This window comes from Drosophila hydei, unplaced genomic scaffold (genome assembly GCF_003285905.1).
Source record: "Drosophila hydei strain 15085-1641.00,03,60 unplaced genomic scaffold, DhydRS2 tig00000149-arrow-pilon, whole genome shotgun sequence".
NCBI classification, from domain to species: Eukaryota; Metazoa; Arthropoda; class Insecta; order Diptera; family Drosophilidae; genus Drosophila; species Drosophila hydei.
The window spans coordinates 3,012,992-3,122,358 of NW_022045678.1; the positions used below are offsets into that span (position 1 = coordinate 3,012,992).

The 109,367-nt window shown below is 38.4% G+C and overlaps 15 protein-coding genes across 19 annotated transcripts; 7 read left to right on the top strand and 8 right to left on the bottom strand.

The window, feature by feature from the left end:
- Nucleotides 1-478: 478 nt before the first annotated feature.
- LOC111603989 (fatty acid synthase) lies at nucleotides 479-11,356 on the bottom strand. Its single transcript, XM_030223178.1, has 7 exons — nucleotides 10,921-11,356; nucleotides 9,103-9,327; nucleotides 7,567-9,032; nucleotides 1,317-6,548; nucleotides 1,164-1,259; nucleotides 717-863; nucleotides 479-655 (listed from the first exon to the last, which is right to left on the bottom strand). Exons 2-7 carry the CDS (start codon nucleotides 9,287-9,289, stop codon nucleotides 542-544), a joined length of 7,242 nt encoding a protein of 2,413 aa, XP_030079038.1. The 5' UTR covers nucleotides 9,290-9,327; nucleotides 10,921-11,356; the 3' UTR covers nucleotides 479-541.
- Nucleotides 11,357-11,427: 71 nt separating this feature from the next.
- Nucleotides 11,428-12,257, bottom strand: LOC111604009. Its single transcript, XM_023321866.2, has 3 exons — nucleotides 12,092-12,257; nucleotides 11,762-12,024; nucleotides 11,428-11,698 (listed from the first exon to the last, which is right to left on the bottom strand). Exons 1-3 carry the CDS (start codon nucleotides 12,156-12,158, stop codon nucleotides 11,534-11,536), a joined length of 495 nt encoding a protein of 164 aa, XP_023177634.1. The 5' UTR covers nucleotides 12,159-12,257; the 3' UTR covers nucleotides 11,428-11,533.
- A 7,279-nt stretch (nucleotides 12,258-19,536) lies between these two features.
- On the bottom strand, nucleotides 19,537-38,007 carry LOC111603920. 2 transcript variants are annotated; one of them, XM_023321745.2, is made up of 6 exons: nucleotides 37,772-38,007; nucleotides 25,646-25,782; nucleotides 25,460-25,521; nucleotides 24,711-24,873; nucleotides 24,250-24,482; nucleotides 19,537-20,785 (listed from the first exon to the last, which is right to left on the bottom strand). In XM_023321745.2, the coding sequence occupies exons 2-6, from the start codon at nucleotides 25,663-25,665 to the stop codon at nucleotides 20,025-20,027; spliced, it is 1,239 nt and encodes a 412-aa protein (XP_023177513.2). In that variant the 5' UTR covers nucleotides 25,666-25,782; nucleotides 37,772-38,007; the 3' UTR covers nucleotides 19,537-20,024. The 2 variants fall into 2 exon arrangements, with proteins under 2 accessions (XP_023177513.2, XP_030079100.1); XM_030223240.1 differs by lacking the exon at nucleotides 37,772-38,007 and having other exon boundaries at nucleotides 25,646-25,909.
- Nucleotides 27,840-52,434, top strand: LOC111603916 (U3 small nucleolar ribonucleoprotein protein MPP10). 2 transcript variants are annotated; one of them, XM_023321741.2, is made up of 4 exons: nucleotides 27,840-28,001; nucleotides 50,215-50,332; nucleotides 50,395-52,162; nucleotides 52,224-52,434. In XM_023321741.2, the coding sequence occupies exons 2-4, from the start codon at nucleotides 50,229-50,231 to the stop codon at nucleotides 52,374-52,376; spliced, it is 2,025 nt and encodes a 674-aa protein (XP_023177509.2). In that variant the 5' UTR covers nucleotides 27,840-28,001; nucleotides 50,215-50,228; the 3' UTR covers nucleotides 52,377-52,434. The 2 variants fall into 2 exon arrangements, with proteins under 2 accessions (XP_023177509.2, XP_023177508.2); XM_023321740.2 differs by lacking the exon at nucleotides 27,840-28,001 and having other exon boundaries at nucleotides 50,136-50,332.
- LOC111603924 (anaphase-promoting complex subunit 11) lies at nucleotides 38,820-39,252 on the top strand. Its single transcript, XM_023321749.2, has 2 exons — nucleotides 38,820-38,861; nucleotides 38,945-39,252. Exon 2 carries the CDS (start codon nucleotides 38,985-38,987, stop codon nucleotides 39,240-39,242), a length of 258 nt encoding a protein of 85 aa, XP_023177517.1. The 5' UTR covers nucleotides 38,820-38,861; nucleotides 38,945-38,984; the 3' UTR covers nucleotides 39,243-39,252.
- On the top strand, nucleotides 39,353-40,723 carry LOC111603922 (AF4/FMR2 family member 4). The gene has a single exon (XM_023321747.2). It carries the CDS (start codon nucleotides 39,370-39,372, stop codon nucleotides 40,552-40,554), a length of 1,185 nt encoding a protein of 394 aa, XP_023177515.2. The 5' UTR covers nucleotides 39,353-39,369; the 3' UTR covers nucleotides 40,555-40,723.
- On the bottom strand, nucleotides 42,649-45,372 carry LOC111603917 (angiotensin-converting enzyme-related protein). Its single transcript, XM_023321742.2, has 4 exons — nucleotides 45,110-45,372; nucleotides 44,493-45,054; nucleotides 43,187-44,428; nucleotides 42,649-43,127 (listed from the first exon to the last, which is right to left on the bottom strand). Exons 1-4 carry the CDS (start codon nucleotides 45,158-45,160, stop codon nucleotides 43,090-43,092), a joined length of 1,893 nt encoding a protein of 630 aa, XP_023177510.2. The 5' UTR covers nucleotides 45,161-45,372; the 3' UTR covers nucleotides 42,649-43,089.
- LOC111603918 (adenylyltransferase and sulfurtransferase MOCS3) lies at nucleotides 45,846-47,374 on the bottom strand. The gene has a single exon (XM_023321743.2). It carries the CDS (start codon nucleotides 47,286-47,288, stop codon nucleotides 45,930-45,932), a length of 1,359 nt encoding a protein of 452 aa, XP_023177511.1. The 5' UTR covers nucleotides 47,289-47,374; the 3' UTR covers nucleotides 45,846-45,929.
- On the top strand, nucleotides 47,445-48,054 carry LOC111603923 (39S ribosomal protein L51, mitochondrial). Its single transcript, XM_023321748.2, has one exon. It carries the CDS (start codon nucleotides 47,520-47,522, stop codon nucleotides 48,036-48,038), a length of 519 nt encoding a protein of 172 aa, XP_023177516.2. The 5' UTR covers nucleotides 47,445-47,519; the 3' UTR covers nucleotides 48,039-48,054.
- LOC111603919 (phosphatidylinositol glycan anchor biosynthesis class U protein) lies at nucleotides 48,052-49,710 on the bottom strand. The gene is made up of 4 exons (XM_023321744.2): nucleotides 49,454-49,710; nucleotides 48,748-49,372; nucleotides 48,418-48,689; nucleotides 48,052-48,357 (listed from the first exon to the last, which is right to left on the bottom strand). Exons 1-4 carry the CDS (start codon nucleotides 49,581-49,583, stop codon nucleotides 48,104-48,106), a joined length of 1,281 nt encoding a protein of 426 aa, XP_023177512.2. The 5' UTR covers nucleotides 49,584-49,710; the 3' UTR covers nucleotides 48,052-48,103.
- A 512-nt stretch (nucleotides 52,435-52,946) lies between the features above and the next one.
- On the top strand, nucleotides 52,947-55,257 carry LOC111603895 (ribosomal L1 domain-containing protein CG13096). Its single transcript, XM_023321713.2, has 2 exons — nucleotides 52,947-54,281; nucleotides 54,347-55,257. The coding sequence occupies exons 1-2, from the start codon at nucleotides 53,037-53,039 to the stop codon at nucleotides 55,127-55,129; spliced, it is 2,028 nt and encodes a 675-aa protein (XP_023177481.2). The 5' UTR covers nucleotides 52,947-53,036; the 3' UTR covers nucleotides 55,130-55,257.
- A 5,401-nt stretch (nucleotides 55,258-60,658) lies between these two features.
- Nucleotides 60,659-79,619, top strand: LOC111603948 (diuretic hormone class 2). 3 transcript variants are annotated; one of them, XM_023321779.2, is made up of 5 exons: nucleotides 60,659-60,722; nucleotides 60,802-60,899; nucleotides 77,758-77,867; nucleotides 78,794-78,916; nucleotides 78,982-79,619. In XM_023321779.2, exons 3-5 carry the CDS (start codon nucleotides 77,776-77,778, stop codon nucleotides 79,115-79,117), a joined length of 351 nt encoding a protein of 116 aa, XP_023177547.2. In that variant the 5' UTR covers nucleotides 60,659-60,722; nucleotides 60,802-60,899; nucleotides 77,758-77,775; the 3' UTR covers nucleotides 79,118-79,619. The 3 variants fall into 3 exon arrangements, with proteins under 3 accessions (XP_023177547.2, XP_023177546.2, XP_030079095.1); XM_023321778.2 differs by having other exon boundaries at nucleotides 60,667-60,722; nucleotides 77,758-77,870; XM_030223235.1 differs by lacking the exon at nucleotides 60,659-60,722 and having other exon boundaries at nucleotides 60,778-60,899; nucleotides 77,758-77,870.
- Nucleotides 79,620-82,931: 3,312 nt separating this feature from the next.
- On the top strand, nucleotides 82,932-83,541 carry LOC111603990 (accessory gland protein Acp29AB-like). The gene is made up of 2 exons (XM_023321835.2): nucleotides 82,932-83,018; nucleotides 83,075-83,541. The coding sequence occupies exons 1-2, from the start codon at nucleotides 83,012-83,014 to the stop codon at nucleotides 83,539-83,541; spliced, it is 474 nt and encodes a 157-aa protein (XP_023177603.1). The 5' UTR covers nucleotides 82,932-83,011.
- A 95-nt stretch (nucleotides 83,542-83,636) lies between these two features.
- On the bottom strand, nucleotides 83,637-94,199 carry LOC111603966 (unconventional myosin-Ia). The gene is made up of 7 exons (XM_023321806.2): nucleotides 94,062-94,199; nucleotides 89,767-90,065; nucleotides 89,222-89,710; nucleotides 87,708-88,412; nucleotides 85,457-87,137; nucleotides 85,220-85,389; nucleotides 83,637-84,600 (listed from the first exon to the last, which is right to left on the bottom strand). Exons 1-7 carry the CDS (start codon nucleotides 94,150-94,152, stop codon nucleotides 84,235-84,237), a joined length of 3,801 nt encoding a protein of 1,266 aa, XP_023177574.2. The 5' UTR covers nucleotides 94,153-94,199; the 3' UTR covers nucleotides 83,637-84,234.
- A 12,186-nt stretch (nucleotides 94,200-106,385) lies between these two features.
- LOC111603896 (oocyte zinc finger protein XlCOF28) lies at nucleotides 106,386-108,629 on the bottom strand. The gene has a single exon (XM_023321714.2). The coding sequence runs from the start codon at nucleotides 108,540-108,542 to the stop codon at nucleotides 106,692-106,694; it is 1,851 nt and encodes a 616-aa protein (XP_023177482.2). The 5' UTR covers nucleotides 108,543-108,629; the 3' UTR covers nucleotides 106,386-106,691.
- Nucleotides 108,630-109,367: the final 738 nt, after the last annotated feature.

The following is a 109,367-nucleotide window of genomic DNA, read 5'->3' on the forward strand; positions in this document are numbered from 1 at the left end:
AGTACTATATATATCTACGCATCTTGTATATATGTAGATCTAAAATTTGAAAATATAACGGTTAAATTGCTGTTATCAGCCCTCCGGATTGAACAAAAACAACAAAATCTACCAACGGAGTGGAAATATGATATATCGTTGGAAACAAAGAATATTTGATCAGACTCTATAGAAGCTAGAGACTTGGAATTTGGAATTTATATAGATTTGGAATATATATATATATATAAGAAATGTGATCGTGAGCGAGTATCATGCAGTCGGTTGCGCCCGACTTCAACGTTCTGACGAGTTCGTTCATAATACATTATTTATATACACGCATGTCTATATGTATATATGTATTATATAGTGTGATCACATTTCTTATCAGTTCGAATTTTTTGTTTTAAATTTCATTAGGTCACACAAAGTCAGACGGAAGATTGATTCATCAAAGTAAATAAACAAAACTGGAATTTAATACAAAAAATTTGCCTATTTATTATGTATTTGCATATATTATACAGTAAACTTATTATTAACATATAAAATCGTGGAACTACTGCGATTCTTTGCTCAAAACCTTTTCGATAATTTGTAACGTTTGTGCCTCCTTGAGGAAGGTTCGATGGGTTCCTGCCACTACATGCATATCGATTTGAGCGCTGCAAATCTACAAATTACGCGAGGATTAGATATTTATAAATTGAATGTATTTACGTATAGTTGATTACCTCCTTGAGACCGTAGTCATCCTGAGACATGATTGCATTATGCTCCGCCGATTTTATCAGCACCACATCGCTGTTTAGCTGCTTTGCGCCCTTGTAGCTCTCGGACAGAAGAAGCTTTTGCTTAAACATGCAGGCAGCTTTCTTGATCTGAATGAAAAAAAAAAAACAATGCAAAATAAATAAAGACATCTGATCCTACTTAATTGTTGACTATTCTTTTTCTGTAATCATTTTCTAACGTCTAAATTTACAATTTCAAATCAATTTTAGGTAAAAGACTTGAGCCTGGATGTGATTGGATCTCAAGCATTGCTTAAGTATCTACGTAAGTAAAGTTTAAAGCTGAATAGTTAAACAGGAAACCACCCACAGTTATAACAATTAATATTGTTTTCTAAGTTTTAAATTTGCTCAAATTATTGGCACTTTCGTCTTTAGTCGACTTACCACGTCCTTGGTTTGTTGAGTATGCGGTGATAGGGTATCTGCAAGTTTGTCCAGTTTAAGTGTCCATGTCTCGACGCCTTCCAGAACTTGGAGCAACTGCAGACAAATTTGAGTATTAGCAGAATATTTTCAGTCTCTCCAGATCATAGCTACCTGGTTGTAATCCACGTCTGCAAGCAAAGCACCAAAGTAAGCCAGCGTCATAGACTGCTGGCGGTTCAGATCATCGGTTTGCTTCTTGGCCTCCTGCACGTAGCCACTGGCCATGGTGGGAGCTCCGTCCAGCATGATGACCTTAACACCAAACCGACGTTGTTCGAGCGCAACGCCAATGGCATGTGCGAGAAGGCAGCCGAATGAGTAGCCCACAATGTTGTAGGGTCCGCGTGGTTGGAGTTTTTGTATCTGCTGTAAGTAGTAGGCGGCGCACGCTTCAATTGAGTCTAATGGCACTTGCTCCGTGCACTGCAGACCGTAGGCTGGGCAGGTGAGTGAGGCGGCCAGTGCTTCGATGGCAATGGTAAATCCCTCAATGGGCGCAAGGAAGAACACAGCTGGCTCGTTGCCGGACTTCTTCGCTTTGGATTGCAGACGCACAAGCACATCCTGTGGTAATACTTCCTTGGCGAATACCTTGCGAGTTTCATCGGTTTGAGCAATGGTCGTCTGCGCCGTCTTCTTGGCACCAGAATTTGTCCGCGCTGCTGCAACTGTGTCGGGCTTCGAGGCCGTCGGCTGTGGCTCCCGACCATCAATTTGCTTCAGTGCAGCGAAGGTTAGCTGACGAATTTCTTGGGCTGACAAGACTAGATCGAAGTTCCTTTCCAGTGTCTGTTTGATTTCGGTGCTCATGAGCGAGTCCATGCCCAGATCGAAAAGTGTTGTCTTGTCCTGTATGGAATTCACGTCCCGCAGACCCATTATGTTTGCGATGGTTGCTATGAGGCTCTGGCGATTCGATTGCTCCGTTTTGCGCTTTTCAGCCAATACCATGGATGCTAGTACAGCGTGCGGTTGCTGCATGAATGTATCTAAGGTCTGCAGACAGCTGCTCATGCGCTGAGGCAGGGTCCCGCCAACCACAGTATCATTGTTGCCCATATGCTCTATGATGAGGCCTGTGTCTCCTATGGCGCCCCATTGTATGGCAATGCCGGGATAACCCTCGGCCTGGCGTAGCTCGCAGATGCGTTCCATGGATGAGTTTGCGAGGCCATAATTTGTCTGCCCAGGATTGCCACGGCCCGCGGCCAGACTTGAAAAGCAAATAAAGTGCTCCAGTGCTGGGCACATGCTGCGCGAGCATTGGTCTAGATGCATCGTGGCTAGTATTTTTGGCGCTGTCGCTACCTCAAAGTTTTTCACAGTTTGCTCTTCAAAAATTCCATCTCTTAGTACTGCGGCTAGATTAAAGATGCCTCCGACCAGGGCCAGCTTATTGCTACTCTCTAGCATCTTCGCACAGCCCACCGCCGTGGTGACATCGTTAATATCAACGACTACGCGAACACCACGCTCATGCCAACGGCGGATCATCAGCGATTGGTAGCCAGTTCTTAGCCCCGAGTGCGAATTCAAGACAATATAGCGTGCGCCTCGAGTCACCAGCCAGTTCGTTAGCTCTAAACCAAAGCCGCCTAAGCCGCCTACGACAATGTAACTCTTCTCCGGATGCATGTACGTACGGGGTATGGCTTTGGTAAGTCGCTGCTTGGGCAGCATCGACTGCTGCTCCTCGTTACGTATTTTAATGACGACCTTGCCAATGTGCTTGCCCGATGCCATGAAGCGAAAGGCCTTTTCGATCTCCTGATCAGTGTAGACAGTCGTAGGTAGTGGCAGGACAGCACCGTTTCGAATGCCCTCAGACACAAGCGATACGACTTGCTTCTGCATTTCCTCCTCGCCTTCCATCACACTGTCAAGCAGAATTCCATGGAAGGAAGTGTTCTTCAAGAAGACAGACATACCCAATGGGCTGTTGTTGCTCAGATCGAATTTGCCAATCTCCAAGAAGCGTCCATTGAGAGCCAAGCAGCGGATTGAAGCTTGTAGCTTCTCCTCAGACAGAGAATTGAGGATCAATTCAACACCTTCTCCTTTCGTTTCATTCATTATCATTTGCTCAAATGATGTGTCACGTGAGTTTCCGATATTTCGCGCCTGTAGCTTAGGGAAGCGCTTCAGCAGAAACTCGCGTTTTTCCTTGCTGCCCACTGTCGTAAAAACAGTCAGGCCATGGTGTAAGGCCACAGAAATGGCAGCCTGGCCAACTCCGCCAGACCCCGCATGGATAAGGATGCGCTCACCCTGCTTCATGTGTCCTCGCACGACCAGGGCATAGTAAACAGTAGAGTAAACGCAGGGCACTGTAGAGGCTTCTTCCATGGTCCAGTTGTCGGGTACATCCCAAAGAAGATTCTTATTGGCCAAACAGTTTGTGGCCAGGGACTTGGCAGTCACCATCGCCATGATGCGACGGCCGCGTGAATCGCGCCCAGCGAACTCGAGACCCAACACGCAGTCCTGATGAGCCAGATCGGCTGGTAAGGCATCTACACCAAGCTTTCCGGATGCCAGCATGACGTCACGGAAGTTCAGGGGAGCGAAGTACACTGTGCAGGGTTCCCATTTGTCAAGGTTCACATTTGCGCTGCGAGGGCTTTCGATCCATTTTAATGAAGACAGATCTCCCTTGACCAGTGTATTGACATAAGCTTGTTCCACAGTTAGGAGTGGTTGATGTGAATTCAGAGGCAAATGCCTGTAGGTGCCCCAACCACGGTTTCGGTACACGTTGATGGACAAGTCTTTGGCAATTTGATCGGCAAAGAACGGATCCAACAGAGAGAATATTGGTGATTCAGGGTCTTGCAGTAAATATAGGCGAATGCGGTAGCCAATCTGTTCTCGTTTTAGGCAGTTTATAAAGCCCAAAGCGCCAGTACGCGGTTCTCCTTGTGCTACTACATAGACGTTAGACTGTTCCGATTGTGATTTACTTAGCGCGGCTTTCAGATCAGCGATCCACTTGAAGTTGTCGTTTGAGACGCGCACAACTGGCGACGTTTCGAAACTCGTTTCGACTACTTTTCTAGCCAGGATCAACATGCGATCGCTTTCGTAGATCTGCTCCAAGACAGGCAATAGCTGTAAACGCTTTAGCAGAGCCTGTCCACTTGCCTTGTAAGCGCTAACACTCTCCTCCAATAGAAGAAATCCAGTCTCTTTAATAGTCTCAATGGAGTGTTGAAGCTGAAGCTCTCCTGTGCTAAGTAAGTCTACAGCATGCAGGAAGTCGCACTGGCGTTCCACAGCAGCCTTGGCAAGATCTGCGACAATTACGCGCACCCCAGAGCTTTGTAGTAGATCGCTCAAGGCTGACTCGTTGTTGCTGCTTGTGGCTACGGCTATGTCAGCGACTAGGATTGGCTCACGTTCAATGAGCTCCAGCAGCTTGGCAGCATTTAGACTGTCTGTGCGACTGCCAGCCACCTCTACGCCCTTGATTTTTATTGCGCCTCCACTGTTCTCTATGATCAGCTGCATTGCTACGGTGAGAGCATGGATACTCGGGTTTTGCTGATCTCCGCGTGGATCGATGAGCTGCACATTTGGAATGAAGCTGTAGCGCTCTAGCACAGGTGCACTCTGGCTGCCTGAGCGACGTTGTGTCTGTGCTGTCTTAATTTTGTGTACCTCAACACCGCCACACTTAACAACTGAGAAGTTGCGATGCCAGTAAGCCGGAAGCCGTTGTTGATGCTGTTTGACTAGCTCCAAGTGCTTGATCGGATCGATGACAACACGTTCGATGCCAGTTGGCACGTACAACTCTCGCGTGTTGTTGCTGAGTATGCGAAACTGCAACATGGTGTCCATGAAACTTATCCAATTATCCACCCACTGCAGGCGGCCGACAACTCCCGAATTGTCGAGGTCAAGAATACCCTGGAAGACGCCACTGTAGTCATAGCCACGCAGTCGCAATTCCTTGTAGACATCCTTAGTGCAGAGCTTAGCTATCCCTGCGCTGCCTGGCAGCGCTGGCAGGTTTAGCAGCAACTCTTGAGCATTGGCAACGAGTCGAATCTTGCCCGATGCCACCAAGCTGCTACCCTCACATATCTCGAATGTGCTGCTGCCTTGGAAGTAGTTTACTGCCAATCTGATCGCTGCGCTCTCCTCCAGGCCAAGGATGGTAGCACGATGAAAAACTATATCCTCAAAGACGACGGGCGTGCGTTGGAAGTCACAGCCCTGCTGTTGGGCTAACATCATCCAAGCCAGTGTTAAGTACCCTGTAGCAGGATAGAGTATGCGACCATCAATTGTATGCCCAGCCAGGAAGGCGTGCTCCTCCTTACTAAGATCAAGTTCAATGCTGAGCTGGTTAGACTGACGGCCTCCCTGAAACTTGGGATAGCTCCATTTCTGCGTGTGATCCCAACCTATTAGGGAGCTGAGCATGGGAGTGCCTCGAGACACGGGATAGCTGATTGCTCGTGATGGAGACATTCTCAGCAGTTGTGGCTGACCACCAGCTGCATAGAGCTGACCAAGCTGGGTCATTAGGAACTCGGCATTGTTCGCGTGACCTCGTTGCATAAGGCTCACATAACTTATTTTCGGTCCCAGCGCCCGCAGTATCGAACGGAAGAGTCCGTGCGGCGCGATTTCCACAATCAATGCGTTCTCGGGTATATGGCAAATAGCTTCATAGAACAGCACAGGTGAAATTAGATTATTAATGAAGTATGCTGCCGAGGCCAGGCGGCTGGCAGGTGTTTCCCAGTCCCGCTCCAGAACACTGGTGCTCAGCCAACGCTTGGAGCGCTGCTTAGGCTCAGTGATCAAGCGTTCCAAGTTCTTGCGCAGCATTGGGGCAGCATCCGCAATGTACTTGCTATGAAAAGCATAGCCGCCGGACTCCACAGCTCTCACAAAGATGCCCGCATTGTGCAACTTCTGAATAGCTGCATCCATGGAGTCAACGGGTCCAGACACCGTGCAATTGTCCTCGCTGTTGTGGCACACGGCGCAACAGTCCGATGGCAGATGCTTATTGATTTCTTCCCAACTCAGTCCTACGGCTGCCATCTTGCCTTTCGGCAGTCCCGGGGTGTCCAAGACGCTTTTGCCACGCCAATAAGCTGCTAATACAGTCTGTTCGGCTGTCAGGCAGCCATCCATATAGGCGGCGCCCAGCTCACCTGCCGAGTGTCCAATGATGCCATCCGGCTTTATATTCAGCGTCCTGAGTAAGTCCGTCAAGGCCACTTGAACGGCAGCGATCGATACGAAGGAGTAGAGCATGTTGTCAAATGTCCTTTCAGTCGAGCGTGTGAGAACTTCAATCAGGTCAAAGTCCATATGTTTCAGCACCTACAGGGTCGATTTGTGACAATAGATAATATATTAATTATTCATTCCATACTTAAAAGAATATAAGAAAACAGCAGTGCTCTAGTCGAGACGGCGCGACTGGAAGATACCCTGAACCTGATATTCTAAAGCTGATATTCCAATCATTATACACTTCTTTTATACATACATCTTTTTATTCATTACAGAAACTGACACAGTAAATCGGAGGTCTCCAATAACTATGGTATTCATGTTACGCTTAAGAAATGAAGCCAATAAATCGATATTTATCGGTAATTAGAAAGTCGGTTATCGGAAAAATGTTAATCTTTTGTGCGTATGGAATACACAAGCAGAGATTCCAAGTTTCAAATCTTTTGTGGTTTACGTATTCGGACGGATGGATGAATGGATGGATGGATGGATGGACGGATGGACCGAAGGATGGATGGACCGATGGATGGATGGACGGATAGATGGATGGACAGACGGACGAACGGATGAATGGATGGACGGATGGATGGACGGATGGATAGATGGATGGATGGACGGATGGATAGATGGACGGATGGATGGACGGATGGATAGATGGATGGACGGCTGGACGGATAGATGGATGGACAGACGGACGAACGGATGAATGGATGGACGGATGGATGGACGGATGGATAGATGGATGGATGGACGGATGGATAGATGGACGGATGGATGGACGGATGGATAGATGGATGGACGGCTGGACGGCCCGATGGACGGAGCTGGCTCAGCTTGTCATACTGGCTAAGAATATGTATGCTTTTTTGGTCTGCCACGGCTCCTTCTGCCTGTGACATACACTTTTACAAAAACATTCCCATTTTCAATGGGTTCAGAGTGTATAATAATATAATATAATAATATAATATAATAATATAGTATATAATAAGCGCACAAATTGTGTAAAGTCAAGTGTTTCTCAGTGCTTATCTCTTGTATTAATTGAAACTACATTCTACATAATAATGAAATATTTGCAAGTTGTTTTTACTTCACTCACCTCGGCGCAATGTTGTATGGATTTGTTGAAGACCTCTATTTGCATTAGATCCTTGGCCATGCTGGCCCACTGGCTGCCCATGCCAGCGTAGACAAACCAAATGGGTCGCTGTTCCTCCTCATAGAGCAGAACGTCCTGTTTGAGGACGCCGGCTGGGCCGAGCACAGAGAAACCGCGATAAGGATGCAGTGGAATGGGCTGCGAATGAATGTCATTGATCAGCGCCAGGAATTCATCGTCGTTGCGATGCTTCGCGGCTGCCTCTAAAAGCTGCTGCACTGCCTGTTCGGTGCGTCCAGAGCAGGTCACGAGCTTTAACAAAGGATCCTTAGGCCTGGTGCTGAGCTTTTTTTTCTTCTCATGTGACTTGAGAATTACGTGAGCGTTGGCGCCACCAAAGCCAAACGAATTGAGACCCACAATGCCACCCTTCCAGGGTAGATTCCGGTCCGTAACTTTGAGTCGCCCCTCGACTAGAGCTGGTACGGCGGGATTTGGCGTATGATAGTGCAAATTCTTAGGTATAACACCCTCTTCCATGGCAATGATCATCTTGGCCAGAGCACTTACCCCTGAGGCGGGCTCAGCGTGGCCCATATTGGATTTGACGGAGCCAATGAGCAGGGGACTGGGACGCGCAGGATGACAAAAGAAGTTGCTTAGCATATTTGCCTCCTGATCATCCCCCACGGGAGTACCACTGCCATGAGCTTCGACATAGACCACCTCGTCGGGATTGAGACCGATTTCGCTGTAAGTCTCTTTGAGCAACTGATGTTGCATGCGACCGTCCGGAAAGGTGACGCCCTGCTCCTTGAAGCCATCCGTATTGGTGCGCACATTTAGAATGGATGCGTAGACGCGCTTGGCCTGCTCACTGCGTTGCAAGAACACCACGGCGCAAGTGTCGGCTCGAGCGTATCCATTTGCGGCCGCATCGAAAGTCTTGCAGGCGCCATCCTGGCTAACGATGCCTAGACGCAGAAACTGCAACGCGAAAATGGGCTTCAGTATAAGATTGACGCCAGCGACCAAAGCGTAATCGCAGCGGCCAGCGCGCATGTCCGTATAGGCGTGCGACAGGGCCACAAGGGAACTGGAGCAGGCAGTGTCGACAATGAAGCTGGGACCCTTGAAGTCGAAGGTATAGGATATGCGGTTGGCAAACATGGCACGGGCGCAGCCTGTCAGGCAGTATCCGTTGATGCTGCTCGGCTCCATGTTGGGTATCTCGTGCTCCGTCTCGACAAAGGATAGACCTATGTAGACGCCGGTGCGAGTGCCGCGTAGCTCCGATGGATTGATGCCCGCATCAATGATGGCCTCGTGTGTCAGCTCCAACAGCATTCGCATGCACGGATCCATTAGTTCAGCCTGCTTCTGGTGGACGCTAAAAAATTTGTCATCGAATTTTTCCAAATCCTCGTCTCTCATTTTGGCCATTCGCTCTGGCAACCCAAATATGCCTGCCCCGGGTTATATGCACTTATAAGAATCGAAGCGAAATCCAGGCCGAGATAGTTATGTATTGCTTACCTGCCTCCCAGCGGCGCGGATCGTCTGTAACCATATCAATGCCGTTAAGTAAGTTCTGTTTGAACTCCTCAACATTGCTGCTCTCCGGAAATTTGCCCGACAGTCCCGATATGACAACATCACCCACTGTGTCGGCAGCTCCATTGCTTTGTGCTGTCGATTGTTCCACTCTTTTCTTGCTACCCATTTTATTTTTTTGGTTCAGTGTCTTGGTATCGGCTTAATCTGTATATTGCATAATGTAATATATTATTCATCTTGAATTTATCTTGAATATATTAGTCTACAGTTGAAGATCGTTAAAAGCACAAATTATGCAAAATCTCTGAATTCAGCAATTCAGAATCTCAGAAGGTTTAATATGCATGTATTTACAATTGTAGAGTATATTTAGAAATCATCGATGCAGTCGGGTAAACTCTTCCACTCAAATAATTCCATTCGTAAAACAAATTTCTTGCTAATTAGGAATTATTTTACAATACTGATTAGTTTAACGGTTTTTTAGCTCAATATAAAATGTGCTCCTTTAATATATAAATACACAACGATATAACGAATAACTTTGCTTTTAGAATAAAGGCAATCACTTGATCAGTTGAACTCTCTTAGTAAAGAAAATATTTGTATATAATTGTTGTTATAATAGCGCTCATTTCCTGTTGTTGTTTATTTTATTTATTGTTGCTTATTTATTTTTATTTATTTATTTATTTATTAAACAAACAGAAGCTGTCATCGACTATTATAATTAAAAATAATAACTATATATTTCTGCTTAGTTTGTTGAGCTGAGTTCAACGAGATCTGTCTGTAAAATCAAGATATTTTAGAGTTGAATTCAAAGTATGATATTTAGTACAGGTCAGTGCTCTAAAAGAAACAAAGTTCATCAAATATTTCGTATTGCTGTTACAAAATTGATTAGGCATGCATTAAACCTGTGAACGTTTTGCTGACTTAAATAAAAATCTCCCACATAAATTGAAATACAAAAAAAAACCTAAATTCTTAGAAAATTAAATAAAATTCAAACTTAAAAAAAAATAACTTTTGTATTATGAAAAAGCTCAGAAAAACCCATAAAAGAAAATTTAATTTTTGTAAATGTGGATTGTAAAATAAGTAAAGAGATATCCATGTATAGCTTGATATTGAGACATTATATATAAGTTAAAACCGAACAGGTAAGAATTCAACTTTTGAGACTTCAGGGAGTTTAAGGATATGGGATATTATTCATATGTCAAGATCATTATGCTGTTGCTTTCATGTTTCAAAATAGAATAATTAAATTTTTGTAAATTTATCTATGATATATTATTAGATTATGCTGTGCTTAGGATCACGCTGTGTCAAGTTGCAAATTTGTTGTACAGTTTTATAGGTTAGTCAGACATTCCTAGGTCTGCAAGAGCTTAAACTTCATTACTTTAGTTTAAAAGGATATGAACAAATGAGTTTCGTTATACAAATTTCAGAAATTTGTCTGACATTTATAAATAATAATCAGTTTTTAGTTGTAAGATCCACTTAGTTCACATGTTGTCTCTTCTCTTTTTTAATTAAACACATTGACACATCATATTATTCGATGGAATTCAAGATTAGTTTTTGAAAGGCCATTGCCCCCGGCGTAAAAATCAATTGAAATTCTTCACTTTGACACATTTGATATGTAAATGTAGATTTAGGCATTTGAATGGAATGTCCACATCACGAACAAATATCAACGGCAGTAACAAATGGAAGCCTTGTTCTTAACACACACACAAAGATATTGGGAAGGTTTGACTAGATATTTTCACTGTCACTCACTTTATCTAGTAGCTTATATATGGCACCGTGTATCCTTTAAGGATTTGTTTTCTTTAGAGTTTGGGCTACTGGATAAATTTTAGTGTTGATGTTGTATATCCTTTTAGTCTCGGCTTGATATCGTTCCGACTAGATCCGAATGCACACTGAACGCGTCGCGCACTGCAGACACTCTTTTTAAGCATTCGGTTTTGGGGGGGAGGAACGGAGGAGTTCTAAAGTCGCATACATAATCGCCCATATCCATAGCTAATACTAAGCCAATACTAATTTCGTCTATCCGTTCAAAGCTCTAGAATTGACACAAAGAGTGCGATTCAATTGCGACCAAGCCGCGATCGCCGACCACTGAATAATTCATTTTTATGCTAAAATGTTCGGAAATTCAAACAGAAATTGCGACGCACAGACAACAGGAGAAGCAGGACAGGTGCGCTTACATCAGTACACTAGCAGTGTATACTAGCACACCAGTGTCAATACCCGTGCTCGTGTTTATGCCCATGCCCCGTTAATTAGTCCAAGTGTGTGTGCCAGTAGCTTTGCCAACGCATGTTGACCCACTTTAATACAGCAATGCCAAAAAAACAAATCGACAGATAAATGTAAAACTTTAATACGGGCCGGAAGACCTGCAGGCTTGGCGATAGAGCTGCTTCTTGGTTCGTTTGCGCTTTCTGCTGGCTTTTGAACGAGTAGCTAAATGATTGCTAATAATTTTTGGTCGCCTTGTGACATTGTTCTTGGGTTTGAGAACACCATTTCTAGGATCCTTCAACTGGGAGAAGAGCTGAAACTGTAGAATCCGTCGCAGCTCAATTAACTCGCCGTCTATACTCACTGTCTTGGCTAGGCTTTTGATCACCTGTCTTTCGTGCTCCGCCACGTGCGTAGCTCCGCTTGCAACTTGGTTCGATATTGCGTCTTTTTTCGCACGCAAGTTGAAGGGCATGCGTATTCGCTTATCGCTCACTAAGAGTAAACCAAGGTTCGTACCAAGCTCCACTGAAAACTCCACAGCCCGCTTGAGTGAGCCAAACGGACTAATCACATCGTCCATTACCACGTCCTGTATCATCTCACACAGCGCATCCACGGATGTGCCTGTGTAAACAGCATCTGCTCCAGTTAGTGTCGTTGCCCAGCCAAAGCTAGGTTTGGCGATACTCACACAGATTCGGCTGACGGCTCAGCAGATCCAGCACGTACGGCAGCAAAGACGTGGTATTAATTTCCATTCGAAACTATGTTTGTATCAAAATGTATATCTTGAAATTCCTAAAATTTACTTTCCCTATGTGTCCCTACCATGTGCTGAGCAATTGTTTGCGTAAGCTGTACTTGAATATATTTTGTCAATGTCTACTGAGAGTGATTGCAACATGATTTGTGGCATATTTTTGAATTATCTCAACTTTATATTTATATTTAAATGACAGTCCTTTGTAGTTGAGAACTCATATGCAAAAGTTGTTAGATGTTTCCTTTTGACTAGTCTCAATGTTATATTAATATATAAATAACTATTAATAAGATAACTTTTATTATTGTATGATCCAGGCTTAGGCAGTCTGCAGAGGCATATGTGACAAAATCAAAGAATTTTATGTCTAATTGTAAGACTTTATTGTTGGTTTTATTTAACATTTAATGATGAAACAATATATCTTAAGATACATGGCCAAAAAAAACACATTGAACCTAAGAATTTCGTTGTTCAATCTGGACCACAAAGTGCTAACAGTCCACATTATTCTGTATCCGTGACTTTTAGCTATGATGAAGTGTGAGCAATCCAGCAATATTGATATCATATAACACACACAGTTAAGTATCCCTAGCACTATCATGATCTATTTCAAATTTCAAACGAAATCAAACTTTAACGCTTCAACTACATCCCAAGCTCAGAAATAGTATCAACATGAATATATTTAATAAACTTAATATTTTTTAAAGCCTATTATTAGACTCTCCGCTGAAGAAGTGGAATAAATAAATACAAATAAATTTTTATAAAAGTAAAGATTACCATTTATTTGAAAACTACGTCAAGCATACAAAAACATTGAAAGTATTTTACGTAAATCGGATTTCAAAGTTTGCCTGCGTAAGATGAAAAAAATAAAAGAAAAACAATAATAATAGAATATTTTATGGCAAAGATTCGTTCACCTTGAGTTCACAATTCACAGTTCTTGTGGAGGGACTTTGGTCTACAATTATTATCATCATCTTCATCAGCATCATTATTAAGCTTGACAAATGTCGCAACTCTGTTAAGCCACAATCCATTCCATATATCCCGCAGCACGTTTTCTGCTGTGCTTGCATTCAGATGGCATGATAACGATCTTGAAAATAGACAGTTTGTTGTTGATGCTGGGCCTAGCAACCAGCTAAGCTCTTACCATTCGCACAGCTGCACCAACCTTCAGGTATATACGGTTCTGTTCAGGCATTATCACATAGTCTAGGCCAACGTTGGAGCAGTGCGAAGGAGACTGGATTGCTGCATGCCTAAGTGAAACTTAAAACAGAAATTCTCTTCCAATTTAACATACGCATACGAATCCAAAATATATTTCGAGTAAGTTGTTAGGCGCCAATGTGAAGCCCAAGATAAGAGTGTATTCGCTATATAACAGGTGAACAAGTTCCGTATCAACTGTGAGTACGTCTGCATGGCCACAGTAACAACGACAAATTATGAGCTATAAATAATAGGCGAGAATAGTTGCGAGAGTGTCTCACCAGTAGATACCCTGTAGATAGCTAAGAGCCAACAGCTCAACCTAATTCAGTCTTAAGCTAACCTGCAGGCTACAGCTGCCTGAAGCCCATTAAATATGTCTATAAGATCTGAGTGATTCTGTTAAGTTTGACTGTCTCCAGTTCGCAAACCTTTTGAGAGTAGGAAATTGGGGTAGCCGGAAATAATATGATGTGCATTCTACCCGCCTTTTCATTGGCTTTACAGGGTATCGAAAGCAAAACATCATCAGACCAAAACAAAGACGCGTGCTGCTTCTATTGATTGCGCTGGCAACAGCAGACGAGGATTGCTTCTAGTGAGCCTTGACCTTGTTTGGGCGATAACCGTGCACCGTCGGACATCTAGCACGACACACGACTATTTGCCGTTGCGGACACATGAGAGCACTGTGATTAGCTCTAGTGAGCCGCGTGCCAGTGGCTATTGGTGATAACTGATAACGCGGCGATTGGTTAGTCAGGCTGGCGCTGACACCGAACTGGACCTACGGAAATTTACTCCAAGCAAAAGTGTGTGTCACGCGCAGAGCTATACATACATATATATATGTCTGTATGCTTCATATATATTTTGTTTTTTGTGTATATATATAGTTTATTCGCATTATCGGCTGACGGCGTGCTGCTAAACATTTTATATTTATATTTTGTATTTCGGCTACTGCTACAGCTGATATCACATCACATTTGCCTGCATAATTGATTGAAATCACGCATACGAGCTGTTGCCCTTGGGGATGCAGCCTGTTTGGCCTGAAAACATATGTTCATAAGGCTCGGCGACAGCCAAAGCTGTCGTAGCTAGAATATATATTTAATTGAAATCACGTATACGACCTGTCGCAACTGCTGAAAATAGACAAATACAAAACATATAAAGACACATGTATTTAGTTAATGTTTATTATAGAATTCTGCTTATGCTAGACACATTTGTATATCTGTAAGTGATTGGAATATCACGCATACGCCCAGTTTCTCTTGCAAATATGATCTGCATATTATATATATATATACTTATGTATATGACAATTCTTTTATTCTCATTATCAGCTGACGGCGTGTGGCTACACAGCTGATGTTTATCAGGAATATTTCACATTTCAACTATCACATTTGCATGCATATTAAATTGAAATTACCCATACGACCAGTTGACCTTGGCAATGCAGCCAGCAGGAGCATAGGCAAATATATAGATAGACTTTATGCTTATGTTAACATTCTTGGATAGGCGCCACTGTAACAGCTGCTATAAAATATGGCAGCATATAGATTTGGTTGAAATTACGTATACGACCAGTTGCCCTTGGGGATGCAGCCCGTAGCTGATAAGAGCTCATAGAAGCACGATCAGCTGCGAATCTGGCTTTTCACGGTTACTTAAAGGTGAGTTTGAATAGAAGCTTGTCGTCTACGTCAGAGGTTTAATAGTTGAACCTCAGGCTAGTGGTGCTGTGATGCAAATTCACGCGAAACACAAACACTTGCGTCACAAGCCGTTGATCAAAGTTCTATACCAAAAGGCAAATAATTTAAATTTTACTATAAATACAAATTTATTGTGATAATATTTTATGCTGGTCACTTCGCGCAGGACACATGTGTGCACAAAATTGCAATAGTTAAGAAATAAGTTAATATTCAGAAAATATTCCTTTTAAATTTATAGCATAATCGATTATGTTAAACTCGATACAATTTTGATTACACTTTTGTAATTGCAAATTACATTTCGTTCATTTAATTCTAAATTCTTAATTTTATGTGCATGCATACATATATGTATGTCCATATGTATGTATGTACCTTTCGACATGAGGTTCACGCGAATATATTTATTTTAATAGATTCCGTTTGACGACAAAAGGCACCGCACAAAACCAAACAAAAAAAAACAGACCGGGCCAGACCTGAGCATTTGGGTCAGTTTATAAATTAGAATCACGATTTGCAGATAATTGCGCTTTCATTTGTTGCAGGTACCCAGGCATGAGTTCAGGTGCCTAATAATTAACAGCAAATAAAGAAAGTTCCACAATTTCATTATAATCTAGTGTAGCATGAACTAAACACACAATTGGGCATAAATTAAGAAGGCTGCCTTGCAAAATGGCAACTTTGCTACAGATAAAAATGTTGAATAAACTTAGTTTACATGTCGAATCTATTAAGCGCTTTTGAAGTGTAGTGCGCAGCTACGAAATACCCTTACTGGTCCAATATCTTTTTATGTCTATATATATCTGTGAGTGGGCTATCGTATTGAAGATTCTAGAATCTCTAGTACTGCATTAGAAAGTCATCTTTCTTGTTTTTAACTCTTGGGTATATATACATAGAAATTATTATTTTCTTAATGATTTAAAAAGGAATCTTAAAGTAAATATATTCTTCCTCACTTTTCAATTGAAAAAAAAAAATATAAATATAATTTTAACAACATTTACTACATGTTTATATATTGAATTAAAAATTTTAGTGAGTGAAGTCTTAAAAAAATTCTTTAAACTTGAGAGTTATTATTTTTTACATTTATTTTTCAACAAATTTATATAGGCGTATACAATATTAAATTTTATAAAAAATACATTGAGTTTAAATTATGTAAGCCGTCTAAAGGTGTTAAATTTTTGACTGAAGCGACATTCATACTGGGCGATGAATGTCTAGCCCTTAAATTACTCAAGGGCTAGACAAGCTGATTGTAAGATGTGAAAGCTGATAGCAACAATGGTAGCTAACAAATGCAAAAAAAAGCAGAATGTATGTAAATTCTAATATGTAATAGTTGCAAAATGAGAAGTCAGTCATACATAACAAATAAGTACAGTCCGTTGGTTCGAAAGATGGATTTTCACTTGAAAATAATATAAAATTATACTCTAAATATATAAGGAAAGGAGCCAAAGAAAATATTGAATTAAGTAAACTTAACATTTCAATATTCACGTTATGTTATTAACATATTTCTGAATAACAATGTAATGCATTCTTCTGTTAATTGGCTCGTGGTTAGGTAGTGGAAAAAACCCGTGTTTGATTGTTGAGCTGATATTTTGCAACATATTCAGAGCATTTTATAAAAACATATGAAATATATTATAATCATTTCAGCAAACTAAGCAAATTTACTAAAATTACGTTCCAATAAGAGATAGAGGCACATATGTAAACGTATTTAATGTGCGCACGTGCTGTAAACGACTGCGAGTTGCAGGTGTTTCAACTTAAGGCGCATAAATCAAGGCGGCTTATGTTGATATTCCTATATAATGAGGCTCAAAAGCTGATTTAATACACGTTTCGAAAAAGTATTTAAATTCTTTATTAAATGTGAATGTTTGTACTTGTTCACAAAGTCAAAGAAGTATATTGCCGAATATTAATATAATATTATTAAGAAAATATATAATTGAGTATATTACCTTTATCTCACTGGCCAATCGGCTATGCTTAAGCTAATTTCCCATTGCTAGAGCAGGAATGCTTAGTAAGAATCCAGAGAGCCTAATAATATATGTTAAATAAATAAATAGAAAAATAAATGAAATCAATATAAAATTATTCTATCTGATTTATAGAACAGCTGCCAGAGGAATGCTATACATATCTAGCTAGAGTATTGTGTTTAGGCATAAAAATGTTGCATATATTGGGGCTGTCTCTGAATATATATTTTCATTATAGCATATAGCATAGTGCACTCAAGAATTTTCTCTTTGTTTTCACTAAGAGTACAATTCAGACGTAAGAGTTGGGAATTCCCATGATGCAGCAAATTCTTCTATTTAGATAAAGTTCTGCTTAATAGAAAAAATAGCTGAGAATATTTAAAATCTATTATATTTTATTATTTTAACATAAGCTTTTAACATTTTTGTAATTTTTAATAAGAACCACATACATTACTCAAAAAGCAACGATTGAGATGGTATGAGGCGTATGCAACTGACATATATAGTCCTTTAGGCCGTTGCAGGAAACTGATTTCATGCACGGGCCGGAGGCATTATTTTGCTCAATATTGACACAATTTTTTGTTCTGCTTCTCATTGGAGGCTCTTCGTTCTCGCACCAATGCTCGAAAGTTGGTTTCAGGCCGGTAGATATGGAAACATAGTCACCTTCCGTCGCCAGATCGTTCAGATCCACCCAATACTTATTCCTGTAAGTGGTATTCTGTCTATGGCTTTGAATCTCGTACAGAGTCTCTATTCTCGCCACGCTTATTAGTTGAGCGCCAATTCGGTGGCAATTGTGTAGCGCCGAGTACCAGGAGACCGCCTGTGGCCCGTTTATATAGTAATATTCAGATCCGATTTTCTCAAACACCGGATCTGGCTCAAAACTGCTCGGTATACCGAAGGTGTGCGTTATATTTACTGTTGGTTCTGCAAAATAGCAATTTTTGTTAATGATTCACAATAAAGAAGAATTGTAAAATTCTGTCTGCAGGGAAGGAATTCCACCTTCTGAGACCCTAACTATATATCATCTTATTTTAGAAATTCTTTAGAAATCAATTGTTAAATTAGTTCTGCTAGCCATTGCTGTTTAATAATTTAGTAAAACATCGTAGCTGATACATCTAGTAGTAAAAATTTTAGTAGTCAAGCTGCTATAACAAGGCTTGGGTTTCTAGTAATTAGAGAAAGTTATGTGATGCTCCAGCTCTAACACCTTCATCTTAATACAATAAACTCTTCTACAACTTATTAAAGAAAATATAACACATTTATCATACTCACCTTCAATGCGAGCCGAACTTATGGATAAACTGAGAAGTATGCAAGTCTTAAGCAGAATCAACGCAGTAGCTCGACACATTATGCGACTTCTGCTCTCTACCAGAGTTATATATTTTATGATTTCATATTTATAATAAGCTCAAATTAAGTGTAGCAGATTAGCATTGAAACCACAAGTGAAGGAATGACCTGGCCTCGCTTCATCACCCACTTCTGAAAATTGATTCATTGCTATCCGTGTGCGCTGAAGGCCTCATCCAAGTAAATGAATTTATAAGAAAACCAATTTTCATTGCGAAACAACTTAATTTATTTAAACAGAACTAAATGTATTTAAGTTAAAGTAAAAAAAAAAACAAGAAAAACAATATTACTTCAGCGTGCCGAATATTTAATACCCTTGCAGTCAACTGTTTTATACATAAATTGATGTCTCCAGAAAATATAGAATTTAACTTAGAATTTATATTTTAAGTATTTTTATATATTTCGGAAATTATTAGATACAAAGCTGCAAAACAACTTAAAGCAACTTTTATAATATATATTCTAAAATAGCTAAAAAGATTTCTAAAATGTATTATCAGAATTTTGTGGTTGGTATTTCAAAACTAAATATAATAGCACAATATTCATACGATTTTGTTCATGTTCAAGAGTATATAAGAGTTTGTAAGTGTTAATTTCTCAATAGCTTTGATCATTCAACATAAGATATATATAATAACATATACACTTTTCATTACAAGTTAGCATAAAAACAGACAGACGAGCGAATATTTTTAAGTCTATTATATTAAAATTAGATATAGTGTATATATGATTATCTGATATTAAATCCTTCTTTCTGCAAGGGAATACAAATATTTGTTCATCAATATCGATTTATATATTACAACATAATTTGTGTAGAACAGAATTAAATAAATACATAAGAAATACTTCTGTCGCAAATAAACACAATTATATATAGTAAATATATATATATATATAAATATATATATATATATATATATATATATATATATATATATATATATATATATATATATATATATATATATATATATGCATACATGCAGAGGAGTATACTAAGGCACATTCCCTTTAAGTAACAAGTAAGTGCTCTAGTCGGCAATGCCCGACTAGCAAATACCTTGAAGGACGTGTCGTGCTCTTCGAAAATGAGACTTTTTTCAGAATTTGGTAATATTTCAAAAGGTTTTCAATAAGATTAGTATTTAACATTTAACTCTTGTTCTTGAAACTTTCAAAATATTTATAAATTACTAAAGTTTCATATGGATTTTAATTGATTTAAACGAAATGGAGGAACCTATCGATGATATAGAAAAATCTAACTGAGTTACACATTTTAAGGACCCACAGGCAGACAGATCTAGCTTAGCTTGACTGTTAATCCTGATCAGTAATATATATAGCAAATGGAATCGAGCACGCCTCCTACGGCCTTTAGCATACATTCTAACCACAATATTGCACTCAGCTTAACCACATTTTCAATGAGTATAAGAAATATCGAAGCCAAGATAAGGTCACATTTTTAGATGTAGAGAGCTAATCAACTTGCTTGCCTTCCTCTCGATTGCGCTTGAAGGACACGGAATGGATGAGCAGCGGAGGCAGATTGCCACGCAGCATTTGGAGGCGCTTGCTCTTGGGCTGCTCGGGGCGGCGCAGCTCGTTCCTGGAGGAGGAAGTCGATGCCGCTGACGTTGATATGGAGGCCAGCGATGTGGAGCTGGGCAGAATTTCGGTGCTTTGAGTTAAGAGCATATTGGATCGCCGGAAGTAACGCGGCATGGAATAGTCATCCTGTGAGGCACGAGCCGCATTTGCATTCTGTATGGAGTAGAGACTCTGCGATACGCGATACTTTTCTATGGTCGGCGTATCCTCGTAGTTCTTCGGCAGATTGCTGAAGGATATGGAGGGCACCTCCGGCGTCATGCTGATCTGGCTGCCAGTGCCCGTGATGGCGAATATGTCCGTATCGCTGCCCGCCACATGCATGTGCGGCACGCTTTTGGCAGCGCGAAGCGTCCGCTTGGGCGTGGTCGGAATTCCGCTCGCATTGGGCAACAGATGTGGATGGCGGTCGATGAGACGCGGTCTCAATATCACCTCGTCCATATCCTTGTCATCCTCCTTCTCTTCTTCGGCAATGGGCTCGAACTTTTTCGGCGTCAGCGTCTGGCTGCCTTCCGGCGAGGACTCCGTGGGGGCCAATGTGAACGTAATCCGTTTCTCGGCTGTCGCAGCTTCGGCTACGCTTGCCTCGGTCTTTGTTGAGTCTGTGGCATCAATCTGCAGACCAGCTGTAAGCGAAGATCACAAAATATTAGTTAAAAAATTCCATTTAAATTGCAGGGTATACGATTTGATATTCAAAAGAACTAAGCTCGAGCTTAGCATTATATAGGAATAACTTATAGAAATTAAAAGAGCTCAACATAAAGGTTATAAAAGCTTGTACAAATCTATGTAAGATAATAAAGTATTCTTTAATAATAAAAAAATAAAAATAATCTAAAAACATTAAGCTTGAACTAATGTTAATAATTTTTAATTAAAACTTGGCTCAGGCTAAAACTTGATCAAAACTGATTATATCACAAGTAAAGCTAAATTTCTTATTTAAAGTTTATTCCTTTATTTCATGAATGCATGTGAGGTATCCTCCAGTCAGGCAAGGTCTACTCAAACCCTTTTATTACATATAATTAAGCTATTCATTATGAGAAATAAGTTACAATTACCAATTTAAATAATGCAGAATGTGACAATAGGGTCAAGGTCTAAGACTAATTAAATCGTTTTAGGCAAATCTCAATGGTTACTCAGAATTTTCAGCTCTAGCTCCAAAAATTTGGAAGAACTTGATTTTTGGTAAGCGACAATGACTTTCTCCTTTAAATTTGTTTCTAGCTGTCAAACTACATATACAGTTATTCATAGATATATCTGCTATATATTTTTCCGATCTTGGATTTCTTGCATTTTGAATAATTGTATTTCTGTTATACCAGATATAGCATTTAGCGGTTTGCGTTTATACGAACAAGTGGACAGACGGATGTACAGTAAGACGGACATTGCGTAAAGCCAATATACTCTTTCAGTTCGTGAACGACTATACAAATTGACTTAAATATAATCTCAAATAAGCTATAAGTTATCTATTGCATTAGGACTCATTCTTTGAAAATTGAAAATTAAATTGTTATTAAAAGTCAACGCAATTCGAAATGCAATAATTGAAATAACTGACTTTAATTTTCTTATCGATTGATTGTTATACAGCACGTTAATTATTAATCAACCTCAATGAGTAAGCAGTTAAATCTTATGTAAGTCAAATTTCTAGTTATGTGAATGAGAATGAACGAAAATTGCTATTTTTACAGCCTGCTAAAATTGATAACGTTTATTGCTTTCTGTTTTATTGCTTAAAAATTACTATCATTTAACTTGAGATAGTTGATTATCAGTTGTAAAACAAATTAAATTATAAAATCAATGAAGCTTAACACTGTTTTGAGATTGAACTCGCAGCCTGAATTTAATTTTAACAGTTCCAAAAATATATAAAAAAATAAATATTTAAGCGCCTATCAAATCAAAGAAAATATGGAAATTTTTTCAAAATATTTGAAACATAATTCGCTGACTGAAAGGAGATTTGAGCTGATAGTGAGAAATTGAAGACGAATTTTTGTAAATTTTGAATTATCTTATATAAAATAAATATATAAGAATTAAATAGTAATTTAAAATTTATTATATAAATCTTTATATTCAGCACTTGTCAAAAGAAAGGACAAAAAACATTAGTTAATATACTTTTGTTTTTATATATAGAAACAAATATTATATTTATAGGTATAAACATATAATATAAGTATACAAACAGAAACAAGAGAAGAAAAGAATTCCTATCACCTTATCAGGGCACAAATTTTATTACTGGTTATCAGTAGAGCAAACAAGGCAAGTGAGAGTGCAATAGCCGTGAGTGCCCAGTTAACAGATGCCCTGTAGACTCTGCTAAGTTTTCCTAAACAAATATATAATATAAATATAAATGAATTGAAAGCTTCATTTGCTCTAATATTGATCCGTAGACTAAAACTTTTTGTTTTAATTACTCAAATATTCGCAATCTGTATATATTATAAAAGAAATTTGAGGGCTCTACCTCGAAAACAATTGTGATTATATGGCATTGGAAGAAAATCGATAAAATATTATTGACAGCGTCTAGTTGGATAGGTTTCCGAAGGCCTGCTAAATATATAGATTAAATCAAAACTGATTTACTATTGACTTGCTGGAATCAAGAATATATATATAATATAACGAATCGAATATAGCTGCTTTGTCAAATATTGAGCAAGCTCTCATTATACCCTTTACTACGCACTTTCAATGAGTACAGGGTAAGAAAAAAACAGAACTGATTTACGCTCAACACTTGTATAGAGTTGATAGGAACATTCCCGATTACGGAAAAGTTAGCCTTATCTGTTCTGGTGCATTTTCGTAAGTTAACAGAAATAATTCTGTTCTCAATCTTTATGCTCCTTCTTCGACATTAGCATTCTGTGAATATATTTGTATATATATATTCCAGATCAGTACCCTAAGGAGAGTTTATCTTTAACCATAAGCTAATCAAGCTTATTTGAAGTCACATGTTAATTCCTGAATCAGGTTTATAAATATCAATGCATATAATTCAGATAACAAGTATTCGTCACTTGGTGCCCCATGCCGAGAGAGAAGCTTTGCAGCTGTTTTTCAGTAATGCTGAATGCAGAGATTCCAATTAGAATGTACTGTAAATGGAAAACTTTAAGCATACACGATCTTGGCCTGATTCATCGCATATTCTGAGTTGATAGATGTTCAGATAAGATCATAGCTGTAATCAATTTCAAAATTGGGAGCTGCAAATCTCAATTCCTGAATCAACTATTTGCTATAATTAACTTTTAGTTTAGCATTTAGGTGATTCACAATTCGCAAGGTTTTTCAATTTTCATCACATGAGAAAATTCCAACTCAACTCTACAATAAAGTAAAGCTAATTTGCATATATAGTTAAACTATTTAACGAGCTGAAATATGGGTCTGAGGTTCATAAAAGGCAAAAGTTAAGTTTGTTTAAATTTATGATTTTTGAATTTTCATTTTCATTTTCATTTTAAATTTCATTTTTCATCAACTTTGATCAACTGCAAACATCAGCTAATCAGGTTCAATATATGATGTGTGTACGTATATATATGTATGTGTGTGCGTGTATATATGTTAACATTACAAGGTCTAACAAAGTCCATGAAGGAACACACAAAACTTAAAAGTAACAATACGAGTAAAAATAATACTACTAAATGCTAAACTGTTGGTAAATTATTTCATTGTCGACTTGTCGCTTCTCACTCTTTACTGGCTGGTTATCAATACTTATGGCTAATTAGTAATAATATTAGGTCACATTTTGTGGTGTAGGTACTAAGCGAAAGTTGTTTCCATATATGTACGTGTATATAAGTATGTATGTACGTATGTCTGTAAGTATCTTTGGCACAAATACTGTTACTGCCACAGTTTGGAATTGGAATTCGTTTTTGGGTCTGTGCTCGCTCTACTCAGCTCAAGTAGAACTTCACCTTGGGCACGCCGCCGGAGATGATGCTACTGCTGCGCGTGCTCTTACCACTAGTCTTGCCACTGGCACCACCACTAATAATGTGAGCGTGACTGTGGCCATCATTACCTTCCAGGCGGCGCAATAGGCGCTCCTGTTCGCTGAGCCGTGGCGTGGTGGGCGCCTCCTTGTTGGGCGAATGGATGCCAGCCAAGAAGGTCTTTGTGCTGATGCGATTCAGCTTGGTGGGCTGATGATCTTGGAAGATCTGCGAGTTGGCAAACACCGCCAATATCTCTGGTCCCAGCATGGGTACATTCGTCTGGGTCACGCGCCGATAATCCTCCTCGTGAATTTTGGCGCTGTGCAAAAATACATCAACATTGAGTACAGATAATTGAAAGTTCTAAATCAAACATAAAGCTGTCAATGCAAATGGCAAATAACATATTGTATTCCCGCGAGCTCTGTGCCACCATTCACCCAGCTAGATTCGCAGGCAAATCAATCAAAGCGTGCGACTGATCAGCAACTCGCTGACAAATTATTGCGCGTCGAGTTGGCGCTTTGTTTGCTGCGTTAATTAGTACCTCATTAGGCCCGAGTTTCCGCGGCCCAGTGGCTGGTCGCAAATGGGTTGTGGCACTGTCAGTAGATGATTGTTGTCTTGCACCGTGGGCTGAGCACGTCCAATTATGGTGCCACGCTTCTGAGACGCCAGATATTCCTCATCATCATCGGCATTGTAATTGGCTGTGGAGCAATGCATATAAATAATATGAGAACTTTCCTATCAGCAGTGTTATCATGTGATTATCTTTTCTCTAGCTCAAGCTCATTTTATAATCTCAACAAATAGCTGATTTATATCTAGTTATGGTCGTTTAGTCACCAATCCATTCAATTATATTAATTATTAATTTGATTTCAATCAAATGTTTCAAGTTTTTTTTTGCAAACGTTTAAATGCCAATCACGCCTTGCCTTGCCCCTAACCCCTATATCTCTCGTTCTCTCTCCTTCCCTCTCTCTCTCTCTCTTTACCACTTAGTTGTTCTCTCTTCTTCTGCCTCTCCCTCTGACACTCAAGACTACATTGTCTACGTCTGTCGCATAACTTTACGGCTCAAATGCGAAATACACGCACACAAGCAAAACTGTTTGCACATATGTATATATGTGTGTATGTGTGTGTGAGTGTGCGTGTGTGCGTGCATGTACATGGCAACACGTAGGTAAACATGCACCGACTAGCCCTCAACTGTCCAACAAAAAAGATGAAGCTCCCCAATAAGAGTGAACTGCAAATAAAACTACATAAATGTAAATTGAAACTTACCGATTGATTCATCATAGCAAAATCGCTCCTCAAAGCAGTTCCAGTAACAATCTTCCACGCAGCTGAAAGGTGTTTGCGTGCGCGGGGGTAAGGGAGGGGCAATGGAATTCAAATGTTAGCAGTAAATGTATAAAGCGAAAATGGAATAAAATAAAATACAAAAAAATAAAGTTAAGGTCCGCTTACTTCTGAAAACAGCGGCACATTTTGGAAAACTCTGGAACAACTTGAGGCGTAGAAATAACTGTGTTTTATCCCGTTGCGGAATGTTTTCGCTTAGTTTTTAGTTATTTCGGCTGTTGTTGCTGTAGCTGCTGCTGCTGCTGAAATAGCGAAGAAAATTACATTTATGTTTCGTCGTGGAATGTGTGTGATTCGTCCGAAAGCTCTATTGGCGCAGCGTGGAGCGTGGAAGCAGCTTGGCGTTTTATCGGCAACTAAAGTGGTTGTGGCCAAATGTATCTCGCCGATAGCATAATGGCGCTCTCAACAGCCACCAGCGAGCGCCATGGAGCGAGAGGGAGAGCGTAAGAGAGCGGAGTTTTTAGCTGTCGCACCTGTGTACGTAAATCTGACTCAGACTCTGTCTGCGACTTCTCTCATCAAAGATCGCGATATGCGAGAGCTTTGATTACGTTCTTTCGCCGCGCGCTCATTCACGACTTGCACAACTCGGAAGCGCAACTCCGAGTCATGAGTTCGAGTTTTCGGAACGCATCGTGCTGATCGAACGTGACGAAAAGAGAGAGCACCAAAAAGAGAGAGAGAGTGAAAGTGTGTCTGTGTGCGTAGACTTCACACTGCAGTGTTTCGTTTCGTAGCTTACACGCGCAAGCACTCAATAAGGTACTCATCTTGACGCAGTAAAAGCAATAACGTAAATGCGCTCTCTGTCACCGTCATTGCGACCAATACGTTGATACGCAGTAGCCGACTATAAAATACTCTGTACTTAAGTTAAACGGGCAAAGCTTACATTGTTTTTATTATTTTATATCTCAGTATATATATAAGCTTTCGATGTGTCATATAATATGTATAAAATTTAATTTTAATACACAATTAATATATTATTATTATTAAGATTTGAAAAAATAAAACTGTTAAACTTTATTTTGTCAATTTAGCTTGTCGAAAGGGTATACGATGTGTAAGAACATAAGCTGAAGCTTATTGCCTGATAATTCTGATTGCTTTAAATTATAATTACATTTAATTTTTTTTAAATGCACAATATATAAAGATATAATGAAATAAATTCATTTCCTCTGGTTAGATGATAAACTCAACAATAAAGGGTTTAAAGCCTGTTTCATTCGGAATATATATATAAATATATATATATATATATATATATATATACATCTGTATATACATCTCTGCCTACTTACATACTCATATCTCAGTACACTGTAGTATATGTAAAACTGCGATATATTTGTTTGTTTACTTAGCAGTTTAAACGATAAGCAGCCAGGGCAAAGATTCTGTGATTTGGGCCACATTCGCAGCACAGTTCGTTATATTGTGAATGGCTGTACAAATGATGGGGGGGCTTTGAAAAATGCACAGAACATACTTTTAGGCAGCCTATGGTTTATTAACATTTAACTAATCCATAAATATCATTCATTATATGCACAAAAACTTAATGATATAATGAATGATAATCAAATTAACAAAAGACACGAAAACAATCAATTTTTGTTGTATTATCATTTTTATTTTCCTTTTGTTTATTTTGATAAGATTGCTTGCCAAAAATATTATGTATTAGCAGTGAAGCTATCCAAGAATAATTTTTCAAATGTAAATAAAGGACAGCTCTGAATGATCTTCACTTCTTACAAAGGATCGTATTAAAAGCTGACGTTTGACTATACTTGTAATGGAATATATGGATCTATGCAACAAATAAAAACATTTAACTCTTTGTTGTATAATATTCAGAGCCAAAATCGTAGCATTCAAGCGAAAATACGTTTGCAGTAGATCAAATAGGCTGATCAAATATTGACACATATTGCAATCATACGATAATTGAACACTCAAACAAAATGTAATTGGAAATTTCAAATAAAATCAGTGGAAATTTTTCATTAACAGTCCCTTAGCTAGGCGAATCTATAGATTTCCAATTATGGGGGGCACGTTCAAACAAAAATGAATAAGTTTAAGTAATGTTATAGAGATAAGTCATCAAACTTAAAACAAATTAACTTTCATTAGCTATTTTTAGGTTCGAAAGATAGTTAACAGTTGTTTTATAAGACGAAAGCATCAAATAAACTTTGAAGTCAATGTCATGATTCAAATAAACTATTTGTGACTGTGGATAATTTGTGAAAAATGTGTTGGGCAAACGGCTTTAACCAGGTGTGCGTAACTCGTCGATACCCTAAAACTGATTTCATTTATGTGAAGGCAAACAATTTGAGTAATTAAACTGGAGAGGATATATGCATATATATTTATACCTGTTTTGCATGATTGACAAACTGACACATTGATGATCAATGCAAAATCCAATTTGTTAAAGCGGGTAAGCAAATTTGTATTACTAATAAATGTTTATATCAGCCAGTAGGAGTCGCGACGCACATTCTTTTCATTTATTTTTTCTCATTTCATACTAAATGTATTGCGAATAGCATATCTTTTGAAACTCAATAAAAATATCATATATTTCTGCAACATTTTCTTGTTATTCAAAATGAAAATCGAATTATTTTAAATCTTTTTTAGACAAGTTCGAAAGCGTCTATCAACCTCAACTTGCATGTTATTTCAACAAGTTTTTCGATTTCGTATCTACGTCAAATTCCAATTTTGCAATAAAAGTTTTCTTTAATTCGTAAGGACTGAGAATTCATGAATTGATACAAGTAATGTTGACAATGAAAAGAGAGATAATCCTAGAAAAAAAATGTATTCCTAAGTATTGATAGATCAATTCGGTTATTGGACTCACAGTTATCAAAGACGTTTTTCTCAAGTCATTTCATTCTACAAATTAGAATCCTTCAAAAACTTGATACAAAACTTATTTTTAAATATTACTTATCTATAGAGTATAGTGAAAGGACAGCGAAGCTCTCTCAGTATTAAGTTACTTGCCTTTAGAGCTAACACACAAAAAGCTTTGACTTTCTTTTGAAAGCTTTAAGCGCTTTAAGTGAGAGTGACAAAGCGATGACAACCCTGGACGACGACGAAGTCTGCTGGATCTTGAAGCTCTACAGACAACCTGCTCACTCTTCGAATTTAGTTTGGGTTTATACCTTGTTCTGTTGTTGATGAGTAGTATATAATTATCAACAATTCATGACGTCAAGCCTGACAGCATACAAATAAATATTTTCCAGGAAGCGCTCATTTGAGTTTGATTCTTAATTGATGAATAAACTAAAGAGGCGGTTTCATCTGAAAAAGGGATATAATCTCTGTTGGCAGATGAAGTAACAACTCCAGTACATTTTTGCAGAGTTGCAGGTGTTAAGTATCAACCGAGAGGAGCGAGGCATAATAAATTGTTGATATCTGATGATGAGCAAAACGGGTTTCATTTTCGGTTTCAGTTACCGCACTTTTCTTGTCTTCCCAATTGTAAACGGGTTACAGTTCAAAGCTCAGCATTCACGTGAATCCGCGCCGTCGCAGCTGAAGTTCATTAACAGTCATTGACGAGCCGACAGAGAGCATTACAAATGGCATCCATTTCACAAGTTAACCAATTGAGAGATGTTGACAAAGCTCACTCGTATACCCACCCGAATTCCCCAAGCCAAGCCACTCTGAAGTGAGCGGCAAATTGAAAAGCGTATAAAACTTATTAAAGCTGATTCGACGCACAGATCGAAACGGAAACTTATATTCGAAATCGTTGATTTAACGTACGTATGTGCAATAATTGAATGTCAATCAAATTGTCTCTTATGCCTCGAACATTTTTAGGCAGGGTATGCTGTTTTCTAAGCGCCGGGGAGTTGGTTTGATTGTTGTTTAAAGTGAAGTTTCCTAAGCTTATCAACTTTTGATATCTCCAAAAATCGATATTGAAACTTCATATTCTGAGTCCTTATGAGTTTTTGTTGTTGTCAGATCAAATTAGAATTCTTAAAATTCCTTTGTATTTGACGTTTATATATATATACATTAGATGTCTAAGCAGCAGATCAAGCAACTGCTGACTGCAGGGTATCTTTTGGTCAAGCAGTTACGTTTGCATCAATCTTAGTTGTTTTTGGAATGAAAAGTAGTCACATTTGTAGTCGCTGCAGATTTGTGTTCGTAACGTTTACACAGTTGTACGTATATCGCATTCCAAGCAGCTTTTATTATATAATGCTGAGGCAATTCGAAGGGGTAGTCGACTAAGAGATACGCTGTGTCTAATTACTTAACCAAATATCCACTTAAAATGTATAACAAAAAATTAGAGCAACAGAGTATATTAGCTTTCAATTACTTTTATCACTAGAAATAGCAAAAGTCGATAGTTCCCAAAGACAATATACTATGAGCTGCATTTCAGCTGTGAACAGAGTATTGGGCAGTCAGTTCTACTCTGTCATAGCACTGTTAATAGATTAAGCGTGCATCTAACTGCATTGTTCCTTATTTCATTGAAGCTTGTCAGATTTCAAAGCGCTACAAACATTCTTTTGGCTTTTTGCCTCTGAACTTTTTTCATATTTCGTATTCGGATGCGATCAGAAAATTAAACAGCGAACGAAAAACAGTTCAACCGAATCGAAAGCGAGTTTTGAAAATAACTTCCGCGCATTCACAACAGAGAGGAGAAAAAAGTTTAAAAAATAACTCACAAACAAGTTAGAACATGGAAATCAAGTATAATTGACTGAGCAATACACTGCATTTTTGATTATGGAAATGGAGTGGTTGAAACTGAGACCTTACGACGAACCAAAATCCTTAACTGGGTAGTCCCATTTTCGAGCAGTTGTGATCTAATAACATTAAAGTTCTAGTTGCCAAATGCCTTGAATTCGAGCAGACAGTTGGATAAACCGATATACTCCATTAACTGTGATTACAATATATGACACAGACAACAACAATAATCGACAGCAGCAACAAAACGCAAAATATGCACACATAACAAAAAGTCACTCAACCAAAGCACGCGATGCTGTGAATTTTATAAAACACAAAACAACAAAATGATTCAGATACTACAGAGCGAAGTGTACATCGGAATATAATTATTATTTTAAAATTTTTTTGAAAAGGAAAAAAATCTAACTTTTTCCATGTAATAAATAATGATATATTAATACATTTACTATTTAATTAAATGGAATATTCTAGCTTAGCTAGCTCTAGATATTTGTAGCCTGTACTTACTGAATACGTTATTTAATTGATCTGTTACATATTTATCTACGTTACATGTTTATCTATTAAATATTTATCTGTTACAAATTTAGCTATTAAATATTTATCTGTTACAAATTTAGCTATTTATCGTTCCAATTTAAAGTCTATAGACCTTATCTATAAATATTTATTTTTCTGTTTATATAAAAAAATGAGTTGTTTCAATAAAAACCATTATTTATTAGTTACAATTAGAAATTATTTTATTTAGTTGTACGAAAAGTAAAACTTCTTTTGTAAACAAACTGATTTAAATAATTAAAAAAATATTCTTCATCACAATTATTTGAATAAAAAAAAACGTTGAATATATTTAATTTTCTTACAGTTAATTCCTTTATAGGGTATCTCCTAGTTGTCACACACGACTCACTCTCTCTTGTTTTGTATTTATTCAGCTTTTTATCAAACAAGTATTATAAAACGCGAAATGTACTTATAAAAAATATAATCTAAGTGTTCCCACTGGAAAAATCCCCACATCTTCGTAATAAACTAAAATCGAGAAACATATGTGTGTACAGAAACATTTATATATCTGTGTAGATATACATATATAAAAATATGTCTTGTATTATTCTATACAACGTGAGAGAGCTGTTAGCTAAAGGCATATCATAGACTCAGTCGATAAAGCAACTAAAATTGAAGTTAGATTTTCGGATTGTAGATTAGATATAAATGTATAAATCAACTCAACTATTATAAAAGATGTCAAAATTATAGCTGTGGTAAATATATAATATTTTGTCAATTAAGAAATTGTTTATATAATATACAAAGCAATATTTCGATACTTTTTTAGAGCCGTTAAAAGATAGGTCAGATTGAATTGTATGAGTTTCATTAGAACTTGAGTTACTAAATTGGGTCGGTTGCTTTTAGATAAGATATGTATTCTATTCTGCAGAGCTTAACACTCAAAACCTATAAGTCTAAGGCATATGATTGTACTTTAAAGCATAAGGAATGGAATATATACGACTTAAACTTTCCAAGTCGTAAGAAATATATAATTGGAATAAGCCAAATGATTACAGGCTGTTGCATAGTCTTCTTTAAAGAACGTATTGATCTGCACTCTTTGTACCCAAGTATATTGTTGTCAATAATGAGGAAAATGTGATTCGAAGAAATGCCAAATTCTATGACATTTCCGAAATAGAACAATGAAGGCGACATACTTCTGTGAGCAAACCACTAAGAAATGAGAAATCCAAATAACCAACCACGACTGGAAAATATTTGAGGTCCCCATTACAGTCCGCTTACTAATTGGTAATATCAACACGAATCCCAGCGCGTGTGTTGATTGATATTAACGAAAAATAAACGATCAACGATTTTCAACTAATTACTCTGCTGGAATAAGTATATTGGGATTTGTTTGCCAATCGAATTCAGTGCAGCAATATTGATTGATCGAGAGGTTTTGTCGGCAGATTGAGGTTACTTACATATCGAAATCCTTGTGCACCTATATCAAAGCACTTAATATTATTTGCGACTTGTAGAAACTGCTACAAAAAGGTTTTCGCATACGAGCTACTGATACAAGCGAAACTAGATTGCACTCAAACTCGATCGCATGATCACTCGATCGTTTTCGCACAAACACAACATCGCTCTAGTTGAATTGCTCGACTACGAGGTGCCCTGAGTTCCGTAACAAGCTGTTGTTGAAAAACAATTAGGCGGAACTATGGGAAACTAGGTCTTGTGATTTCGGTTCTGGATAAGATCATACTTGAAGACATTTTCATTTCTTCAATGACGCAAGACAAAAGTATTTAAAATTTATGAGATCTTTTTTATTATGAGTGGCTACACACCAAATTAGTTCAATAAAGATATATAATGAGATGTAGAAGAAACATACATATTTAAGTACATATACTTAAAATTTCAAGTCCCGAGTAGTACCCGAGGTTCTGCGCTTCTAACAAAAGACAGACGAGCAAGGCTCTATCAACTCGGCTATTCAACCCTGCTCAAAAATATAAATACCAAATAGGATCAGTCATGGCATAATCTGCCTGTTACATACATTGGCACAAGCTGATCACACCCTGTTTAACCATTTGCAATGGGTTCAGGGTATACGAGAAAAAACCACTTGATTTTGAACTGTCAAAGCCAAAATCGGGGCCAGTGCACGCTCAGGTCTGGTCTGGTTTTAGTTGTATGTAGTTGTGGATCAACCATGAATGCCGAACGTGCAAACGGTTATTGACACCAACGAAACTGGCCTGAATAGCATTCTGGATGGGCTTCAAGCGCGCCAAGTTACATGCAATTAGCATTTAAGTGGGTTGGCCAAAAGCCAGCTTCGACTTAGTCAAATATTGAAGTTGTGGATCGATGTGAAAACGATTTCACTTGTAATTCATTTAACTCACTTGTAAACACCTGTATAATTGGCACGACAACAATTAAGTAAAATATATAGAGAGTACAGAATGGGGAAAATTAAATATCATTGACAACGACGGCTTTGATATGCTCTTATAAAGAAGCGTTAGTTGCGTTCGATTATAGGGAATATAAGTTCGTATCATATTGTAACTGATCTGTTAAAATAATAACTTCCATAAGGTCTAACAATTGCAAGTATATATACTTGTGTATAGATAATGGGTGCATTTGAGGGAACTGTCAGATAATCTATTAAATTTTAAACAATATTTAAAGCCATCTTAATCAATAATACGCAAATTCTGTGAAATTTAGAATTGCAATGCCTTAATCATTTTTTTAATAATAAAGCTACAATATACAAGAGTGTAAGTCCTCTCTTTTTATAAAATATTTATTTTTCCTCTGTTGATTTTAAATCTTTTTCCCACTCTGGTTTGAGCTTCACTTTCGGATACCTGGTGTCATGGTCTGAGTCTGCTTACTAAATCCTGTTGACAAGTGTAGTCAATATTGATTTACTGATATATATTGAACCCATGAGTCAGATTCATATTTGCTTTGTTTGCTACTAAGAGGCGTTCAGTCTTGTTAGTTTATATTTAATTTTTCAATATAATAAAAATCTCATAAAAATAAAAAAAACAAGAAGAAAATAGTTAATTCCTTTCCTGTGTTGAAATTAATATTGTGAATCACTGTGCTACGCCTTACTACGCAGCAGCCAGCTGAACAGTAATGTGGAGCCAGATCCGAGCAAACTTCTGGGCAATTTTATACAAAGTATTAAAGTGAAACTTCATTAAGAACGTTCCAGCTGCCTTTTACACCTCAAGGTCAAAACATTTTCATAGTTAAGGTTCAACAACTTCGATACTTTGGACGAAACTGCGAAATATAAACAGCAAATTTAATGGATCCGCTTATCAGATTTGTATGCTCCTTCCCAAAAGAAAGTTACCCGACTGCATGACACTCGTTCACTGATCACAGAAATCTATATTTCCAGTAGATGGGTGTACTAATCCATATAGGGTGATCTTAACTTGAAGACATAGTTTTATATCATTTTTCCAGGCTATTTAATATCTTAATCTAATATTTCCAGTTCTAGTTAAAATACTGAAATTATAGGCACATATAAAGACAGACGTTACAATCGTGTATGCAGCCTTAGCCTAAAATTATATTGTCGATACAGCAAATTGAGTAAAATTGCATCTTCCTCAGTTTTAAAGCTCTTATTGATTGATTTAACGTCTACTCCAAATCCAAAGAAATTAGTTTCAAAAATAATTTAACTATTTTTTAAACGCGGACCAAAGTAACAGTAAATGTTTTACTTTAAGAGTCAGTATAATAATAAAAGGTTTTACAATTCTTATTATATATATTCTGTAAATAGAAACTGCATACAATTTTCTATATGCATTATATGCTATATATACTTTCTTATTTCAATCTCAAGCTTCGTTTAGTGATATTTATAATATAATGTTTGTATTTATATATTTACTTGAAAAAAGGGGTAATCGTTCAAATGTAAATTGTTCACTAATTGCTTAAAGCGAAGTGAAGCGTGCGCACTTCAAAACTCGACCTTGAAACGTCACAATGTTAAAGGGAGCGAAGTTCTTTGCTCAGTCGTGACTTCAGTCTCGGAAATCTCAATGAATACTTTATATATCTATACATATCTTTATATACATACATAGTATAAGCTTTCAAGCAACTCCAATCATAAATGTCAATTCGATCTTAGAGACGCCAAAAGCTGCAGATTTTAATTAAAAACTGATTTTAATTTTAAAAAAAAGAAACATTAGAGTCAGCTCAACCAACTGCATAATTCTCGTTCACACACTCCACAAGTAGCTTAATTCATTATTTATAGACCATATAATTTAGGGGCCTACCTTAACAGGGATCAAACTTTGATATATCGTTTTTTTTAAGCTTTTTTATCTACAGATGGTATTCCTGTAAATATTTCATATTTCAAGCAACAGAACAGAAAACGAACAGTACATGACACCGATATACTCCTCCTGCTTGGTGAACGGGTATAAAAAGGTTCTTTTGCTTCGAAAGATCAATAACTCTTTTCATTGCCTCATAAATCAAATTCAGTTTCTCGGGGTTTTTTAAGCGTTTCACGTAATTGGATTTGGTTTTAGTTAACATTGAAACAAGTTTTTTGGAATTAATGCCACTTATTTAGATTTAGTATTAGTTTGAAGAGCAGCAGAAGTCATTTAAAAGTGAATGTTTCATTGGGCGGAGGCAGCATCTAGTGGCAAATCGGGTATGCTCGACTGAAAAGCCTGCCTAACTTAGACAATTATCTATACTGCTTTTACTTTCCCTAGAACTTAACAATTTTACTTTGACAATTTGTTAATCAGAAAATTCTAAAATTTTCTGCCCGGTATAGACAGGATTTACTGTACTTAAAGTTTGTTATAAACTGAGCTATATTCAAAATGTTATTCAATTTACTGAAATTGTGGGAAAAGTAAAGAATGATTATTTATTATACACAATTTCATAAGACTTTTAAAATATTATATATGTATATCGATGCAACGGGTATGCTCGACTATTTGTAATTTTGTGTATGTTCCAGTTCAGTTTGGTATGTTTATATAAAGCATTCACCATTCATTCCAAATCCAAAAGTAAATATACTGTCTTATATTACCAAATCGGGTATGCTCGACCATACACCATACATTTTGAATATACAATTTATAATAGACTTGACTTTGCTTGAAAAATTAATGAAATTTAGCTTTGTTTCTTCCTCGTTTAGCTGTGGGATAATTCAAATAAAATTAATTATTCTAAACTTTAAAATTCAATTCATTTTCTTCAAGCTACAAATCGTAAATCTGTGTAGAGCGCAACAGTTCGCCTTGACTTTATGAGAGAACAAATGGCTGTAGCTTGAGTCAGTCAGAGACTGAGTATAGAGTATACTAGTCTACGCACGAGTAATATACGTGAGAGAATTGTTGTTCAGGTATTTGACAACAAAGGCAATTAAACATGAAAGCCACATTGCGTATTTGTCAGCTATAAAGGTAGACAGGTTTCGAAAGATATGGGGTGGGGGCAGGCTAGCCTCAAGAGAGAACTATCTGTTTTTAAATGGAGCACGAATATATGAAAATATGCATTTTTATCTATTATAACTAACCATTGAGAAATATTTGCAGTAATTCCAATTACTATATAAAAATGTCTGAATATTCCCAGTGATTTTAAAAATATGTTTTGAATTTTTAATTGAGTTCCGTCTTTTTTGTTCTCAAATCGATTAAGGCGACTCACTGAAGACTTGTTATATATATATAAATACATATAGAATCATATATAAAGTAGACACAATGAGTCATTTGTGAAAAGTACTTTCCGTGATTCAATTGACATTAACATGGGAATTACTTCCTTGAATAAATGAAGTCTCGTTGGGTGTTTTGCTTTTTAATTTCAGTCAAAACAATTTCATTGTGCCTTAGCTCTCTTTTTATCAGCATTAAGATAGGCCGGCCGATTGCCTCGTAGTTCTATATGAGATACGAGGTCCGTTTCTGAAGGCCAAGTCAGCAGACATTGAGCGATTGGCTTTAGGCCTTATCTAAACCGAAAGTTGGCCAATATACCTTCAATTACATTTGTACATCGTCCGCCTATTGATTTGATTACAATGCCAGCGGCTTCTCTATGCACACAAAACTCTAGTAATTGGCCATGCTTTATAATTCCCTCTGGCTCTTCAAGCTCACGCCTCTAAAAATAAGTGCATCTGTTTATTTATTTGTCTATTAGCGACTTTTATGGCCAAGGCACATGACAAGCAACATATAAACTCGCAAATATCAAATTGAATTCACATTTGATTTCAAATTATGACAAATTGATATAGTCTTATACACAAATACATACATGCATACATATATACTTGCAAGCGCGCATTTGTAATTAAAGTGTCCACATTGCTTACATGCACATGCACATATGCATACACACTTACACACAGACACATATGTATGTATGTGTGTTAACGATTTGGGGAATTCGAGAAACTCGCAGAAACAAACAAAACCGGAACCAGAGGCTTGAGAAGATTCGCCTGGTTATAAGAGTCAGTTAACGGTCTCAACGCATGCGCACAACGAATGCATAGCTATTCCAGTGCATGTGGCGATCCGTTGCGAATTTCCATTTTCCAGCTGATGGGAAATCGTGCCGCTCAGGGTCAGCTCAGCGTGCAGTTGTGTTTAAGTTATTTGCAAGTACAGGTTCTTTAGCCCCTCTCACCCTCTTCTCTCTCTCACTTTCACGCACTCACTCATAACACAAGGAATCGAGCTCACTTTGCAAAGGCTCCTTCACTTCACTTTATTTTTTTGCCGAGTTGCTTTCGTTTTAGTGAAGCTTTCAGCAGCTCCTCGAGGCACACAACAAGCACTTGGTAAGCTTTTTGGTAGTCACCTTACGTATATATATTTGCTCTTCTTTTTATGCCACTCTTGCAAACACTTTGTGGACAATTTTTGTATTTATTCACGCTGTAAACTAAAACCGCATAACACTACGAGCTTCACACGAACAACAAGGCGTAAACGGGAAAAGCTTCGCGCACGTTAGTCAGCTTCAACATTCGTCGGTTTACTGAACGCGATACAACGACGACGCGAACGACTTTATCATCAATGATTCGACTCGAGTTTGATCAAGCCAGTAAGACAATGGTGTATGTATAAATACACATGTATAATCGGAGATTGTGCTCTTGATAAAAGAATGAATTTACTTTTAAATAACTTTTTAAATAATAAATACAAGTGTCTATATGCACGTGTGATTAGATAACTTTACAATTAATAATTATATTCCTTAATTTGCAATGCATGTCGGCTTTTTAAATGCAGATTCCTTAAAGCATGATACATATACAAAAGCCCGCGCTCTAAGATTTTGATTGTTAGCTTTTTAAAGCATGGCAAAAAGGAAGCTTTTCTTAAGTGTTTAACTTAGCATATTATTTAATGACAGTAAGTATTAGTTGTAAAAATGTAAAATCATAAATAAAATTTAATTATAGGCACTCCTACTTTAGGAAACAACTAACGTAAAACTGTTGAAATTTAGATATTTTCGAGACACTTTCTCAATGTCCAACATAGAGCATACGACAGCCAAAAACGACAACATAATGATTACTATCGATATCTTATCGCAAGCGATTAAGATGAGACCTCATCGTCAGTCATGTTTTTAAAATGCATACCAGTGTTTTTGTAACTATATTATATACTCAGTTGGATAGAACATTAATCAATGATATTTCAAAAGAAATAACACATCGTTGATAAAGACTCAGAATTACTTATCGATAATATTAAAATAATATTAAGAACCATGGCGAATTCATAACAGAACAATGTAAGCTTAACAGTGTCATATTGAGCATAGGAGCTGTTAAGTCGAACGTCTCACATTAATCGAGAGAAACAACATATTGACGAGAGGGAGAGAGAGTAAAACGAAAAACACATCACTACAGTCGACCTATTTTCAGGTAGTAGGAGAAAAAAAGCAATATTTGCGGAAAACTCACGATTCTTATTATATCAAATACGCATTATACACTTTGTTAAATAGCATCAGATTATCATTCAACTGATAAACAAATGTGCGCAAAATGAAAGTAACAATCAAGTCATGGACGGGAGTTGCATCTTGGCGTTGGATAGCGAATGATGAGAATTGTGGCATTTGTCGCATGTCCTTTGAGAGCACTTGCCCCGAGTGTGCGCTACCCGGTGACGATTGCCCACTGGTGTGGGGTGTTTGCTCCCATTGCTTTCACATGCATTGCATTGTTAAGTGGCTGAACTTGCAACCGTTGAACAAACAGTGTCCAATGTGCCGCCAAAGTTGGAAATTCAATATACACTAAAAGCTAAACTAAACCCAAAACAAGAAGAGTAAAAGAAAAAAAAAACGAGAACGTGAACGATTACGAATACAAGAGAGCGAAATTTACAAGAAGCAAGCAAGAACAACGAAAACATATTTTTTGCAAAATGATGGAAAACTCTGATCAACAACAACGTCAGCTGCAACAACAGCAACACTCATTAATCGGTCTGCCACCACTGCCAAAAAGTCTGAGCGCAGCTGCCACCACCATGGCAACTGATCTGGCAAGTGGCCACACACAAAGCCAGATCCAGGTACACGGGCAGTCACAGTTGCGTTCGCACACATCCTCACCGCTGCAACTGCAATCGGCCTCGTCTGTGGCCGCACTAACTGCTGCAACGGGCGATCTGTACCTGGGGCCCTCCACCTCCTCGGCGGCACGCAATCGCAATTACAATGGTCATGGGCGACACGGCAGCTTATCATCCACACAAGAGTCGCTCAGTGATCGAGAAAGCGTACACAGTCGAGCGTCGTCCACGCATAGCGCCAGTGGAAGCGTCGCCCAGCAGCATCACACGCCCACCAATAGCAGCAGCAATGCCTCAAGCACTATTGACAACCAACTGGCGATATTGCGTCGGGAAATGTATGGCTTGCGGCAGTTGGATTTGTCGTTGCTCTCGCAGCTGTGGGCTTTGAATGAATCCATTCAGGGATTTCGTGTGTTTCTGCAAGAGCAGGATGCGCTGTCGCCACCGTCTCGCTCGCGCACGCCATCCGATGCCAATTCGCTGTCGTCCGATGAGGATGACGGCTCATATGCACCACTTGCTGTGCCGAAGCTTAATGTACCGCCGGCAGGTATTGTTGCGCTATCCTCACCAGCAGCCAGTGGGAACTTGCCCACCAAACTGGCGACAGGTTCAACGACATCGCATGCATCGACAAGCTCAACATCTGGGGCGTCTGGCTCATCATCAGCAGCGTCATCCATGGGCAAGCATCACCATCACCAGCAGCAACAGCAACAACAACAGCAGCAACAACAGCACCAGCAGCAGCAGCAGCAGATGCCTCATTATCATCATCAGCATCGATCAGCACCCCCACCTGCGCCGCCAGCACAGCACAAGGCGCATCCGCAGCTGCCACGCATACTGCAGCAACGTATGCGGCATGCACCGCCTCCTCCACCACCCACGCGGCCAAAAGGTGGCGGCGCAAGCAGCAGTAGCAGCAATCACAGTATCAGCAGTGTCTCACAGCAGCAGCAGCAGCAACAACAACAGCATCAGCATCAGCAGCTGATGCATCAAAATTCGCAGCATCAGAGGCCCGTATGACAAAACCCGTTCTTGGACTAAGGTATGCCTGGTCCAAGAACGACAATTGATCGTATATACCATAACAGCAACATACAATAAACAACCAACAAAGAAGCAACAAAACATTTCTGAAAAGTCAATTGCACATTTAACCAGAAGTCAATTAACATTTAGCAACATTTGAAAGGGCAGCTGAATGCGACGTGTGATTTGCGTGGCAGCAGCTGCATCGAAACAGCCACCCGAAACAAATATCCCCTAAATTGTCTCACGAACAGTCATACACACACACACATCCAAGCTTGCCATTCGTTCCATTTCGTTCTTGGATTTAGAAAATTTGTGTTCGTAAGCGTCAACAGCAACAACCAATCTCGAATGGTTAAATTTTTTCAAAAAAATGAAACGAAATTGTATTCAATAATAATAATCTTTAAATAGTTAAGGATGAAATCCTTCGATAAGTACTACGTATATCGCATATTTATAAAAATATATATATATATATTTAATCTATTTGTATATTAGCCGTAAAACTAAATCATAAATTGCTGCTTTCAAATAGAAACATTGAGCATCGAAACAAAAACAATACGAGGGCATTTCTTGAATTAAACAAAAACAAAACAAAACAAAAATGTTAGCAAGCATAAAACTTTGTTAAATTACCTATTGAACTATTTGAACCTATTCTAAAACTAAAAAGCTATAAAAAAGCATACTCACTCATTAGAATTAACCAAAAACTGAACTCTTGGTCAACAAAGAAAAAACCATTATAACTATCTATCTATACGCATATTATTTTGTTATTCTCCTCTACTGAGAAACACCTATGCAGATCGTTAAGTAAAACAAAGCTGTTAATCTCCTTCACATAGAGGCACTCAAGTACATTATAAATTAGCACGATTCAAAAAGTCTTAAAATTGGCCAGTACTCTCCCACAAAAATTCATCAAAATTTGAGAACATATTCTGAAAGTAGGCATTAAGTACTTGATATAGTGCCTGAATCCAAGTTCATGTTCCATTTCTCATTCCCTATATCCTTGCGTCAGAGTGTCCTTGTGCCAGCTTTGAACAAACAAATCAAAATATATCTCAAAACCCTAACGCTGTTCTAAAATCCTCAATAGTTTTCGAATAGCTGAGATTTAAAATATTGAGTAGGTGCTTTTGAGGACAAAGATATTAAATATATATAACTATATATCTTACTGGACAACAAAACTATTTAAGCGAATCTTATGTAATAAATAGAGAAACAATAGAAAAAATCATCAAAAACAAAAGAACTATTTAACTAGAAGCAATGCTATATATATTGTGGTGCTCATTGGCAGTCAAAATTTAGAGAATTTTAGTTTTTCTACATTGTTCAACTCTGACTGAGCCGCTTAAATTATCACACATAAACGAGAATGATCGACAATATCTATCCGAAAAAAAGTTATATGCTTCTAGAGCAAAGAAATGAAATATAGGAACACAATCTAAATTTTCATTTTTCACTTATTGAACTGTTTATAGCGCTTATCTATTGACATAATGAGCAGTAACGAAAGAATTTTTGAAATTTGTAATATTTGTGTAATTCAAATACCTTTGCCGAAATGTCTCTTATGTTATCTTCAAAGAGTTCAATCAAAATCTCAAATATTCAAAAGCTAATGCATCAGCCATTGCACTCAGATCATTGCCCAATGAATTTTCTAATGCATTAGTATATATATGTATATCAACTTTAAAACACGCTCCAACGCGCATACCAAGCATTTATTGAAAGTTTATAATATTCTATATACGAATATATGGAAACAGCAAATCGGAAAGGAATAGAATATTCGAAGAGCATGAGAGCTATTTGTTTGGGTAGCAATTTGTTGATAATAATAAACAATTGATGATTTTTGTATGAAACCTGGGGAAAACAACAAATATCGTTAAAATGTAATGGAAAATAATTAATAAACATCAAACAAATTTGAGAATCTTAACAATAAATATCACTTTAAATACTACGAGGATTTCTATGATCTCTATGAATAGTATATAAATATTTCTATTATATTTTTGGATTATTCATTAAAATTTTGTTTTTAACGTGGGGTTTCGGATAAGTGTGGGCTTTCTATTAAAAATATTACAAATCTTAAATATCTGTATAAAATGTTGGCTCTTCTCTCAATTTTAGAACTATCAAGTGCTTAGACGCATGAAAGTAAAGTTCTTTAAGTTGAGGTTTATTTTTAATTTTTGGTTTACAGTGAACTTTTGTTGTATTATTCTAATTTATTATTCTAATTTGCTTCTTTATGCTTAAGCTTCGATTTTGGCGAGCTTATTCTTTGTTCGATCCACATCGTCAAGAATATAAAAAGTGAATAATGTTCTTAAGTAATGGCCTGAGAAACTCGACTTAGTTTATTTTGATGTTCAATTAGGTATTAAATAAACTGTCGAATTGTTGCATTAAGTTTAGTTAGTAAGAATTTTTATATGGTTAAAAGTCAACTTAATTTTGTATGCAACGAAAAGGAGATTTGTTGAGTTAAGTACTAAAGGCGCCACAGCAGCTGGATGGGATTTCTGAAAAGGTTTAGAGGTTTAGAATATGTATATATCTTATTCAAATCAAAGTAACTTACTGTTGGTATCTTCCCAACCCAAAGGAACACCTAAGCGTTTGTTCTCCTGCTTGAGCCATTGATAGAGTGGATCGAAGTATTCGAGAAGCGCAGCTGGATCCATTTCAGTCTCTCCCGTGAACTCTTCCAAGACTTCTTTCCAGTGCCTCGAGTTGCCAGCCGACAAGAATTTCTTGAATGCATCACCCGCCCTTCTGCTGCCAAAGATATCGCAATTGTCCAAAGTGCGGCTACTGTCGCCACGCACATATTGTCCAGCTAGACGGCATAAAGCCTTGTGGAACTGGAACTGGAATATATGTGCAGCAAAGTAGCGCAAGTACTCAACATCTGCATCGATGTGATACTTGGCAGGGGGGTCAAAGTCTTTGTCATTGCGAGCCATTGGTGGTTCGACGCCACCAAATTCGGAACGCATCTGCCAAAAGCCGCAGTTCCACTGCGACTCATCTAGATCACCGCGGAACACGGCATATCGATACTTATCCATAGTATACCCAAAGGGAAGAAAAACAATCTTCGAGAGCGCTTGCTTGAATAGCTCATTGATACGGCTCTGTTCGTCTAGAGTTCCATTGCTGGTGAGGTTAATGCTCTGCAGGTGCTTGGCGGACATAACCGACAGCGCTATGACATCACCCACAGCTTCATGGAAGCCTGGATTTGGCGCTCCTCTATAAACAGCGGGCTGATGCTCATACTGCAAGTAGTATTGAATATGGCCCAACTCATGGTGCACCACGTATAGGTAATGCGTGTTCAGCTCAGTGCACATTTTGATGCGAACATCGCTGTCTTGATAAAAGTCCCAGGCAGAGGCATGACAAACTACTTCACGATCTGTGGGTCGTGTAAGCACACTTCGATTCCAGAAAGTTGTCGGCAGAGCTCGCATACCAAGCGATTGGAAAAACTGATCTCCCAGCTCGAATAGCTTTTGAACGCTATATTCCTGTCGCTCCATTTCCGATCTGACGTCCACGAACGGTTTCTCCGGATACGGTGTGAATAGATCGATGACTTCGTTCCACGACTGCCCCCACATATTGCCCAGCAAGTGCATAGGAATGTTGCCTTCAGCAGGGACCACCTCAGGTCCGTAATGCTGGCGAAGACGATACCTAACGTAACCATGAACTTGTCTATAGAATGGTAGCAGGGCCTTGTAGGTGGAGTCTAGCTGGCTCTCAAAGTTGGCATCTTCATAGAAGTGTACCCAGTAATCGGCATATGAACGATAACCTAGAAAACGAACATTCATTGTGTGGGATCAAGGGGTTATCTTAAAGCACCGAACATCACTTACCATTCAGATTTGCTGCCTTGCGCGTCAATCGCACATATTTGGCAAAGTTTTCGCGCATAGGTGTGCCCGCCTTGTCATACCACTCACGCCAATACCAGGCAAGCTCGGCAGGATCACGACTGTTCGACAGGCGCTCTTGGATGTGCGGCTCCAACGTCAAGGAGCAGTCACTACGATTCGTGTAGGAGCAAACAGTGGTAGTGGCATAATTGGATTGCATGGAGCTTATCGCATTCTGTAGCTCTAGGTAGTCTCTAGGATCGAGTACATCTGCGCCCAGCTCCTGTAACATTCGAGCCTGTCTTCGTATATTTGCATCTTCCGACTTGGCATAGTTTCCTGCTCTAATCGTCTGCGCCAACAGCTTGTTCTGGGTAGCACTGTCCGCATAGACCGCTATCATGGCACGACGATTTTCCTCCGTCACATTAGTGTTGTACGCATAGGCAGCGGAATATTCGGCATGGTAACGTTCACGCAACTTGGAATTCTCCTGTTCGAAAAAGCAATGGGCTTGCATCGCCGAAGCGGAGCAACTTTCGTCGGCAGTTCCATAGGGCAGCTAAACATATAGATTAGTATATTGATTTATATTGATAACTCTTGCATACACTCACCCACAACACAAGCGCAAAGGCAACCAACAAATACACCAACAGGCTCCTCATTGCGTCTAATTTAATCTGTGCTAATTTATTAGTAATAGACTAACTTTGAATTTTGCGAGCACTCAGCAGAGCTAGATTTTTCGTTTACAGCACTGTTAACTAGCACTAGTTTACAGGACTGTCAACCTTCGCCTTTGGTATTTAGTAGTCTGCTAGAGGTGAGCTGCTGACAGCTAGCTGGGCTAATGCCATTCGACTTCTGGACGGCCGCCAACTAACAGAGCTGCTTTTATGCCTGTGCTCACGTTCGGTCACTATCGCTTGCACACTAATACATAGCCGCACAGACTCTCATGCTGCATATTGATACCTTCGTAATTTCAAGTGTTTGAACGATTTTTCATTTGTTTGCGCGTACTCAATTAGCTGCTTCTAATCTTTTGTCAGTTGTCGGGCCGCCCGTAAGTCTTAAGCACATCGAACATATACTCTTACAACATTTTTGTTTATCAGTTGCAGTTCGGGGTAAACGTTTCATATTCTGTTATATATTGAATTGGGTGTTCATTTACATTAAGGCTGATCAGTAATTTACATAATGCAATTCCACATACATGAGTATGCATGTGTGTGAACATGATTTTGCATAGCGTGTAGCAGTAGGAGAAGAGGAGTATGAAAGCAATCGATGAAGTTCCCATACCCAGACAGATAAATAATAAAACTAGTTGACAGTTTGGGTCTAGACTTTCGTCTAGAAAAAAATTAAGGATATATATTATTTTATTAGATATTTAAGAGTATATATGTAACGATACAACAATTAGATCTAGTAAATTGGAAAATTCTGGTCTACCAGCTTTGTCCAGCCATGCAAGCCATCTTCCAAGTCCCGTATGGAATGATCGGGGAAGCGAGCTTTCATATGCTGCACTGCAATCTGTGAGTCATTTCCACGACGACAAACGACAAATATTGGATATTGTTTGTTCTTTAATTGTTCAGCAAAGCGCTGTATATAGCTGTCGTCCAGAATCTGAGCCAAAGGGACATTGGTTGCATCCGGCAGCTGACAAATTTCAAATTCTGCCGGTGCACGAACGTCCAACAACAAATGGGGCACAGTCTGGGCAACCAGATTATGGTAGTCCAGCACTTTGATACGCTGCTCTGGCCCCAACAGCTGCAGCGCGTTGTCCTTGTCATTAGCATTCATGCCACAAAAGAGTTCATAGTCGATCAGGCCAGTGATAAGTGGCTGGGCTGAGCAGAGATGGCAATTGGGTCGCTTGCCACGAATTTTGATGTTGCGGAACTGGCAGCTGTTGCCGTCAAAGATAAGCATGCGTCCGGCCAGAACATCCCCGAATCCGACAATAACTTTAATAGCTTCCAATGCCTGCATAGCGCCTATTGTGCCAGTGACAGCGCCCAATACGCCACCATCGCCGCAATTGGTGACAGCCTCTGGGGGAGGTGGCACCGGATAAATGCAGCGATAACAAGGTCCGTGTTCTCCATAGCAATAAACAGTTAGCTGCCCATCCAGTTTGAGTGCGCTGCCAGAAACCAAAGGCCTCTGGAGCATGGAGCAGGCATCGTTCAGAAGATACCGTGTGGCCACATTGTCACTGCAGTCGAGGACGACGTCATATGCGCGGATTATATGCATTGCATTAAAGCTGTTCAAAAGATGCGAGTGACATATAATCCGACAATGGGGATTGAGCTCCAACAGTGCTATTCGTGCCGATTCTGCTTTTGACATACCACAACGCGACACCGTGTGCAAGGTCTGGCGATGAAGATTGCTTCGCTCTACTTGGTCATAGTCAACCAGTCCCAAGTTTCCACATCCCGCGCTGGCCAGATACTGTGCTGCTGGGCAGCCAAGGCCACCCATACCAACGATAAGCACAGCACTGTTCTTGAGCTTTAGTTGGCCACTTACACCAAAATCAGTTAATATAAGCTGTCGACTGTAGCGTGCGATGTCATCGTTGCTTAGAGCTTCATGTTTATCCCTTGGAGCGAATTGCACTTCGTCTTCTGCACCATAGTTATCTGCTCTGGTCTGAAGCTCGCGCAATTTCTGATCTTTCGCATTCAATGCAGCCTGTAGCTCGGCAATCTTGCGACACAGCTTGGCCTTTTCTACTTCGAATGAATCTGCTGCGGCGGCAATCATTGGCACGTGAAAATATGCATTCAAGGTTTAAGGAAAAAAAAGTAAACGAATACTTATTGACGCACTGGATCGAAGTATGCAACAGTTGCAGTGTTGCCACATCGAAAAAAACACTTACGATAGTTTCGACGATAACATATTCAAGAGTCGAAACATCTGTCGCAGCTGCTGCCTATCAGTTTTACAGTTCACTATTTACAATTACCTAATCGTGAATTAAAACAAAGACTAATGTCTTGGCTGGTCAGCACGTTTCAAAAGCTGTGCAGCGTAGGCCAACTCGCTGTCAAGTCAAAGCCGCTACCGCTGACCTGTTCCACAACGGTGCGTCAGCTTTCGCATGCAGAACGACGGGCACGCGGTCGCACAGTTCGACGCTATGGCTACAAGGAAAAGATCTTTCAGAGTGGATTGCTGCCGCATTTAGATAATGGGCAAAAGCTGCCCATGCCCGTGTATAGGCCCAAGAATCCCTGGGCTGAGAAACGGGCTCTCTTTGGGCAAAACGACTTCATAGACATACTGGGCAACGACCGGCTTCATCCCACCCGTGTTCTATACACTGTACCTTCCTGGTTGCGAGGCGTCTCGGGCAATGAGTATCAAGTGTTGCTGCGTAAGCGTCGAATGCTGGAGAAGACCAAGTATCCAATTGCTCGGCCGACCAAGTGGAAGGATATGCAAAAACGTATTTTGTATTTGTACAGATTCCTCAATCGGAAAACTAAAACCGGATACTCCACACAATAATTCATGATTAATCATATTAGTTGAATAAATCCATTCTTTTAATTTGTGAATACTTTATAAATGGCTTATTCTAGCAATATACGCGCTTCTTCTCCATCAATCAGAATCCTTTGACCATTGTAAAGACAGAACACGCGTTTAACGTGCGCAAATAGTAAATCCGTAATTAGGAATATTTGACCCGTGCTGAAGGCGAGGGTTGCACCAAAGTAAAAGTTAGCATTTGCAGAGCCCGCATAGATCCACAAATGCCACAGGGCGCCCATCATGGACAATGTTATAAGAAAGAAAGTAAACACCACAAATCCATGTGCCATGACTAGAAGGGAATATGAAAAATTCGATTATGTTTTAACAGCCAAAAACGAATTATACTCACACTTCCAGCAGCGTCGCCACAGAGGCAATAAAGCCAAATAGAAGCCAACATCGCCTAAGCTAGGATATGCACGAAAGACTGCCATGAGCGCAATGAGAACGGTGGCCAACAAAAGCGGCTCCTTGCGCAACTTTATAGACAGTGGCACCAAATACAAAACGGTGGCATTTAGCTGGAATGTAATCAGAAACATGGTACGAAAATGCTCAAACATCTCTGTGAAAAAGTACCAGAACAGTCCAATATTAGGTTGCAGATCCCTAAAGTAAAAGCTGAAACAAACAATGTATTCATTTACCAATTTGGGCCCAATTGATTGCAGCCACTTACATAAATCCGAGTGTTCCATCTAAATAGTTCCAGCTATTCATCACTAAGAAGTTCGCACCTGCCACAGCAAAGCAAGAAGTAACGAAAACCATCAATATAGCGATGCTCAGACCGACGGAACGACGGGCAAAGATTAAGAGCAGCGGCGCAATCAAAACAACTGGATAAAGGCTTCGAACTGTCTCAAAAGCAAGCACAATGACGCAAATGAAAAGCTGCCGCTTAACCATTGTATATAGAATCAGCGCTAATAATAAATTGCTTAGCACTGTGGAGGTTAGTCCAACGCAGCTTAGTATAGTCAGTGGATTGAATAGATAGGCTAATAAGACTAGCTCTGGTATTTTGAATTGGTCATTTTCGCTATACTGGAGCTCCTCTGTATCCTTGGCGTAATCTTTGCATTCTCCTTGCTGCTGCTTCAGCTTTTGCTTCACAAATGTATGGCTCAGCAAATAAAGTAGCGTGGCTGTGCACAAGTCAAAAAGTATATATAATATTGGTAACCATTGAGCATAGTTTAATAAAATTCCAGACAGAGCTTTCAGAAGCAGCGGCGACTCATGAACCAGATCTCCTCCGTACGGATCTACACCTTGCTGAAGTAGGAATACGCCTTCTTGCACTGCAAAAATTCAACAATATGGAAACGATTTACACAGATATATATACATATATATTTTTTCCGGTATATTTTCGTACTTACGGCGCTTGAATGAGTTTAAAGGAGTGGCGAATTCAACGCGATTACCGATAAGCGAAGCCAAGGACGTATTACTGAAATATAAACGTACGGCGCCGCCCAGTAAGAGTAGTTTGTAGCGATTGGAGTCCATGACTGCAAAATGTTTTGACAACTCAGGCTATAAACATAATAATTTTAGTACGGCTCCGGTATCTGAGGACGGTGATTTTAAAATAACATCTGTCTTCGTTGCTAGAGACAGCCAATATACTTGTATTTCTTATCGATAGAAAACAGTAAACTGTTCCATTTGCCCGCGATTGAAAATTCGCTGACGTTAACTGCATTCACTAAATTCAAAATAGATATATTTAGTTAATTAGTTGTTTGAATAATAATTCGTTATTTGTCAAGTAGGTGATTTCATTAAAAATTACAATTATTCTTAACAATATTTACTTAGCTTCATCAATATATGTAACTAAATACATTTTGAAATAGCCCCAACTAAATTTGTGTAGATTTGTGTACATAAATAAAATGTAATTGGATTCAATCAACTTCAACCTCAAATATCATTTTTATTTATCAATTCTTTAATAAATTCATAATTTACCATTTTGTTTTTTCAGTATTTTTATTTAGCTCATTTTTTAGTTCATGTTGAAATGAGCGAACAAACTACTCATCTAGTTCAACGTATTTTGTTCATTTTGCTTGCTTAACCATTTTGAGTAATATTGTGCATTTGTTTGAGATTCTTTTAAAATAAATTATTTAAGTTGACGGTCCAGATATGGCTGGAAGTGTTAAGGCAAAGAAGAAATCCAAGACAAATACTTTTATGGAACTAGCTGAGAAATTTGAGCAGCTAGTGAAACAACCGGATCGCTATCTAAAGTAAGTTTTAGTTCACTTTTAACGGTGCACGTGTTGCTAATACAAAAATATTTTTGTTGTAGGCCGCAGCCGGAATCAATTGATTCCATACATCAGCTCATACAGCAAACGTACAGCGTCTGTCTCAGCAGCGATGTGGATAAAAATGGGGACATTCCGTCTGAACTTGTGTTGGAGCACATGGACGACGAACAAGTCTGGCAACAGCTTGAAATACGCAACAATTTGGTGCTGGATAAACTTTTAAAACAAACCGCTCAATTTATAGCAATGGGAGAACAGAATTTGGGCATCGAGCTCGACGATGATGAAGATTCAAATCAACAGCTAAGTGAGCAAGAAAGTGATAAAGAGGAAACTGAAGATGATAATGATGATGAGGAACACTCTGAGTTTGAGGATTCCGGCGATATAAGTAAACAAACACTAAACCTACAATCGAAGCAAATTAAGCCGAAATATGGCAAAAGAGGCAAAGGCTCTGTGGTAGATGATACTTTTTTTAAACTGGACGAAATGGCAAAATTTTTGGAGCAGGAAGACGCTAAAGAGATGCGAAAACAAAAGAATAAGAAACCAGTTGAAGACATAGATGCCATTAATCATTTTGCAGAAGATTTTGGAGTTGCAGATGATTCAGACGATGATGAGGATGGAGCTAATGCGAACTTCGCCGATTTCTTCGAGATGGACGATGAATTGCAGGAAGAGTCACTGAAGAGAGGCACGCAAAAAGATTTCTTCAATGAAAGCGACAGTGAGCCAGATCAAGACGAAGACGAGGGGGAATCAAAAGAGCAGAATCCTTTGGAACCTGAGGATGACATGGCAAGCGAAATTGATGAACATGACTTTGTGGCTCAAAGTGGTGTGCAGTCAGCTAGCGATTCCGACTCCGAATCGAACCAATCTAAGAATGGAAACGCAAAAGATGAAGATGACGAAGTCGAGCACGATGAGGATGAAAATGATGCAGAACAATCTAAAACGCAAATGCAGTCGTCAAATGAATTGCGTGAGGCGAGACTTCTGCAGCGCATTCGCGACTATGAAGACGTGGTGCTTGGCGAGAAACCGTGGCAGCTTAAAGGCGAAGTACAAGCAGCTAATCGACCTCAAAACTCGCTGCTGGAAGAAATACTCGAATTTGATTCGACGACACGACCTTCGGCTCCATTAACAGATGAACAAAATCAGACCATTGAGGAAATAATAAAACAGCGCATACGCGATAAGGCTTGGGACGATGTGGTGCGTACGGTGCGGCCAGTGCATACGCCACAGGAATACCGAAAGCAACTTGTGCTTGATCAGGAAAAGTCTAAGCAATCGCTCGCGCAAATTTACGAACAGCAATACCATCGCGAACTGGACAAATTAGACCCCAACCGCGATGATGGCGACAGCACGGCTCCAGAACCAAAGGAGCATCAAGAAATTAAGCGTGCAATGCGCTCACTCTTCCTTAAGCTGGATGCACTTTCCAATTTCCATTTCACACCCAAACCAGTTGCACCCGAAGCCAAGATTGTCACCAACACGCCCGCTGTCCACATGGAAGAGGTTGCTCCGCTGGCAGTTAGCGATGCCAAACTACTCGCTCCGGAGGAGGTGTTCCGTGGGCCCAAGCATACGCCAATGGGCAAGACAGAACGCACACGCACAGACAAAAACCGCGAACGCCGAAAGAAGAAGCAAAAACAGCGTGCCATTAATACGGCTATAGAAATGCGAGATCTGCAACGTGCCAAGGAGGGCAAGGCACCTACTCAACGGGAGGCAAATGCTAAGCTTCTGAAAACGATTACAAAGAGCCGAAATGTGCAAAAGGTTTGCGATTCATCAGTTCTGGTTTCAATTTGTTGTTTTAATTTGGATTATTTTTTTATAGATTACCACCAGCAATGATCAGAGCGCGTTGAAATCCTCAAAGGCATTCTTTAATAAACTGCAAGACACAACATCGTCCATGTCCGCAACTGCTGGCAGCAAACGTCCCAAAAAGGACACATCCAAAGTCAATGCGAAAAAACTAAAATTGTAAATACATAAAGAAAAACTTATAAATGTTAATTATATTTGTGAAGCTTTTCAAAGCGAAGACTATATTGGTTTCCCGCTTTATGACGTCAAAAACACGCTAAGCGCCGGTCACGTGCCATCAAATGTCGCACACACTCAGCTACTGTTGGGATGCTGCGTTTCTAACAAACTTTAATTTGAGGCGCCATGGGAGATGCCATGCGTCGTCCACTCCAAATTTCGTGGGCGTGTGCTTTGTTCAAGGAAATGACTATTAGCTACTTGTGTTATAGAAGAAGGTTATTTTTGTCGTTGACTCTTAAATGCCAGAATTGAATAATTCTGTTTATAGCATACACATGACGCGTATTTATTTAGGTACAGAGTGGGTATTTATTATTGTGTAAGAAATATTTTGACAAAACGCTGATCGTCGTCAGCAATAGTTAATTTGCGGACATATTTTTAAGAAATCCGTTTCATAGTATGCTCTGTTAATTTAAATTTTCCCGCTTGAATGCCTTCGTTTTCCAGCACTATTACTATTATCGAAAATGATTAAAGCGATATTTGACTAACCGATTTCGATAGTTAATATTGTGCGATAATTTCAAGCACTCTTGCACGTGTTGCTTAGCGAGTTTGTGTTTAAGTTTTATTACAAGTTTTTTTAAAAGTAATCATGGTAAAAGTACAAAAACCTCAACCAAAAACTCTTAAAAAAACCACCAAAAGTGATGGTGCTGTTAAAGAAAAACCGACAGTGAACAAAACCATTAAGAAAACATCAAAAGCAACTGGCTTGGCGTCTGCCGCAACTGGAATAGACAGTAAAAAGATTGCCGCAATAAAATCGGATGTCAAGAAGAGTTCTGAGCGAAAGAACCCAAAAGTCACCGTGGAAGCTAAGCTCAAAGCAGCGAAATTGCCACTGAAGACTAAGTCAATCAAGAAGCCTTTAGTTCTTGCACCTCCAAAATCGCCGGTTGCATTGCCAACAAAAACAAGCAAAAAGGCTGCCCCAGTATCTGTGCCTGTGGCTGCTCCTACTCCTAAAAAAGCGAAAACAGCTAAGATTAGCAAGACTGCCATTGAGCCAGTATTGAAATCTGTGACGAAGAAGAACGTAAAAGCCGTAGTTAGCAAGACTGCCATTGGCCCTGTGTTGAAATCTGTGACGAAGAAGAACGTAAAAGTCGAAGTTACAAATACCAAGGAAAATAAGAAGCAAATTAAACAGTCCGTTGTCCCAGCCACAAAGAACGCCAAGAAGCAGCAACAGTCGGTCAAAGATGCAAAAGCATCAAAGAAAGTCTCAGAAAAAGCAAAGCCCAAATTGGTTACAAAAAAATTGGCAGCATTTGGAAATAAAAAAAATAAGAAAGGAAAGATCTCGAAACAGCAAAATGCAATAAAACAAAAGGAACCGAAAATTGTGGAACTGAAATATGAATTGAAGTCGTTTGATGAAGATAGATTTAATGAAATTGTCAGCGAGAAAAATGTTGAAAAAGTGTGCTCTGCGCTTATGAGTCAGGTGCGCGAGGAGGTGCAGAAGCAAAAGGCGACGCCAATCTTTAGCGATTACCGCTATATTCTACAGGTGTCCAGCTATAAGATACCCAGCTGTCCGAAGCGCGTAGTAAAGCTGGCGCTGAAGCACTCGCTGGTTGGCAAGGATGATGACGTTGCAGTCATTGTGACTGACTTGCAGCGCGGAGCTCGTTTCGACTATGAACCCACTGTGCAACATTACGAGGATTTGTTCCGCGAGGCTGGCATCGAGCAGCGTCTGACGATAGTGCCATTCAATCGGCTACGCAATGATATGGGCACATTTGAAGCTAAACGCAAGTTCCTGAATAGCTATGACTACTTACTCTGCGATGGACGCATCTCGGGTCAGGCTACCGCCTTCCTTGGCAACGTAAGTAACAATAGTAGCTTAATAAGCTGGGCGTCTGCTATAATCGTATTCCGTTTTATTTGTAGTTTACCCAGAAGCCTCGTAATGTACTGCACGCGGTCCGTCTGAGCAAAGACAATCAGTTGGCTAAGGAGATTTCGCGTGGTCTTTGCCGAACTGCTTACAGACAGTTGCGGAAGGGTGATCTAACAGCCATACCAGTCGGCAATCATGAGCACAGCGGCAAGCAGCTGGCAGAAAATGTGCTCTGCGTCATTCAACAGCTGCAGCAGCAGTATCCTGGCGGGTTACCCAACATACGCTCGATGTATTTGAAAATCGACATTGTGGGAACATCTGCACTGCCCCTCTACATCAGCTTGTGCGCCCCACCCGCGGACACACCCTACGTTGTTGGTCCTCGAGAGCAGCGCATGCTTAAGCTGAAGAAGCAGGCAAATGAAGTGCTAACTAGATTTGCTCTTACCAAGGATGTTGATTTTGTTAAGCTGACGCACGATCAGGTTAAGCGTAAGGCTGAACTTCGGCTAAAACGAAATGCACTCAAAGCGGAGGATGGAAAGGACGATGAGGTGAACGGTAATGGACCTGAAGACTCGATTGTGTTGGCTAAAAAAGCACGCAAAAATTTAGCTGAAAAGGTCAAAAAAGACGAGTCTGAAGAGGAAGATGATGAAGATGTTGAGGTAGATGATGATGCTGATGATGACGATGAGGTTGATGATGAAGTTGACAATGAAGATGATGATGATGATGATGATGATGATGATGATGATGATGATGATGATGAAGATGATGATGATGATGATGATGATGATGATGATGATGATGACGACGATGATGAATAGAACTAAAATAATCCTTAATTTTGTTTCCCTTTTCTATTTGATATGCAAACTTCATTATCTCTGTAATCGAACGCAGGGTTTATTATAGTAATAAACACTTAGTAAACGTAAGAAGCTATATTTTTGTATATACTTTGCAGTTAATGCAATGCGATTTGAGTTTTTGAATCCTTGATCAAGTGTCAAATATTCAAATATTCGTTGGTTTTACATACACAAAATAAGCTGATTGAATAAATGTATAAAAATATATAGAAAAAAGTTAAATAATTAGTGTTTTCGGATTTGTAGTGGTTTTTCAAAAGTTTATGAGGGATAAAGAGGAAATGCGATTTACCCGGTAGGTGATATCAGGTTCTTGAGATACTTCTCTGCTGCAACAAATTGACAATCAATTTCTAGAATAAAAGCTGTAGTCCGAATAGGACTTACAAGTTGAAAACTAAATTAACATCTAACTACTGATAGTACGAATTTTGTCATTTCTGCTCCCAGCACCACTTCCCAATTAAAAAAGATTCTTTTTGATGTCATTGGTAGAAAAACTACCTTGATTAAATTTGCGAACGCAAATGTGCATATTTACACAATATTGTCGTACCTGTATGTTTATTCAACAGGTCATCTTTATTCATAATCTTTTTTATTGCCATTTATACCCTTCCCAGGGGTATCCTGAAATTGTTAGGACATTTGTGAAAGCGTTGGGCGGTATTCAGAAATAATCAATCAAACACTTTATACGTATGATGTAACAAAATTTGCCAAAATAAAAAATCATTCTTGCATTTTATATATATAAATACTCATTCATATTTTTATATATGCATGTTACTAGGTAAATAATTGATACTAATAAACTTATTAGAAAAAATTTGTTTGCCTTTTTTGGATTCATTCAAAATTCTATTGAGGTTGTGAAATGGGTTGTGATATGATGTGATTTATGGGAAAGTTTTGAGGCTCTGGTCGATATTCTTTAGGTTTATTTTTATATAAAACTGATTAATATAAAACTCATTAAAAGCATGCTAAGTAATGCTGCATGTAAGCTTTTTTTTAATTTTTCCCTTTTATTTTCAAATTTAGAAATTTGTTTTCGAAAAACAGTAATTTATTTTCTTATGTACACATATGGACTTTAAGCTACAAAAATGTACGAGAAGAAAGAATATTTAAAAATTTATTAAAAAATTTAAATCCACCTAAAACCCGTTAGTATACCTACCTATAAGACATACAATGTTCTCATAATGGCAACAAAAATTATGGTTCTTGCGTTTAGACAGGTTAGTTATATTATATAAGTTAACGAATCTTTAACTTGTCTAAAAGTACGACTATATGAAAAGGCTATATAAGAAGTGCCATAAATTAAATGATTTATATAAAAAAGAGATAACAGATAGTCTACTCTAAAAATCGAAACATGACAAATTTATTATTTAGTTTATTATCTTACGAGATTTATTGCATTTAGAGAAAATATTTAAATTCAAGATATTCGAAATCTTTGTAGTGCATACACGAACCGATGAACCCAAGTTTGCTTACAGAAAATGCGTTTTTTTTTCGACTCGTATGTGGCATTAAAATTAATGTTTACAAAGGGAAATTGACCGAACATTTAAGTTCAATAAAAAGGTATATGCATAATGTTTTTTTATAGCGTCATACGGACAAAATATATGCATATATAAGTGTATAGTATAATATATATAGGATTTATGGGAAATTTGTTGGGAATTGCTAACATGACGACATGGCATACCACGGCTCTGGCTTTAGCTTTGACTTTGGCTTTGCGCTAATGTCCGTATATGAGCATTTTGATAGTTATTTTACAAAATATGCAAGGCTTTCGCCACGGGCGTTCCGTGTCCTGGTAAAGTGAAATGCACTCCTTTTGCACTGGACGCTGGACGCTGGTTGCTGGATGCTGGACGATGGAAGATTTCCATAAGATTCGACTTACGCATGCATAAAATAAATACATATAATACATAAATTAGCTAGAAGTATCCAGAACTCCGACATCAAATGTTGACAGGGCTCTTTGAAGTGTGTTGATGGATGTGGCGCGTAACCTCTTGCGCCTTTTGCTATCTTTAGCCGCTATAAATCAAAGGTCAAAAGGTCGCACAGCTGTCATAATCATATATGCGCAACAAGATGCAAAGACACATGTCAGAAGCGACCTTGGACTTGCATAAGTTCTGTTACTCAATTAGCTTAATGCTCATTCAAACTCTGTTTCCCAACTTTTACACTTGATAATGCGAGACCTCTCAATTCCACCCACCCATACACACACACACGCACATTTATATGTACATGCATGTTCTATTAGCAGTTGAGGTGTAGGCCTTCACAATACTCCAGAGATTTAAATCACGTTTCTCTGCGTTTATGGACAATTGACCACGCTGACCACGTCGAAAAAACATTGCAAAGCTTTTATCAGTCGCATTATCATTCATCAGTGAGTCGTCAACTCCCTATTGGTGCCATAAACAAAAAAACCATGGTATGAACATAGGCTAAACAGCAATCTGCCTGATTAGGGAATGCACTGAATCGGGTCAAATATTTCCGGCTTATAATTATTAAGTAATTTGAAACAGTCGTTTTGGTACTTCCTTCTTAATACTTTTATTAACTAAATACTTCGTATCATAATATTCCAAATTATAATTATCGAGCTTGGACAGCAATATTTCAATTTTCAATACAATTAAGCTAAGACTGCAAAAAATATAAATATCTTTACTTTAAAATGATTTAAGTTTTCAAATGATTTATGTTATTCTTGGGTTTAACATCTTGTGAAATGCTTAAAGAAATAAAATTTATATAAAAAATAGTTTAGCTACACTCTGCCTATGAGACAATTTTTGTATGAAATTCATGGTAAGGTTTCCATGACGTCATTTTCAGAAAGACTTTCTAAAAGTTCTTTCCTTTTGCAATATCCTGAGATTAAATTTATTTATAAGCATGTTTAAAAGAAATTTATTACTATTATATTTTGATTTATAACATCTTCTAATTTACAAACTTAATCCTGGCTTTAGATCAAGTTGTCTCCCTCTGCAGTCAGAGATTGCTCGTTTCGTGGTGCTGCATCAGGGATGCAGATTGCATCTTAGATTGTTTTTAGCTTATTTTGCAGCAGGAGATTAACAGTACCCACCGCATTATTCATACAAAAGGATAACATTATGTCTTCATATTTATAATTTTTATACTTGCACACTGTGTTCTCGTTAAATATTTGAGACTGCACTCTATTGTGGCTTAAGCTGCATAATGAAATCTTAAAATATATAATTCATATCAATCAATTCTTATCAAGCTGAGGTTACAGTTCAGTCTTAACAAATGCACACAATATAGATCTAGAATTGGTCCATTATCAGCCAACAAATATATACCCTACATTATATATATTCTTTAATACTTTTTGATATTTACCTGTGCGGACTCAACAGTTTGACTGCCCTTTGCAGTTATGCAATATTTTCTTAGTTTAAGTAAAATATTTTATCTCTACAACATTTTGAAAATTACATTTTAAAAATATATATATCTCTAAATCATAATCTGAAACATATTTTTAAACAAATATAATAATTATAAATAAATACGTAGGCTGCAAGCAATTGAGTAAGTCGTCTTACCTACACATTATATAAATAAAAAACGATTTTATTATTCATTGCGGTTCACTTGTGTTCTATATATTGAATTGCAATGAAAAACAATCTTGGAATATTCGCAGTTATTCTTTCAGTGAATGCGACCAAAGGTACATGGAAATTAATTGGACTCGATTAAAATATTGCGATGGAAAATATAGTGATTCGTTCACATGGTCGGCAAGTAGAGAAAGCTGATGCTTTATTATTAAAAACAATATATAAGAACTTTATTTTCAGATTGAAGCAGCTTCATTCAGATGTTTTCCAAGAGAAATTGGCTGAATATCCACAAATGTTAAAAAAATAAAAGAATGAATTGCTTAAACGTGCTAAACACATTGTTGTAAAATTAATTGACACTTAAAAAATATATTAAGTTATATTAAAATATATTTTGTTAAATAATTTGGATAAGCTAAAACCTAATCTAAAATTAACTTTAATTTATAACTATTCAACAATAAACGCGAATTTAAAATGTGTAAGGCAGATGGAAGAGGAGAGGAGAGAAAAGAAGGATGTAGATCTGCTAATATATACATATATATATATTTGATTCAGGTCAACAGCCGACAATATGTTTGTCTGCCTGTTCGCCTATTTTTAAGTATGTCTGAACGCGTGGGAACCTATAAGAGCAGGATACTTGAAAGGTTACATCTTATAGCTGAGCTTTACTTCACATAAATTGTGATTAATTTCTTGAGCTTATCTCGTACACTTTTACGCCTCAACTCATCAAATTTGGTATGAAGAAGATGAGTACTCTAACTACTCATCTCTTCATACATTTTCGTTAAATTACAAAAAAAGAAGTTAAGCAAAAGGAGCAGCTTGGAGTGCAGTTCAAATACGGACACTTTTCTCAAGAGATATGGATGAACAAACATGTATCTATATAAACATGTATCTATATATACGTTTCTATATATTCAAATATATATTGACTAATGCTAGTCAAAAATTGTTATATAAATTGAATTGATTCAGTTTGAAACTCTGCAAATCTCTGCATATCCATATATCTCCAGCTCATTAGTAACAAAAAAACCCAAATAACATTCACCGTGGCCTTCAATAAATATTGGGAGTTAACAAATAAATTATGTGGCATTGCGATTGCGGCTGCGGAAAAGCATGAAAACAACGTGTCCGTCTGTGATAATGTTTGCTGAAATATGAAACATATTGTATAAAACTAATTAGATAAGGGCGATAAAAAGCCAAACCGTTTGCCGAAGAATTAATAAGCCAACGGCCACTTTGCAAGCGGAGAGCCAAGGATTTATATTAGATTTTGGATGACGGCTGCCAAATATGCAACTAATTGAAAATAATCTGGTGCTGATTAGAATGATTAGATGATTAGCTGATAAGATCGCGTGACAAAGTGTGTGTGCGAGCGCTAATTGTGCGTAATTGCTGTCTGATAAACCGATAAAATAAGGCACTCTTTCGCTAAATACCCGCAGCTTACAGCTGCGTGGCTCTGTGGCTACGCACCACGTGTTGCACATTGCTCATTCGACGTGTGGTCCAACAATGACTGCGCATAATCTTGCTGGGCAACATCAATGTCGTGGGCGTTCGTTTGGATACTCGTGTCGTCGCTATTTACCTGACAGAACACGCACACACACAGACACACACATACGGACACACATAGATTTATACATTGCGTTGAAATCTTTCGAATCCTCGTCCACTTTGATACGAGCTCTGGAGGCACGAACTCAACAAACGACTCGTATAAATCGAGTGCGCCTTGGCAGCCGATTTTCACTTACGTTTCAGTTCCAAAGCGGTGCAGTTATCGTAGCAGCGGCAAGTCCTGAACAGCAGCAGCAACAGCAACATCATCAGTGGAGCAGCAGTGGAAGCAGCTAGCGACGGTGAATTCAAATAGGAAATATTCAAAAATATTTTCAAAGTGCTTCACAGTTCTTAACACAGTTTTCTTGTCTCGTGCAGTTTTTGACAATTATAGAAACTTTGATATCTGAATATCAGAATACAAAAAGACAAATCAAAACTTAATTTCTATCAATTTGTTTGTTGTTTAAAAAAGGGTAAGTGAAATTAATAGGGAAACTGTTAAATATATCTTTTAATTTATAAATATTTTTCAATTGTTAAAAATGCTATTCTAAGTTTTTTGCTGGAACTTTGTTTTTTCTATTGAAAATGTTAAATTGCTTTTGCTTCTTTATATGAAAGTATTCCTAGATTATGCTTGAAAACATTTGATTCCAATTCCTTAATATTCTTTAAAGAATTCTAAATTTAACAGAGTTGAATACATAAAGTATTGATTATCGTGATTAATATGAGCATATGGCATATATTTAGCAGTCACTGTACATGCGAAACTGACTATATCATTCAAAGAGTAGTCTGAAGTAGTAGTAGCTTGGAAAGCATTATATATATTTCGATATATATTATTATAAAATCTATGAAATTTCATTTTAGAACTTAAGCTTTAAATGAAATATAGAAAATATAAGTGATTATAATAAAAGAGTTTATAGAAGTGGGCTCGCGAAAATAAAATTGAAAATATTTAATATTTATTATTGAATGAAATTGCCTGGTATATGAAAGCTCTTTCCTGTCTTTCTATAACACAATTAAAAATTTTAAAAGCTAAGAGTTTTTTACTACGATATTATAATTGTCAAACAAACGATTTCTTACCACTTAAATTCAGAAGTTTATATTTTCCAAATGACTACTACCTTATAACAGTTCATATAAATTCCAGCTATATCATCAGGAGCGATTAGCAGTGCAACACTCCATATGCAAAACCTTACCGTTAAACTGTAAGAGATTTGGTGACTTCCGATTTGCCGTGTTCCCTATGGGCTCGCATGTATATTTATTAAAAGTTTTTTTCTCTAGAGAAATGCTAAACTAGCTGGGACTTGTAAATACTTCATAATGGCTGTAGCTATTGATACGCGAATTGATATTTCAAGTTTCAGTTCTCGAGCTTCAGTGGCTGCATATGCAAAAATATACCTATGTTTAGTTACTGATTAGTCACGTCCTTCGCGAAATTATCCAATACATCTTAACACATCAGCCCAAGTCTTTAGCTAAGTCTTTAGCTTAGCACAGAGTGTAAGTTAAATATGCTTTTCTCACCTTATTAGCGATTGGGTGTTACATGAGGAGATTAACAGAACTGAATATTGTGTTAAGAAATTATGTAACTGCTCTCGTTTGCTGCTATAGATTTTATCGTCACATCATTTGCACAGTAAAATTTAGCTGTAATAATCGTCTGCTTTATAGATTGTTTAATGAACTGGAAATGCCATATGTAAATATACACATATTTTGAGGGATAAAAATCCTGGCATGTGCCACGCTTGGCTAAGGAATACGGCATTTGAGTTTTTAGTTTTCAAAAAGGCGTAATAAACCTATTTGGAATTTTACTTTCAACTGTCCTAAGCTCTTGCCAATCAGGCAGACTCACACGCGGTCCTTGGGCCCGTGCTAGATGTGTGCTTGGCCAAGGACATTTTGTTGCCTTTTTGTCAGATTCGTTCATGCGACCCTTTTAATATCACAAAAATCTTTTACTGAATATTGTGAAATTAAGGTGGGTTTTGTACCTTTATTATTTTATACTTTGGCTTGGCTTGGCTGGCAAAAGGAAAGTCTCCGGGATTATCGTACAAATTGCAAGCCCCAATAAGCGACATCTTATAAGCGAACGTAATGTGGCTTTTAAATTTATATTATATAGCTTAAGAATGATAAAATTTTTGTGCTCTGCCTTCAACTTGCTAAACTTTGCTCCTGTTGAAATCGAAATTGAAACTAAGCCGCTGATGCCATTTTCAGCGCTCGTTTGGGCGAAATTTTCTCGTGCTACTATTAATATAAGCACAAATCGCATTTAGTTGAATTTCTTATGTTGCTGTTCAGCGGTTCGCATCAATAAATTTGGCACTGAAACTCTATTTGTAATTTAAGGTTGCATGTGCTCTCGATATTAAGCAGTCGATATTAAGCAGCTGCGATAATTTGTCTTGCACTGATAAAAATACACTCTAAGAAGATACTCTATCTTTACTTAACTATTCGAATTTAGCTAAGCTTTGGCAAATGAACTGCCAATCTATTCTAACTTTCATCTTGATGTGGATTTAGTTATACATTAAAATTTGTATACTAACAATGAAATTGGAGATTTAATTATTAAAGTTATTAAAAAATGGCTAGTAGAATAGTCTATAGCTTGAGTGCTTAAAGATATCAGATGGCATTCAGGTGAATCTATAAAAGCTTAAATAGCGTTCAAGTACTCAACATATTTTATTTTCTAATTAAAAAAATCTTATGCTGCGAAAGTCTGAAAAGCAAAGACCGATTTTATGATTTGTAATACACTTTTATCTTACTTAGCGTTGCTTTATCGTTAATACAAATTTTAAAATACACTTAACGGCAAATATAAGCAATGAAATGTATTTTCTCTTTAGATAACACTGACTTATTTCGTTAATCTGTATCGATCTGTAAAGGATCTTGACTGTCCAAATGACATATTTGGAAATTATAGCCTTAAAGCTGTGGAAGATACAGTTTTACCCGTTTTCAATTTACTCGTCAAACTTGGAGTATTTAACTTCAATAGCGGCGTAATGGCTTGCATTCATACGACCAAGTGAACGGACGGACGGACGAACAGCAAGAAGGACATTGCATAAAACCAATTTACTCCTTCGCTTTGTGGATGAGTACATGATCATATAATGTATACACGAGTCCGTATAGAGGGTATAAACCACAATCAACAAAGATAACTTGAACTTGGCTTAACTATTATTTATACGTAGGCAGTTCATAGCTCAGTTCATAAAATTTTTTCTTAGGATTCAATACAAACTTGTAGTATGAATAGAAATTTTTAGATTTTAGAATTAGAAACTAAAACTTATTAAAAATTTATTAATAATTAAAAAACTATTTTTTTTAATATTTACAAAAATGATTTAAGCACTTCAATTCATTGAAATAAAAGCGTGAAATTTAAATTCAAGTCTCTAAGAACTAAAACTAATTGCTAAATCTTTTGCAGCCTCTATGGAAATAAATGCTTCGTAAATATTTAATTTAAGACAATTTATTTGTGCATTTCTCTGGGCATTGTAATGCGCACAGGTGTTCTGTCAAATCAAGAACTATTCAAGGCAAAAGACCACGCCTCCACTTATTTCGTGCTGCTTTGAATGGTGACAAACTGTTGGGCTTCCTTTGTGCCTGCCTAATTTTGTTTTCTTTAAATTTACAATGGATAAACAACAGCAAAGCTGAGGGAAAGCAGAGCATAACGGCAAAAAATACTGAGTTTACTGGATTTCAGAGTTTTTCTGTTGCAATTCAGCTTAGTTCGGCTCTGTTGAGCATCCTGAGAGACCTCGGACCTGTCCCGAATTAAAAAGGGAAGAAATGAAACAAGAAGAACATAATACACTGGGCATCTGCTTTTCATCGCAAACTTTTTCGCTTTCAATTAGTTCATAAAAAAGTTTTACTTTGCATTTTAGGGCATACCTGAACACCAATTAAAATACATTTATGACGCTCAGGTTGAACGGTCAGCTATAAGAACCTGTAAAAACTACTCAAGACCAGGCTCTGCAGTATCCCTTGTTTTTTTTTCTTAATTCTTAATTGCTAGCCTTCTTTTTTGTTCGTTTGTTCTTTTCATTAAATTTACATATTTTTATTAATTAAATTGTTTACGCAATGTTTACCCGCAAAAACTTGGGCGGCAGCACTTGACGGCGGCTCTTTTGGGTTGCAATACACAAGCACCCACACACACGTACACACACACACACACACACACACACACACACACACACACACACACACACACACATGTTGTTTAATTGCCATAGAGCTAAAAGTTCTAACCAGTTTGTTTGTCATTCGAGCTGTGCTGCATTTGTCGCAAATTAAACATTTCTCTAGTTATTTGGCCATTCGCCACAATTTGGAGGACTAAGACAGGGGTAAAAATTATAATTTTTACTCACACCATGAGCTCATTATTATTTAACCGTGGATGCCATTAAATTTCAAGTGGCGCGCAGCATTTGGCTATATTATATTATGGATATTATTGTCATTATTCTGGACCAAGGAATAAATGCTTTTAGCCATAGAATTTGCTCATTCGAATTGGCCACGAAATTTTAATAAAAACATATTTATGTCTAATTAGATCATTCTATGGGATTATGGGTTAATGCCTACGAATGGCATTATGGGATTATTATTCATGGACTGCCAGACGGAACAAATTTGCGTAGGTGGCTTAGCAGTGCACGGAGTAATCATAAATAAAAACGATATTAAATGTGTAGCCAATCGAAGACTTAGATTTTTTAGAATTTTAAAATTTATTTTTATATATCATATTGCCCAATATAAGTCTACAAAGTAATTTGGTCTAGATAAATTGCAAGTTCATTTAAGTTGATGCAATCCTTCTTAAAAGAATATTGTTTTAAATTACTTTTAGCAACTTTGAACGCATTATTTATGTTTAAATTAATTTCTTTATAGAGAAGTTTTAAATCTTAAATAGGACATTCAAAATTCCAAGTCTTACTCAGTTATCATATTATAAATACAAAGTATTTTTCGCTTACAGCTTAAATGTATAAAAGAAATTTAGTTTTTTTTTCAAAATGAGGACATATTTGAAGTAAAAATTATATGAACGAAAACAATTGTTATAAAATATGACTACATATATTCTATATGTACTCTATATCTGTCCTATCAATCGAAGATATAAATAATGTAAAGTTTGTAAAGATACAAATGTGCCACAAATGCTCGCATCAGTTATTTAGAAATGTTTAAATAAATATAGAAAATATATTCTTTAAATCTGAGGTATTCCAGCTGCTGCGATGCTGTTTTGTAAAATAAATTAAAACAAAATTTTTCGTACTTTGATACATTTGATACGTATTCGAATTTTAATAATAAACCATTTACTTGGCATGATATACGAAATATTTAACATTAATGCTTTCAATTTTTTTTAAGCATATTTATTACGAAATGCAAACTTTGTCATACAAGCAATTTGGAGTGTTTTAAGCAAACAAACCGCACAAAGTCGACTTCAACGCCTTCAACGTGCGCCAAGGCAACTCGATGTGAGTCGGGGAAATGCATGTCTTATCATTGAAGTCTGCCGTTTTGACGGTGGTAAAGAATGGCTTATTGGAAATGCAGCATAAAATACTTTTTGAATGCGTATAAATATTTGTGAAAAAGCGACGGCATAAGATTCACAGATCGAAGTTTGAATGCCCTTTCTTATAAGAGCTTTTTAAAACTAACTATATAAATGATAGAATAAAGATAGGATGATTGTGGAGCTTACACAAAACTTGAACTAATAAAAATTTAATGTTAGATCTAAAATTTGCCATACAGCATTGTAGTATATTGAATTAGGTGAAGTTTATTATTTTCAATTAAAGTCAGCTTAAATATATGTTAACATTATCTTTTCTTAGGCAACAAAAGATAAAGCTTAGAATGTGAAAAATAATAATCGGTTTCATTACTTATTATTAAAGATACTTGGATTCAGCTTTTGATATAGATTTATCTCTCAATTCAAGTCACATTTCTAACCAAGGTACATAACAATTTATATATAAATAGACATTTCCGTAGGTTTTCTTTCTCTAATAAATTTATTTCAGTTAACAAATTAATTGTTTGTGGATCAGCATTAATTAACAGCCTTATTTATTTATGGTATATCTATGTCATGAGGTTTAGAAGTTACAGAAATTTGGAACGTAATATATATTTTATTGCAAGCGCAAAATAAATTTATTTTGCCCGATTTTATTGTGATATTGATTATAATCAATTTGCAGATAAGATTTATTGAGTTTACTGTTGAACTTATAAAATCGAGATATATACATAAGTTATTAAGTAGACTGTACTATAAACTGTACTGTACTGTACTGTATATGGTATTACTATAGTAAACAATACTCAGTTGATTAGAGATATGTAGTATTAAATGCTCAACACATTTTGAAGGGAAACATTATTAATTATTTCGAAATATTATTGGATATATGATGTCACAACTGTACAAAGGTTCATAGACAGCATATTTCGAAACTTACAGACAATAGCTGGAAAGCTGTTTTTTATGCAAACTAATATTTGGAATACTTTACAAATTTACAAGAAGTTAAAATTTTTGGGAGAAACCACAAGATTTTTTGACTAATCTTGAATGTTTACAAAGTACTATATCGAAAATTGTATACTGAAGCATTCTGTAATAACTTCAGATTTTTGCGAATTTTGTATATATTTGTGTGGATTGCTTCGTTTTGCTTTAAAACTGTTAAAATATTAACTTCCCAATTTATATATTTCTTTTCTATCGATTGCTCCAAAATAATATTTAATTAAAATAGTAAACTGTATTGTCTGTCTTAAACAAATTTGCTAGTTAATCAAGTGAAATAGGTTTCTTACATAGAAGTAGACTCAGATGTTGTCTCATCGAACTACTAAATCATATGCGCTCATTATAGCAATATATTGACTTAACTCATTTCATCTAAATATTTCTAACATATTTGTATATTAGTTGCTTTTCATGGAATCGATTGGGCAGAAATCCTCCTATATGTGTATCCATCAACAAACGGGTCTTCTCTCCCACAACACGCTGGTTGCTCAAATAAGAGCAAACATTTAATGGAAATGGAAAAATATTTACAATATTTGCAAAATGAAATGCTGCGACATCAAATTTGAAATGTGAAATTTAAAAGTGGAAAGTGGAAATTGGAAAGGTGACATATACGTAGTACTCTGGCAATTGGTATTTTAATTTAAATGCCGGCCATAAATGTGGAAATATTTTTTTGAAACGAATTTATTACAAAATGCAAACTTTGTCATACACAAACAATTTGGAATCCTTTAAGCAAACAAAACGAAGACCACATAAAGCCGACCTCATTGCCCCGAGAGGGCGGCAGATGGTGGCTGAGAGTCGAATGAATGCATGTCTTATCACTGGAGCAGCCTGGCATTCTCCTCGTGCCATCCAGTTGCGAACTTTACATGGCTCCGGCAAAGAATTGCAGCATAAAATACTTTTTAAATGCGGATAAATATTTGCAAAAAGGAAGCATTAAGGCATATATGTAAAATTAAATATCGTTGCTACGCTTCAGCTCAGGCAGCATGAATCAAACAACGCTTATCTGCTCCACTTTGCAGATATGCATTGAAAGGAAATATATTGCTACTCGTATGCCAGCTTAGTTGGGCTCAATCTCGATTAACTTTATTGAATGACCAAAACACAACAAGTAGAGCAGATTGCATGAATAGCTATTTTAGCTATTTTCCGGTTCTATCATCAACAATGATTAGGTTTGCATGGCATTTGCCCACAAAGGTTAAACTTAATGCGAATGACAGCAAATCGAGCTGAACTGAAGACCACTTTCTGAGAGCAATACTTATAGATAGAAAAACAATTGTGTGGACAATCGATTTTTAAAATATATATTTACAAAAAGCTTATAGTATGTTGCAGTCTGATAGTATTGTAAGCATTAAAGTATAATACAAAGTTATAAAAACACATCTCCTTAGACTTTTTCTTTGCTTCACTGTGCACATTTACACTCTGTATTATGTAGAATAGTTATAGATTACAATTCTAGAGAATATAAAGGCAAAGATAATGAGCTCGGCTGTATCTATCACACCAAAATCCAGCAAAAGGTACTTTGTGCCTTTGAGGAGAATCTCTGCGTTCTAGTAGCTTCATTTTGGCGAATTCTTATTAAGAATAAGATTCAATGCTTATCTTAAAATTACTACAAGTTTCACTTTATGAATGAATTTAAGTCTTAAAAATAAATATTCAGCATACGCAAATGAGTAGAAGTATTAATCCTATAAATTATATTAAGCTTTTAACATTCAAAGCCGAAACCCGAGTCATCTAAAGACAAGTAGAAGGCTCGGGTTTCGGCTTGTGTTCACGGCATCTTACTCTGGCGTGTCATAAAATACGAGTCTCGGAGTTCTCTGTGGCGCTATTAGCATGAACATTCTTGCAGCCATTTAAAGGACGACTCATAGCATAACAGGTATCAGAAGTGAGTGTTAGTCAAAGAAGAGTATTCGTTGGATACCCTGTAAGCAGTTAGTCAACTAGTAACTCTTCTTAGTTCAACTTATCCTTTTCGAAAGAATGAAAAATATATCTTGAATATCTTTAGTGCCTCGAAGTGCTTTACTCTATGGGATATCAAATATATTGCGTAAAATCTATCTATCCATATCTATCTACACTTATAAATTATATAAACCTATTCAAAATTAGTAATTTTTATAAAACTTTGATGTTGCTTAAAATATTTAGCTTTGCTGTTATATTGGCAAACAAAGTATATAAATTACATAGTCCTTGAGCCTTGCGGTGTTTACAAAGTTAGAAAATATCCTGCACAATGTGTACGTGTATGTGCATACGTGTGTGTGTGTGTGATGTCAGTAAGAGTATCGTAAAAGCGAGCACAAAGGTCGTTTAATAGAAAAACATTTACATTTTCAGCAGCAAGTCAGTGCAAAAAAGTTGCCCACTCGATATTCAAATAAACTGAGCTGGGTGAAAGGGTTTCTATTTGATTTGGCAAAAGTTGTGTTAACAATGCTCGGAAAACATAAACAAACAAATGTCAATTGTGAATGAGGCGGCATAGAGCAACTCAACCGACAACAATTGAGTCCTAGTCAGGAATTGAAACTGCGACTGCGACTGCGACTGCCACTGCCACTGCCACTGCGGCAAGTCGCGACGCCTGATGTCTAATGGCAATTTAATGAAGCAAGAGAGGCAGAGGGCGAGAACGAAAATATACATTGCCATCGATATGTGTTCGCGATTTGTGCAAAGTATCCAAGGCAAGGCAAGCAGCCACATGCAACAATTACACAATGCCCCACAGGAGAGGTAGGTGCAAGGCAGCTGCTGAAAAGTAAATTTTGCCAGCATATTTGTTGCCCCTTAGCTGCGTGCCTCTGCTCCCAAAAGCATAGTTGTCCCATTATTTAAATATTTTGCACTTTTGTTTTGCCCTGTGACGCAGTTGGGAATGCTTAGCATATGTGGGTTTCTTTCTTATGCTGCTGCCTCTTTGTGACGTATGCGAAAGTTTTCAGCGTCAACATGTTTGTGTTTCTGAAAACAGAACAGAAAAGTATTTTCAAGTTTGCTCCAAGCATGGCCAACTTGTTGGAAAATATGGCAGGCGTCGATTGCAGCTGAAATACAAGTGAATATTTTCATATTCGATCCAATGGCCAGTTGGGAACACACTTCAAAGCCTTAGCAAGCGCTAAAACAATTCAAGCCAAATTCAACAATGCAAATCACCTGCGGCTAATTCATGAAATGCTCACTTTAAATAAATAAATAAACAATTCGAGAAGAAATTCCCAGTGGATAGGAGAGACGGCCAATACCTGTTGGATGGCTACAATTTGCGATTTTCTGCGCGTTGAACACCTTCGTGCAATTATTTTAATCTGTGTCGGACATTTCTCGCATAATTTTCCATCATTTCGATGTAAAGAGGACTTGAAAAGGCTGAGGCGCTGGCAGAAGCGGCGGAGGAGACGCTGCGAAAATCTAAATAAAAGTATTCCTTGGGTCGCAATGAATTTTTAAGTTAATGTAAAGAGCGCCCAGGTAGCCTGGCTGCTCACATTGACGACGGTTCAATCCCAATCTCAATCCCAGGCCCAAAACTCAGGAATCATGTTTTTTGCGGCTCAAGCCGAGTCCCAGAAGTTGCTGTTGTCGGCTCAACGCTCGTCGCGTTGCGTGCAATGCTTTTAGCTTCAAACGTTAAATGTTTGTGCGTCCTGCTTAACATCATTGTCTTAACTTGGTTTCCTTGTGGCACGTCGTGCGCTCCTCTCTCCTCGCCTGCCACTAAAATGCGGCATGTTCTTTAGGACAACAATTTCTTTTTGTTTTGGCATTTGAGCAGCGCGTGCTTTTCCAATGATGACGTCGTTTTCCTAGTCGTTGTCGCTGTCGTTGTCGTTGCTCGTTCTTCGTTGTTCGTTGTCTAAGAGGTACCTTAGAACGCGTCCTCGTCCTCGACCGCGTAACATTCTCTTGCATGCTATTCCCCAGGGCTGGCTTCCAGTTTTGGGAGCTACATTAGAGGTTGTAATTACTTGACGTCAGTTTTTTTGTTTTTCCCTAAAAGCGTAAGCAAAAGTAAAAGCCTTGAGTGTCCAATTCGTTAGTGAAGAATTAAGAATTATTAAAACGAAAGCAAGATAGCTTTGCTTTTATTTTATTTATAACTTGTTAACATTTAAATTAATTGTAATAAGCAAAGATTAGTTAGTTTCTGTTGACATGAAGTAGCTTGAGCTAAACTACGAGCTGTACAAATTTGATTATTTTATATGAATTATTTAAATAATTACTAAATAAATATTCGAACTTGCATGGTTTTAGCTGAGCAAAAATAATTATTAAGTATTTAAATTTATTTAATAAAATTTATATTATTAAAAGTTATATTTATATATCTATCTGTTTATAAAAAAATGCATTAAATTCTGATTCATTATAAATAGAAACTTTTTTATTGTTTATTATCATTGCATTGTTGATGCTGTTAAAACTGTGAAAATTTACACAAAATTAAAAATAGTCTAAATTCTTTTCAAAATTATTAGTCTTAGTAAATTGAACTGAATAGTTTGAGCAAACTTTATTTATTTGTGACAGTATTTTAGTTCGTTATTCTAGGACACTTAAAACACAGGTGTGATTAACTTTGGCAGTGAGTTACGTAATATTTGATAAACTTAGTGTTAGTAATGATGTAATACAGCAAACATTAGTATTTAGTGTTTAGGTTAGGCGGCTGTTTAATTGGTCAAGAAAGTGTCTAGATTTTATATGTTCGGCTCTCACTTTAAGCCGGAATGCAAGTTGACATTAGAGTTACATTAGAATATCTTAGTTTACTATGCATTACCACTTCATATTTTCAGTAAATGTTGAGCATTTGTAGAGTGTGGAAAATTGAAGTTAAGAAATTCTGGGAAATGTGATAATTATTTATGTTTCATACTTAGCACTCTGAAGTAAGAGAATCAGTTAAATATTTTTAAATTAAAATTTGTATACAGCTTACTTAAATTGTTGTAATAGTATAATTATTTAAATAAGCTTCTACAGCAAATATAAATGGGCTTCTAAGGTTTAATTCCACTTTATATGACATAATGCAATATGAAAGTTTTATGAACACGTTCGTATGAAGGCAGTAGAAATGCAGAGACATTTACATATGCAAACGGACATGGCTTGCCCAGCAAACGCCTTCTTCTACCTGCTACACACACCTGCACCAGCTTTTCTAACCTTTAAACTTTAATGTTCAAGGCGAAGTTTCTTGAAAAGTTTGTAGCACTTTGTGATTTAGAGGCTTACGTGACAACTGCGCTCGTTTGGTTTTCGCATATCATAGCTGGCAAAATACTTAAAATATTCCAAACTAAGCTTCGAAAAACAATAACAAATTTCTTATTCTGAGGCTGAGTCTGTGGATTGCTGTCAATGAAGACAAAACGAAAGCGGTCAGGCACCGTCGCCCAATTGACAGTGGAAACTGATTGGGAGAGGAAATCACAAATCAGGGCAAACAAAATGGTTGGCTTAGCGACTTCTGTCGTCTCGCCAAGACGAATGCGAATGCGAATGAGAATCGGAATCAATCTTACTGTGGCTGCTGCTCAAACGACTTGTTTGCTTAATTTGACAAACGAAATAATTTGATAAATATCTAAATGGCAGCACAGACACAGCAGGCAGCAGGCAGCAGGCAGCAATCCGACGGGCCACCCATTGGCGTCTTTGTCGCTAATTCAATAAGCATCCAATTACAACGCGGCGAGCAGCAACTTGACAGCTTCGCTACGCCCTTCTTTCTCCCCTGGCAACAGTGCCAGTGTCGTATACGCAATTTTCATTTGGCATATGAAAATTTAATGCAGCTAAAGTGCTGTCACTCGTGTAGATAATTTTCATAATTATTTTCTGCCTTTTTGCTTTGATATTTGCGAATTGGCCTATGCACTAAAGCCAATGCGCCTTGCTTGAAAGAGAAATAGCAAGAAAATTCAAATCAATGCATCGAATCACGTGCAGCTCTCGTATATTTTAATCTTTAGAGGAAGCAAGACCAAACTTAGACCAGCTCGCAATTGAATGACCCAAATTCAATTTCAGACTTGTGGCCCAAGTCCACGTCGGCGCCGAGCCCCAGCCCGAGGTATATAAAATCATAAGTACGTTTTCAGTTACCAGCACAGCAGGTGACTATCCACATCCACATAAATATCCACATCGGAGCAGGGCAGGGAGACGGGTCGAGGTGTTGACCATAATCAACGCAATGCAATTTCAATGTCTGCGTGTCCTGCTTCACTTTAGCCAGAACAAACCGCACCCAAGGCACACTGTCACTCTGATGGCTGCAGTTTAATTTCTATTTTTATATTCCCTTTACAATCTCCAAAGGAGCATATAAGTTTTATGCTTATCTGCTTTAAAGCAAAAGACACCAGGTCTTTTGTCAATGCTTTGGGGTTACTCAACCAATAACAGGAATTAAAAGGAAATTCTCACTTCACAAGTTTTACTTGCTGTCTTAATAAACCTACTTACAAAGATGATATGGATGTGGTTAACTACAATAAATGCGTACATATAATTCTCAGACTTACAATTTACAGAATTCAAAACTTCGTCTAAAGTCTTAAAGTAAACTTGACATACAATAAAAGATTATCACAAAATAAAAACATATTTAATATATATATACGGTAAAGGGTATTTAATGTTCGTGACACCTGAAATATTATTTATTTTCTTATTTTCTTGTTTTTCTTTGGTTACCAAAGCAATTTACATGTACCACATATGTATGTGTTCATGATGTTTATTTTGATACAAACAAAAGTTCTGCCACATGTAGGAAATTAAAGCCAAACTGCGACACCTTTAACCAAGTAGGAATGCTGGCTGTGAGGCTGTCAGGTTGTCCGGCTGTCAGCACAGCATGCGTACAGACTAAGTTAATTGCTCTCGAGATTAAGCGACAAGAAAATTTAGAGCTTGAAAAGAACAAAAATAGTTTTGTCATGAACTAAATATTTATTAATATTTTCAATAAATTTAAAGCCCAAACCCTAAACTTAAACAGCTTTGTCGCTTCACGCTTTACTGAATTTTTGTAATTTTTTATGAATTGTGGTATGCCCTTTAAGGTTAAAACTATAAGATTTCCTGGAAATAGGTCACTTAATGAATATTAAAACTATTTGAACTAAGTGTTAACTCTGCTCATAATTTACTAAATGCAATGGCTTTCAGGCAAATATTACATAGATTGCGCAAGAGGAGCTCCCAATACTTATTTCGTCTTATTTCTCACTTCAATGTCTGTAGAGGCTCGACGATTTAAAGTTTAAAAAGACGTGATATAAGTTTATATGTTAAACGTCTAAGGTAACTTTCTGAATTTAAAGTATCATATCTTCGTTAGGTCTCGACTACATCATACATTTTAATCAAAAGAATCAAAATGATTCTTCAGCTCATTGGCAGCGTCTGTGAGCTATGAACACTACCTAATTTTATTTAAATTATTTATGAATATCTTTCAACTTGACACTATTCTTAGCATTTTTCATTCAATGCCATTCGTTTGCCTCAAGCTTAACTGCGAGCGTCATTTGATCAAACTATCAGCTGCATTTTATAATTAATCGTCTGGCACTTGGCTGGCTCGGAGCATAAAATTCAAGTGACTGAGTCAGCGAATCACTCCGACACGCGATAGCTGCCTGGAAAGCAAAGCAAGGACCAAAGAGCTGCAGCAGCCGAAGCAGAAGTTGCAGCCAATTCACAATTTCAGCCAAGTGTGAAAGCTGAGGGAAGGCAGCAGAATGGTTTGTGTGCAGCTGAGTTTGCTGTGGACAAACACTATAAATATTATAAATATTTAGTTATTCGGAAATCGAACGCAATATGAATTGTGCACTGACCCAACAATTGCTGATTATCTGCTTATTTGCGCGCAAATATTATTATGTGTTTATTATTTTCGGATCAAGCTTTTTATTTGCATTTGTGCTAAGCCTTTAAGCCTTGTTGTATACAAATACTATCGAGTGATTGTGTCCAGTTCACGGTTGGCTATCAGCCCCAAGCGCAAATAATGTATAAAAAATAATCGAAATTTATGTGCGCTCTGCTTTATACTCCGCTGAGCGGGGCAACTGGTGCAGGTACCCGGGGCGTATGAGTTATATGTATTTACGCACCACTCATTATAGCTGCGCAGGCGGCCATAAATCAAATGCGAAAATGATTGATAAACGGTTCGTCGGACAAGCGCACTCATTCATATGGCCCTCGCATCACTGAGCAGTCCTCGCCTGCACTGCCTAATAATAATACAACAAATGCTCCAAACCAGTCAACAATCATACGCCCTGTGGTACCAATGAAAACCAAGAATGCTAACAAAAGAGCACACACTGGTTGCTTCCAGAGGGCACTTTAAGTTAACAAAGTAGAGGCGACTAAGATATACTCAGTTAGTTCTTTTGCTAAGAAATTTTCTTAATGAAAATAAGTGTCTTTTGAAGTAGTAATGGGCATGAAGAGAAATTGGTGGGGTAACCATCTGTGATACGAGCGATGATAACTGGTTAGGGTATGTGTTTCCATACCATTGTCTTATAGAGTCCTATGAATTCTTCGTTTGAGATTAAAATCAATCCCTAGCACCGTTTGAAGAGTTTTGTGATTTATTTTTAAGGAAGGCTCGAACAATTTCATGACTTCAAGCTTTTCGTATGCATAGCGTGATATACCATTTGAGCCACTCACAGTATGTACAGGGTATAAACTGTAACTGAGATGCACGGCGCTGCGTAAAATCCGTTTATTACTTTATTTGTAAAAAGTGCGATGAGTGTCCATTCTTTTGCTTGATGTGCCCTTGTCCCATTGAGCAGTGGATGCTTGTTGCTGCGGTGCGATAAGCGGGCACAAGACTAGGAGACAGCACACATCCAACAACCTGTAGCTTGGCACAGTCACGGCCACAGCCACAGTCACAACCAGAGAGCGTAGACGCAAGCGTTTGGGTCATAAAATGCAATCACATATTGATCTTATTGTACGAGTATATGGCTTCGTTTGCCTTTCTTTTGAAATGTTGGTCCAATTTATTTGATTTGAAATCAGCTTTTAAAAATGGCTTAAGAGTCGCAGCGGCTGCTAACAGAAATCCCACACGTGTGTTCTTATCTCTAAGTGGCAAATGCTTCTTTATGACCGAACATTTCCTCGACCTAAGCAGTTGAAAGTTACAGCAATTTTTCTTGATTTTTGTAAACAGCTTAAAGGTCTGCATCAAAGCAATTGCCCGTCGTAATTGCCCACTCACGCATCGGGCACTTTTTTGCACTTGACCTCTTGCTGGCAGAGTGCTCTGTCCGATACAAGAATTAATTAGTCTATGGTAGTTTGGCTGTGCGTTAATTCAATTAGTTCAAGAGGTGAAGTAAATAAGTGAAATTCATTACATTTCTTTGCTCCCTTAAGCCAAGTTAGGCATTTGTGTCTTTGGTTTCTTCCATGAATTCATTTTTACCTGTTGGAAAATATATGAAGTTTCATTTAATCGGAATAATATTTAAATATTGTTTTATCTTAGTATAAGTTGAATGCGTGCATAAAATTATCTATGACATTTAATATATTTCCGAGCTTGTATCTGTGGTCTGGCAATCAGTCATGGGCGTTTTGTCTTATGAATATGAATAGCTAAATAAATCATTTTATCAATTGATGCTGCTCAGTTCCGTTGCTAGATGCAAGCATTTTCTGCTGTTCATTTTATGTTGCTATTAGAAAATGGTTGCCACACACGCGATTGATTGCCTGAAATCCCTTCGGCCAGTTGCAATGCTGTGTTGGTCCATCACACACAATCAAAAGCCTGTGGGATGACAAATATCGCCACGTCTATCAATGAAAGTGCACTCTGAGTGTGCATGTCCCTCGGCGCATCCTGGCAAACGAGCGAAGTGCCAAATGATTAAATGAGACCCCAAGTCAGAGTTAAATGTCAGACTCATGCGTCGGACAGCGGACATCGGACATCGGGCATTGGAGCACAGGACAGGTGCAGTGAGCCAATTCATTTGTCTGACGAGCTCTGTGTGTGGACTGAAGTGCTCCCGGGTGATGAGGGGTTGCCTAACCACTGATGTCAGAGAGATGTCACATTGCTGTTAAACTTTCGCAACTGTAAACATAACAGTGACAACAGCATTAGGGGCACGACTAGGACAGCCGACGACAGGAAGTACAGAATGCAAAACTGAGTGGACCAGCAAAGAGGTCAACCCAACCGAACGACTGTGCAGCAGTCAAATGGACAGGAAGTCGAGCCAGGGGCGTGGCAGCCAGGGGCTTCTGCTTCGGTGAGCAGTTAATGAATCACCTAATGGGAAATGGTATACCTCGGACTTCCGCTTGTGTCCGATGGACAGAAGTCCGACTATGACTGGCGGCAGTCCTTTCGATCGATTTTTAATTGTTGCGGCATACGCAAGGTGGGACATGAACGAGAGTTATATTGTTGGCTTGTATTGGGTTTCGCTTAGCTCTAAGCCGCTTACCAAAACTTAAATACCACTTTAATCAGATCTATCATAATTGTTTTCACTCTCTCTATATATCTCTCTCTATTTCTATTTCAGCAAATAAATCGCAGCACAATGATGACAAACAGATTTGCTTTCGCTGCCTTGGCATTGATGACCATCTGCCTGCTGGCCATTTCGAGAACCGATGCAGCGCCCATGCCCAGGTAGTTGTAGAATAACCTTAGCTAAACACACGATGTCTGCATGAACTAATTAATTTCTGGCACTTAAGCTGCGAATTCTGAAATTTGTATAAAAATATTTGCCAAAACCAATTATCCGAGAGTGTTCAAAGTGCACGAGCAGTCTAGAGCGTCGGCTGTGGGGAACTCAGCTTGGGCAAGGCCAACCAGCTGGCAAACAGCAGCATAGAGAACATTTTTGGCATCAGCTAAGAGCTGGAAAGCTGGAGGCTCTGAGCTGTGAGCTGCGAGCTGCTAGCTGAGGGCTGAGAGCTGAGATGATGATGCTAATTTCAACAACGCATATAGAAAAGTGTATATGTATATGTATAAGTAAATGTATGTGGGTGCGCGTGTCCTTTGTCAATTGCACACTTTCTTTTTCTCTCTGTTTTTTTTTTTTTTTGTTATCTGGGAGTTCCCTTTGCATTAGCATTTTTAATATGCCTCGCAGCTCGTCGAAATTTTAATTAACTAAATGTAAACTCTTGCTGATGCGACAATTTAAGCTGCAAACATTGTATTTTCGTGTTTCAAAATCCTACTAAGATGACATTTGAAGCACGCACAGTTCTTGATATGCTTAAAGTTCTTTTAGCGAGGCGACTGCTCGAATGGAAAATTACATTCAATGACATTTCGCTCAGGAGAGGGGGGTGGGGGTTGACATTCGACATTCTACATTCGACATTCGATTTCCATGCAAATGCAAGATACGAAACGAATGTAAATTACAAGGCAAAGTAATTAGGGAGCGTGATTGTTTAATTACTTCGAATGCTAAGCTGGCAGGCTTCGTGGAGCTGTGATTTGCAAAGCAATGTTAATTATTTATAAGTCGGGGCAGCTAGCCTAATATGAGTATTTATAGAGACTTTAATAACTCGCTTCACTGACCCCCAAAACAGTCAAAGCTCCAACGGCGGCTATGGCGGCTACAACGAGCTCGAGGAGGTGCCCGACGACCTCTTGATGGAGTTGATGACACGCTTCGGTCGCACCATAATACGAGCACGGAACGACCTGGAGAAGTAAGTACCAAGTGGCGTATAAGCCTCGGACTAGAATTGTTATTGTTATGCTGTTCCTCGTTTAGCTCGAAGCGCACTGTGGACTTTGGATTGGCGCGCGGCTACTCGGGCACCCAGGAGGCAAAGCATCGCATGGGCCTGGCCGCCGCCAATTTTCCGGGCGGTCCTGGACGAAGGCGACGATCTGAGACCGATGCTTAAATTGGGCAACAACTACGATAATCACGATAATATCTTACTTCAAGCGAATTCTACAAAAGGTTACAGCAAGTCTCAAGCAAACTACACTTTCCATCGGCTTCTGCAAATGTATAATTTTTAGTCGTGTTCCGATTCGATTCAATTACGTTTCTATTGCAACTTAATATATATATATATATACAAATATATATCGGAATTACTATGTATAACTTATGCACAACGGATGCATAGCACAAAGAGTTTAAAATGTTCTTAAATATGTATACCATACTGAAAATTGCAAATTGTTGCTCCACTGTTGAAAGAGTTAATGCACCATCAATCTATAAATCTTAAGATCATGATCCTCTCTCGCTCTCTCGCTCGTCTAAATGTTCAAAAACTAAAGAAAAATACAAAAAAATATTAAAAACATATAAGCTAATCAAATATTTAGTAACAAGCTAAGAACAAATACGTTACCACAAATAAAAAAATATAAACAAATGAACTGTAATTGAACTCGCGCAAAAAATCTTTTAATAGGTATGCCTTAGTATTAGCACACACACAAATATATATATATACACATATATATATATAATATATACATATATGTATGTTATATATGCACGTGTTTGGCCCTTGAATCTTAAGGCAGCTCAAGCCAGTTTCCCGCCTAGAAATTGATTTAAATATGTGACACAGAAACTATTCAAATATTCCACTGTTAAAACTGTTTTCCACTATTTTGATTGGGATATTCTATATATACTACTACATCACGCATATATATATATATATATATATATATATATACTTCTGTACGATTTGCTTTGTGCTTGAACACTTCTGTCTGTGCCAAAAACATTCACTCGGAACTTTGAACTCTTTTAAAGGGATTTCCTGTAAATAATATAAGAATCACGCGTGCATATTTGCTATATACATCAAATATCTAACAAGATGCGCCTGCATATATACTTATATATAATATATATATATTGACGGAATATTGTGTCTATTATAAACATAAATACATTAATATCGCAATGAACAAGATTAAATAAATTTACATTTAGAGAAACATAACAAGACGGGATTTTCACTATTATTTTCAGGAATCATCTGAGCCTAATGAGTCCCTTTAGGAGGATGATGCAATATGTCAATGATCGGCTACAGACAAGCTTGAAATATAATTTATCATAAAATTATCTCAGAGAGACAGCTTGACTGAGTGTTTCTCCTAAGCTGAGGCAGAGAGATGGCTTGAAAGGATTTCTTTGATTCGAGAGCTTTAGAGCTAGGCTTATAATTGTTGGCCTGCTCTGCAGATATATCTCAAAATGACATAGCTCATCTTTTAGGCCTTGAACAATATATTTCACATTATTGCAGCCTGAGGCACGTCTACATCTTTAAGTTAAATAATTGAACATTTATATAACTAATGAAAAACAAATTTGCTTGCCAATTCTCTTGGTCTATGATTGAGTGGAAATCGAGATATTTGGGATAGTAATAAATATTTTGGTTCTGTTTACGATTGTATCGTGTGTTTTAATTATAATTATAATGTTATTTAATTATAATTATCTCAATCCAACAAAACTAATGTGGACCTATAGGATTCCAATCTGGAGCCATACTAACTCCAACATTATGCAGATATATTTTGAAATAGAGCGCTTAGGTCTTCAATGCACAGTTACTCCCCCCAATCAAGAGATTTTTAGGATAACCAATGCCCACATAAAGCGACTAGATAGACGCAACAACCTCCTTGGCATGGAGCTTAATAACAGTACCTCACTCCAGTTACTCGCCGTCTAAGAAGATATCGCCAGTTCGTTGTTATTGAATTCTCTAAATGTTCTGGCCTATAAGCCTCGTCTTTAGCTATTCTCCCCCTTTAGTCCTTCAGAAAAAACAATGTAAATTTTAAAACTAAATTATCTAGTTGTATGCATCTTCGATTTGTAATGGAATAAAATATTTAAAAAATATCCAATGACAATTACCTTACAGCTCAGACTGCGATTCATTCAACTTTGTAGTGTTGTCTTTAGACTTATTTTACATTAAAATCCTGACTCAGCTTGAGTTACCCTTTACCGACTATTATATACTCACCTCTATTAATGAAAGGCATTTATTTATGATTTTAACCAAGCGCTCTTCGATTTTATTGCCAAAATTCTCCAGTGTAACCTGCTCGCATAAAGTGTTACTTTAGTATATTGTACAGAGGATTACACATAGTCAAACTCTTGTAGCAGCATTTGCCTAATTCAAGCCGATTACAAATGTTTCTCTTGGGAAAGACAAAAGCGCAACAGCAGAGCCGTAAATACAAGGTAGATTTATCTACGAATGCAATTGATTATGTTTATTTGCACTCGAATTAAATTCATGCGCAATACTCATAGAGACATGTGTGCTTAACCCAGATAAGGCCATTGGGTGAAGTAGATATTGGTTTGCCCAAGCTGGTAATTTGTTGGCACTCTCTGCCAGTTATTACCACATATTAATTTCGATGTTTGCGGGCAAGTTTGTAATGGGGAACGGGGGCTGCATAATTGTTAAAGTAAATATTATTATAGGAATTAGTTGTTATTACTATTGATATTAGAAACTTGGAATATTGTTATAAGCAGAGAACGTTTATACTTTAGGCTCACTCAAAAGGGGAATTTTGTTAATTGGTATTTAACAAACAGTAGATGGCCTAGTCGGTACCTGAATATTCTTCATCAGGATTAACAGCTGAGTCGACTTAGACTTGCGGATTGATCTAGGAAACTACTAGAGCCAAACTCTTGACTTATGCGGACGTCCTCCTATACCGATTCGATATCATGTTTACTTAATAGCATCGATAGCTTGACTTATCTTTGTTTGAAAAACTTCTGCTGAACTCTGCCGCTCGAAAGAACGACGTCTTTGATTTAAAGTTCTCATCTAATAGGAAAATTTTTCCTAAAAACAAACTACGATTTTCCTAAAAGAAACTTACCTCTATTGCCATGGTCTCCCCCTGTGTGTAATTGGAGCATAGTACTCAAGTGCTTTTATTATTTTCCTATAATCGGTGGTTTTTTAATGCATCGCCATCGCGATGCTTGTAAATTCCATAGGCATGCTGGAACATCTATCGATATCCATATTCAGTTATTTGTGTTACTTACTTGGACTCTCCTGAAGCTAGCTCGATTCTTCTAAGATATATACAAATTAAGAGTATTTAATAGCCCAGCATTCCCTATTAAATTTGAAAACAAAATTATTTTTATAGGGTACAGTTTCCTAAGGACATAGCAGAGTCAATCAATATATGCGCGAACTCTGAACCTTGAACATTTTAGAAACACTAATCCAACAAATGTGGGTATATAAACTGAAACACTCACCTCAGCAGCTCGTCACGGGAGTTCAGAGTATCTGCTAGTTTCGACTAGAGCCCTGATTCATGATCAAAAAACATTTGCGGTAATAGTGAAACGGCTACACTTTGATTATTTTTTAAGATGTAAATAGGAAGCCAAACTGCAGTAATGAAATCACGTAGTTAGCATGAGATACATCGAGTTATCGAACTGAGCTGTTCAAATGACCAGCAGCAGAGACCTGCTCAGTCGAGATGGAATCAAATCATTTGGAATATTTATGGAAACTCCCTTTTAGCATGCGCTCTCACACTTTTGCTCTCAGCTTAGAGGTCTTGAGTTCTCTGACTAACAGCCACAAATGCCTCCATAAATGCCTAATGGCAACTGAATGTTTAATCAGTTTCCTTCTGAGTTCCGTAAGCGACATTTCAGCAGCAAAATGACGAAGCGAATCGGTTTCGTGTTTTCGAATTGTGCTCTAATATTATTGTATTTGTGTAATGGAGAATCGTTAAGATTGATGGAAGGTGGTTTTACAAAGAATTAATTATATACGAAATCAGCTGAAATTTCTAATTTTAAGGCACAAATACAATTGACATTATCGAACATCGTATAATGGATGATTTCCAAGCTGAAATTCCGGAACATTTTGAAAAAGTCGGCGATAAATACTACTATTTCGACCAAGACCAAGAGGCTCACAATTGGTTCGGAGCAGTCGAAAAGTGTCGTCAGATCGACGGGCATCTAATCAATCCACAAAACGAAAACGAGCTGCTTCAGGTGGCCTCTAAACTGAGTAGTTCCCAAGAGTATTGGACGGACCTCAACAACCTTGTCAATAAAACTTTATTCTATTCGCTAACTACGGGCAGAGTGGCAAATATGCTCAACGACGATTCGAACAGCGATGTTAATATGTGCGGACTTATTCGATTCGATCCATCCAACTCCAGCTATAGACTGACTAAGCACAACTGCTTTCAGAAAAAGAACTTCATTTGTGAGACAACACAACCGACCACAATATCGTTTTTATTATGGTGATATTTTTTATGAAGGATGTATGCTGATTACATTATCGTATATCCTAAATGGAGCACTCAGTATATGCTACTATATCTATATATATATATGTATGTGTCAGTAATGCACTTATGAATAATGCTATTTTACTATATGTATTCGCTTTGTGGACATGAATCAGGCTGTGATTGAGTAACAATAAAGAACCGCAGTTTGAATTTAACATTATGGTAGGTGAGGCTTCATAAGCAACTAATTCTAAATAGCTTACAAATTATTATACAAGAATGTGTGCAATAGCATAACCTTAGAGCTTAGTAATATTATTGGAAGAACTCACTTGATTGGCACTGGAAGCTACAACCTATCGTAATATGCATCAAATAATACTAATGAACATCAGCTTAAGCCTAATTACATCATCTAGACAATACTAGAAGAAAAACAATCTGTTTCCTTCTGTTTTCTTATACATACTTATGCTACAGTCAGTTATTTACAGTCTTTGACGCAGATAGTTGGATTCACTCTTCGATTAGCTCAATTACACAGGCCTACATGAGTTAGAAACAAAAAGCAGGCTAAACTTTTCCAAATAATAAGTGTGTGGTACAGATATCGTGAAGTATTCAGATTGAAATCCCAATCTTTGGAAAAGTTTAGTCTAATGCTGTGATTAAATTTCATGACAGCTTGTTGGCCAGTGTAGTCGTATTATATCTTCACCCCGTTAGTCGCTCCAGTTGACATCAAAGCGGATTGAATGCCCAGGTTGGCATTGCTGGGAGCATTGCTACCAGACGCTAGCTCCATATACTGAAACGGCACATGATAGGTTTGACCCTTGTGCTCGACAATCAGGTGACCTCGACCACTGGAGGCGCCCACAACTGTGACGGTGTCTCCTTTTTTCAACTGCTGCAGCTCGGCTGAGGCCGTCGGCGATAGAGCTGGAGCCGGATTAGCTAGCGCGTCCTCTGGAAAATTCATTTTCATGATCCGACTCTGCGGATAGCCCAGCTTCTTTGAATTGGCTGTGATTGTGTAAGCCCGTGACAGCGGAACGGGTGGTGGTCGCTCCTGCAGCGTAATCCCAAGCCAAGTGTGATAGTTTACATGTAATGAAAATGAAATAAAAGTGAGTTCATCTGCGTGAGAAGCGTTTTGAATAAAACAGTAGCAGGTGAATGTGATGCTAAATGGAATTGGATTTTGTTGGGGCTTAACTTTACTCTCCTACTGGAAAATTACTTTAAATTGAAACCATTTTATTTTTCACTTCAATTTCCCTTCATGTCAACCGGGCAAAATATACTTTTGTTATTAATTTTGAAATAACTCTTGTAAAATACTTAATATTGCCATTTTCTTATCAACTTTACTACTCTCACAATGTTTTTTCTTTAAAAGTATCTATTTACTATTTCTAATTTAAAAGAAAGAAGAAGTTTCTTTATATTTCTCTCTATTTCTTTCTCTCTGTCTCCCTTTCTCGCTATATCTCTCTCTGTTTCCCGCTCTCTCTCTCTCTCTCTCTCTCTGTCTCTTTCTCTCTCTGTCCCTCTCTATTTTTCATCCTCTTTCTCCTTCCTTCCTTCTAATTCTCTTTCCTATTCTTACTCTCTCTGTATCTCGACTTCTCTATCTCTCTCTCGCTCTTCCTCTATCAACAATTACAGTAGCAACATGTCGCACTTACCAAATCTAATCCGAAAAGGCTACATGTTTGCTGGATAATCTTCTGGTCGCATTTCTCATGCGGATCTGGAGGTGGGGTGCCAGCAATGGGCTGTGGTCGCGGGCGAGTCACAGTGCCGCCAATGCCCAGACACGGAGCTGGATTTGTGGACTTCGCAGAGAGACGTGGCACTGTAGAGTGAAATGCGCATTTGAAGCGATAAAGAGATAATCTGTGGAAAGATGAAAAGCCACTTACCTGTACTAGGAGCTGCACTAGCCACCGCAGCTAATGCGGCCATAGCGGCAGAGGTCACTTTTCCATTGGGATTGTTGTGGGCATTGACCAGCTTGGCACAGGTGCTGGCAATGGCAGGCAGTGCAGCAATTAGGCCGGTATCGGGGCGGCAGGATTGTTTCAGGCTGTTGCCCATCTTCTTGCGCCACCACCAGCCACGCCAAGTGGACTGCATTCGCGTGGCACTCTTGTGCCGAATCTCTGTGCGTAGATGCTCCAGATGCTGGCGTATGCCCTCGCTAATGAACACATGGCGCTTGCCCGGCGCCCAGGCCAACGTGACGGATCCATCCTGTACGGGTAACTGCTCCATGCCCATGGCATATTGCAGTATTAGCTGACAGTCCTCTAGAGCTTTGTCCTCGGTGCGTCGGAGTAGTCGGAAGGGAGCTAGCATGCGATAGCGCGCATTGAACTGCTTGAATCGCATCCGATGCGGAAATCCGGAGGCCATCAGGTTAACCGTCTCTAAGACCTGCAGCGATCGGATCTGCCGCACCACCGTCGCGCGCTCAAACCTGCCCGGCTGCTCAAATGTATTGCTACAGATACAGCGCACAAAGTGGGGACGAGCATGGACCAAGGTGCGCAGCAGATTATCCAGACGCGTATGAAAGTCCTGAGTGAGTGTCGAGACGGGCTCATCGCCGTTGAGTAGGTCTGAGTGCGAGGTGGGTGAGATGCGGAAGCTGAGACCACGTGGTGCCTGCTGCTGGGCATAAAGCGCCTTCAGCTCGGATCCAAAGAGATGCGTAGCGAAGCCAAAGTTGCAGCTGTGCTTGTAAAACACGGCGACCAGATCGTCCGGCACGACGTCCCGATTGGTGTCCAGAAAATCAGTCGTGTCATACTCGACGCGTCCAGCGAAGTGTCGAATCGCAAAGAGTCGCGGATCATCCGGCTCTAATGCGGTTCTAGTCTCCAGACGCGTAGAGCAGCGGTGCTGCACCTTCAGCTTGGTCACGTAGCTCTCAGCTGTGCCCCGCACTGAGCACTCCATGTCCAGCAGGCTCAGCAGGCCAGTGCGCAGCGAGGATATCAGATCGATGCATGGCACATTGTCCACATAGTCTACCTCGGTCTCGCAAACAATGCCCTCGTCTCGGCAGGACTCCACGGATGACTTGAATATGTGCGTGTTGTAGAAATGCTGCATCGTCTCGGCACACAAGTTGATGCACAAGTGTTCCAGCTGTGCGTGTGGTGATGGCTCCTCAAATCCGAACATATCCAATATCCCGATGAATCCATCCGTTGCGTGTCGCACTGCATTGTTCAATGCGGCCATCGATTTGGAGCCCGCATTGCCGCCGCCAATGGTCGATGCGTGCTGAGATGCTGCATCCGCCTGATTGTGCACAGACTCATTGGAGTCTGAGCTCAACGTACCTAGAGTGGAGCCCAGGCGCTTCAGGCTGTTCGCTCGTCGCACAATCGTTGCCACCAGTCTGCAGTAGAGCGCCTTGGCCAGGCAATCGCGCGTCATGTTGGCATCGCCATCGCCGCAGACCGACTTCACCAGCTGCCCGCGCACATTGTGGGTGCGTGTGGTCAGACCGCGAAACAGTGCCGCCGGTGGCACGCCCAAGAGACTGGCCACCGAATTAAGTTCCGTTTCGCCCTTCACATCTACCTCAAGCCCCTGCAAGAAAATAGTAGAAATTTCTTAAAAAATAGTATAATATAAATTATATAATGGGCTTGGAAGTAAAATAAAATTTCTTGCTCAGTAATTTATAAAGTTTCGTACACAACGTAATTCAGACGTAAATTACCCTTAAGTCACATCAGCGCAAGAAATTTAAAAATTATTAAAGATGACATTTAAATGTTGCATGAGCCGAAAGCGAACTCGCGACCTGCTGCACGACAGAGCGACACTCTACCGCAAACGCCATCTCAGCATCGTTGAATTTCTGACTAAGAATGAAACAACTATTCTTACATCAAATTTCAACAACTGCACATCTAGGTGGCGTTTATAAGCAATATAATAAAATGAACTGTAGATGGCGTGATACAACCGTAATAGCTCTACATTACACTAGTTATTCTCGAACATTGAAGAAATTAAAGTATCCAATACTAACAGATTAGAACAACATTTTGTCTCCTTTTTTCTGTCTATTAAACTGTTAGCTAATATTTAGTTAAGGAAATTGTAATCAAAATGATCGTAATTAACTTTGTAAGCTAATATAAATTTACTTACCCCTCCATCGATAAACTGAACGTTGCCCAGCAACAAGACAGCAGCGAGGACACGAACCACATCTAGAAAAGGTATGCCCAATATGCCCAGACAGGTCTTCCAAGCCTGGAAACGCACCGCATCCTCTTGCTCATTCTGGGCGACATCGCCACGCAGATAGCGCAAATTTGCTGGCGAGTAGCCCTCCAGATGCAGCTTCTGGCGCTCCTCTCTGTTGAGGCCAGCGAGCAGCTGGTAGAAAATGTGATAGTTCTTCTCCTTGGGCAGAGGTCGAATGACGCGTGTCTGGTCCAGAAAGTAGCAGTGGATCTTGGTACGATAGAGTGCGCCATCCGTCACCTGCACCTCTATGAACTGACCAATGCGGCTGGACTCGGAGTTAGTCGTTGTCTGAGCAGACCCAAGGGAACGTAATACTGTAAAGGCGGCGGCCAAATGCTTAAACGCATCCGTCTCTTGACCCCCACCGGCAATGGCAAAGAGCTGGCGCAGCATGAGCATGGCGTTCGCTGTCTTCCCTGCTCCGCTGGTACCCGAGAGGATGATGGCCTGCGGATAGCCGGTTTCACTCTGCTGACGCACCGCCTCCTGTACGATCTTCTGCAGCTGTGGTGCCAGCGGCAAGTCTCGCGTCGAAGTGAGTGTCAGCGGATTGCCCACATCCAGGTAGGGATTAATCGAAAGCAGAATTGAGCCCACATTAGTCTGGCAGAAGGGAAGAAGTTAAATGACAATTAAATATTCAGAATCTTGAATTGTAGAATTACCAAAGTTTAATGAAATGGGTTTGACTTTAATATATCAGACACATAACAATTACAATTGATCAGGCAAAGGAAACTGGGAATTAAGTAACATTTGATAGAGAGAGATCTAGGGTAGATTGTTGCTTCTTAAACATAGAATTTTGCTGTTTCTTCTTTGCACTGCTTCTCACAGACATTTCTAAGGCATCTTGATAATAGGATGTATAGCTATTCTATACATCCTATTATCAAGATAGACAAACACTGGTGATCACATGACACTAACCAGGATCTATCTCCATAGATAAAACGTTAGCTCTTAATATATACTTTTCTTAAAATAATAATAGTTTTTTAATCATTCAGTCAATCATCGACATGCGAGCGGAAGTGTTATCGTTAACAATCGATAAGCGTAAGTACAGTCCACTGCTAATAGTCTTATCAGCAGACAGATCGATTCGGCTGTTGATGAGTCTGGATAACAGTTGTCAATCGCTCAATTCTAACTGTTGTCTATGTTAGTAGCTAGCTGCAATTTGCAGTTCGACGGCATATAATTGTCGAAATTAACAGTTAATCTGAGGCCAGAAAGTAGCGGATATTCAATTTGCGATAATTGCTGGACAGGCGGATGGCGTTTGTCTGCTCGCAATAATTGAACTGGGCTAAAAGTGAATCTGATAGTTAAACTGGTTTTGTGGCGTTGGGAGGAAATGAAAGGTGATGATGACAGATCTGCATTAAATTGGGCAGAATAACACTTACGAAGTAGCGCTGCTCGTTGAAGCGCGCCTGCAGGGTATGCATGACGGCATGCTCGGTGAGTGGGCCCGCCAGATGTATCAGATCCTGCATGTCCTTGGGCAGGCGACTGACCTGCGACTGCTTGCCACTGGATGCTGCAAAGCCAAAACCGAACGGCAAGGTTTTCACGCTCTGGCAAGGATTCACGTGCTTGGCTGATTGGGGAAACTGTTGGCCGTTCGACTGCAAAGCCGCTGAGGCAACCAGAGCGTTGGCTGTGGAGCTGCGCATGGGCAGAGTATTGGATCTGGCATTGAGGCTGTGCGGCAAGGGGGCTGGGGGCAACGCCGACGTAGCACCCAATCCCGCATTGTTTCCCTTGTGATGACCCACAGCGGACTTCTCACTCAGCTGGTGTGGCAACGGATGCGGAATGGATGTGTTCCGAGCCGAGATAACAGCATTGGAGCACGAATTGCTTGGCAACGTCTGACTGTAATTGTACGCATGCTGCGGAAAGGAAATTAACAATCACAATTACTCAGGTGACTTCAATGTAGACTTACCTTGGGCAGGGTATGCTGGCCACCTCCGTTGGTATGCTGCTGCAATGCACTGGACGACAGCCCACCATTGCCCAGATTCAAATTTGGACTGGATGCGTTCAGGTCGTAGTTGGCTGCCTTCGCACCGCCTGCGCCTAGAGCAACTCCAGCGCCTGCTCCCATGCTGTGATGCTGCACATCGTTGGCCCGGCCATGTCCTTGACTCTCCACATGCAGCCGATTGCGCATGACCAGCAGCTCAGTGCTCAGACTCTTGAGCCGCTGCTGTAGGTGCACAGCCTCATTGGACGATGAGGCATCTGAAGGAGAAGAAACATTGATAAGGTTGTTAGCAAGGTAGCAGTCTCGAAGGAAGAGTCTATCTACATTGGCAATCTAACAATTTAAAATCAAATAATGTTAAGCAGAAACAAATATCTATTTAAAAGTGACTGACTAGGATACCCTACACACAGTCTTGAGACGGAGTCCCAAACATTTGCGCATGAATTTATAACATATATTAATTGAAATATTGCATTCTGCAAAAGTTGTTAATGAAATCCAGTATTTGCAGAACAATTTGATATAGTTTATGCATTTTTAATATATTAATTAATTCAGATTCGTCGCTCACAAAATATTGTTGAAATGGGTAAGAGGGCAAATCATTTTGTAGGCATCATTTCCATTTGTTATATGAGTATTCTATATATTACAAATTTCATAGTCCGACTCAGACAAAACCCAACTTTCCCAAAAAAAATAAAAAAAAATGTAAAATATTAATATTAAAATAAATACTAAAATATTATTTGAAGACACAACGTAGCTCAGTACGAAAAGTCAGTATATCATATTCAAAATAAACAGCTATTCATCTGAATCGGATCCCCTTTAAGTACCTGCATAAGTCAAAAATCAAAAATAAGTTGCATTTAAACTAACTGAATCATTCGAACAAAAACATTTTGAAATAATTTATATTAATGCAAACATTCATTTTTCCCTGTGAAATTATTCTTTTCTCTGGAACACCTTGTAGATGCTTTAAAAAGAATACACATATGCAATTCTATTTAGACACATTAAATTTGTTTAACAATACTCAAATAATCAATATTGGTTCCTGTAAACTCAATATTTTCAAATTGATATACAAACACAAATACTTTGAAGTTGTAAGTAGATCAATTATTTACTGAGTGAACGAGAAGTCAATGTTTATTACGGCACTGAATTTGTTTATTTTGACTTCAATCCGAGACACAACTAGAATTTAGTTTAGTCATATTTGTGTACACTCTGCACTATTCCAATACTTATAGTTTGCCCTTTATTGATCCTCGTATGCGACTGCCGACACAGTCTAATAAATTTCTTATTATTAACATAGACTAGCTCAACTACTCCTCGTGCTGTGCTTGATGTAATATTTATTCATAAGTTAATCAACGGTGAAATCAATCCCTCTGGGCTTATTAGACATTTAAATTACTCAGTTCCACTTGATTTTGTATATATATAATTATAAACCAATATTTTTCAAACGTTGCTCAATCAACTGTAGATTGTACGAACCGTTCCGCGTGAGTTAAAAAAATCTTCATTAAATGTGATTTTATAAAATAAATACAAAAGCAATTTATATATACATGACATAAATGAAACAAATATATGTGAATATCAATTCTTCTACTCAGATTATATGATGTTTGAGATAAACGTCTGGTGAATAGATAAATAAGTTATAGACATGTCTAGCTATTTGGAATTTACTTTTCGGAAATATTTTCCTCTGTGAAATATATAGCAGTATTCGAGGTGAAGGATTTAGACCTTGACAAAATCAAAGTCAGTCAAGTTATAAAGTCAAGCTTTGTTTTGTTTTGAGACTTTATTCTGTTTATGAAGATGAACGTTTGAAGAGAAGAAAATACAAATTTACAGATTTGTGGCCTTTAAGATTTGTTGTTGCCTTTTAGATTTATTTGACTGATCTTCGCTCATTATTTCCGCCAAATGTTCAATATATAAATAAAGAAAACAAAAAATTTCGACTTGATTTGACTATGACTATAATTTAATTCAACGACAGACGAACTTCTCCGTCTGCTAATATTTATTATTAATGTATATGTAATGTAGACAATTTTATTCAAGCAACTCTAGTTGTTGGAGTATTTAAATACTCACGAGAAGAAAAAAACGACTTTAAATTAAAAATAATTTTTAAAATGTTAATGAACTAATTTCACTCGCTAATCGGTCGACAGCGCAGAACGTGCGCTAAGATAAAACAAAAACAGAAAACTGGCGACAGGTGCCAAGTAGTAGAAGAAGAAGAAGAAGCAGCAGAAGAAGATGAAGACCACAACTAACTGAGATAAAAGGAATAAAATATCAATGAACTGAAATTTGATTATTATAGATAGCTTAAAGCGAACTTTCGAAAATGATGACATAAAAAGAACACGAGATACACTCAAATAGGAACACGTTTAAGCATGCTGTATACGACTACTAGATGCCCTCTGCAAGTTAACAATACATAGTGATAGATATACCATACAACTTTTCACAATATGTGTACCCTGAAAAGATCAATTGCATTTCGAAAAAGAGAAAATCACGTACCTAAAAGTTTTAATCTAATTGGAATTTTCTCTTTAATTTACCACAAAAAGTATATAAAAGTTATTTTCAATCGAATGCAGAGGCAAACGACGCCAAAACCCGATGTCTTTGATGCTAGAAACCAGTTTTTGTTTCTTAAGCTACCTACAAGAAACTTAGGTAAATGAAAACGTTCAGCAACATTTTCTTATGACTAATTGTAGAAAAAGTTTAGTCTTTAACCATTTAAATCTAATTATCTTATGTTTTTTTTTTTCGACTGCATAACGAACAGAGCTGCAGACATTATGTGGTGCAAGTCTCTTTCATCTAAACTCTGCTTAGCTCATTATTACAAGGATATACTATAAGATATTTATGACAAATTTGACACTGACATCTGATGCATTTGTTCAGACAAAGTCCTGTGTCTACTTCGTTTAAGGATAGTACAAATATAACCTTCTTAGTATTAGTATAAATTAGTTGCTCTAAATTTAGCACTCTAATATATTTGACAATTTTATGTATATATATATTATTTATATATTTATCTAAATCATATATATATATATATATGATTTTTACTAAGACTATACTAAATAGCTTTTAACTCTATAGTCTATACACTGAAGATATTTATTTATTTATAAATAACAATAAATTCATAATCAACATAAAAAATGACAACATAAATTGTTGAATTTAATTATTTATTTAAATTGTTCAATTTTTCTTTAACATTTTTTCGTCTAGTTGATTTGAAATTTAATTATTGCATGCAACAAAAGTTGAATTCAGACAAGGCATTTTCTTGGAAGCCGAAATCAGCGCGCTTGGAGTTGGCCACCAAAGAGCAGACAATAAAAACAAAACCGACTGGACCCAACGACGACGGCCGCATTTAAAGATCTCAACGGATGTGTTGGCGGCATCGCCTGGGACCAAAACTGGTCAGCAATGGGCGAGCGGAGAGGCTGCGACAAAGCGGGCGCTGGGCATATGTTGCAAGCCGTACGGCACACACCTATACACCCATACGGGCAACCAACTTGACTCGTAAACATGTACATATACACTCCCATATACCTCTATACAATTGTACACCTATACAGCTAAACACCTCTCTAGTTATACAGCTGCGCGCCACTAACAAGGGACCCATATAGGCACATACGTATGCTTGATGTACCTACATACAATTAGATACAGACCTACATATTGGTGCATAGCCATAAAAGGTACATGTGTATACTGGATGTATATACTGCATGCATACGTATGAATGATGTACCTACAGCACACGTATGTACATCCTCGGTCCTTGCTTGTGGCGAGCAGCTCTAAATATGGATGTTTCTGTTTCTATGTACCTGTATGCATGCCATAGTTTCAATGCTCTTTGATTCTGTGGCAGATTCATACTATTATATATGCTCACATCTATCTTTAAGCGTCTTTGACAATTAACTTTCTAAGTGAGTTCATTAAACAGTTTTCTTTTTAGAAGGGCAAACAGTTATTAAAGTTCAAAGCTCTTTAATAAGGCTCAATAAATCAGTTTCCCAACAAGCAGATAATGCGCCTTGTTTCGTTATAAAACAATGGGGGGCCATACGAGCTGGTAACAGTGAAACGAAAGACTTAGGAAAGAAACTGGAAATGGTCGAACAGTCAGTCTGGTATTGTGTGGCACTCACCCTGCAGCTTCTTCTCGGTCTCCCAAAACTTTTGCAATTCCGTAAAGTATTTATCCAGTATGAACACTTTTGACAGGCCCAATGTGGCCATCGTAGATGCACATTTGTGTGGCCACAGCGGAGAACGAAACTAGCTAATTTCAACTGCAGTCGCCGAAAAACGAGTTTCGACTTCAAATCCGATATTTTCTTTTCTTCTTTTTTTTGGCGACGAAAAGGACGAGAAGCGAGCTCCGTCGGCACCGGCGATGATATTTCTTATTTGAATAATTTCGTATACAGATACACAGCACAAAACACGCCCGATCGAACAGGTTTTCCGCACAGACGCTTACAGAAGGCAAACATTGTCCAGGTTGACCAGGTTGTATGTATGTCTCTCACTACGTCTGTGTGCAGTTGTTTCTGTATTTGTATCTGTGTCTGTGGCATACAAACTGGGCCTGGGCAGCAATACCAAACCGAACGTATGGAACGTATGCAGCTGCTTTGGCTTTTTGGCTCAGAGCAGCAAGTGAAACAACAACAAAAAAACAAACACGAGAAAAGAATGCAGAAGGGCAGCAGCCAAATCACTGAAAGTATCTGCCAGATACTTTTCGGTGTTGTGCAATTGTGTCTCGCTTTTGCTTTTGCTTTTCCACTCCACGTATTGTTATGTTTTTATATGTACCTATATACATATATATACATATATTTATATATTTCTTTTTATGCTTCTTATTATTATTTCTGTGGCTCAGTCGCGCGCGCTTGCAGACATTTTTGTTGTTGATTTTTTTCTTTTCTTTTTTGAAAAACGAGTTACCACCAATTTCAACTCGCCGCAGCAGCAGCAGCGGCAGCAACGCAGAGTGGGAACTCGAAGTAGATGCTTAGATACCTTAAAGGTACACACACACTCGCACTTGCACACACACACACGTTGAGAGCAGATTTATATATGTATGTGGTACATAGACTTTGCAGAACTTTTAGATATTTTAACTAAACTTTAACACATTGCTTAGCTGTGTTTTGTTTGTTGTTTAAGCACTTTATATATGTTTCATTTGAACTTCTTATAATCCACATTTACAGCTTCTTCGTAGTGAGCGAGCGAGCTGCCGTGATTCTCATTCGTTCGCTTTCAGGCCAATGCGCAGACTGAACGCTAACAACTCGACGCTCCAGACGCTGGATGTAGAAAAGCGATCGAGACGCGTCGTTGCGCTCTGAGCGGCTCTCGCGTGCTGGCGCAGGTAAATTTTTCAAACAGGTAAAAGGCCCGAGGTCTCTTTTTTCAGTTTCAATTACTCTGTCTGTGCAGTCGCTCAAATATGGGGTCAAGTATTTGAACTATGGGCCTCTCGCCTGGCTGGCTTAGCTGTCTCGTTTACTGGTCGCGTGTTAATTAGTGTTGATTGCTTATTGTTTTTTTGGTTTTGTATTTGTGTTTGGCTCTTGTTATTGTTTTGTTTATGCTGCATTTCACAATTCCCACATCATTTCCATTGCATTTTGCAAATCATTGTCTCTAACAACAGCTGCATGCTAATTTATTCCACATTTCTAACAGTCAGACACGATTTTCTAAACATGCAAATATCTATTTTCGCCAACATACCCAAAACAGGTTTATTTCCAATTATAGATAACCCCATTTTTTTTTCAAATCAAAACAAACCTTTATAGATGTTTAGTCCAGACTTTTCTTTGTAGCTTATTGAGGTTAAAGGCAAACTTGACACAGATAACGAAAATATATTTGTTACAAACTCTTCCTTATTCCTTACACTTTAATCCTTTAATATTAATATTTTTCTATTTTAGCAATAAATACATTCAAGCCAGGCCTAGCATATTTGTAAACAAACGTCTTGAAATTTGTTTATCCTAGACATCAACCCACTCGCTACAACAAAGACATGAACCGTAAACAGCTTGAAGCTAATATGGTAACCCTAAATACTGTTTTTTCTCTTCACTGCTTATCGATTCGCTGCGCCACAACCTCAAATAGTCAATTCGCTGCAATTGCTCAGGCATAAGCAATTTGTGTCCACTGAAAATCGTATTTAAATACTTAAATGGGTTTAATATTCATTTGAGAAACTTAAATGATTAAATGACATATATAAATATATAACATTTGAGTTAAGCAATTAGAGTACATATATATGAACGTGGAGTGTTCAGATTATCCACATAATGGAGTTGAATTCTTGACTTGGTATTTATTAATATTCATTAATTAAAATGGAACTGAAAAAAACATAAGTTTTCTTTTACAATTTAAAGTAATGCAAATGAGGACTAAAACTAACAGTAATAGAATTGGCATCTCTTCATCACAGATGCGGGTGGACATGACCATATTGGGAAGACACTCCAATAGGTGGGGTGGAAAGTGACAATACGTATATACATGAGGCTTTTTATTGCTTACCGAACAGTAACAAAAACTATAAACCATATATTTAATATAAGCGCACTTTATATATGCTTACCAGTTATATTTCCTGTAGTGTTATTGCATTTTTTCTTGCGTCTGGCAACCGGAAGTGTATAAATAGCTGAGAACTTTGTGAAGCGCTCGACCACATCATGATTGGCTTTGGTGGCAGATAGCACCGAGGATTCCTGTTCCTTGGAAGCGGTTACCTCTGGCTTGTCCAGGGATGGCAAGGCTTGGCTTTGCTTCGGCGAGGGTGTTGTTGAGCTGCAAAGTATTGAAGTCAGAGTGGAGCAAACATCTGTGGCAAGCAGAGTACCCACCTGAGTGCCTTGTGGTACTGACAAAAGAAATCGGGACGCATGCGATGCCGGCAAAGAAAATCCTCGCACAGCCGCAACACATCGTCGCAATTCTCGCTCTTAGTTGACGGCTCGCTCTGCTCCTTGGCAGGTCCACTGGGTGTAGAGGTGCGCAGAGTCTCTGGTGTTTCATGGTGCACATTTGCAGACTGCTGATGGCTGCAGAGAAAGGCCGGCAGAGAGGCGCCCACAAAGTCGGGTATATTCTCAAAGAAGTCGGCGGTGCGATCGTAGCTATTGCTGATGTTGCTGTTGTTGCTGTTGCTGTTGTTGCTGGAGCCCTTGAAGTCCGGCTTGGTCAGATGTCGGTGCACGTAGTCGGCGTACGTCTGGTCCGGCAGCAACATAGCATCAACATCTTGCGTGACCCATTAACCGAAGATATCTGCAACAAATGAGTTGGATGCGTAATCAATCGCAACATCAATTCGCATTTTAATTGCTTTTAAATCAAGCGTACAACTCTCGTCGCACTCTGGTGGCCAGTTGCCAAGTTGCAACTTGTTGCAAGTGGCTTCCGCGTCTGCATCGCCCATAAACCTGTCAGTTTATTGGCGCATGCGATTACCTCGATTAGCGTGACCATGACGAAGGTGACAGACACGGACGCTAATGCCTTTTACTGCGTGTGACGGCAAAGCTCCAGCCTTCGCTCTCCCTCTCTCTCTCTCGCCGCATCTCTCTTAGAACTCAAAGTCTGGCAGCATGCCGTGCCAGATAGATGAGTTGCCAACCGAAATGAGACACAATATTTATGCCACACTTTGCCAAACCGAACCGAACCGAACCGATCCTCGTGTGGTCTAGCAGTCTACCTTCTCGTGTGGCTCGACTTTTGCTTTCCGCAATTAACTTAAATGATTGTCATAAAAATGTTGCAAGTGTGGATGCTATGGCCATGTGGCCATGGGGCCATGGCCACCACGAGCCATTGCCGCCGGCGCAGGCATTTTTCAGTGTCAGCCCAGCGGGCGGCTCCGTTTGAGTACTCGTAGAAAGCTTCAGTTCGCCGATATCTGAGTCACTTCCACATTTTTCCGGTTTATTATGGCGATTACGGCCAAGTAGCTCGAGCTGTGAGTTCTACTCGACTGACACCTTGAGCTCTCTGCTTAAGTTTCTTTCAAGCCAGCCGACTTAACCAATTAATATTTTCTTACTATTATATAAATAAATAATTAATTAAGTATAATGACTCAATGCATATTTGTATTTATAAATTTACATCACTTTTTAAGGCAGCTGGCTAAAGGAAAAATGCTAAAATTATCAAATATGCTAACAATAAGCAAAGTAAAAGTAAAGTGATCAACTGAACAGGCTTCTTACAACATCGTAAAGATATTTATTTCATCAATCAAGTAGTACACAGCTATAAAATTGATTAAATCAATCATCACAATCATTGTATCTTCCCTTCTAGAATTTCCCTTCTAAAATTTGGTCTTACTTATGGTAAGACAAGATAAGTCTATACAACAAAGTATCTCTATTTCTCTCTCTCTCTCTAATTTTCCCCCTTTTTTTTCCCTCTCCCTCTTTCTGTCTGTATTAAAAAAGCTTCACTCTTAAAATTTGAACAAGCGCAAGGATAGTCCTTAGAGTTAGTGATATAAAAGGCGGAATGTTAAGTATTCTGAAACATGATTTGATAATGTATACATAGGTATCGCAAGGTAAAAGTGGAGTTTGTCGCTAAATTATATCTTGACTTTAGCTCGAAAATATATAAAATACTAATACAAAGGGAAAACCACTCAAAAAGTCAAAATTGATCGACATAAGAAACTAGAAATTACAAATGTAAATTAAATATGATATATATAGCAAATTGGGAGACCCAAAAAGGGGAGACACACCTGAAATAACTTATATTGATTTTGATCGATTTTAATGGAAAAGGAAAATCCCTAATATAATTATTTTAATTGTGAAAGAGAGGGATATAAGAATAACAAGTCTCTAGCTTTATATGGTCTTATGCATATGGACAGACCGGCGAACGTATGGGTGGACAGGCAGACGGACAGAGCGCGATTCAATGGGCTTTATTACAACGCCAGGTCTACCGCCTTGTTCTGCCTGTTGCATTTCCTGAAGAAAAAACTCTGAATTGCCACTTATCAATGAGTTCACGGTATAAAAGGCACTTTATGTCAGCAAATCAGTTAATGAGATGAAGTAAATTGATATCATCTACTCGGACAAGAATTATGTAAATAGACAAATATAAATAGATAAGTTAGCCCATAAATATGATAACCTACAGCGAGGAGCATTTATTAAAGACAGTTGAACGAGAAGAGCAGCAATCGATGAACGGAAACTTTTAGCAGGAGCAGCATAGACCTTCAATGCTTTGAACGTGGTTAGAATCAGGTAGCGAAATCGCATAAACTAAAATAAATCTCATAAATATGCAGTCGCAGTCGCAGTAGAAGTTGGAGTCGGACTCGGAGTCGGAGTCTGTGGTCGCCATGGAGCAGCCTACCTGAGGAAATGTATCTCAATATGTCCGGCAGGGACAGCCGTGTGGCATGCAGAGGCGAATGTGGCGAATGCCAATGCATCTTAACTGAAGTTATTTATTCTAACTACGAGAGCGATAAAAGATTTAGCTCGCCGAGCTAGCCAAAGAGGTAAATGCTGTTATAGGTCGCTTAGGTCCACACAGGCCGTAGTTGAGACAATGTGGCCTGTCGAACTAATTTGCATTTGTGCCAACGTTGGCATGAAACAAATCAGCGCTGCGGCTTAGATGCATATAAATTTATTACCAGAAGGCTTTGAAATTCTTAAGTATTTAGTGTGGATTGGGCAAACATTTGCAATCAATTTCAAGGCACCAGGCACAAGGCTAAAGGGAAGCGTTTCCCAAGAAGAAAAATCACTGATCAGTGATCATAGGGTACAGCCAGAGAGTACCCCATTATTATCTACGATTGGTGCTTGCAGTCTTGGGCGATGGCGATTCATTGCCCTTTTGACTTGCTACATGGAAATTACATGATTTAACTTAATTTAATAAAGAGCCAAGGGCGCAGCAATTCTCTCTCGGACCGCCATCGTACGACTGGCATCTCTTGAGCTTCAGCTTGAGAGTCGTGCCACAGTTCGTGTCTGGCTTTTGTGATTTACCGCGATTTGGCCATAGTCCAGGCCAGACCAGGCCAGGCCAAGCCGAGCCAAGCACACATGTCTAATAGAACAACAACTGGCCTCTCCTGGTATCGCCTGGCCTGCCCTGGCCTGACCATCGATACCAAGGCTTGCCATCGTCCATCATGGTGGGCTGCCGCCAACGCCACACTTGTCAAAATGCCCGATGACCCAATTAGAGCTGGCAGTCGTAGCAGGGCTTCGACTACGCGCCTTTTCTCTCAGTGTACAACACATTTGTGCAGATCAAGAGATTTTGATTAATAGGTGGTTGTTTTGCCAGAGCCTTGCCAGGGCTATTTCCTTAGTTGCTCACTTCTCCAGTCTGCCCAGCCTCCAGGCCACAGATAGACATTGAGAAATATTTTCGAGCATCGAGTCGACAGACGCTGCAGTCAAACTCAATGAAACTCAGTCCTAAAACCTTGCCTTCTGCATTGCAATATTTTTATCTGCTTTTTATGTATGCAAAGGCATAAATGTGTGTTAAGGCCAGTCGAAGCTGGATATGAAATATGTTCTAATCGCACACTTCCGACTAGCGTGTTCTTATATATTTTGATGTTCTTGTTTACTGCTGCATAAGTGAAATCTCGTCTTAAATTTAGGCTGAAGATAGAGATTTGTAGCTAGGTAAGATTTTGTTCTAATTTATTTGATACTTTCAAGCATTACTGGAATCGCGTGTCTTATAGATTGTTTATATAGAAAAGTAGTATATAATGCAATTTAAGGCCTATAATGCACAATAAACTTCAGTTGGGTGGAACAGCTAGGGTAAGTTGAAGATGCTGTTTGCCAATGGGATAGGCTTGGCTAAGTTGCTACTGGTTAACTTACGTATGAGTCAAGCCCTATATAGTCTGCTGCTAGTCAATTTTAGGGTATAGTAATAATAGATATATGCAACAAAATATATCACTCATTAGTCTTGTAAAACTGTGTAGTAAAAAATAATTTAAAATTGAAACTAAAAGAATTGATCTTGAGCCAAAGGAAAATTATATTTATACAATATAGAAAATATTTAAAAATATATATTTTTCATTTTTTAATAAGTCAAAGGAATGTGAATGCTACAAATAATATTTTATATTCAAAGTTTCTGGTCTTAGATATTCAAAACACGCAAAGATAAAAGAGATATATATATATATATATATATATATATATATATATATATATATATATATATATATATATATATACATATACACATTTATAGTCGTAGAAGGAAAAGGAAATGAAAATGGAAACGAAAACGGAAATGGAGCTGTGGAGTTATTTATGTGGGAGTCTTCGCTCGGGACGGAAATATATAAGCCAGCAAAAAGGTGTGTAAAAACTTTTAATCGCACTTTGATTGCATTAGCCCAACAAGGCTGACAGCTGAGACGCATTTCGCTTCGATGCGAGGCTAACTTGAAATTTGAGTTGCGTTAAATTTCTGCTCGTGTCCATGTTATGTAATATGATGATGGCAATGCGATGTGATGTGATGCGATGTGTCGATAGAACAGCCTCCAGTCGGATGCACTCGAATGCCAACACGTGCAGCATGCCCTCGCTAAGGCGAACCAAGACTCAACAAAAACTTGCCATCGCCATTTACGCTCGCACTGAATCAGTTAGCAGTAAAAGGCTGCAAACAATTAGATGCATGTCAAACCGATTGCAGTGGTCGCCGCTCGCAGGCATCGCTTTATGAATTACACAATTCACAATTTACAATTCACAGTCGCCAAGAGTCAATATACCGAATGCTGAGCAGGAATTTGACCTTAACCCGCTGAGCTAACTAACCAGTTAATTTCCATGATCGATGATAGCGTGGCGAGGCATGTTTGACCAAGCACTATTAATCAAAATGCACTTCCTTAAAGAGGAGCAAGATTATTGCAGATTGTTTATACTAATCAATCAACACCTTCTCACATATGGTCTCTGCCTGTGATCTCCGTAATATGGTCATGTGCAGCGCTCAGCGATTATCAGAGGAATCAGCAAAAAAGCAAGTAGAGACGCTTGCAGTCGATCACAACTGACTGCATAATACTCGCTCACAGCTCAATTAGAACTGAAAGAATTTTTTATTTCCGATTTGAAACGCGTTAATAAGTAGATCAAAGGATATATAGGTTTATCTGTGAAGGATTTCAATTATTTAGGAAGTTTTTTAATTTTCCTTTCCACTCATAATATATATGTATATGTAAGAGTTCTTAATGCTAGTATATATTCTCTAAGCACGAGGACACATTTCAAATTCCAAACCAATATACTCTTTTCATTTTGCAAACGACTATAAAAACGCTTCAAGCCATATTGGAAATGTCGTGACCAAGAAGAACTCTGAACAGACGCTTTCAACAGAGCAGCATTGGCTAAGCCTACCTAAGGGACATCTCAACGCACTAGGCACCCTCGACTACCCGATGCGCCATGTCATAAGTATATACCTTACAATATAAATATTTCTGTATATGGGGTGTGTGTGTGTGTGCTGCAGCTACACTCCCACAACACAGTACAAAGATGCAGAAGGCAGGCGAAGCAAGTGAAGTTTGCATCCAGACGGACTTGATATGCCCTCGGGCTGAGCGCATCACCTGCGCATCTTTTCGGCAAAGGCTGATTTTGATTTCCAACTCTGGCTCTGCGCATTCACATACCCATTCCCATACCCATAGCCATTCCCATTCTCATACCCATTCACGATCACATCCATGCTGCAGTTGGCAAGCAGTCAGCCAGTCAGGCAGTCAGGCAGTCGGGCCAGCCAGGGCCGAAATTGCACGCAGGAATTTATTTGAAAGCCTTGGGATGCACCTACCACTAATTTTTATCTTGTCTTCGCTGTCAGGCAACGGCAGCAGCAGCAGCGGCAGCCACAGCCGCCGTTTCGCAGTTACAGAATAACAAATGGAATTTTTCAATGTCGATATCCAGACTCGACACACGACCCACGACAGTTTGCTAAACCCAAGAGTTTGGCTCAATTTAAACAATTATGGAAATGTGCACAGAGCGCAGCTAAGTCCAGCAATCAGCAGATAATCAAATTAGAATATCTGTGACGCAACACCTGTTAGCTGTTATCGTTAACTAAGAAAGCATGCCTAATTCTACGTTAGACGTAAGTACCGTACGAGACCTATACTCATAAATGATATAGGCCTACAATTGCCAGTTACCAGGTAAACGCCTGGCTAAGTGTGTGTATGTGTGTGCTTGTGAGGATGTGTGTACGTGTGTGTGCGCATACTCGAAGGGAGACACTAACAACTAATTAACACTTCCAGCTACTTCTACGCCTACCCAAGCGACTAACCGTATGCCGACTGAATTAATGAACGGATTGAAGATCGCGTGACGACATGAAGTGAGTCGACGGCGCTGTCGACGTCAACGCCACATGGAACGCCAGCGTCACATTGTCAGAGGAGAAGGTGGAGGCACAGGCAGAGGCAGAAACGTTGACAAGGGCGAGGGCGAGGGCGAGGACGAAGCCAGAGGCAGCGTCATAGTCAGTGTCAGCGTCAGCGTCAGCATCATTTGGGGGCACGTTGGAAGCGCAGGAACAAATGTCGTGCCAGGCAAATACATACCTCAAGAAATCACAGGGAACAGGTTTCGCGAGTACGCGAAAAAGCAGCGAATGAAAAAAATTGGCATAAATGTTTATGATACAGTAAACGGATGACGACAGCGACTAACTACGATGATGATGAAAAACCTGCGCTCGCAGGCGGACTCTGGACTGTCAGCCAAGTGGAACGTTACATATACACAAACCCAAACACACACACACACATAAGCCTATATCATTGCATTGTCTGCAAAACAAACATTGGCCAAATCTGAAAAAAAGAAGTGCAGTCAGTAGTAGAAGAAAGTGAATTGTTGCTGCTAATCAAATATGCCAAGCCAAACGGATGTGAAACGAAACTTTGACTCGTACCATGCGAAAGACAACATATGCATACAATTTGCAACATTTCTTTCAGCTGAAACTGAATTAAATATGGAAAGAAATACAACAAACCACAACAACAGCAACAGAGCCACAGGCTGAGCCACAGCCAGAGCTGACAGCTGTAAAGTGTCGTCTGTGCCAATGGTTGACATTGATGTATTCGATATGGCCAAACACACAATTACAATAAACAATGTTGGGAATGGGGTTAACCTATTCGATACTGCAAATCAGATTGTTTTGACTAGATAATAAAAACATTGCCATTGTGAGAGTCTCTTTCACTCGAACACTTTTAAAGAATGCTCCAAAGTGGATCATAATATGATCTTTTTTTTTATTTTTATAATTATCTATTAAATGGCTACAAAATGCCTGTAAGTCAGTAGAAACTTTCCTGATTTCCCTTAAGTATATAAAGTATTACCTCCATAGCTTCTACTTTCACATGCCCTAATCTTGTCACTTAAACGTTTTCAAACATTGCGACTCTTAAATATTATTTTAAAATCAATAAAAAAAACAGTGCTGCACAGCAAGGCAAGAAGTTGTAGCTCAACAAAAAATTATGAAATATAATTTTAAAAAAATTATTTAAATTTTTCGTTTAGAAAAATTCTTGTTCGTTTACTTTTACTAATTGACATATTACATATGAAGTGGTCGGCATTCACTAAAAATGGTCTCAATTGGTAGAAGAGAACGCTATATGAATTATACAAAAACGAACCTTTCAGTTTTGTTATTAGAAATTAGATATATTCAAAGTATATTTGTATACCACTACACTAATTCAGATTTGGTAAATATTTATTTACTGATTTTATTTTTTATTTATGTCCAATTTTTAATTATTTATTTATATCTAATTTATCTTGTTTTTCATACTTTCTCATGCAGCAAAGGTGCAAATTGATTACCGCTTATGAAAAGAACAAAGTATTTCTTGGCCAATATAAATATTCAACTAACGCAAGCTGTAAATTTTGTAGAACATGTAAAAGTATAAATCAGGAATGTAACTGGATCTATCTGCATTAAAGATGCCTTCCGTACCCGCCCGAGGCGCCGTGGGAGTTTTTTTTGTTTGCTGTGCTCGAAACATGTTGCGGGCAACATGTTGCTGATAGCGAGAATAGCAACAAGTTTCGCTGCTTTGGCAGGGCGAGGTTAAAGAAACGCGATTCACATAAGATAAACATTTGATAAAGCTTGACTTGATCTAGTTATTGTCCAACCACTCATCTCTGCATGTCTGCCAAGAGTTGTGTCTAATATGTTTGTCTCTTAGACTTTGCATTTTACCTAAGAAATATACTTTACTTTGTTCCATATAAATTATAAATATTAAACTTTAAGCACACATTATTCATATGGCCAGACGTCACTTTTTTTTTAATTTTTTGGCATTATTTATTGCCCGTCATTTTTGTTTTTGCAATGTAATATTCATAGCACATTATTTATCATATATTTTATTTATTTAGTTAATCTTATTTTATATCATCAATTGAAAACTTATCCATATTGATATCAAATGTAAACAAACTCGAACCCACGTTTGCCAACTGCTCACAGGCTGTTTTACACTCGGGAATTCGCGTACCGCAACGATCTTCACGTCTTCACTCGTTGCATGATGCTCGTGAACTGATCGTGAGGAAGCACGAAGAGGAATGTGGAACCGGTGCAGCTAGCAAGTAAACTGACACACGCTGACCAGCTGGAGCAGCTGCTTTGCTTTGGCTTCGGCTTCGACATCGTCTCCGTGTTTGTCCGATCGTGTCCCCGATTCTCTGCCTCTCTTAATGCGACAGCAGTTCTGGAGTCTTGAGCAAAGGCGTAAAACAATTAAGTCGTTGGGCGTGAGGCTTGTTGAGTCGCATAATCAGACAATGGGGGTGTAACTGCCCGCTAATAGATTAACTCAATGGGCATGACAGTTTCATTATAATAGCAACCACAATTTTTTATATTTTATAAATATTTAAGATTTATAATTTAGATACTACACGTTATGAATATGTCTATAAATGAAAAGAGAATCGGAATATTTTTATTGATTTAACATTTATTTCTGTGTCTAAAATTGATTCATTTTAACTAAGTGAAAAAATGTTCTATTCTTTCCATTTTTTAATTGTTAGCCACAGTTTATTATATGTATTTAATTCATACATTTGATAAATATAATTTCAATAAAATGCAATTTTTAGAAACTGGACACACAAAAGATCGGAACTTCGATCAAAATATAAGGTTTCTGGTCCTAAGTGCTTTGGGAAAATGTTTAGTAGAGACAGAACAAGAAAACACTTCAATATGCTTCAGTCACAGCTTCAGTCTCAGCTTTAATATTTAAATCTCTGAGCACGCTTACCAAAGTTTATATTTCCATTAAATTGCTAGAAAACGCCCGTTTTCTATTAGGATTAGATTAGGAGAATTGGTTCCCAGAAATATTCCATATATGTGATATGAATACTTGCAGTCAAGTCACAGCCTAACAGTCACCGCTCTGCACAGTCATCAATGGAAATAATAAGTAAACCTTATCGAATAGGTCTATCAATATCTATACTATAAACAGAGTGTCATATGTTTATCAGAAAACTCTGTTTTAATTAAAGTATGTTTTTGGCTCAATTACAATGTTTATTACGATCATTACACTTTCCACTTAGCTTACTAATAGATTATTAAATTCCATTGCGCTCCTCGGGGCGCGTCTCGCTATAAAAGCCCAAATTCATCGTTGGTATCATATTGCTATAGAATGACAATTCGGCAGGTCTTAAGTTGGACATGGGGACAGGCTCCTGGGCGATGGGCGGCTTGGCAGCACCGCTTTGCTCGCCAACAATGGGATGAGTCAGCGGAACTGTAGAGGCAGCTAATAGAGCCTCCTGAGTGCTCTTGGCCACGCTATGTTGTAGCTCATGCACCTTGAGATGGGTCTGCAGCTCACTCTGCTGCAGGAAGTTGATGCAACAGATCGCACAAGTGTAACTGGGGCCATGTACCTCCAGCTCGTGGCGCTGCAGTTGCTCGCGCCGATTGAAGTTCTGTCCACAAATTTTGCATGCAAACAGGCTGTCCATGTGCAGAGCCCGATGGCGCTGTAGATCTCGTTCACGCTGGAATCCCCTGTCGCAAACATCGCAGCGAAAGTTGCGTGACACCTTCGATGATGGTTTAATCTTCGTTTGCATTGGAGGACAGGTATAGGACTGCGTCTGCTGTTGCGTCTGTGTCGGTGTCTGTGTTGCTGCTGCATCATTATCAATGTATGGATGCTGTGGAAGCTGCACTTGCTCGGCTGGCAAAGTCATGCGCACATTTTGTTGCTGCTGCTGCTGCTCTGCATCGCGCTTTTGGTGCACGTGCTGGTGCATAGAAAGCTTATCTTTGCGTGCAAACGAAGCGGGACAACGATCACACTGATACGGCTTGACCTCGGAATGGGAGCGCCTGTGCTTCATCAACTCAACGGGCGTTTGGAAAGAGCGCGGGCATTGCTGGCAAACAAAGGGTTTCACGCTGCTGTGTATACGCAAATGTTTGGTAAGATTTGTATTCCGCGAGAAGCTTTTGGAGCAGACATGGCACGAAAAGGGGCGCACACCCGTATGCACAATAGTATGCTTCTTCAAGTCTGAACGTCGGACGAATCCTTTGTTGCAGTGGGCACACACATACGGACGCTCAGCGTCATGCAGTTCTTTGATGTGTGCAATCAGAGCCGGTCGCGTCGTCAAACGTAACTGACAGTAGTTGCAGCTGTAAGGAGCCGCAAGATCGTGGCCTGCTTGCTCATGCTGTTGGCAATCCTGCTGCAAGGTGAACGCCAGATCGCAGTATTGACAAAGGAAAGCGCTTTTGGGATGGGCATTAGCATTGACCACGGCATCGGCTGTGAGATGCGCTTGCATGAGTGCCATTTGAGCTGCATCCATGCCGAGTGGTATCTCCACATCTTCATCATTTGCCGCTTCCTCCTCATCTTCCTCATCCCATTCCTCGTCTTCAACCTCTGCCTCGCCATCGGAGCCCAAGAACTCATCATCGCTCGTTTCGCATAGTTGATCCGGATCCACGTCGACAATGACGCAACCTTCTTCGCCCTCCTCGAACTCAAATACACCCGGATTGCCATTCAAGCCTGGTCGATACTTGGCATCCAGAGAAATAATGTTCTTTAAGTCCTGCTGCAGCTCATTTTCACGTTGTTGCATGCAACGGCGTTGCTCATAGAAGTCCTTCAACATTTCCAGACAACGCTCACAAATGAGTTCCGGCAGGAATTCATGGCGTTCGTACTTTATACCCCAAATACTTTGACACACATCAGCTATTAGCAGTTTTTCGCCTTCCTTTTCGCAATTTTCTTTAATAAAATCCGCAGACGCTTCATAGATATTTGGTGATTCTTTAGTGAGTGTTGATCGTGAATGGCATAGACGACACGGCATTGACTCTACAGTGGATATTCGATTATCTTTTGTATCCTCGACGGCAGGTCCTGCGTCTTCTACTCCTAGATTTAGCATTTTTATCACTTTGTTAAGACCAACAAGCGGCAACGCAAGTAATAATATTTAACATAACTGCACATACTTTAACATTGGCGTGCTGGTTTTAGCAGCAACCAATGCCCATATTCTGGAAAACAATCTGTCAGCCCTGGTAATACAAATTTGTACATAATATAAATATTTATTTGGTATACTTTTAGTAAAGCTTAAAAAACAAAGAAAATTGAAAGTATAAGCACATTTTAAGATCAATTTCTTAGTTTTCATAAATATATAATATAAATATAAAAAGCTCTTAACAGTGCTAAATGAGTACAAACACTGCTATGTGCAATGAAAAATGCGGACTATTTAGAACATCCGCATGTTAAAGTGCATATGAAAATTTAGAGTTATCGATGACACCTCAAATTATATATCGCCTAATAAAATACGCCCAATGGTAGCATTCCATTTGAATTTCCATTTCATGTAAGAACGGGCGAGCTTTTTTATTTGATATGCTCACATTTTTTTTAAAACAATTATTCAAAATAAATTCAATAGATTTTGTTAACATTCCGATGACATAAATATAAATATTGCAGAGATACGTGCATTAACATTAGAAATCATAATTAAAACTTTATAACTGATTCAACACTTCTTTACTCTTACACACATGTAAATACGTATTATTTGTAATTAAAACGTACTCAGTACGTAACTGTTTTCTAGCTTATATGCATGTAATAATAAATGTATATTAGTGTGAGTAAATGTATGCTAAGCATGCTGTACGCACATTCTCTTAAATTGTTCAATTTCTCTCTATCTCTCTCTTATAAATGCCTTGGGGTT

Excerpts from the sequence above, each read along its gene's own strand:
- LOC111603989 (XM_030223178.1), bottom strand. The coding sequence starts at position 9,289 with ATGGGTAGCAAGAAAAGAGTGGAACAATCGACAGCACAAAGCAATGGA. Across the intron at positions 864-1,163 it reads CTCAACAAACCAAGGACGTG|ATCAAGAAAGCTGCCTGCAT; the intron begins GTAAGTCGACTA and ends TTTTTCATTCAG. Across the intron at positions 656-716 it reads ATGACTACGGTCTCAAGGAG|ATTTGCAGCGCTCAAATCGA; the intron begins GTAATCAACTAT and ends CGTAATTTGTAG.
- LOC111604009 (XM_023321866.2), bottom strand. The coding sequence starts at position 12,158 with ATGGAAATTAATACCACGTCTTTGCTGCCGTACGTGCTGGATCTGCTG. Across the intron at positions 12,025-12,091 it reads GAGCCGTCAGCCGAATCTGT|GCACATCCGTGGATGCGCTG; the intron begins GTGAGTATCGCC and ends CTGTTTACACAG. Across the intron at positions 11,699-11,761 it reads TCAAAAGCCTAGCCAAGACA|TTGAAGGATCCTAGAAATGG; the intron begins GTGAGTATAGAC and ends CTCTTCTCCCAG.
- LOC111603920 (XM_023321745.2), bottom strand. The coding sequence starts at position 25,665 with ATGTGCCGCTGTTTTCAGAA. Across the intron at positions 24,874-25,459 it reads TTGCTATGATGAATCAATCG|CCAATTACAATGCCGATGAT; the intron begins GTAAGTTTCAAT and ends ATTGCTCCACAG. Across the intron at positions 24,483-24,710 it reads GGAAACTCGGGCCTAATGAG|CGCCAAAATTCACGAGGAGG; the intron begins GTACTAATTAAC and ends ATTTTTGCACAG.
- LOC111603924 (XM_023321749.2), top strand. The coding sequence starts at position 38,985 with ATGAAAGTAACAATCAAGTCATGGACGGGAGTTGCATCTTGGCGTTGG.
- LOC111603922 (XM_023321747.2), top strand. The coding sequence starts at position 39,370 with ATGATGGAAAACTCTGATCAACAACAACGTCAGCTGCAACAACAGCAA.
- LOC111603917 (XM_023321742.2), bottom strand. The coding sequence starts at position 45,160 with ATGAGGAGCCTGTTGGTGTATTTGTTGGTTGCCTTTGCGCTTGTGTTG. Across the intron at positions 45,055-45,109 it reads CCTTTGCGCTTGTGTTGTGG|CTGCCCTATGGAACTGCCGA; the intron begins GTGAGTGTATGC and ends CTATATGTTTAG. Across the intron at positions 44,429-44,492 it reads CAAGGCAGCAAATCTGAATG|GTTATCGTTCATATGCCGAT; the intron begins GTAAGTGATGTT and ends TTCGTTTTCTAG.
- LOC111603918 (XM_023321743.2), bottom strand. The coding sequence starts at position 47,288 with ATGATTGCCGCCGCAGCAGATTCATTCGAAGTAGAAAAGGCCAAGCTG.
- LOC111603923 (XM_023321748.2), top strand. The coding sequence starts at position 47,520 with ATGTCTTGGCTGGTCAGCACGTTTCAAAAGCTGTGCAGCGTAGGCCAA.
- LOC111603919 (XM_023321744.2), bottom strand. The coding sequence starts at position 49,583 with ATGGACTCCAATCGCTACAAACTACTCTTACTGGGCGGCGCCGTACGT. Across the intron at positions 49,373-49,453 it reads TTTAAACTCATTCAAGCGCC|TGCAAGAAGGCGTATTCCTA; the intron begins GTAAGTACGAAA and ends GAATTTTTGCAG. Across the intron at positions 48,690-48,747 it reads GATGGAACACTCGGATTTAT|CTTTTACTTTAGGGATCTGC; the intron begins GTAAGTGGCTGC and ends TGTTTGTTTCAG.
- LOC111603916 (XM_023321741.2), top strand. The coding sequence starts at position 50,229 with ATGGCTGGAAGTGTTAAGGCAAAGAAGAAATCCAAGACAAATACTTTT. Across the intron at positions 50,333-50,394 it reads CAACCGGATCGCTATCTAAA|GCCGCAGCCGGAATCAATTG; the intron begins GTAAGTTTTAGT and ends TTTTTGTTGTAG. Across the intron at positions 52,163-52,223 it reads AGAGCCGAAATGTGCAAAAG|ATTACCACCAGCAATGATCA; the intron begins GTTTGCGATTCA and ends ATTTTTTTATAG.
- LOC111603895 (XM_023321713.2), top strand. The coding sequence starts at position 53,037 with ATGGTAAAAGTACAAAAACCTCAACCAAAAACTCTTAAAAAAACCACC. Across the intron at positions 54,282-54,346 it reads CTACCGCCTTCCTTGGCAAC|TTTACCCAGAAGCCTCGTAA; the intron begins GTAAGTAACAAT and ends TTTTATTTGTAG.
- LOC111603948 (XM_023321778.2), top strand. The coding sequence starts at position 77,776 with ATGATGACAAACAGATTTGCTTTCGCTGCCTTGGCATTGATGACCATC. Across the intron at positions 77,871-78,793 it reads GCAGCGCCCATGCCCAGGTA|TCAAAGCTCCAACGGCGGCT; the intron begins GTTGTAGAATAA and ends CCCCCAAAACAG. Across the intron at positions 78,917-78,981 it reads GCACGGAACGACCTGGAGAA|CTCGAAGCGCACTGTGGACT; the intron begins GTAAGTACCAAG and ends TTCCTCGTTTAG.
- LOC111603966 (XM_023321806.2), bottom strand. The coding sequence starts at position 94,152 with ATGGCCACATTGGGCCTGTCAAAAGTGTTCATACTGGATAAATACTTT. Across the intron at positions 90,066-94,061 it reads GACCGAGAAGAAGCTGCAGG|ATGCCTCATCGTCCAATGAG; the intron begins GTGAGTGCCACA and ends CTTCTCCTTCAG. Across the intron at positions 85,390-85,456 it reads TAGTGCAGCTCCTAGTACAG|TGCCACGTCTCTCTGCGAAG; the intron begins GTAAGTGGCTTT and ends TTCACTCTACAG.
- LOC111603896 (XM_023321714.2), bottom strand. The coding sequence starts at position 108,542 with ATGCTAAATCTAGGAGTAGAAGACGCAGGACCTGCCGTCGAGGATACA.